Source organism: Argiope bruennichi, chromosome 1, assembly GCF_947563725.1.
Source record: "Argiope bruennichi chromosome 1, qqArgBrue1.1, whole genome shotgun sequence".
NCBI classification, from domain to species: domain Eukaryota; kingdom Metazoa; phylum Arthropoda; class Arachnida; order Araneae; family Araneidae; genus Argiope; species Argiope bruennichi.
Window position 1 is genome coordinate 130,131,414 of NC_079151.1, and position 126,877 is coordinate 130,258,290.

The window sequence follows — 126,877 nt, forward strand, 5'->3', positions numbered from 1 at the left end:
ACTTAGTGGATTTGATTCCTCGATAGTAGAATTTACTTTGGATTTTAAATTTGTGTACCAAATTTTATCCATCTAGCTTTCTTCGTTTTGTAGTTATCGTGTTAACTTATATTCGAACAGCCGGACAGAGAGATTTCCTCTGAATGGATTTCGTTCAAAATTTGTTAGAAATCTACAAATTTGGTGTATAGACCATATACGAAATTTCATGCATCTAGCTTTTAAACAATTTTGAGTTATTGTGTTCACATAAACACAGGCAGACATATTCCAAAAATGTAATTTTCGGGTTTAGGGAAATCTGGAATGTGGAGATTCATCAAAATTTTGAGTTTGATTTTTCGACGATTTTAATATTTTCTCTTAACGCGGAGAATCGTCAAATTGTCGAATTTGAATTTTTCGACGATTTTAATATTTTCTCTTTGTGGACTTTTTATACGAGAAAGTATATAAAGATATATATGAAATAATTTGCATCCTGAGCTAATAGTCAACTAGCAAATTATGTTTCATAATATAACATTAATTAAAATTAATCAAATTTTAATCAATTAAAATTAAATAATTAATTTAAATAATCGAACAAACAATTTTGGACAAATATTGTTCGAAACATAAATATCATTCTCCTTCTCTTTTTTTTGGAAGGGGAAGAGCAAAGATGGAAAAGCTTTCAAGGATGAATCAGTATGAATTTCACAAGAAATTAATTCTTAGAACATCGTAATAAAATAAGCACAAAAGTAGCAATTAAAATTAATATTCAACGAATTATAAGAATAACACATCAGAAAACGAAGAAAATCCACATTTTGATTTAAGGTGCACTCGAGAATAATATGCTCACCCTTATTTCTAACTAAAATTTAGATGATTTGGCAATGCTTGAAAAATGAAAAAAGCAAGATTATTACTGTTAATTATCTTCTTAAAGTTTTTTAAGATTTCTCTGTTTCATTTTAGATTTTGAACTTCCAAATTTAAACTTCGCAGGAGATATTTTATAAAGTAATACGGCAAATGAAGTCAATTCATCCACTTTTCTATTTTTCTCTAAGTTTTGAACAAACAGTACAATCCAATTAAGCAAGTAATTTACACACAAATTTGAAATAGAACTACAATTGTAGTGACAAGATCACACACCTAATTTCAATTATTTAAGTATTATTGACTATTCGAGTACTTGCGTCTACATGCACACGGAAGTACATACTGACAAACGGTCAACTAGTTTAAAATTTGATAAATATCTGCATTTCAGATTCAACAAATTTTATTTACATAGATCATTGCGTTTAGCATTGCGCACGAACAAACAGTCAACCCTTTGACAGATTTCGCTCAGAATTTATTATTCTACACTTTAGACGTTGAAAATTTGAAAATTTCATTTCATTTATCAAAGTTGTTGCATTTCTTTAGCCATCGCATTTACATGCATGCGGAAATACAGACAGACAGACAATCAATCCTTTGACAGATTTCGCTCAAAATTTAACGAGCATCTACACTTTAGATGTAAAACTCTACACTAAATTTCATTTATCTGCTGACTGAAATGAGATCGATTATTGAGTGCCAGTGCATGCGCACTTTTACTCAGTCTGAGATTACTTGTGGATCCATAATGGAAAAAACACTTGGAAATAACTGCTTTTTGCGCTTCTGATTTGGTCAAGTGACCGCATGAAGTAATTTATCTGAGTTGTTGCATGTTTTAGTCATCGCATTTACATGCATGCGGCAATACAGACCGACAGACAATCAATCCTTTGACAGATTTCGCTCAAAATTTAACGAGCATCTGCATTTCAGATGTAAAACTCTGCACTAAATTTCATTTATCTGCTGACTGAAATGAGATCGATTATTGAGTGCCAGTGCATGCGCACTTTTACTCAGTCTGAGATTACTTGTGGATCCATAATGGAAAAAACACTTGGAAATAACTGCTTTTTGCGCTTCTGATTTGGTCAAGTGACCGCATGAAGTAATTTATCTGAGTTGTTGCATGTTTTAGTCATCGCATTTACATGCATGCGGCAATACAGACCGACAGACAATCAATCCTTTGACAGATTTCGCTCAAAATTTAACGAGCATCTACACTTTAGGTGTAAAACTCTACACTAAATTTCATTTATCTGCTGACTGAAATGAGATCGATTATTGAGTGCCAGTGCGCGTGCACTTTTACTCAGTCTGAGATTACTTGTGGATCCATAATGGAAAAAACACTTGGAAATAACTGCTTTTTGCGCTTCTGATTTGGTCAAGTGACCGCATGAAGTAATTTATCTGAGTTGTTGCATGTTTTAGTCATCGCATTTACATGCATGCGGCAATACAGACCGACAGACAATCAATCCTTTGACAGATTTCGCTCAAAATTTAACGAGCATCTACACTTTAGGTGTAAAACTCTACACTAAATTTCATTTATCTGCTGACTGAAATGAGATCGATTATTGAGTGCCAGTGCATGCGCACTTTTACTCAGTCTGAGATTACTTGTGGATCCATAATGGAAAAAACACTTGGAAATAACTGCTTTTTGCGCTTCTGATTTGGTCAAGTGACCGCATGAAGTAATTTATCTGAGTTGTTGCATGTTTTAGTCATCGCATTTACATGCATGCGGCAATACAGACCGACAGACAATCAATCCTTTGACAGATTTCGCTCAAAATTTAACGAGCATCTGCACTTCAGATGTAAAACTCTGCACTAAATTTCATTTATCTGCTGACTGAAATGAGATCGATTATTGAGTGCCAGTGCGCGTGCACTTTTACTCAGTCTGAGATTACTTGTGAAACCATAATGGAAAAAACACTTGGAAATAACTGCTTTTTGCGCTGCTGATTTGGTCAAGTGACCGCATGAAGTAATTTATCTGAGTTGTTGCATGTTTTAGTCATCGCATTTACATGCATGCGGCAATACAGACCGACAGACAATCAATCCTTTGACAGATTTCGCTCAAAATTTAACGAGCATCTACACTTTAGGTGTAAAACTCTACACTAAATTTCATTTATCTGCTGACTGAAATGAGATCGATTATTGAGTGCCAGTGCATGCGCACTTTTACTCAGTCTGAGATTACTTGTGGATCCATAATGGAAAAAACACTTGGAAATAACTGCTTTTTGCGCTTCTGATTTGGTCAAGTGACCGCATGAAGTAATTTATCTGAGTTGTTGCATGTTTTAGTCATCGCATTTACATGCATGCGGCAATACAGACCGACAGACAATCAATCCTTTGACAGATTTCGCTCAAAATTTAACGAGCATCTGCACTTCAGATGTAAAACTCTGCACTAAATTTCATTTATCTGCTGACTGAAATGAGATCGATTATTGAGTGCCAGTGCGCGTGCACTTTTACTCAGTCTGAGATTACTTGTGAAACCATAATGGAAAAAAACACTTGGAAATAACTGCTTTTTGCGCTTCCGATTTGGTCAAGTGACCGCATGAGGTAATTTATCTGAGTTGTTGCATGTTTTAATCATCGCATTTACATGCATGCGGCAATACAGACCGACAGACAATCAATCCTTTGACAGATTTCGCTCAAAATTTAACGAGCATCTACACTTTAGGTGTAAAACTCTACACTAAATTTCATTTATCTGCTGACTGAAATGAGATCGATTATTGAGTGCCAGTGCATGCGCACTTTTACTCAGTCTGAGATTACTTGTGGATCCATAATGGAAAAAACACTTGGAAATAACTGCTTTTTGCGCTTCTGATTTGGTCAAGTGACCGCATGAAGTAATTTATCTGAGTTGTTGCATGTTTTAGTCATCGCATTTACATGCATGCGGCAATACAGACCGACAGACAATCAATCCTTTGACAGATTTCGCTCAAAATTTAACGAGCATCTGCACTTCAGATGTAAAACTCTGCACTAAATTTCATTTATCTGCTGACTGAAATGAGATCGATTATTGAGTGCCAGTGCATGCGCACTTTTACTCAGTCTGAGATTACTTGTGGATCCATAATGGAAAAAACACTTGGAAATAACTGCTTTTTGCGCTTCTGATTTGGTCAAGTGACCGCATGAAGTAATTTATCTGAGTTGTTGCATGTTTTAGTCATCGCATTTACATGCATGCGGCAATACAGACCGACAGACAATCAATCCTTTGACAGATTTCGCTCAAAATTTAACGAGCATCTGCACTTCAGGTGTAAAACTTTGCACTAAATTTCATTTATCTGCTGACTGAAATGAGATCGATTATTGAGTGCCAGTGCATGCGCACTTTTACTCAGTCTGAGATTACTTGTGGATCCATAATGGAAAAAACACTTGGAAATAACTGCTTTTTGCGCTTCTGATTTGGTCAAGTGACCGCATGAAGTAATTTATCTGAGTTGTTGCATGTTTTAGTCATCGCATTTACATGCATGCGGCAATACAGACCGACAGACAATCAATCCTTTGACAGATTTCGCTCAAAATTTAACGAGCATCTGCACTTCAGATGTAAAACTCTGCACTAAATTTCATTTATCTGCTGACTGAAATGAGATCGATTATTGAGTGCCAGTGCATGCGCACTTTTACTCAGTCTGAGATTACTTGTGGATCCATAATGGAAAAAACACTTGGAAATAACTGCTTTTTGCGCTTCTGATTTGGTCAAGTGACCGCATGAAGTAATTTATCTGAGTTGTTGCATGTTTTAGTCATCGCATTTACATGCATGCGGCAATACAGACCGACAGACAATCAATCCTTTGACAGATTTCGCTCAAAATTTAACGAGCATCTACACTTTAGATGTAAAACTCTACACTAAATTTCATTTATCTGCTGACTGAAATGAGATCGATTATTGAGTGCCAGTGCATGCGCACTTTTACTCAGTCTGAGATTACTTGTGGATCCATAATGGAAAAAACACTTGGAAATAACTGCTTTTTGCGCTTCTGATTTGGTCAAGTGACCGCATGAAGTAATTTATCTGAGTTGTTGCATGTTTTAGTCATCGCATTTACATGCATGCGGCAATACAGACCGACAGACAATCAATCCTTTGACAGATTTCGCTCAAAATTTAACGAGCATCTGCACTTCAGATGTAAAACTCTGCACTAAATTTCATTTATCTGCTGACTGAAATGAGATCGATTATTGAGTGCCAGTGCATGCGCACTTTTACTCAGTCTGAGATTACTTGTGGATCCATAATGGAAAAAACACTTGGAAATAACTGCTTTTTGCGCTTCTGATTTGGTCAAGTGACCGCATGAAGTAATTTATCTGAGTTGTTGCATGTTTTAGTCATCGCATTTACATGCATGCGGCAATACAGACCGACAGACAATCAATCCTTTGACAGATTTCGCTCAAAATTTAACGAGCATCTGCACTTCAGGTGTAAAACTTTGCACTAAATTTCATTTATCTGCTGACTGAAATGAGATCGATTATTGAGTGCCAGTGCATGCGCACTTTTACTCAGTCTGAGATTACTTGTGGATCCATAATGGAAAAAACACTTGGAAATAACTGCTTTTTGCGCTTCTGATTTGGTCAAGTGACCGCATGAAGTAATTTATCTGAGTTGTTGCATGTTTTAATCATCGCATTTACATGCATGCGGCAATACAGACCGACAGACAATCAATCCTTTGACAGATTTCGCTCAAAATTTAACGAGCATCTACACTTTAGGTGTAAAACTCTACACTAAATTTCATTTATCTGCTGACTGAAATGAGATCGATTATTGAGTGCCAGTGCATGCGCACTTTTACTCAGTCTGAGATTACTTGTGGATCCATAATGGAAAAAACACTTGGAAATAACTGCTTTTTGCGCTTCTGATTTGGTCAAGTGACCGCATGAAGTAATTTATCTGAGTTGTTGCATGTTTTAGTCATCGCATTTACATGCATGCGGCAATACAGACCGACAGACAATCAATCCTTTGACAGATTTCGCTCAAAATTTAACGAGCATCTGCACTTCAGATGTAAAACTCTGCACTAAATTTCATTTATCTGCTGACTGAAATGAGATCGATTATTGAGTGCCAGTGCATGCGCACTTTTACTCAGTCTGAGATTACTTGTGGATCCATAATGGAAAAAACACTTGGAAATAACTGCTTTTTGCGCTTCTGATTTGGTCAAGTGACCGCATGAAGTAATTTATCTGAGTTGTTGCATGTTTTAGTCATCGCATTTATATGCATGCGGCAATACAGACCGACAGACAATCAATCCTTTGACAGATTTCGCTCAAAATTTAACGAGCATCTGCACTTCAGATGTAAAACTTTGCACTAAATTTCATTTATCTGCTGACTGAAATGAGATCGATTATTGAGTGCCAGTGCATGCGCACTTTTACTCAGTCTGAGATTACTTGTGGAACCATAATAGAAAGAAACACTTGGAAATAACTGATTTTTGCACTTCTGATTTGGTCAAGTGACAGCATGAGGTAATTTATCTGAGTTGTTGCATTTTTTAGTCATCGCATTTATATGCATGCGGCAATACAGACCGACAGACAATCAATCCTTTGACAGATTTCGCTCAAAATTTAACGAGCATCTGCACTTCAGGCGTAAAACTTTGCACTAAATTTCATTTATCTGCTCACTGAAATGAGATCGATTATTGAGTGCCAGTGTGTGTGCACTTTTACTCAGTCTGAGATTACTTGTGAAAGCTTAATGAAAAAAAAAAGAAAGAAAGAAAACCACTTGGAAATAAGGGTTTTTTGCGCTTCCGATTTCTTCAAGTGACCGCATAAGGTAATTTATCCGAGGCGTTGCATTTTTTAGTCTTCGCATTTACATGCCTGAGGAAATAGACTGACAACGGTCAGTTCTGTAATAAAATTGGTTTCTTTATAACGATCTGCACTTTAGATGTTAAAAATGTGTATCCAATTTTGTTCATCAATATCTTTACGTTTTGTCATTATCGTATCTTTGGATAGTTAAATACTTGGATAAATATCGTTGGATAGTTATCGTTTAGCTATCGCTTGGATAGCTATAGTTTACTTGGATAGCTAAAAACATTTTCTATGAATGATTTTCACTCAAAATATGATATATGCTCTTTGTATTAATTTTCGAGAAATTTAATATGAAAATCGCGTATCAAAATTTATTTGTCTTACTCGATGTGTTTTTGTGTTATCCTATTTTCAGTCAAACAGACATACATAATTTTTTTTTAAAAATGTGTATCTTGGACTTAGGTCTGAAGCAAGGCGAATCTTCCATATCTCGAGTTTGATTTTTTTTTTCTAATGATTACAATGCTTTCTCCCTTTATATTTCATAGAGGAGAAAATAACCTGCGGCAGTGATCCTCCCCAAACATTCTTATATATATATATGTCAATAAAGTTGTTATCCCAGAGAGCACCTTTCATAGCTTTGGTGTAAATTAGTTATGAAATATTAACCTTTGGCGTGAATTTAATATTTTTTCTGAATTTGTCCTATCATTCTTGGCGAGTTAGTAGGCGATTAATCCCTGACATGCGGTTAATAGTAACTGAAAATGGAATTTGAGTTTTAGATGGGTTTTTCCAAACCGGTTGAAACAAAACTATATTTGCAGTCCCAAAATCCTATTCCATATTTGATACATCAATTCATTGCGGCTTTGAGTTATGACGTGTTTTTAAAAGCACAGACCAACAAACGGTCAGTCCGTTGGTAGATTTGGCTCAAAATTTGACAGGTGTCTAGACTATAGATGTTAATTCTATATGTAGAATTTTATCTATATAATTCTCTTTGAAGTTATCGTGTTAAAGTATATTCGAACAGCCAGACAGTCAAATTTCCTCTACGCGGATTTTGCTCAAAATCTGACGGAAATCTACAAATATGGTATAAAGTCCTTATACCGAATTTCATCCGTTCTGGATCAAAGCATTTGAGAGATATCTTTGTCTCAGACAGAGAGACGAACATTTTCCAAAAATGTATTTTTCGAACTCAGGGAAGACTAAAAAGTGAAGATTCGTTAAAATCTCAAATTCGAATGTTTTGACGATTGCACAATACCACCTGTACAATACTTGCAAAATACCACCTGTACAATACTTGCAAAATACCACCTGTACAATACTTGCAAAATACCACCTGTACAATACTTGCACAATACCACCTGTACAAGAAAGTAAATAAAGTAGATTTACGAGTTCAAAATAAAAACAGACTCCCAATTTTCTTTAACTTCAGAAAATAGTTTTGATTCATTCAGCTTGGTTCTACTCTACTACAAAATCTTCTTAATTTTCTCATCAATATAGTATGAATTTATTTTGATGAAAGTACAAACTAACCTCTAAAAACTCTAAACAGCCGTATTACAATCAGATACCTTATTTTAAAGTCTTGATTCCAATAAATCGTAATAATTTAGTATCTTTTTAACGAATTTTCATATTAATAAAAATAAAAACAGAAAAAACATATGGAACAACAGATAATAGTTTGTTCAGGTATAAATAAATTAGGAATGTATTTCTGCAAATTATCACAAAATATAAAACTTGCATTAAAAATAAAAATAAAAGTTTATTTTCCATGACGTTATACTAACTCAGTTAAAAGTAACAGATTATAAGTTAAAATTTACATTAAAAAATACATGAAACTAAAAAAGTCATTAACTTGGATAATGTAGCAAGGAAAACTTTCAAATATTTTTAGGAAACTGAAAACACCTTTTCAGCTGAAATGAAAATTATATTATAATAAAATATATAATAATAATAATCTATTATATAAATAAGAACAAGAAACGAATGTAAAATTCTAAATAAACAAGTGGGAATATTCTTTTCTCAACTTTCTCACATATTAACCTAACACGACATGTTTCGTTCAATAAAGATCACTTTTATATTTTTGATATCTTCCATTTCACTGATTTGTCCTAGATTTTGTCTATCAAATTAATAGAAAGAATTGGAATCAATGGAATCTTTGAATTCATAGATCTCTTATATCATCTTTTCCACTGAGTTGACGTAGATTTTGTAAATCAAATCTGTGGAAAGAATTCATTGGAATCTTTGATCTTATAGATTTTGCATATCTTCCTTTTATCTGATTTTTCATAGATTTTGTAAATTGAAAGAATTGGAATCGATGGAATATTTGAATTTAAAGTTTTCCTCTATTTCCCTTATCACTAAATTCACATAGATTTTGTAAATCATCTGTGGAATCTTTGAACTTATAGATTTTGGATATCTTCCTTTTCACTGATTTGTCATAGATTTTGTAAATTGAAAGAATTGGAATCAATGGAATCTTTGAATTTTAAGTTTTACTCTATTTCCCTTATCACTAAATTGACATAGATTTTATAAATCATCTGCAGAATCTCTGAATTTATAGATTTTGGATATCTTCTTTTCTTTTGATTTTGGAAATTTGACTCAGATCTAAAGTACTTGCATCAAGACAACGTGTCAGATTTTATTAGACTAAGTGGTTGTATTTTCGAATAATCATGCTCACATACTCGCAAGCTTACAGAGAATTACCTCTTTGATGCAGATTTAAAGCTGAAATGATAAATCAAACATTTAATTTAATCCCTCTAACTATTTCCTTTTTGGAGTTTTCGTGTTCCCTTATATGCGGATAGATAGACATACAGGCTTCCTGCTGACGCGTCAGTTCCAAAAATTTGATAGAAATTTCCAATTTTATTATTGTCACATACTAAATTTCATGCCCGTAGCTTTTTGAGTTGTAAAGTTGTTGACTTAACAGACAAGAATAATTACAAAAAATTGTTTATGAATCTGAAATGTGGGGATTCCTCAAAATGATTGATTCTGTGATTAATTTTAATTACATTTTAATTTTATAATTATATTTAAATTTGAATTTTAATTTTTATGATTGCAAGATTTTTTTTTCCTTTTATGCTTTGAATACGAAAAAGTAAAACAGATAATTTCATCAAAAATGAACACATCTAATGATTTAGTTTAATGAAAAGCATAGTTTAGCATGCTTTATTAATATCAATGTTTATTAGACGCAAAACTTTTCACTGAAAATTTAAATTTGAAGGATTGCATTAAATAATAATAATAAAACTTAAGTCCCACTTTTTGTATAACTCTTGAACAAAGCAGTGAATTTTCTTATGAAAAATGAAATAAAAAACATGAAGGAATCAGTGAAACGGATGTAAGTAGAGAATTAGTCATCAATTAAAATTTTACAACTTTCGAACTCACTATCAAAATATTGTTCCTTAGTGAGTTTCTGTATTCGAATGAGCAAAAATCTAATTCACAAGAAATTTCTTATAATGCATTAATTCATTTTGAGAGAAAGAGCGTTTGAACAATTTTTTCTTTTTACTTTGTTGTTATACGGAAGTAGATTTATTTTAAAATAGAATTTTAAGATTTATTTCTTATTTCCTCATTACTTTTTTTGTTTACGAAGTGTGCAAAAATTAGTGCAAGTTCTTTAATCGTCAGAAAATTTGAACTTGAGATGCTGGTGAAGTTCCAACATTTTAAACTTCCTTGAGACGGGCAGTTTTGGAATTATGTCTGTCTGTGAACACAGTCATTCAAAACCGCTTTGAGTTGAAACTTTGAAAATTGATGTGTAAGCCAAATTTAATATTTCTATCAAATTCTTGATGAAATCCCTTTATAATAAATCTGTCTGCGCATCTGTATCATCCTCACGTAGTTGAATTCCTTAGATAAAATAATTTGGCATTCTATTAAAATCATAGCGAAGAATATCTATGACCTAATAGAAATAATTGAGGATTAGGAAAAATGTTTGTTTTCTGATTAAAGCTCTAGAATTTTGTAAAATGGCGGCATTTCAAAATTGGATTTGGCAAGCCAGCTTCCTCTCATTTTAATCGTATACTTGGTAAGTCTTAACAGTTACACTAATAAAAAAAGTACTTTTTTCTCTTTTCTTCTGTGTATTTATTTAATACAAAAATATGGAAATATACATAATATTTAAATTTATGTAGAAAATTATGCATTTTAATTTGTAATATGAATATTATTCAAGTAAAAACTAGATAATTTTGTATTTAGATAATATGAAAAATGAATTAATATAACAATGCCTTTTATAATTATTTATTTTATTGATTTATATGTGTGTATTTTATATTAATAATATTTGCTTGTGAAAAATTCATCAATATTTTTGATTTGATCTATATTTTCTAAATTGCCATATTCTATTACAAAATAGATAAATCATATAATCTATATTGTTCTAATGAGGATTTTTCTTTCTGTTGAAATTCCTATCGTTGTTTAATTATAAAGCCCTAATCGTGATTTGAATTAAACGTATTTAAAGTCTGAATTAAATCGATCATTTAGTTCAAAATTTAAATCAATATGGTAAACTTTTAGGACCATTTCTATCTTTTGTATCAGAGACGATTTCAGGTTATAGCCCAGTTATCTCATTAGATTAAACATCTATGCGTTCTTCTGTCCAACATTGCAAACAGCAAGTTGGGTGAAATTAAGCTTAAATTTCATAACTGATAATTATGAAATTATATATGTTACGGGTTACAATTTCATAGCTATTTGTTATGCCAATATTACAAATCATTAGAAACCAATTAAGCTTATTTAATATTAGAATTATCTATCTGCATTAAATATTGGATCTACCATCTATCGATCTGCTTATTTGCGATTCAATGAAGCAAAAAAAAAAAAAATTAATGGCTTAGATTAATGAAAAACGATATATTGTCTCTTATCATCAAAACTGTAATTTTTTTAAAATCAAATTTCGGACTAAATCAGTGTAAAAGAAAACGTCCTAAATCCTTATTCAATTTTCTACAATGTTCTAAGAAACACAAAACGTGCCAAATCGTGATAATATACGAAACAGTAGAAGAGAGAAACCGTTTGTCAAAGTTTTCTGTCAAATAAATTTCATAACTTATGTTATAACTATAAAATTATACATATTACGGATTAGAATTTCATAAATATTTGTTATTTTATGCTAATATTATAAATCTTTGGAATTTCATAAATAATTGTTATGTTATTCTAATATTATAAATCTTTAGAATATCTGTTATGTTAATATTACAAACCACTGGAATTTCATAAATATTTGTTATGTTAATATTACAAACCATTAGAATTTCATAAGTATTTGTTATGTTAATATTGCAAACCATTAGAATTTCAGAACTATTTATTATGTTATGCTAATATTAAAAATCTTTGGAATCTCATAAATATTTGTTATGTTATTCTAATATTATAAATAATAGAAATTTCATAAATGTTTGTAATGTTAATAATACAAACCATTAGAATTTCAGAACTATTTATTATGTTATGCTAATATTAAAAGTCATTGGAACTTCATTAATATTTGTTATGTTATGTTAATATTACAAATATTTAGTTAAGAATATTGTATTAATTTAAGTATTAAGAATACTGTTTTAATTAAGAAATTTATTAGTCATAATGAACTTTCAAAGGAAGAATGTGATTATCTTCCTATTTATTCTTACTTTTTGTAATATGATTTTCCATATTTTATCTTTTTCTTATTAAAACTTTCCAATGGATATAACATAACTTTTAAAATAAGCACTGCAGAACTTAGTTAATCAAAGCCTAGATAGGCTTAACCAAATAATTGGATTAAAATGCACGAAGAGAAAAAGATAATTTTCTGCTAAAAATGACTTTAAAGAATTATTTTAATATTTAACAATTTTACACATCTAATTGCAATACGTAATTTAGAAATAAACAGTAAATTTTTTAATAAAGGAAGTGACAATAATTATAATTGATTATTTTTTATTTTATTTAATAAAGTAGTTTAATAATAATAATAAATATTTTTAATACACAAATAGTATACGATCTGAAAATAAAGTCCTGCCTTCGTAGATTTTAAAACAGACTATGTTTTTAATATATGTAAGATAGATCTATAGATATAGTAGTTTCAATAATACACAACAAATAAAAATGAAATCGGAAATAGCGGTATTTTTAACCGAAAATGAGTGATTTATTTTTACCGTAAAATTTTCCAAAATAATATATGATATGTTTGTATGGTCTATTAAACTATTTAATATCTGTACCTCACTACTGTCTATTTGATATCTGTACTTACTTCAGTCGTAGTTTGCTTATTTTTGCCATTTCTGTTAAAAAAAGCGTGAAAACTGCGTGAAAAAGCGTTTCCTGCGCATTTGAATGAAATAAATTACAAATACAATATATAAACGCATTTTCTGAAAAATGAATATTTCACTGTGATTAATTCACGGAAAACATCATATCTCAAAATCAATTCAATAAAATGTCATGAAATTTAATATGCATGTATCCAAAATCATTGAGGGTGTGATAGACCGCGGATTTAAAAATAGCTTCATTTAGACATGTTTTACAGACACTTTAAGTTCAAAACATAGACAAATTTTGACCAAAAATTGTTAACGGTAACTTCAAATGCTCATAAAATTTTTATTTATTAAAATAATTTTTATCTTGTGGTCTGTTACATTTTATGTGATTTTTGAACTATATGTAGATGGAATAAAAATTAAATATTTCCATTATTTTTTAACTTCCACTTTTTTTCCTAACATTAAAGTTTTTGCTAAATTTTTAATAGATAAGCAGTTTTTTTTTTAAATGCTAAAGGCAATGAGTGTATTGCTTCTTCTAATAGTGACACCTTTCAAGTCTATTTTAGCTATTTGGTACAATAAAAAATGTTTATGTTTCATTTTTTAAGAATTCGTCTCTGAAACCTAGTTGAATACCTAATAAAGGAAGATAACAAAGGACACAAGGACATATTAATTAAGGAAAATGTTTAATTTTGAATTCCATGTTTAGTTTTGACTTCCAACTAACGGAAATAAATGCGAACTGTAAACAATATTAATCCAACATTCAAGGAAGGGATCGGCGAGAAAGTTTTTATTATAGAAGAAATCGAATTAAAAACTTTCGAATAAATTCAGTTTCATGTGAATCAAAATTTAGTGTTTTAGGACTAGATGCAAGGAACCGGTGAAAATAATTTTAATTATCAAAGATTTCGAATTAAAAGGATTTAAATAAATCGAGTTTCATCGTATTTTGAAATTTTGTGTTCAAGGCACCGGCGAAACATGTTTAACTATCAACAAATTCAATTTTTTAAAAATTGAATAAATTAAATTTGATTGTATATCAAAATTTCGCATTAAAGGAATTAGGGAAAATTTGAATTGCAGGTAAATTCGAATTAAAAACGTTCCACTAAATGCGACTTCATTATATAGTAGAATATTGTGTTCAAGGACCTGAAAAAAAATTCGAATTATCGAAGAATTCAAATTTACAACTTTCGATAAAGTAAAGCTTAACTGTGTATCAAAATTTTGTGTTATTACGCAAATGAACGCCATTTTATTTTTATATTAATTCTACACTTCTAATTTTTGATATTTCAGCTAAAATCTCATTTTTTAAAATAAACAACTTCAATAATAAAAAGAAAACTAACTAAAAAATTTTAATTAAAAATAATTAAAAAATAGTATTTAATAAACATTTTTTTACAAAGTTTTGTCAATAAATAATATTTTTAATCAATTATTAAATGATTCATTGTTTTTTAGAAAATATCAACAATAGTAGCGGTGTAGTTATAAATGTATTGTATCTAATTTTGAATTTCCAAAAACAGATTTTTTTTTCACGAGGGAATAGAATTTACTACCGTTTCTTTGTACCCTTGCAATTCATAAACGCCTGGTGTGTTCATTTGAAAATATATTTCACTTCTATACTTATACCAGTGACATTCCTTTTCTATTCATGCTTGCTTTGCTTAATTAGTCGATGCGTTTTCTAAATTGTCAAATCATTTTCAACTGGTATATTGCATATGCCATATACTACCCATTACATAGATTTGAATGCCGAAATGTCATTTGTTTCATTTTGTTTTACTTTGCTTAAATTTGGAAGTAATGTGAGAAAATCGAAAGAAATCTTTGTTTTCACTTATATTATTTTATATTTCAAATGCATATCTATTAAAAAAAGTTTCTGGAAATGATTTTCTGTCGATTTTTGAATTTAAAAACCTGCGGGAATAATCTCTTCAAAGCTTTCTCGCATATTCCCAAATAAAAGTGTTGTCCTCTACCTCTTAGACTAAGAATCATAGAATCTCGTGAAAAACCGCCAATATCACAAATATTCAGATTTTATTTTCAGAGTGCGTTTTGTGTTTCATAATGCTGTAAAGAAAACCGAGCATACATTTTGAATGCCTTTTTTTGTAAACCGAATTGAACCCAAACTGCAATTTTAATAACAAAATAACGTACAAAAATTTATTTATCTAAATCATTACGTTTTCGAATTATCGTGTTTATATGCATGCAGATGTAGAGACCGACAGACGATAAACTTCTTGAGAGATTGGGTTTACAATATCCTATGGATTTATTTTCAGATGTTAAAACTGAGTATCGAAATTTATGTCTTGCGCTTTATATTTTGTATCTGTCGGGCTCATTTGATCTCAGACAAACTTCTTCTGAATGGATTTCGTTTAAAATTTGATAGAAACCTACAAATTTAATTTAATGAACACATACAAAATTTCATGCATTTAGCTCAAACAGTTTTGAGTGATCGCGTTCACCGACAGGCAGACATAATTCCAAAATTGTTTTTTCTGCGTATCATATGTAAATCATCAAAATCTTAATTTCTAATTTTTTTTGACGATTACTGCATTTTTTTTGTATTTATAATTTGCATATAAAAAAAATAAATAGCAAATAAAAATATTTAAAAATAAAACTTCACTCCTCTATCATCTTAACCTAATTTAAAACAATTTTACTGAAATTTTTTCTTTAAATTAACTCGGCTTTAATGATTCAAAGGTTGATTAAGTTGCAAATCACTTCAATAATATGGTTGAAATAAAGATAGAAAAACTTTTTCTTACCAAATAGTCTTACCAAATAGCAATAGTGAATCTGGTAGATGCATGAGACAAACTAATGAAACAGATTGATTAAAAATGTGTTTTATGAAGTTCTTAAAAATTATGCTAGTCCAAGTTTATCAAATTTAAGTTTTTCTCTGACTGGTTTGAAAAAAAGTCATTGATAATTTATGAAAAGTTATGTCTTTAGAAAAATTGAGAATTTTCATTTGCGCTCATTGGCCATGAACAGCTGCAGAGAATCAGCAGGCAAGAGAAGTTAACCAATCGGGGTACGCCACACAAACATGCGCATTAGCAACTTATTGATACCAAAGCTGTGCAAATCAGCAATGACTTAAAATAAGGAGCATGAGAATGTTTGGAAGATTCTAGTATGCAAGTGAATTGCAGCTGTGTTAATTGCAACCAACATAAAATTATGAACTAGAAAGCATTTTACGATGGCAGATGCAGTAATAAAAGGAATTGGTAATTAAGTGCGAGACCAAAAAATCACGTTTAGTAACTAAAAAGTAGTGCCATCAAAAATTTAGATGTTTTCCTCGTTTATTCATTGTGAACAGGTGAATCCAAGTCTTTGAGAGAAGTGAAGCTGATCAAATCTTGGACGGCATAAAACATGAAACTCGAAGACATTCTGCGACATAAAACTGATTGTAAAGCAAGTGGAAATTAACTGAGAGGTAGTAAAAATTGGGTTCCGTATGTTTTTACGAGATTCATCAAATCGAATCTGTTTGCATTTAATTAAATACTATGAGATGGCTTGCATCGCTTCAAAAATTTACTGCTGAAAACAGAGTTATTAAACATGTTAGGAAAAAATACGTTGTAATTGGATTAATTCAACTACTCCTGTATTATATACTTTTTATTTTGGGAATGGCATCGAAATAAGAAGAAAAAAAAAGAGCTAAAAAATTAATTTCAGACTGAAACAATGATGTACTATCAGAAACTATGATATTCCTATCAGATATATTAAAATTAAATGACTATCTAATATATATATAATATGCGAGATAAATATATATATGTGTGTGTGTGTAATGATATCTCTTAATCTAAATTGAATCCCAATTAATTTCCCGAATTTTTATCTTAATTTAGCACATATTAACTTCATCCTAAAATGTGAACACTCCATTACCTTTATTACTTGGCAAGACACCACATGCTCAAATGTTTGCCTTTTTAAAGTCTATCAAATTTTATACATTCATATAAACTTGGTTGTATTTAAGTACTTTTGCACACTATCCGTTTTTGATTTTTATACATTGATATGATTTTAACGTTGGTTTGACGAAGCATAGTCAAAACCATGGCTCTTGCGCCAGAAAAATCCAAGCAAATCCATAAATCTAAATGTTTTCTTATTTCTTGATCCAATTCCATCTTTTTTATTTAATTAATGCAATAGAAGCTCCGTAAAATTGCTGACATCGACAAGTTCCCACACTCCGAGGGATAAAAATGTGTCGATCTAAACAAACTCTTTCAAAAGATCTCTATCATTCCCTTTCCTAAATTAACACGTGTAAAGAAATCCCTATCAGAATCTCACAGTATATAAACCCAGGGGAAAATAATTTCTCCTTTTTTTAAGCTTTTCCTCATTTCGTTTTGAGTCGTTCTGTGTTTTGTGTGCTCGTCGCTGCTGCTTGTACACAAATCATGCCTCCCTGGATGGAATAAAAACGAAGTTTTAAAATTCGAAAATGTCTCTTTGTCTTCAGCCACGATTCTGCTTGAAAAATTATGGTTATATATATATATATATATATATATAGGTATTTCTTTACACGTATCTATTTAGGTAAGGGAATTTGTGAGAACTTGTCGATGTCAGCAATTTTACAGAGTTTCTGTTGCATTAGTTAAGTAAAAAAAGGTGGAACTGGATCAGGAAATAATAGAACATTTTAGATGAGTTGATTTAAATTCCTAATTTTTATCTAAATTAAGATAAAAATTAGGAAATTAATTAGAATTAAATTTAGAATTAAGATATATATATATAATTTAAAATTATAGATTTTAGAAAAAGCTGTTTGCGATCAAAATTGGTTGAAAATGTATCGAAAGCGTAATAAAACTAATTTTAAAAATAATGCACGCGAAAAATCTCTTGACTGATGCTTTTTGTATTTTGTTTTAAATAAAGACTTTATTTGGGTCAATTTATAGCATGAAAACACTTAAAGCAAAGAAAGAGTTTTAAAAAGTTTTATTTAAATGGAAGAGTTCACCAAAAATTGTTTTCATTTACATATTTAACACGACACCTCACTTTTGCCATGTTTCTGGATATGTTAAGAAGGCTCAAACTAGTTTCAAAGATAAAATGCAACTATTCAATTGTTGAATCAGGAAGATTCATTTTCCGCTATTTTGGTCAGTACTACAGATTGATTGTTTCATCTGTGATCACATTTGTGATCAGCACAACCGATTGATTGTTAGTTACATCTGGGATCATTACAAACCGTATTATATATGCATTCTATACAAAGCAGACATCAATGTGGTCAACTTGTATGGACCGTAGACAAATCCTTGCTTTATAAATTGTTTCTCATGTAGTTTTTTTTAAAATAAAGTTTTCTTCTAATTTACATAACAGTATATACTCTTTTTTGGACTGATTCATTGGCTTTTCAATGAATCAGAGTCATCTTCTTGATTGCGGGACCGCCTCAACTCCGATATTCATCACTATAAGGAAATCATTGATCTCTAGAATTTATTGGTGTTCTACGTACTTAGATTTAGGAGCTTTGTTCCTTGTTATTTTGATCACTACAAACCATGACTAATTTTATTAATATCTATGCATTCTGTACCAAACAGACCATCAATATTCACTTCTGCACGATTTTAATTACTACGTTTTCTGTATGCTCGTACTTGAATCTCCATTTCTACAACATGTCCCCCCCCCCCCAATTTTCACAATGTTATACACATTTTTATTCTATGTTTCTTAAAATATGAGGTTTTGAATGCGCAAGATGATTATCTACTTTGACTTTAATTTTTAAGGTCTCTACCTGGGTCTCTTCAGAGCTCAAACAATATTTTATGCAAAGCATCTTTTAGCACTCTGATGATTTCAAACAGTATAAATATCTCTCAGTAATTAAATGGTAAAAAAAATTCCTTCGGAGCTTAAAATCGATTTTATACAAATCATCTTTTAGTATTCTGATGATTTCAAAGAATATAAACATCTGCTTGTAATTAAACTTCCAATATAAACTTTATGCCTTTTTTTTATCACAACTTTATTAATGTGATTTGATTTCTTACACTTTTATCCTGTCACATAAATCTTTAAACTTTGGAAACCAAGAAAATAACTTATTTTTATCGTATTCGTGATGTTAAATTAAGTAAATCTTTAATTATTAAATAAGAGTATTACACTCTGTAAAATTTTATCAATTTCAATTTCTTGAGTAAGTTACGGAATTTCTGAAACTTTTTTTTTTTTTTTCTGTCTTGAAGTTTTTTGGAATCTAATTCGAGATCAAAAAGAAAACTTTCTATTCGGATGTAGACTTGTACGAACGTAATTTTTTTTTTCTTTTTTTCGGGGGGGGGGGGGGGTTTCAAACCTTGACTTTTGTCTCTTTAATGTATTTACATATTATTTTTCCCTCCTTTCTTTATTCAACTGTTTCACTTTCTTAGCGTTATTGATTAATTACCGCCTATGACGACCAGCTGATTCCATGCTGCTTTTACTTTCAGTTAAATCTCTTATGCATAATTTTCATAATACTTCTAACTCTTCCCAACCCTTTAAGTACTTAAACTAAGACTTAATTTTAATCGCATCATCCTTTTAGTTTTTTTCCCCCCGTTTTTTTTTTTTTTTCGTTTTCGTTTATTTTCGTTTTTTTAATTTTTGTCGTTTATTTTTTACTATGGAATTACCTTTATTATTGCAATATTTTCTTTACTTTTTATCTTTTTATTATTTTTTTAAATAATAATATTTTAAAACTCTTAAACTTCTATGCTCTACATTATTATGTTATACTATGTTTGCAATGCTATCTTTCAACAGCACTATTAGGGAGCGGAGATTATAGGCTAATCGTCCAGGTTCTCCATCTAAATACTACTATTCTCTGGTCATTCTAATTCTTTCATAATTCTTCTAAGAGAATATTTTTATGCGTCAAATTATAACAGACGTCAGAGCCGTGTCATTTTAATAGCCTGATATCGGTTCATTATGCATTCCAAAAGAATCATATCCATTGACATCGCAGAACTATGAAAAACGTAACCTCCACAATAATCTAACTTTCCCGGTGTTATAATTTCACTTTGTACTTTCTCTTATACGTAGTATAGGGAAAGTATTGTAATCGTCAAAAAATTCGATCTGGGGATTTTGAGGTCGATCTGGGGATACTGGATCCGGGGTGATCGTTCTCTGATTCAGGTCTAAATTACGGTCTGTGGTTAAGTGAATGAAATCCGCACCGTAAAAAGGGTTGTGACGTGTGTGTAGTTAAATCGTTCTCTTGGCCCTAGATGGCACTACTATAGAAACAAGAGGCTCTCCCCCTCAGGCTTAAATCGGCTCTCTCCGAACAGCGGGCTTGTCCATGGCAAGTGCAATAAGAAACAACAACAACCATCTATACTGTAGACACGTACCAAATTTTGAGCCAAATCCAACGAGGGGTTGACCATCTGTCGGTCTGCACTTTCAGAAACATGTAAGCGCGATAACTCAAAAACGGAATGTCTTCAATATATCAAATTTAGTTTGAGATTTTGTGATTACAAGCTCTGTTTTCGGATGATTTCAACCTCATGCCATAGAATAATCACCAAGGATGACACGATAGATCCTGTAAAAGTGCTAAATTCATGTCAATGATTAATATTTCGTAGCTGTTTTACGTTATTCCCATGGAAGGGAATAACGTAGAAAGAGAATATACTGGAAAGGTTTGGGGAGACCACTTCTGCTGATTTTATTCCTCATCTTAGTTATATTCGGTTTCAAGTAAATCGTTTGTATATAATTTCATGTCTACAATTCTGCAAAATTGTTTGAGAATTAAGCATGCTTTTTTTTTATTATTTTACTTTAGTTTTATTTATTGTATATACGAATCTTTCTAATGGAGAAAGATTCATAAATATCATAAGGCCATTAAAAAACGGAATATCCAATTCATCTAAGTTCCTCGATATTGTAACTTCATTTTTTTAAAAATTATATGTTTTGTAAACTACACAGTCACAGATATTAAAACAGAATCCTTCTTTAACTTTCAACAATGGAATAAAATCATGTGATTCAATATTTGGTGATCGATTTGAATTTCTGGACACAATGTTATTATTAGAAATTAGGAAAAAAATATATAAAAAAAATTACCGAAATTGGGCGAAAATCTCCACAATTATTAAGTTAATATCATTAAAAAGACACCGGTAGAAAATTTATTTCTGAGCAAGAACGTTTTTTGAAGTTACCAAAATACAACTTAATTTTTAATTAGATAAAATTCGAACTAAAATTCCAAAAAAATCGCTCAGAAGTGCACATTTTTACACTTGTAGTTATATATGTGCGAAATTGGGTAACTCTAAATCTGACCTGTACAGCACCTACACAGACATTCATTTGTATTATTAATAAAGATTAGTTTTGTATAGACTTTCTTATTACCATTTATAATTTTGAATAACACAGTTCTGATGGTACGATTTAAAAGGAAATTTGGTAACTCTAAATCTGACCTGTACAGCACTTACACAGACATTCATTTGTATTATTAATAAAGATTAGTTTTGTATAGACTTTCTTATTACCATTTATAATTTTGAATAACACAGTTCTGATGGTACGATTTAAAAGGAAATTTGGTAACTCTACATCTGACCTGTACAGCACCTACACAGACATTCATTTGTATTATTAATAAAGATTAGCTTTGTATAGACTTTCTTATTACCATTCATAATTTTGAATAACACAGTTCTGATGGTACGATTTAAAAGGAAATTTGGTAACTTTACATCTGACCTGTACAGCACTTACACAGACATTCATTTGTATTATTAATAAAGATTAGTTTTGTATAGACTTTCTTATTACCATTCATAATTTTGAATAACACAGTTCTGATGGTACAATTTAAAAGGAAATTTGGTAACTCTAAATTTGACCTGTACAGCACTTACACAGACATTCATTTGTATTATTAATAAAGATTAGTTTTGTATAGACTTTCTTATTACCATTCATAATTTTGAATAACACAGTTCTGATGGTACGATTTAAAAGGAAATTTGGTAACTCTAAATTTGACCTGTACAGCACTTACACAGACATTCATTTGTATTATTAATAAAGATTAGTTTTGTATAGACTTTCTTATTACCATTCATAATTTTGAATAACACAGTTCTGATGGTACGATTTAAAAGGAAATTTGGTAACTCTACATCTGACCTGTACAGCACTTACACAGACATTCATTTGTATTATTAATAAAGATTAGTTTTGTATAGACTTTCTTATTACCATTCATAATTTTGAATAACACAGTTCTGATGGTACGATTTAAAAGGAAATTTGGTAACTCTACATCTGACCTGTACAGCACTTACACAGACATTCATTTGTATTATTAATAAAGATTAGTTTTGTATAGACTTTCTTATTACCATTCATAATTTTGAATAACACAGTTCTGATGGTACGATTTAAAGGGAAATTTGGTAACTCTAAATCTGACCTGTACAGCACTTACACAGACATTCATTTGTATTATTAATAAAGATTAGTTTTGTATAGACTTTCTTATTACCATTCATAATTTTGAATAACACAGTTCTGATGGTACGATTTAAAAGGAAATTTGGTAACTCTAAATCTGACCTGTACAGCACTTACACAGACATTCATTTGTATTATTAATAAAGATTAGTTTTGTATAGACTTTCTTATTACCATTCATAATTTTGAATAACGCAGTTCTGATGGTACGATTTAAAAGGAAATTTGGTAACTCTACATCTGACCTGTACAGCACTTACACAGACATTCATTTGTATTATTAATAAAGATTAGTTTTGTATAGACTTTCTTATTACCATTCATAATTTTGAATAACACAGTTCTGATGGTACGATTTAAAAGGAAATTTGGTAACTCTAAATCTGACCTGTACAGCACTTACACAGACATTCATTTGTATTATTAATAAAGATTAGTTTTGTATAGACTTTCTTATTACCATTTATAATTTTGAATAACACAGTTCTGATGGTACGATTTAAAAGGAAATTTGGTAACTCTACATCTGACCTGTACAGCACTTACACAGACATTCATTTGTATTATTAATAAAGATTAGTTTTGTATAGACTTTCTTATTACCATTCATAATTTTGAATAACACAGTTCTGATGGTACGATTTAAAAGGAAATTTGGTAACTCTACATCTGACCTGTACAGCACTTACACAGACATTCATTTGTATTATTAATAAAGATTAGTTTTGTATAGACTTTCTTATTACCATTCATAATTTTGAATAACACAGTTCTGATGGTACGATTTAAAGGGAAATTTGGTAACTCTAAATCTGACCTGTACAGCACTTACACAGACATTCATTTGTATTATTAATAAAGATTAGTTTTGTATAGACTTTCTTATTACCATTCATAATTTTGAATAACACAGTTCTGATGGTACGATTTAAAAGGAAATTTGGTAACTCTAAATCTGACCTGTACAGCACTTACACAGACATTCATTTGTATTATTAATAAAGATTAGTTTTGTATAGACTTTCTTATTACCATTCATAATTTTGAATAACGCAGTTCTGATGGTACGATTTAAAAGGAAATTTGGTAACTCTACATCTGACCTGTACAGCACTTACACAGACATTCATTTGTATTATTAATAAAGATTAGTTTTGTATAGACTTTCTTATTACCATTCATAATTTTGAATAACACAGTTCTGATGGTACGATTTAAAAGGAAATTTGGTAACTCTACATCTGACCTGTACAGCACCTACACAGACATTCATTTGTATTATTAATAAAGATTAGCTTTGTATAGACTTTCTTATTACCATTCATAATTTTGAATAACACAGTTCTGATGGTACGATTTAAAAGGAAATTTGGTAACTCTACATCTGACCTGTACAGCACTTACACAGACATTCATTTGTATTATTAATAAAGATTAGTTTTGTATAGACTTTCTTATTACCATTCATAATTTTGAATAACACAGTTCTGATGGTACGATTTAAAAGGAAATTTGGTAACTCTAAATCTGACCTGTACAGCACTTACACAGACATTCATTTGTATTATTAATAAAGATTAGTTTTGTATAGACTTTCTTATTACCATTCATAATTTTGAATAACACAGTTCTGATGGTACGATTTAAAAGGAAAGTCGGAGTCTCTCGAAGTACAATTACTTTCAAATCCATTAATATTTATTACTTACTGGTCTTTGGCGACTAATTGTACCGATGGGATTAAAGATTGCTAAAAATTTCTATTATATATATATTTTAAATTTAGCCTTAGTTACTTCCGCAGCAAAATATTTTAAAATTTCATTTCATTCTATGATAGAAAAAGAACACCATTCTAATCACTATGCTACACGTCTCTAAACTTCTACCATAGTGGTTGATTCTCGCGAACCTGGTCAATTCAGAAAATTAATTTTACTTCTTATCGATGATGGGACGAGCCTTCTACTGGAGGGGCTATACCGTTGCCGTTTTCGCTTATTCTATCTCGGCGCTCTGACTATATGAATTCTTACTGGGCGAGTGAAATATCTGTTTTGTGATTATACATCCAATTATAGCACAGGAAAGAAAAGCATATTAAAAAATTTACAAACCATGAAAATATTTCTCAATTAAGTAAAACCAATTTCAAAATTTTCCTTAAAAGTATACTTTATATTGAAATCTAATCTACATGGAAATGTAAGCCTAATGATCGTGATCAACAATAATGGTAAAAAGGCTAGAATAAAATTATTTGAGTTTTACTTAAACAATCAAATATATTGTTATAAAATATGGTTAAATTTAAAAAAATGATTAAAAATGGAAAAAATTATACGCCAAATAATTGGTACCATTGAAATGATTTTTTTTTTTAATTTTCAGATTATGTAAATATTATTTTTGTTCTGTAATATTTTCTGCAAATATCACATGAAATGCCTACATATCGTTTAATTTTTATTTAATTCAATTGTTTTTTTAAATCTTCGGAGAACACATTTCGACCCTCATGCCAAATTTCATAGCTCTTAGTCAGGAAAAAGCCAGCAAACACATAGACACACACACATTTTCTTTTATTAGTAGCGCAAAAGAGTTATTATTGTTCTCGTTTTCATTAGCATTTCTGAACATCAATATTTTACTTTAATTTTCTTAATATGTGAGTAAATGCATTAGTCTCTATATAAAAAAAAATAATAATGCACAAATTATGTGAATGTATATATAATGTCATTATTCAGTAATTATGTCACAGAGAAAGTAAAATTAATGCATTATTTCAAGTGAAATTGCAGCATTTCAAGTTCTGCCCTATAGAAATAAATATATATAAATAAAAAACAAGAATTATGAATTTGGTCTGTAAATACTACATTTTCTCTAAACTTTAAGGTTCAAAAATCACCATTGATTTAAAAAAAAGTGAATAATTCATTCAAAAGAAATAACGTGTACTTTGCAGCTAAAAACAACTGCATAAATAATCATTTTTTTATGATTCTCCATCTCCGTTCTCATCGTCATAAACATTTAACGATGCCAAATGCTTGTATCGTAAAATCAACATTAAGAATCGCAAGGAAAATTAAGTCATTAATTGGCATGACACAGGAAAATAGTACAAGCTGATAAAATTCTCAGCTGTTCATTGTCACGATTAATCTACTATAAATGTATCGACGATAGCAAGTTGACAGCATATTCAGTCCACCAATCGAGGTTCAAAACCATGAATTGGTTGACTACGCTTGGTTTCGCAGTCCTACTGCTCTCTCTGCAGTGCAATGGCGTACAAAGCAGGAAACACTCCAGCAATCTTTCTCGGAGTCCTTGGGCAGATTCGGCCAAAGCAAAAGCTTTCATGGATTGTCTAATTAAAAAGATAGAACAGTCTGATGTTTTACCTCAAAAAGAAAAAGAAGATATGGAAATGCTTGTGCAGTCCTTGATGTCAGCGTTATCTGGACATAAAGGTAATAATTCGGAAGCTACACTTAAAGCAATGAACATGGCATTTGCATCCGCACTTGCCGAATTAGTAGTTGCAGAAGATGCAGACGATCCGGATAGTATTGCTACGAAAACAGAAGCACTTTCAAAAGCTCTTCAGCAATGTTTCAAGAAGACCATGCACAAGGTCAACAGAAAATTCATTGCAGAAATAAAAGATTTAATCCAGATGTTTGTCAAAGAAGCTGCGGAAGACATGAATGACACAGATGAAGATAATGAATTTCAAGAAGATTATACCTCTAATATGGAATTCCAAACAAGTGATTTAGCAGCCAAAGACACATTTATAACAAATTACCAGACAGACCAAGGATATGCTACAGACCAATATCCAACAGAAGGGCAATTTGGACCGTCTGACACTTCGTCTGGCGCAGGGCTGACACCAGATCGATTAACGAATACTCTGAGTAGATCAAGAGTGCTCGTTAGCGTCTTCGGTGGATTGAGATCGCCTTATCAAGTCAGAGACGTTCTGAAAGAGGCAGTGAAAGGAATTCTGACTGATTTGCTGCGTGTGGACGTCAATTCTGCATCCCGCTTGGCAGATGTCTCGACATCTTTTGCCGTGAGGTTGCCCATCGGTTCTTCGCCTGGTGATTATGTAAGACCACTTGTGCAACAGTTGTATCCCAGACTTCAGTCCTTTTTCGCCAAGCCGGGTGCTTCCAATCTCTTCTTCAAACTTTTGCTCACGGGTCTCACAAATAAAGCCTCACAGTACGGTGTAGTGATTCCTAAAGATGCTGCGGACAATGACATTGTATCGCTCAGCGCGAACCTAGGCTCGATTCCTTCTGTCCCAACATCAGTTGGCGCTGACATATCTCTTGGAGACACAGCAGGGCAATATCCCGAAGGAGGACAATTCGGACCGGCGGACTCCCCGTCTGACTCAACGTCTGGCGCAGGACTGACACCAGATCGATTAACGGATGCGCTGAGCGGATCAAGAGTGATCGTAAGCGTCTTAGGTGGACTGAGATCCCCTTATCAAGTCAGAGACGTTCTGAAAGAGGCAGTGAAAGGAATTCTGACTGATTTGCTCCGTGTGGACGTCAATTCTGCATCCCGCCTGGCCGATATCTCGACCTCTTTTGCCGTGAGGTTGCCCATCGGTTCTTCGTCTGGCGAGTATGTAAGACCACTTGTGCAGCAGTTGTATCCCAGACTTCAGTCCTTCTTTGCCAAGCCGGGTTCTTCCAATCTCTTCTTCAAACTTTTGCTCACGGGTATCACAAACAAAGCCGCACAATACGGTGTAATGATTCCTAAAGATGCTGCGGACAATGACATTGTATCGCTCAGCGCGAACCTAGGCTCGATTCCTTCTGTCCCAACATCAGTTGGCGCTGACATATCTCTTGGAGACTCAGGAGGGCAATATCCCGATGGAGGACAATTCGGACCGGCCGGCTCCCCGTCTGACTCATCGTCTGGCGCAGGGCTGACACCAGATCGATTAACGGATGCTCTGAGCGGATCAAGAGTGCTCGTTAGCGTCTTCGGTGGATTGAGATCTCCTAATCAAGTCAGAGACGTTCTGAAAGAGGCAGTGAAAGGAATTCTGACTGATTTGCTCCGTGTGGACGTCAATTCTGCATCCCGCCTGGCCGATATCTCGACCTCTTTTGCCGTGAGGTTGCCCATCGGTTCTTCGTCTGGCGAGTATGTAAGACCACTTGTGCAGCAGTTGTATCCCAGACTTCAGTCCTTCTTCGCCAAGCCGGGTGCTTCCAATCTCTTCTTCAAACTTTTGCTCACGGGTATCACAAACAAAGCCGCACAATACGGTGTAATGATTCCTAAAGATGCTGCGGACAATGACATTGTATCGCTCAGCGCGAACCTAGGCTCGATTCCTTCTGTCCCAACATCAGTTGGCGCTGACATATCTCTTGGAGACTCAGGAGGGCAATATCCCGATGGAGGACAATTCGGACCGGCCGGCTCCCCGTCTGACTCATCGTCTGGCGCAGGGCTGACACCAGATCGATTAACGGATGCTCTGAGCGGATCAAGAGTGCTCGTTAGCGTCTTCGGTGGATTGAGATCTCCTAATCAAGTCAGAGACGTTCTGAAAGAGGCAGTGAAAGGAATTCTGACTGATTTGCTCCGTGTGGACGTCAATTCTGCATCCCGCCTGGCCGATATCTCGACCTCTTTTGCCGTGAGGTTGCCCATCGGTTCTTCGTCTGGCGAGTATGTAAGACCACTTGTGCAGCAGTTGTATCCCAGACTTCAGTCCTTCTTCGCCAAGCCGGGTGCTTCCAATCTCTTCTTCAAACTTTTGCTCACGGGTATCACAAACAAAGCCGCACAATACGGTGTAATGATTCCTAAAGATGCAGCGGACAATGACATTGTATCGCTCAGCGCGAACCTAGGCTCGATTCCTTCTGTCCCAACATCAGTTGGCGCTGACATATCTCTTGGAGACTCAGGAGGGCAATATCCCGATGGAGGACAATTCGGACCGGCCGGCTCCCCGTCTGACTCATCGTCTGGCGCAGGGCTGACACCAGATCGATTAACGGATGCTCTGAGCGGATCAAGAGTGCTCGTTAGCGTCTTCGGTGGATTGAGATCTCCTAATCAAGTCAGAGACGTTCTGAAAGAGGCAGTGAAAGGAATTCTGACTGATTTGCTCCGTGTGGACGTCAATTCTGCATCCCGCCTGGCCGATATCTCGACCTCTTTTGCCGTGAGGTTGCCCATCGGTTCTTCGTCTGGCGAGTATGTAAGACCACTTGTGCAGCAGTTGTATCCCAGACTTCAGTCCTTCTTCGCCAAGCCGGGTGCTTCCAATCTCTTCTTCAAACTTTTGCTCACGGGTATCACAAACAAAGCCGCACAATACGGTGTAATGATTCCTAAAGATGCAGCGGACAATGACATTGTATCGCTCAGCGCGAACCTAGGCTCGATTCCTTCTGTCCCAACATCAGTTGGCGCTGACATATCTCTTGGAGACTCAGGAGGGCAATATCCCGATGGAGGACAATTCGGACCGGCCGGCTCCCCGTCTGACTCATCGTCTGGCGCAGGGCTGACACCAGATCGATTAACGGATGCTCTGAGCGGATCAAGAGTGCTCGTTAGCGTCTTCGGTGGATTGAGATCTCCTAATCAAGTCAGAGACGTTCTGAAAGAGGCAGTGAAAGGAATTCTGACTGATTTGCTCCGTGTGGACGTCAATTCTGCATCCCGCCTGGCCGATATCTCGACCTCTTTTGCCGTGAGGTTGCCCATCGGTTCTTCGTCTGGCGAGTATGTAAGACCACTTGTGCAGCAGTTGTATCCCAGACTTCAGTCCTTCTTCGCCAAGCCGGGTGCTTCCAATCTCTTCTTCAAACTTTTGCTCACGGGTATCACAAACAAAGCCGCACAATACGGTGTAATGATTCCTAAAGATGCTGCGGACAATGACATTGTATCGCTCAGCGCGAACCTAGGCTCGATTCCTTCTGTCCCAACATCAGTTGGCGCTGACATATCTCTTGGAGACTCAGGAGGGCAATATCCCGATGGAGGACAATTCGGACCGGCCGGCTCCCCGTCTGACTCATCGTCTGGCGCAGGGCTGACACCAGATCGATTAACGGATGCTCTGAGCGGATCAAGAGTGCTCGTTAGCGTCTTCGGTGGATTGAGATCTCCTAATCAAGTCAGAGACGTTCTGAAAGAGGCAGTGAAAGGAATTCTGACTGATTTGCTCCGTGTGGACGTCAATTCTGCATCCCGCCTGGCCGATATCTCGACCTCTTTTGCCGTGAGGTTGCCCATCGGTTCTTCGTCTGGCGAGTATGTAAGACCACTTGTGCAGCAGTTGTATCCCAGACTTCAGTCCTTCTTCGCCAAGCCGGGTGCTTCCAATCTCTTCTTCAAACTTTTGCTCACGGGTATCACAAACAAAGCCGCACAATACGGTGTAATGATTCCTAAAGATGCTGCGGACAATGACATTGTATCGCTCAGCGCGAACCTAGGCTCGATTCCTTCTGTCCCAACATCAGTTGGCGCTGACATATCTCTTGGAGACTCAGGAGGGCAATATCCCGATGGAGGACAATTCGGACCGGCCGGCTCCCCGTCTGACTCATCGTCTGGCGCAGGGCTGACACCAGATCGATTAACGGATGCTCTGAGCGGATCAAGAGTGCTCGTTAGCGTCTTCGGTGGATTGAGATCTCCTAATCAAGTCAGAGACGTTCTGAAAGAGGCAGTGAAAGGAATTCTGACTGATTTGCTCCGTGTGGACGTCAATTCTGCATCCCGCCTGGCCGATATCTCGACCTCTTTTGCCGTGAGGTTGCCCATCGGTTCTTCGTCTGGCGAGTATGTAAGACCACTTGTGCAGCAGTTGTATCCCAGACTTCAGTCCTTCTTCGCCAAGCCGGGTGCTTCCAATCTCTTCTTCAAACTTTTGCTCACGGGTATCACAAACAAAGCCGCACAATACGGTGTAATGATTCCTAAAGATGCTGCGGACAATGACATTGTATCGCTCAGCGCGAACCTAGGCTCGATTCCTTCTGTCCCAACATCAGTTGGCACTGACATATCTCTTGGAGACTCAGGAGGGCAATATCCCGATGGAGGACAATTCGGACCGGCCGGCTCCCCGTCTGACTCATCGTCTGGCGCAGGGCTGACACCAGATCGATTAACGGATGCTCTGAGCGGATCAAGAGTGCTCGTTAGCGTCTTCGGTGGATTGAGATCTCCTAATCAAGTCAGAGACGTTCTGAAAGAGGCAGTGAAAGGAATTCTGACTGATTTGCTCCGTGTGGACGTCAATTCTGCATCCCGCCTGGCCGATATCTCGACCTCTTTTGCCGTGAGGTTGCCCATCGGTTCTTCGTCTGGCGAGTATGTAAGACCACTTGTGCAGCAGTTGTATCCCAGACTTCAGTCCTTCTTCGCCAAGCCGGGTGCTTCCAATCTCTTCTTCAAACTTTTGCTCACGGGTATCACAAACAAAGCCGCACAATACGGTGTAATGATTCCTAAAGATGCTGTGGACAATGACATTGTATCGCTCAGCGCGAACCTAGGCTCGATTCCTTCTGTCCCAACATCAGTTGGCGCTGACATATCTCTTGGAGACTCAGGAGGGCAATATCCCGATGGAGGGCAATTCGGACCGGCCGGCTCCCCGTCTGACTCATCGTCTGGCGCAGGGCTGACACCAGATCGATTAACGGATGCTCTGAGCGGATCAAGAGTGCTCGTTAGCGTCTTCGGTGGATTGAGATCTCCTAATCAAGTCAGAGACGTTCTGAAAGAGGCAGTGAAAGGAATTCTGACTGATTTGCTCCGTGTGGACGTCAATTCTGCATCCCGCCTGGCCGATATCTCGACCTCTTTTGCCGTGAGGTTGCCCATCGGTTCTTCGTCTGGCGAGTATGTAAGACCACTTGTGCAGCAGTTGTATCCCAGACTTCAGTCCTTCTTCGCCAAGCCGGGTGCTTCCAATCTCTTCTTCAATCTTTTGCTCACGGGTATCACAAACAAAGCCGCACAATACGGTGTAATGATTCCTAAAGATGCTGCGGACAATGACATTGTATCGCTCAGCGCGAACCTAGGCTCGATTCCTTCTGTCCCAACATCAGTTGGCGCTGACATATCTCTTGGAGACTCAGGAGGGCAATATCCCGATGGAGGGCAATTCGGACCGGCCGGCTCCCCGTCTGACTCATCGTCTGGCGCAGGGCTGACACCAGATCGATTAACGGATGCTCTGAGCGGATCAAGAGTGCTCGTTAGCGTCTTCGGTGGATTGAGATCTCCTAATCAAGTCAGAGACGTTCTGAAAGAGGCAGTGAAAGGAATTCTGACTGATTTGCTCCGTGTGGACGTCAATTCTGCATCCCGCCTGGCCGATATCTCGACCTCTTTTGCCGTGAGGTTGCCCATCGGTTCTTCGTCTGGCGAGTATGTAAGACCACTTGTGCAGCAGTTGTATCCCAGACTTCAGTCCTTCTTCGCCAAGCCGGGTGCTTCCAATCTCTTCTTCAAACTTTTGCTCACGGGTATCACAAACAAAGCCGCACAATACGGTGTAATGATTCCTAAAGATGCTGCGGACAATGACATTGTATCGCTCAGCGCGAACCTAGGCTCGATTCCTTCTGTCCCAACATCAGTTGGCGCTGACATATCTCTTGGAGACTCAGGAGGGCAATATCCCGATGGAGGACAATTCGGACCGGCCGGCTCCCCGTCTGACTCATCGTCTGGCGCAGGGCTGACACCAGATCGATTAACGGATGCTCTGAGCGGATCAAGAGTGCTCGTTAGCGTCTTCGGTGGATTGAGATCTCCTAATCAAGTCAGAGACGTTCTGAAAGAGGCAGTGAAAGGAATTCTGACTGATTTGCTCCGTGTGGACGTCAATTCTGCATCCCGCCTGGCCGATATCTCGACCTCTTTTGCCGTGAGGTTGCCCATCGGTTCTTCGTCTGGCGAGTATGTAAGACCACTTGTGCAGCAGTTGTATCCCAGACTTCAGTCCTTCTTCGCCAAGCCGGGTGCTTCCAATCTCTTCTTCAAACTTTTGCTCACGGGTATCACAAACAAAGCCGCACAATACGGTGTAATGATTCCTAAAGATGCTGCGGACAATGACATTGTATCGCTCAGCGCGAACCTAGGCTCGATTCCTTCTGTCCCAACATCAGTTGGCGCTGACATATCTCTTGGAGACTCAGGAGGGCAATATCCCGATGGAGGACAATTCGGACCGGCCGGCTCCCCGTCTGACTCATCGTCTGGCGCAGGGCTGACACCAGATCGATTAACGGATGCTCTGAGCGGATCAAGAGTGCTCGTTAGCGTCTTCGGTGGATTGAGATCTCCTAATCAAGTCAGAGACGTTCTGAAAGAGGCAGTGAAAGGAATTCTGACTGATTTGCTCCGTGTGGACGTCAATTCTGCATCCCGCCTGGCCGATATCTCGACCTCTTTTGCTGTGAGGTTGCCCATCGGTTCTTCGTCTGGCGAGTATGTAAGACCACTTGTGCAGCAGTTGTATCCCAGACTTCAGTCCTTCTTCGCCAAGCCGGGTGCTTCCAATCTCTTCTTCAAACTTTTGCTCACGGGTATCACAAACAAAGCCGCACAATACGGTGTAATGATTCCTAAAGATGCTGCGGACAATGACATTGTATCGCTCAGCGCGAACCTAGGCTCGATTCCTTCTGTCCCAACATCAGTTGGCGCTGACATATCTCTTGGAGACTCAGGAGGGCAATATCCCGATGGAGGACAATTCGGACCGGCCGGCTCCCCGTCTGACTCATCGTCTGGCGCAGGGCTGACACCAGATCGATTAACGGATGCTCTGAGCGGATCAAGAGTGCTCGTTAGCGTCTTCGGTGGATTGAGATCTCCTAATCAAGTCAGAGACGTTCTGAAAGAGGCAGTGAAAGGAATTCTGACTGATTTGCTCCGTGTGGACGTCAATTCTGCATCCCGCCTGGCCGATATCTCGACCTCTTTTGCCGTGAGGTTGCCCATCGGTTCTTCGTCTGGCGAGTATGTAAGACCACTTGTGCAGCAGTTGTATCCCAGACTTCAGTCCTTCTTCGCCAAGCCGGGTGCTTCCAATCTCTTCTTCAAACTTTTGCTCACGGGTATCACAAACAAAGCCGCACAATACGGTGTAATGATTCCTAAAGATGCTGCGGACAATGACATTGTATCGCTCAGCGCGAACCTAGGCTCGATTCCTTCTGTCCCAACATCAGTTGGCGCTGACATATCTCTTGGAGACTCAGGAGGGCAATATCCCGATGGAGGACAATTCGGACCGGCCGGCTCCCCGTCTGACTCATCGTCTGGCGCAGGGCTGACACCAGATCGATTAACGGATGCTCTGAGCGGATCAAGAGTGCTCGTTAGCGTCTTCGGTGGATTGAGATCTCCTAATCAAGTCAGAGACGTTCTGAAAGAGGCAGTGAAAGGAATTCTGACTGATTTGCTCCGTGTGGACGTCAATTCTGCATCCCGCCTGGCCGATATCTCGACCTCTTTTGCCGTGAGGTTGCCCATCGGTTCTTCGTCTGGCGAGTATGTAAGACCACTTGTGCAGCAGTTGTATCCCAGACTTCAGTCCTTCTTCGCCAAGCCGGGTGCTTCCAATCTCTTCTTCAAACTTTTGCTAACGGGTATCACAAACAAAGCCGCACAATACGGTGTAATGATTCCTAAAGATGCTGCGGACAATGACATTGTATCGCTCAGCGCGAACCTAGGCTCGATTCCTTCTGTCCCAACATCAGTTGGCACTGACATATCTCTTGGAGACTCAGGAGGGCAATATCCCGATGGAGGACAATTCGGACCGGCCGGCTCCCCGTCTGACTCATCGTCTGGCGCAGGGCTGACACCAGATCGATTAACGGATGCTCTGAGCGGATCAAGAGTGCTCGTTAGCGTCTTCGGTGGATTGAGATCTCCTAATCAAGTCAGAGACGTTCTGAAAGAGGCAGTGAAAGGAATTCTGACTGATTTGCTCCGTGTGGACGTCAATTCTGCATCCCGCCTGGCCGATATCTCGACCTCTTTTGCCGTGAGGTTGCCCATCGGTTCTTCGTCTGGCGAGTATGTAAGACCACTTGTGCAGCAGTTGTATCCCAGACTTCAGTCCTTCTTCGCCAAGCCGGGTGCTTCCAATCTCTTCTTCAAACTTTTGCTCACGGGTATCACAAACAAAGCCGCACAATACGGTGTAATGATTCCTAAAGATGCTGCGGACAATGACATTGTATCGCTCAGCGCGAACCTAGGCTCGATTCCTTCTGTCCCAACATCAGTTGGCGCTGACATATCTCTTGGAGACTCAGGAGGGCAATATCCCGATGGAGGACAATTCGGACCGGCCGGCTCCCCGTCTGTCTCATCGTCTGGCGCAGGGCTGACACCAGATCGATTAACGGATGCTCTGAGCGGATCAAGAGTGCTCGTTAGCGTCTTCGGTGGATTGAGATCTCCTAATCAAGTCAGAGACGTTCTGAAAGAGGCAGTGAAAGGAATTCTGACTGATTTGCTCCGTGTGGACGTCAATTCTGCATCCCGCCTGGCCGATATCTCGACCTCTTTTGCCGTGAGGTTGCCCATCGGTTCTTCGTCTGGCGAGTATGTAAGACCACTTGTGCAGCAGTTGTATCCCAGACTTCAGTCCTTCTTCGCCAAGCCGGGTGCTTCCAATCTCTTCTTCAAACTTTTGCTCACGGGTATCACAAACAAAGCCGCACAATACGGTGTAATGATTCCTAAAGATGCTGCGGACAATGACATTGTATCGCTCAGCGCGAACCTAGGCTCGATTCCTTCTGTCCCAACATCAGTTGGCGCTGACATATCTCTTGGAGACTCAGGAGGGCAATATCCCGATGGAGGGCAATTCGGACCGGCCGGCTCCCCGTCTGACTCATCGTCTGGCGCAGGGCTGACACCAGATCGATTAACGGATGCTCTGAGCGGATCAAGAGTGCTCGTTAGCGTCTTCGGTGGATTGAGATCTCCTAATCAAGTCAGAGACGTTCTGAAAGAGGCAGTGAAAGGAATTCTGACTGATTTGCTCCGTGTGGACGTCAATTCTGCATCCCGCCTGGCCGATATCTCGACCTCTTTTGCCGTGAGGTTGCCCATCGGTTCTTCGTCTGGCGAGTATGTAAGACCACTTGTGCAGCAGCTGTATCCCAGACTTCAGTCCTTCTTCGCCAAGCCGGGTGCTTCCAATCTCTTCTTCAAACTTTTGCTCACGGGTATCACAAACAAAGCCGCACAATACGGTGTAATGATTCCTAAAGATGCTGCGGACAATGACATTGTATCGCTCAGCGCGAACCTAGGCTCGATTCCTTCTGTCCCAACATCAGTTGGCGCTGACATATCTCTTGGAGACTCAGGAGGGCAATATCCCGATGGAGGACAATTCGGACCGGCCGGCTCCCCGTCTGACTCATCGTCTGGCGCAGGGCTGACACCAGATCGATTAACGGATGCTCTGAGCGGATCAAGAGTGCTCGTTAGCGTCTTCGGTGGATTGAGATCTCCTAATCAAGTCAGAGACGTTCTGAAAGAGGCAGTGAAAGGAATTCTGACTGATTTGCTCCGTGTGGACGTCAATTCTGCATCCCGCCTGGCCGATATCTCGACCTCTTTTGCCGTGAGGTTGCCCATCGGTTCTTCGTCTGGCGAGTATGTAAGACCACTTGTGCAGCAGTTGTATCCCAGACTTCAGTCCTTCTTCGCCAAGCCGGGTGCTTCCAATCTCTTCTTCAAACTTTTGCTCACGGGTATCACAAACAAAGCCGCACAATACGGTGTAATGATTCCTAAAGATGCTGCGGACAATGACATTGTATCGCTCAGCGCGAACCTAGGCTCGATTCCTTCTGTCCCAACATCAGTTGGCGCTGACATATCTCTTGGAGACACAGGAGGGCAATATCCCGATGGAGGACAATTCGGACCGGCCGGCTCCCCGTCTGACTCATCGTCTGGCGCAGGGCTGACACCAGATCGATTAACGGATGCTCTGAGCGGATCAAGAGTGCTCGTTAGCGTCTTCGGTGGATTGAGATCTCCTAATCAAGTCAGAGACGTTCTGAAAGAGGCAGTGAAAGGAATTCTGACTGATTTGCTCCGTGTGGACGTCAATTCTGCATCCCGCCTGGCCGATATCTCGACCTCTTTTGCCGTGAGGTTGCCCATCGGTTCTTCGTCTGGCGAGTATGTAAGACCACTTGTGCAGCAGTTGTATCCCAGACTTCAGTCCTTCTTCGCCAAGCCGGGTGCTTCCAATCTCTTCTTCAAACTTTTGCTCACGGGTATCACAAACAAAGCCGCACAATACGGTGTAATGATTCCTAAAGATGCTGCGGACAATGACATTGTATCGCTCAGCGCGAACCTAGGCTCGATTCCTTCTGTCCCAACATCAGTTGGCGCTGACATATCTCTTGGAGACTCAGGAGGGCAATATCCCGATGGAGGACAATTCGGACCGGCCGGTTCCCCGTCTGACTCATCGTCTGGCGCAGGGCTGACACCAGATCGATTAACGGATGCTCTGAGCGGATCAAGAGTGCTCGTTAGCGTCTTCGGTGGATTGAGATCTCCTAATCAAGTCAGAGACGTTCTGAAAGAGGCAGTGAAAGGAATTCTGACTGATTTGCTCCGTGTGGACGTCAATTCTGCATCCCGCCTGGCCGATATCTCGACCTCTTTTGCCGTGAGGTTGCCCATCGGTTCTTCCTCTGGCGAGTATGTAAGACCACTTGTGCAGCAGTTGTATCCCAGACTTCAGTCCTTCTTCGCCAAGCCGGGTGCTTCCAATCTCTTCTTCAAACTTTTGCTCACGGGTATCACAAACAAAGCCGCACAATACGGTGTAATGATTCCTAAAGATGCTGCGGACAATGACATTGTATCGCTCAGCGCGAACCTAGGCTCGATTCCTTCTGTCCCAACATCAGTTGGCGCTGACATATCTCTTGGAGACTCAGGAGGGCAATATCCCGATGGAGGACAATTCGGACCGGCCGGCTCCCCGTCTGACTCATCGTCTGGCGCAGGGCTGACACCAGATCGATTAACGGATGCTCTGAGCGGATCAAGAGTGCTCGTTAGCGTCTTCGGTGGATTGAGATCTCCTAATCAAGTCAGAGACGTTCTGAAAGAGGCAGTGAAAGGAATTCTGACTGATTTGCTCCGTGTGGACGTCAATTCTGCATCCCGCCTGGCCGATATCTCGACCTCTTTTGCCGTGAGGTTGCCCATCGGTTCTTCGTCTGGCGAGTATGTAAGACCACTTGTGCAGCAGTTGTATCCCAGACTTCAGTCCTTCTTCGCCAAGCCGGGTGCTTCCAATCTCTTCTTCAAACTTTTGCTCACGGGTATCACAAACAAAGCCGCACAATACGGTGTAATGATTCCTAAAGATGCTGCGGACAATGACATTGTATCGCTCAGCGCGAACCTAGGCTCGATTCCTTCTGTCCCAACATCAGTTGGCGCTGACATATCTCTTGGAGACACAGGAGGGCAATATCCCGATGGAGGACAATTCGGACCGGCCGGCTCCCCGTCTGACTCATCGTCTGGCGCAGGGCTGACACCAGATCGATTAACGGATGCTCTGAGCGGATCAAGAGTGCTCGTTAGCGTCTTCGGTGGATTGAGATCTCCTAATCAAGTCAGAGACGTTCTGAAAGAGGCAGTGAAAGGAATTCTGACTGATTTGCTCCGTGTGGACGTCAATTCTGCATCCCGCCTGGCCGATATCTCGACCTCTTTTGCCGTGAGGTTGCCCATCGGTTCTTCGTCTGGCGAGTATGTAAGACCACTTGTGCAGCAGTTGTATCCCAGACTTCAGTCCTTCTTCGCCAAGCCGGGTGCTTCCAATCTCTTCTTCAAACTTTTGCTCACGGGTATCACAAACAAAGCCGCACAATACGGTGTAATGATTCCTAAAGATGCTGCGGACAATGACATTGTATCGCTCAGCGCGAACCTAGGCTCGATTCCTTCTGTCCCAACATCAGTTGGCGCTGACATATCTCTTGGAGACTCAGGAGGGCAATATCCCGATGGAGGACAATTCGGACCGGCCGGCTCCCCGTCTGACTCATCGTCTGGCGCAGGGCTGACACCAGATCGATTAACGGATGCTCTGAGCGGATCAAGAGTGCTCGTTAGCGTCTTCGGTGGATTGAGATCTCCTAATCAAGTCAGAGACGTTCTGAAAGAGGCAGTGAAAGGAATTCTGACTGATTTGCTCCGTGTGGACGTCAATTCTGCATCCCGCCTGGCCGATATCTCGACCTCTTTTGCCGTGAGGTTGCCCATCGGTTCTTCCTCTGGCGAGTATGTAAGACCACTTGTGCAGCAGTTGTATCCCAGACTTCAGTCCTTCTTCGCCAAGCCGGGTGCTTCCAATCTCTTCTTCAAACTTTTGCTCACGGGTATCACAAACAAAGCCGCACAATACGGTGTAATGATTCCTAAAGATGCTGCGGACAATGACATTGTATCGCTCAGCGCGAACCTAGGCTCGATTCCTTCTGTCCCAACATCAGTTGGCGCTGACATATCTCTTGGAGACTCAGGAGGGCAATATCCCGATGGAGGACAATTCGGACCGGCCGGCTCCCCGTCTGACTCATCGTCTGGCGCAGGGCTGACACCAGATCGATTAACGGATGCTCTGAGCGGATCAAGAGTGCTCGTTAGCGTCTTCGGTGGATTGAGATCTCCTAATCAAGTCAGAGACGTTCTGAAAGAGGCAGTGAAAGGAATTCTGACTGATTTGCTCCGTGTGGACGTCAATTCTGCATCCCGCCTGGCCGATATCTCGACCTCTTTTGCCGTGAGGTTGCCCATCGGTTCTTCCTCTGGCGAGTATGTAAGACCACTTGTGCAGCAGTTGTATCCCAGACTTCAGTCCTTCTTCGCCAAGCCGGGTGCTTCCAATCTCTTCTTCAAACTTTTGCTCACGGGTATCACAAACAAAGCCGCACAATACGGTGTAATGATTCCTAAAGATGCTGCGGACAATGACATTGTATCGATCAGCGCGAACCTAGGCTCGATTCCTTCTGTCCCAACATCAGTTGGCGCTGACATATCTCTTGGAGACTCAGGAGGGCAATATCCCGATGGAGGACAATTCGGACCGGCCGGCTCCCCGTCTGACTCATCGTCTGGCGCAGGGCTGACACCAGATCGATTAACGGATGCTCTGAGCGGATCAAGAGTGCTCGTTAGCGTCTTCGGTGGATTGAGATCTCCTAATCAAGTCAGAGACGTTCTGAAAGAGGCAGTGAAAGGAATTCTGACTGATTTGCTCCGTGTGGACGTCAATTCTGCATCCCGCCTGGCCGATATCTCGACCTCTTTTGCCGTGAGGTTGCCCATCGGTTCTTCCTCTGGCGAGTATGTAAGACCACTTGTGCAGCAGTTGTATCCCAGACTTCAGTCCTTCTTCGCCAAGCCGGGTGCTTCCAATCTCTTCTTCAAACTTTTGCTCACGGGTATCACAAACAAAGCCGCACAATACGGTGTAATGATTCCTAAAGATGCTGCGGACAATGACATTGTATCGCTCAGCGCGAACCTAGGCTCGATTCCTTCTGTCCCAACATCAGTTGGCGCTGACATATCTCTTGGAGACTCAGGAGGGCAATATCCCGATGGAGGACAATTCGGACCGGCCGGCTCCCCGTCTGACTCATCGTCTGGCGCAGGGCTGACACCAGATCGATTAACGGATGCTCTGAGCGGATCAAGAGTGCTCGTTAGCGTCTTCGGTGGATTGAGATCTCCTAATCAAGTCAGAGACGTTCTGAAAGAGGCAGTGAAAGGAATTCTGACTGATTTGCTCCGTGTGGACGTCAATTCTGCATCCCGCCTGGCCGATATCTCGACCTCTTTTGCCGTGAGGTTGCCCATCGGTTCTTCCTCTGGCGAGTATGTAAGACCACTTGTGCAGCAGTTGTATCCCAGACTTCAGTCCTTCTTCGCCAAGCCGGGTGCTTCCAATCTCTTCTTCAAACTTTTGCTCACGGGTATCACAAACAAAGCCGCACAATACGGTGTAATGATTCCTAAAGATGCTGCGGACAATGACATTGTATCGATCAGCGCGAACCTAGGCTCGATTCCTTCTGTCCCAACATCAGTTGGCGCTGACATATCTCTTGGAGACTCAGGAGGGCAATATCCCGATGGAGGACAATTCGGACCGGCCGGCTCCCCGTCTGACTCATCGTCTGGCGCAGGGCTGACACCAGATCGATTAACGGATGCTCTGAGCGGATCAAGAGTGCTCGTTAGCGTCTTCGGTGGATTGAGATCTCCTAATCAAGTCAGAGACGTTCTGAAAGAGGCAGTGAAAGGAATTCTGACTGATTTGCTCCGTGTGGACGTCAATTCTGCATCCCGCCTGGCCGATATCTCGACCTCTTTTGCCGTGAGGTTGCCCATCGGTTCTTCCTCTGGCGAGTATGTAAGACCACTTGTGCAGCAGTTGTATCCCAGACTTCAGTCCTTCTTCGCCAAGCCGGGTGCTTCCAATCTCTTCTTCAAACTTTTGCTCACGGGTATCACAAACAAAGCCGCACAATACGGTGTAATGATTCCTAAAGATGCTGCGGACAATGACATTGTATCGATCAGCGCGAACCTAGGCTCGATTCCTTCTGTCCCAACATCAGTTGGCGCTGACATATCTCTTGGAGACTCAGGAGGGCAATATCCCGATGGAGGACAATTCGGACCGGCCGGCTCCCCGTCTGACTCATCGTCTGGCGCAGGGCTGACACCAGATCGATTAACGGATGCTCTGAGCGGATCAAGAGTGCTCGTTAGCGTCTTCGGTGGATTGAGATCTCCTAATCAAGTCAGAGACGTTCTGAAAGAGGCAGTGAAAGGAATTCTGACTGATTTGCTCCGTGTGGACGTCAATTCTGCATCCCGCCTGGCCGATATCTCGACCTCTTTTGCCGTGAGGTTGCCCATCGGTTCTTCGTCTGGCGAGTATGTAAGACCACTTGTGCAGCAGTTGTATCCCAGACTTCAGTCCTTCTTCGCCAAGCCGGGTGCTTCCAATCTCTTCTTCAAACTTTTGCTCACGGGTATCACAAACAAAGCCGCACAATACGGTGTAATGATTCCTAAAGATGCTGCGGACAATGACATTGTATCGCTCAGCGCGAACCTAGGCTCGATTCCTTCTGTCCCAACATCAGTTGGCGCTGACATATCTCTTGGAGACTCAGGAGGGCAATATCCCGATGGAGGACAATTCGGACCGGCCGGCTCCCCGTCTGACTCATCGTCTGGCGCAGGGCTGACACCAGATCGATTAACGGATGCTCTGAGCGGATCAAGAGTGCTCGTTAGCGTCTTCGGTGGATTGAGATCTCCTAATCAAGTCAGAGACGTTCTGAAAGAGGCAGTGAAAGGAATTCTGACTGATTTGCTCCGTGTGGACGTCAATTCTGCATCCCGCCTGGCCGATATCTCGACCTCTTTTGCCGTGAGGTTGCCCATCGGTTCTTCGTCTGGCGAGTATGTAAGACCACTTGTGCAGCAGTTGTATCCCAGACTTCAGTCCTTCTTCGCCAAGCCGGGTGCTTCCAATCTCTTCTTCAAACTTTTGCTCACGGGTATCACAAACAAAGCCGCACAATACGGTGTAATGATTCCTAAAGATGCTGCGGACAATGACATTGTATCGCTCAGCGCGAACCTAGGCTCGATTCCTTCTGTCCCAACATCAGTTGGCGCTGACATATCTCTTGGAGACTCAGGAGGGCAATATCCCGATGGAGGACAATTCGGACCGGCCGGCTCCCCGTCTGACTCATCGTCTGGCGCAGGGCTGACACCAGATCGATTAACGGATGCTCTGAGCGGATCAAGAGTGCTCGTTAGCGTCTTCGGTGGATTGAGATCTCCTAATCAAGTCAGAGACGTTCTGAAAGAGGCAGTGAAAGGAATTCTGACTGATTTGCTCCGTGTGGACGTCAATTCTGCATCCCGCCTGGCCGATATCTCGACCTCTTTTGCCGTGAGGTTGCCCATCGGTTCTTCGTCTGGCGAGTATGTAAGACCACTTGTGCAGCAGTTGTATCCCAGACTTCAGTCCTTCTTCGCCAAGCCGGGTGCTTCCAATCTCTTCTTCAAACTTTTGCTCACGGGTATCACAAACAAAGCCGCACAATACGGTGTAATGATTCCTAAAGATGCTGCGGACAATGACATTGTATCGCTCAGCGCGAACCTAGGCTCGATTCCTTCTGTCCCAACATCAGTTGGCGCTGACATATCTCTTGGAGACTCAGGAGGGCAATATCCCGATGGAGGACAATTCGGACCGGCCGGCTCCCCGTCTGACTCATCGTCTGGCGCAGGGCTGACACCAGATCGATTAACGGATGCTCTGAGCGGATCAAGAGTGCTCGTTAGCGTCTTCGGTGGATTGAGATCTCCTAATCAAGTCAGAGACGTTCTGAAAGAGGCAGTGAAAGGAATTCTGACTGATTTGCTCCGTGTGGACGTCAATTCTGCATCCCGCCTGGCCGATATCTCGACCTCTTTTGCCGTGAGGTTGCCCATCGGTTCTTCGTCTGGCGAGTATGTAAGACCACTTGTGCAGCAGTTGTATCCCAGACTTCAGTCCTTCTTCGCCAAGCCGGGTGCTTCCAATCTCTTCTTCAAACTTTTGCTCACGGGTATCACAAACAAAGCCGCACAATACGGTGTAATGATTCCTAAAGATGCTGCGGACAATGACATTGTATCGCTCAGCGCGAACCTAGGCTCGATTCCTTCTGTCCCAACATCAGTTGGCGCTGACATATCTCTTGGAGACTCAGGAGGGCAATATCCCGATGGAGGACAATTCGGACCGGCCGGCTCCCCGTCTGACTCATCGTCTGGCGCAGGGCTGACACCAGATCGATTAACGGATGCTCTGAGCGGATCAAGAGTGCTCGTTAGCGTCTTCGGTGGATTGAGATCTCCTAATCAAGTCAGAGACGTTCTGAAAGAGGCAGTGAAAGGAATTCTGACTGATTTGCTCCGTGTGGACGTCAATTCTGCATCCCGCCTGGCCGATATCTCGACCTCTTTTGCCGTGAGGTTGCCCATCGGTTCTTCGTCTGGCGAGTATGTAAGACCACTTGTGCAGCAGTTGTATCCCAGACTTCAGTCCTTCTTCGCCAAGCCGGGTGCTTCCAATCTCTTCTTCAAACTTTTGCTCACGGGTATCACAAACAAAGCCGCACAATACGGTGTAATGATTCCTAAAGATGCTGCGGACAATGACATTGTATCGCTCAGCGCGAACCTAGGCTCGATTCCTTCTGTCCCAACATCAGTTGGCGCTGACATATCTCTTGGAGACTCAGGAGGGCAATATCCCGATGGAGGACAATTCGGACCGGCCGGCTCCCCGTCTGACTCATCGTCTGGCGCAGGGCTGACACCAGATCGATTAACGGATGCTCTGAGCGGATCAAGAGTGCTCGTTAGCGTCTTCGGTGGATTGAGATCTCCTAATCAAGTCAGAGACGTTCTGAAAGAGGCAGTGAAAGGAATTCTGACTGATTTGCTCCGTGTGGACGTCAATTCTGCATCCCGCCTGGCCGATATCTCGACCTCTTTTGCCGTGAGGTTGCCCATCGGTTCTTCGTCTGGCGAGTATGTAAGACCACTTGTGCAGCAGTTGTATCCCAGACTTCAGTCCTTCTTCGCCAAGCCGGGTGCTTCCAATCTCTTCTTCAAACTTTTGCTCACGGGTATCACAAACAAAGCCGCACAATACGGTGTAATGATTCCTAAAGATGCTGCGGACAATGACATTGTATCGCTCAGCGCGAACCTAGGCTCGATTCCTTCTGTCCCAACATCAGTTGGCGCTGACATATCTCTTGGAGACTCAGGAGGGCAATATCCCGATGGAGGACAATTCGGACCGGCCGGCTCCCCGTCTGACTCATCGTCTGGCGCAGGGCTGACACCAGATCGATTAACGGATGCTCTGAGCGGATCAAGAGTGCTCGTTAGCGTCTTCGGTGGATTGAGATCTCCTAATCAAGTCAGAGACGTTCTGAAAGAGGCAGTGAAAGGAATTCTGACTGATTTGCTCCGTGTGGACGTCAATTCTGCATCCCGCCTGGCCGATATCTCGACCTCTTTTGCCGTGAGGTTGCCCATCGGTTCTTCGTCTGGCGAGTATGTAAGACCACTTGTGCAGCAGTTGTATCCCAGACTTCAGTCCTTCTTCGCCAAGCCGGGTGCTTCCAATCTCTTCTTCAAACTTTTGCTCACGGGTATCACAAACAAAGCCGCACAATACGGTGTAATGATTCCTAAAGATGCTGCGGACAATGACATTGTATCGCTCAGCGCGAACCTAGGCTCGATTCCTTCTGTCCCAACATCAGTTGGCGCTGACATATCTCTTGGAGACTCAGGAGGGCAATATCCCGATGGAGGACAATTCGGACCGGCCGGCTCCCCGTCTGACTCATCGTCTGGCGCAGGGCTGACACCAGATCGATTAACGGATGCTCTGAGCGGATCAAGAGTGCTCGTTAGCGTCTTCGGTGGATTGAGATCTCCTAATCAAGTCAGAGACGTTCTGAAAGAGGCAGTGAAAGGAATTCTGACTGATTTGCTCCGTGTGGACGTCAATTCTGCATCCCGCCTGGCCGATATCTCGACCTCTTTTGCCGTGAGGTTGCCCATCGGTTCTTCCTCTGGCGAGTATGTAAGACCACTTGTGCAGCAGTTGTATCCCAGACTTCAGTCCTTCTTCGCCAAGCCGGGTGCTTCCAATCTCTTCTTCAAACTTTTGCTCACGGGTATCACAAACAAAGCCGCACAATACGGTGTAATGATTCCTAAAGATGCTGCGGACAATGACATTGTATCGCTCAGCGCGAACCTAGGCTCGATTCCTTCTGTCCCAACATCAGTTGGCGCTGACATATCTCTTGGAGACTCAGGAGGGCAATATCCCGATGGAGGACAATTCGGACCGGCCGGCTCCCCGTCTGACTCATCGTCTGGCGCAGGGCTGACACCAGATCGATTAACGGATGCTCTGAGCGGATCAAGAGTGCTCGTTAGCATCTTCGGTGGATTGAGATCTCCTAATCAAGTCAGAGACGTTCTGAAAGAGGCAGTGAAAGGAATTCTGACTGATTTGCTCCGTGTGGACGTCAATTCTGCATCCCGCCTGGCCGATATCTCGACCTCTTTTGCCGTGAGGTTGCCCATCGGTTCTTCGTCTGGCGAGTATGTAAGACCACTTGTGCAGCAGTTGTATCCCAGACTTCAGTCCTTCTTCGCCAAGCCGGGTGCTTCCAATCTCTTCTTCAAACTTTTGCTCACGGGTATCACAAACAAAGCCGCACAATACGGTGTAATGATTCCTAAAGATGCTGCGGACAATGACATTGTATCGCTCAGCGCGAACCTAGGCTCGATTCCTTCTGTCCCAACATCAGTTGGCGCTGACATATCTCTTGGAGACACAGGAGGGCAATATCCCGATGGAGGACAATTCGGACCGGCCGGCTCCCCGTCTGACTCATCGTCTGGCGCAGGGCTGACACCAGATCGATTAACGGATGCTCTGAGCGGATCAAGAGTGCTCGTTAGCGTCTTCGGTGGATTGAGATCTCCTAATCAAGTCAGAGACGTTCTGAAAGAGGCAGTGAAAGGAATTCTGACTGATTTGCTCCGTGTGGACGTCAATTCTGCATCCCGCCTGGCCGATATCTCGACCTCTTTTGCCGTGAGGTTGCCCATCGGTTCTTCGTCTGGCGAGTATGTAAGACCACTTGTGCAGCAGTTGTATCCCAGACTTCAGTCCTTCTTCGCCAAGCCGGGTGCTTCCAATCTCTTCTTCAAACTTTTGCTCACGGGTATCACAAACAAAGCCGCACAATACGGTGTAATGATTCCTAAAGATGCTGCGGACAATGACATTGTATCGCTCAGCGCGAACCTAGGCTCGATTCCTTCTGTCCCAACATCAGTTGGCGCTGACATATCTCTTGGAGACTCAGGAGGGCAATATCCCGATGGAGGACAATTCGGACCGGCCGGCTCCCCGTCTGACTCATCGTCTGGCGCAGGGCTGACACCAGATCGATTAACGGATGCTCTGAGCGGATCAAGAGTGCTCGTTAGCGTCTTCGGTGGATTGAGATCTCCTAATCAAGTCAGAGACGTTCTGAAAGAGGCAGTGAAAGGAATTCTGACTGATTTGCTCCGTGTGGACGTCAATTCTGCATCCCGCCTGGCCGATATCTCGACCTCTTTTGCCGTGAGGTTGCCCATCGGTTCTTCGTCTGGCGAGTATGTAAGACCACTTGTGCAGCAGTTGTATCCCAGACTTCAGTCCTTCTTCGCCAAGCCGGGTGCTTCCAATCTCTTCTTCAAACTTTTGCTCACGGGTATCACAAACAAAGCCGCACAATACGGTGTAATGATTCCTAAAGATGCTGCGGACAATGACATTGTATCGCTCAGCGCGAACCTAGGCTCGATTCCTTCTGTCCCAACATCAGTTGGCGCTGACATATCTCTTGGAGACTCAGGAGGGCAATATCCCGATGGAGGACAATTCGGACCGGCCGGCTCCCCGTCTGACTCATCGTCTGGCGCAGGGCTGACACCAGATCGATTAACGGATGCTCTGAGCGGATCAAGAGTGCTCGTTAGCGTCTTCGGTGGATTGAGATCTCCTAATCAAGTCAGAGACGTTCTGAAAGAGGCAGTGAAAGGAATTCTGACTGATTTGCTCCGTGTGGACGTCAATTCTGCATCCCGCCTGGCCGATATCTCGACCTCTTTTGCCGTGAGGTTGCCCATCGGTTCTTCGTCTGGCGAGTATGTAAGACCACTTGTGCAGCAGTTGTATCCCAGACTTCAGTCCTTCTTCGCCAAGCCGGGTGCTTCCAATCTCTTCTTCAAACTTTTGCTCACGGGTATCACAAACAAAGCCGCACAATACGGTGTAATGATTCCTAAAGATGCTGCGGACAATGACATTGTATCGATCAGCGCGAACCTAGGCTCGATTCCTTCTGTCCCAACATCAGTTGGCGCTGACATATCTCTTGGAGACACAGGAGGGCAATATATGGATGGAGGTCAATACCGTGATGGAGGACAATTCGGAGCATCTGGCGGACAGTACCCCGATGGAGGAGAAGTCGGAACTTCTGGAGCTGCCGATTTGAACATAGCCTTTAATGATATTCTGAATTCCAATAATGGTTTGAAATCTCCTCAAGCTGGTTTAAGGGTCAAAAATTTAACATCTGCTTTGAAACAGGCGATCCGTGCGAATGGCATTGATGCTAATTTAATATCCGCTACACTGAGGGAATCCTTCTTGAAGGTGAAAAATTCTGGCATGTCCTCAGATAAAGCTACTATTGAAAGTTTGATGGAATTAATTGCTGCCTTTGTAAATGTTCTTGGAAGTTCTAGCCCAGATCCAACAAAATCAACAGCATTGGGATCTTCTATTCAAGTTACTACTAACTTGGCCGCCGCTTTGTCTTAAAATTTAATTGTATCTTCATGCAAGACACTTTTTATATTTGAAATATAAAAGTGAATATATAATACAATTTATTGCAATAAAAGCATTTTCAAATGAAATGGGTTCGTTTTTCTTTTGTTCTCATTCTCTCTTAGTAACACGTTTGCTTCTAATGTGTTACTAATTTCTGTAATGTTTTTAAATATTCTAAATTTTTCTAATTTTGAATGTGTCTTCTTTTTATGATAAATCATACATCGACTTTATAAAGGAAGGAATTAAAATTTGTGAAATTCAACATTTATGATATGTCAAAGAAAAATAGTAGAATACCGAAAAAGGGGAAGAAAAAAAACATTGTGTGCATAATATTAAGCTTTCTAAACGAATGAATATTTGAACGCTGATGGACGTTTTGAAATTCTATATACAATCCTGCATACTGAATTTCAAAACGTCCATTATACAAACGTCCAAATTATCCTAGAAGCAGATGAAAGTAAACACCGTTTACCGATTTTCTAACATCTATCTAGCATTTATAAAACGGTTTAGCAACTGCAAATTAAAGAATTCTTACTTCCCCTGGGAAGATGAGGTGCTAAACAAGTGACACAGAAATTGACATTTTGGCTTATTTTTCAAATTATTCTCTTGTTAATATAAGCTCAGTTATTTCAAAACTTAACTTCCCAATACCATATTACAGACAACGTAATAGAGCACTTGTGGACTCCATAGATAGCTATAATTAGATCATTGTCTATATCTAAAATTTTGCAATTTGGCTCGACTTCAAATAGAATGAAATATATTTTATCTGAGAATTGTAATTTGATCGGACAAATGTCTCTTTAATGGTGAAGAAAGCATTAATTATTAAAACGATCTCTTTTCGAATAGTATAAGAGATTCATCACCAATAGCATTCATTAATGTCGTGGCAGAAGCTTCCTATTTTGTACGGCAGTGTCTTGAATGATGGCAGATTTTTGCTGCCGAATTCAAGAAATTTGTTATAATACCACAAGTGATAAATTGGATCATGTGTATGCAAATTTTGTTAGAATACAACTAGTGTAGATGTCGAAGGTGCTTATTTTAAGAACAATTAATATATTATTTGAAATTTAATGATAAATGTATTTTTATTTTCTGCTTTCGATTTTTTTAAGGACGTATTCATACGTTATTATCCCTGAAGTATACAACAAAAGACTTTCTAAATACCAATAATAGATCTAAAAGAATGGTCTAGGTTAATGCATTTGCCTTTTGAAGTAACCGACTACGTTCAAAACAAAAGTTTTTGGGGAAAAATGATTTTTTTAAAAAAACATTTTATTATTTTTAGATGCACTGATAATCATAAACAGCAAAATGCCAAAAAAAATTTGTTTTTACGTTCTTATAAATTTTTAACTTTACAAATTTAATATTTTTGGAAAAACAGGCGAAATAGTACCAAACGATAATACTAAATTTGACAAGAGAATGCTAAGTCACTAATTAATTTAAAAGTATTTATTAGAGAATGTAATGAAAAATGAGAATCAACATGTCAACTGATAAAGTGTAATAATCTGAGTGATGAAAAGAGCTTTAGATAATCTATCTTAATATATATAAATTACGTGTCACGTTGTTTGTCCGGGATGGACTCCTAAACTACTCAACCGATTTTAATCAAATTTGCACACCGTGTGCAGTTTGATCTAACTTAAAAGATAGGATAGCCCTTTTTTTGAATTTTTAATTAGAATTTTAATTATTAATTAAAAACTAACTTTCCCGCCAAAAAAATCGTTTCATTTTCCCCACCGCCAATCTTATCTTAATATATATAAATTACGTGTCACGTTGTTTGTCCGCGATGGACTCCTAAACTACTCAACCGATTTTAATCAAATTTGCACACCGTGTGCAGTTTGATCTAACTTAAAAGATAGGATAGCCCTTTTTTTGAATTTTTAATTAGAATTTTAATTATTAATTAAAAACTAACTTTCCCGCCAAAAAAATCGTTTCATTTTCCCCACCGCCAATCTTATCTTAATATATATAAATTACGTGTCACGTTGTTTGTCCGCGATGGACTCCTAAACTACTCAACCGATTTTAATCAAATTTGCACACCGTGTGCAGTTTGATCTAACTTAAAAGATATGATAGCCCTTTTTTGAATTTTTAATTAGAATTTTAATTATTAATTAAAAACTAACTTTCCCGCCAAAAAAATCGTTTCATTTTCCCCACCGCCAAATGAGTACGGTTTCAGTTTTTTTTCCCCAACAGTCATGAGGCTAGGCTTAAGATTTTTCGGCTGATTATTTAAAACGATTCTATTTATTTTTTTAATGTTTGATGCATTTAAAATTAAACATTGTTAATGAATCGATCTTTCACATTCATTCTTAAGTACTTTTGAATTAAAATAAAACAGAATAAAGGAAATTAAAAATTTCTAATCTGCATAGCGTTACCCCAACTGGCGTAGAAACACTCACGCATTTGCGTTACGTTTCGAATCCGAATGTTAGAATTATTTATGATCCTATCCGAAAACGTTTCTCAGGAATAAGATATCGTTTTGCACAATTATTTTTTAATGCATACAATAAATTTGATACGTTGCAACGGATAAAGTATCACGATCTTATGTTTGAATTTTGTATTACTGTGCACGGTGGCAATTCTCAGAAATAAGATATTTTATTTGAAAATGATTAATTACAAACGTTTTAACGGATCACTGATTAATATAACATACTAAAATTCTGCTTTTTTTTAATTATAAAGAAGTTTGGAAAAATACTTGGAGGTGCACACGGATAATTATTACTTTTCGTTTTGAATGAATTCCGATTCTTTATTTGACTGTTTACTAAGAAAAATGTTGTACGGCAATAACATTTGTTACCTTCATTGAATTTTCAATTTAATGATTTTATTTCTTTTGTTAAGCATATCGTAAAAAAGGTAAGTGAACGAGCCAATAATAAGTTCCTCTAATCGGATAATAAAAAAATATTAACTCATTTGTATGCTAAATGAAATTTAATCTTTTTTATATAAATTATTGAAGATATGATAATAAAAAATGGTTACAATAATCGTTTCAGTTTTTCATTTCTTTACTAATAAACTGCATGTACGTATCAAGTTATGTCAGCTATCATCAACTCAGCTATCATTCACTTCAGCTACAATGCTTATCATTATTTAATAAATGTTTCTGAAACTGATTTCATTTTGTAAATGAATTCTGAATTATTGCAACAGACAAATGTATCAATGACGGAATAAATCTCATGGCAACTTCATGTGTGGAATATAGAACTTTTTTTTTTAAATCTTTCCTTTAAGCTGAGGAAGCCAGAATCGGTATCACTGAAGTTAGAGGATTTATTATACATCATAAAGGGTTTATACTAAGAAGGAAGGTTTTAAGAAGGAACAAATTATTTGTTCATTATTTGACAGTCACAATTATCTGTTAGCTCCAAGCGATTCTAACAGATGGCGGTATCTGTTGACTGGATTGAGTAAGTATTCTAACAGATGGCGCTGTGTTAAAAGTACCAACGTTTCACATAAGCTACAATTTAACGGCATAACCACCACGTGTTGCTGAGGCTAAAGTATAAGTTAAATTTATTTCTCAGTAAACGCAATACAATGAAATTCAATTGTTCTTACTTTTTCAATTTTTGGTATTAGCATAGCCGACCACGTGTTATTTAGACTGAAGTATAAATTGAATTCATATTATAGTAAAAGTAATACAGTGCAATTCTTCTTGCTTTTTAATTATTAGTGCTTCATTGTTCAACAATCTTTAATTAAAATGCATGTTTAAAACAATCATACTTATGGCGAAGTGTTGAAACACTTCGATTGGCCATAAACATGCGCGTACAATTGCAAAATGATCCATCAGCACAAATATTTTCTGAACAATTAGTAGATATTGGGAACGGTAAAATAGAACTGCAACCAAATACGCAATGCATTAAACTGCCAGACAATTTCTGCACTGTTCTTGAGGGGAAAATGAATTGATTCAGAGTATTTTTCCGGATATACAGAGTAATTACTTGAATTATAACTGGCTCAGTTATCGGGCTATTTTGGCAGCCAAAAATGTTGATGTTGACGAAATTAACAACATAACCTTCGATTAAAGATTGGTTCACCTATTATTCTCCTGTGTAATTTGAATCCATCTCAATTATGCAACGGTACGCGTTTAGTCATCAAAAAGATCACCGGAAATATACTTGAAGCTACCATTTTAACTGGAAAGTTTAAAGGAGAAGTGGTCCTGTTGCCACGTGTTCGGATGATACCATCAGAATCTACGATACCCTTCAAAAGGTTACAGTTTCCAATTCGTTTAGCTTTTGCCATGTCTATAAATAAGTCTCAAGGCCAAACAATGTCCATTTGTGGTTTAGATTTGGAAAATCCATGTTTTTTTCATGGGCAACTATATGTTGCATGTTCACGTGTAGGAAAACCGTCAAATCTATTTGAGTTAGCTAAAGACAGGTTAACCAAAAATATTGTGCACCGATTAGGGCTAAATTAAATTGAAATTAAAAGTATTTATAATTCAAAATAATAAACATTAAGATAGTTTTAAATCTTTTATTAATAAACATTAATAAAAGATTTAAAACTATCTGCCCTACCTACCTCATTTATAAGTTTAAGTGTTACGTGTTTTTTACTAACAACTTTGTAATGTACTCATTTGTTACAAACTTGAAAACAAAAAATAAAGAAATTTAAATTTATTTTTTTTGTATTGATTTTTGCTTAATATCAACGGTAGTAGAAAATCAATCATGGAGGTCCCCATGTTTTTTTACAAATGGCATCTGTGTAAAAAAGCATGGTGGTCCCCATGATTGGTGTTCTCCTACCGTTTCCCTTGAATAGTTTACTACTATGTAATATAACAAAAACCTTAGCCACAGCAACGAGTGGCCGGGTCTGCTAGTACATAGTATAAAATGAAGTCTCCTGAAAGCGTCTGCATGTTAAAACCCTAAAAACTCGAGAAATACTTAACTACTTTTGGAGATATTTGTACTATTTTGTAGGGCATTTATTGGGGAAGGTTTTAGTATATTGAAGTCATATCAAAATAAAAAAAAGGAGTTTTATAATTGCGATTTTAATTATTTTCCTACTACGATTCGCGCATGCGTAAAGCAGCCGTATCTGTGCTTTGCATTTATCCGCGCGTGAGCTCAAACTTCGCAGGTGCAAATAGCAAGAGTTATGGTATTCATGTGCGATACATTTCTTTGTTTACGTCTGATTTTAAACAGTGATTCAAATCTCATTATCCCCAAAGGAAGTAAATTCAACCTTGGCCGGAGCACATTAAATGTCAAAAAGCTTCGTTTGTTGCGCGATAATGAAAATGTAGAGAAAAGAAACGTTAGGTTAGCGAATATCAGAGAAAGAATGTCCACACTTTTTTCAAAGGAAGAGTTCTTCTGTTGAACGAAGTAAACGTCTCTCTTTAAATCGCACTGCAATTAAATTACAGAGACAGAATGAATCTCGCCTGTCTGCTGACTGAGAAAGACATTTAAATTTGAGACACATGAGAAGACGTGGAAGAACAAACGTTCCTGATATTTGGTCCAAAAAGGAGTACACTGTTCTGAATTTCGATCCATGTGTGGATTACAGAAATGATGCCTCGGTTTCATAGGAACAATGTCTATAGTCTGTCCATATTGTTCAGCTTTAGGAACTGCTTTGATATACAGTCATTTTCGCCAAAAAAAAAAAAAAAAAAAAAATTATAGCCAAATTTTAGCGAAATGGCCGAATGTGGCGAGAACGGCAGCAATAAGGTAACGGCAGCAAAAGTGAGACCGAAAAGTTGCCAACCTCGCAAGACGCAAAATGATTGTATATCAAAGCTTAGCCCAGCTTTAAAATGGAAAGATGAATCAAAAGGCATGTGTTGTTTGCAAGGGAAAATTGAAACCATTTTAACAGTCTAAATATGGAACAGCATTGATATACAGTCATTTTCACACAAACAAATTTATCGCCAAATTTTAGCGCAATAGCTAAATGTGGCGCGAATGTTAGCAATAGCGTTTCCAATCTAAAGGTTCCGAGAAACACTGCAGCAAATTAACAGAAATATAGAAAGAAGGTCAATAAATGCAGTAAAATGAAATTCATGCAAAAAATTTTTATCGAAAATAATGAAAGTAAGCAGAAGAAGTATGCGCAGCAGGAAACAATCAAGGGAAATGAACAGGAAAGATAGAAATACAGTAGCATACAGTAACATAAAAAAATGGTGGCCATGTAACCCCAAACAAAGCGCCACCGAAAAATTGCCTACCTCGCAAGGTTCCAAAAGACTGTATATCAAAGCTTAGCCCTAAATATTTCTGAATATGTGCCATAAAAAAATTGTTTTGTAGTTATTTTTGATGACTTCTAAATATCTTTTTGATCCGCATGACATTCCCACGTCATATCGGGTGGAAGCTAGATTTAAGTTTAAAGCTAATTTTTCCTCTTAGATGTTATGCCACGGACAACGCTGTGCGGGTACTGCTAGTATTTATTATATCATAAACAAAGTAAAAGTTGTCGGAACTGATTACCTGGTAATAATCTATTCCTATGCCTATTATCATTTTCTTCTGGGGTATAATATAACAGAGAAAATACTTAAACTTTCTTATAAATGAAATTGCATTTATATTTTTCTGCAAAATTTCGTCCCTTTGCTCGCGTGTTATGCTTCATTAAATTGATATTTTGTTAGAATTCAAAAGTGGGATCTGAGTTACAGCTAAAATCCTTTATATATATATATAAGTAATCAGTTAACTACAGAGCTAAACAATAAGGCTAAAACCGCCCTCAATTGCCTAATCCAAGATTTGTCTTTTGACTAGCCTGTTTTACAATCTCTTCTTATAACAAACACTACTCACTAGAGATATTGATTATATTTAACTTCAATTAAATCGTTTCAATAAAACTTCAGGTCTCTAATTTCGTCAAATGTCAGACATTATAGCCGACTTTAAAACGGTGTAAAAATAATTTATGTGCGAGTTTATTTTCGGACGTATAGAGAAAAAAAACCACATCAAAATGTAGTTTATTTTTTAATTAATTAAAATTTAAAAAATCTCACCGAAGCGCACATTTTGAATCTCCAAAATAAAAGGGAAAGTAAAAAAAATAAAAGGGCATTTGAGAAAAAGTGCAATTATTCTAATGATAGAAAAATGAAACATATATTATTTATCTACATAACTACCCTGGACTTACATGAGTATTTTTATTCCATCGAAAAAAAAAAAGTTTTTTGGTTGTATCTGTGACCAATTTTGCACCGCATCAATGACTTCTTGATTGGTTGCAAATCTTCTTCCCCTTAGCACTTTCTTAAATGGTCCGAACATATGAAAATCGCGTGGAGCTAGGTCTGGAGACTGTATGGCGAGTGTTCCAGCACTTCGAATTCCAACTCCTTTATTATTCCGGTCGGCCATTGCGCAGAATGTGGCATAACACCTTTTCCTAGTTTTCCAAGACGTTTGGATCTGATTGCAGATTTCAATTTAGATCACAATATATCAAATAATTCTCACTGTTTATAGTTTTGCCTCTTGGGGTGAAATGTCTACTACATTTTCCATGTCCCAAAATAGTGTTAGCGCAAAGAAGTTCTTCCCTGTTTGAAGCGCTCTATCCATTCCACTTGCTTCACGATAAATAGCTATCACCCTACTGCGCTTGCATTCGATAAATAATTTCCGCAGGTTTAACTCCTTCCGCAAACAATCACTGCCCTTATTTCCTCCTTGTTGCAGACTGAAAATGGAGCTGCCCTATTTAACAGTATGAACTCCAACGATTAACGCGAGAATAAGAGTGAAAAGTGGCATAAAAGTGTTGCCGACTACACCTGGTATAAACTCCAACGATTAAAGCGGGAATAAGAGTGAAAAGTGGCATAAAAGTGTTGCCGACTACACCTGGTATAAACTCCAACGATTAAAGCGGGAATAAGAGTGAAAAGTGGCATAAAAGTGTTGCCGACTACACCTGGTATAAACTCCAACGATTAAAGCGGGAATAAGAGTGAAAAGTGGCATAAAAGTGTTGCCGACTACACTAATTCAGCGCTGGATGTTACCAAACGCTGTAAAAAGAAATTGCAAAAGTCTCTTTCCTTTTTGACTTTCTCTCGTATATATGTGCGAAATTTAGTACTTACAGTCCAACGGTCCAAATACACACAGAAACATTAACCTTCTTAATTAGTATCAATGTGTGTGTATGTGTGTGTTTGCGCTCTACAGGCAGGACGTTTTCACCTAGAGCTTCCTAATTTGACCAAGAAATACTTTGGAAAGTGGGAATTAATATTCACTTTAGAGAATTTTTTCCCCAGAAATTTAAATTAATTAAGCTAGATTTTGATGATATTTAAGCTAGATCAAGATAATTTCTGAAAATATTTTCACACAAAAATGTTTTTTTTTATACCATTTTACACCGTTACAAAAATTTATTTATTCAACAATGCCGATTTAGTTTCTGTAAAACTCTTTAGTCTACGTTTATTGTTATGGATGAAACCGAAATCGTATTCATTGTTTCATCAAATATTTAATGATGTGGTTTCCCTGATGTTAAAAACTAAAGAAGGAACCTATTTGATATCTAGATAGTTTACAGGACGTATGAAAATGTAAAATTACGATACTACAAAATAAGTTTTGTCGAGATAAACCTGATACAATAGCACTATGATGTCATGGACTGATCTCCATTAAAAGAAGTTCAAAAATGCAATGAACACACGTTATCCACATTAATTATTGTGGATGAAACCGAAATCGTTTTCATTGTTTCATCAAATATTTAATGACGTGGGTTCCCTGATGTTAAAAACTAAAGAAGGAACCCATTTGATATCTAGATAGTTTACAGGACGTATGAAAATGTGAAATTACGATACTACAAAATAAGTTTTGTCGAGATAAACCTGATACAATAGCACTATGATGTCATGGACTGATCTCCATTAAAAGAAGCTCACAAATGCAATGAACATACGTTATCTACATTAATTGTTGTGGATGAAACCAAAATCGTTTTCATTGTTTCATCAAATATTTAATGACGTGGTTTCCCTGATGTTAAAAACTAAAGAAGGAACCTATTTGATATCTAGATAGTTTACAGGACGTATGAAAATGTAAAATTACGACACTACAAAATAAGTTGTGTCGAGATAAACCTGATACAATAGCACTATGATGTCATGGACTGATCTCCATTAAAAGAAGTTCAAAAATGCAATGAACACACGTTATCTACATTAATTATTGTGGATGAAACCGAAATCCTTTTCATTGTTTCATCAAATATTTAATGACGTGGGTTCCCTGATGTTAAAAACTGAAGAAGGAACCTATTTGATATCTAGATAGTTTACAGGACGTATGAAAATGTGAAATTACGATACTACAAAATAAGTTTTGTCGAGATAAACCTGATACAATAGCACTATGATGTCATGGACTGATCTCCATTAAAAGAAGCTCACAAATGCAATGAACACACGTTATCTACATTAATTGTTGTGGATGAAACCGAAATCGTTTTCATTGTTTCATCAAATATTTAATGGCGTGGTTTCCCTGATGTTAAAAACTAAAGAAGGAACCTATTTGATATCTAGATAGTTTACAGGACGTATGAAAATGTGAAATTACGATACTACAAAATAAGTTTTGTCGAGATAAACCTGATACAATAGCACTATGATGTCATGGACTGATCTCCATTAAAAGAAGCTCACAAATGCAATGAACACACGTTATCTACATTAATTGTTGTGGATGAAACCGAAATCGTTTTCATTGTTTCATCAAATATTTAATGATGTGGTTTCCCTGATGTTAAAAACTAAAGAAGGAACCTATTTAATATCTAGATAGTTTACAGGATGTATGAAAATGTGAAATTACGATACTACTAAATAAGTTTTGTCGAGATAAACCTGATATCATAGCACTATGATGCCATGGACTGATCTCCATTAAAAGAAGTTCAAAAATGCAATGAACACAGCATTTGCAAAACTATTCAAATTACACAGTTTTGGTATCTCACAATTTGATGAAATCACGGGCGTGAAGTTTTATTTAACAATTTACTTGAAATAAAATATAATATCTCCGGCGAACGAGCTGGTCATTAAAGACAACTAGCAAATAAAACTAATACCTTATATTTGAAAAAACAAATCATGATGGAAGTTCCTGATTTACTACAGTATACTTCCGACAATATTAAAAGAATTTACAAATAAATAAATTAAGACCAAAACAAAATAATATATTAATGAGAACAGTGCACTAATAGGGTTTCTATAAATCACAAATAAGTACGCTACAAATCACTGATGGAAATTCAAAATGATTTTGCTAGTATATTTATGATTTTATTATTGATGAAATTTTCAATCTTACTACTTTATGAAAACTGATAAAAATGTAAACATTATTTATAGAATTTCATTCAAAAAATTTTTTTTAATAAAAATTAATTAAAATGATTGCCATTATATATTGAATAGCAAAATTATGGGATTCGGAATTTTTTGAAATAACGTTTATCAATGAAAACTGAAGATCAATAAATGCATAACAAACTATTTTTTATTAGCAAAATTCTTTTATTTGTTAGTATAAAAATAGTAAAGTAAAAAAATATTTAGAATTCAAAATCTTAAAACAATAACTGCTTCAAGCAGACAAAACAAAAGTATATATAAAATGTATTAGGATTATGCAAATATATATAAATGCAGGTAACAAATAATTTGCTGATTTCTAACATATATCTCTGTAAAAGTTTTGATTAGCAGAATGTTACTTTAAAAAAAATTCAAGAAATAAGAAATTATATCTGAAGAGCAGGCAAAAGTTTACCAGTGCAGTCTCCAAATCCAACCACATAATCGTCGCCTTGACAGTAACCTAAAAAAAAAAAAAAAGTTTTAAAGAGATCAATTTTCAACACATTAGAAACAGTCATTTCAAGCACTGAAATTCAAGAAAATAAAAATAAGTTTTAAAAATGTTAATATATCCAGTACTTGTCGGTTGTAACGGCGACCTAAAAGCGCCAAGAAAATTTTTTTAAAACTTAAATTAAAAAATAAACAAACTTTTGGCGTTTTTCCATTTGTAACTTTCGAAAATATTATAGAACAAAAATGATTTTTACATTATTTAAAATTCAAAAAATTAACTTTTCAATTATAGTAATTTTTTGTCATGTAATTTTTTTCTATTTTTAAATAATATTTTAGACACACTTTACAAGAATATATTTATTATTGACATGAAACTCAAATCGTTTTCATTGTATCTACTATTTCTACTAAATGGATGACACTGCAATCTTCAAGAATTTTGGCGTTAGGACCAATAGGAGCTTGCTTATGCTTAATTGTTCTAGAACTTTCTCTACCGTGTCTCGGGAACTATAAAAGGCTCAGAGATCGAGCTGGTGGCATCCTTTTGAGTTCATTCTCTAGTTAATAGTTGAACGATTTTCTCCCTGAGCCTTCGAGCTACTTATCAGTGTTGTACTGCTTGCGTTTGCTCTTTGCTAGAAGTGCTGCTGTTAATTACTTGTGAATATCTCGGCTGTGTTTTGTCATCTGTGTATCCGTGTCAATAAGCATCATCATTTGTTAATGAGGCCTGTCTGTGTTGCACCATACACCCAGTGCAGGCGACCCGTTGACTTTACGGACTTAGTGGTGAAAGTTCCGTAACAATAGAAAATTAAAAAAACTACAGAAAATAATGAACAGAATAGTGAAAGGTTTATAAAATAGTTGAGTTACATGTTTATCAAAATTGATTCACAAATATTTTGGTTACGACAACAGTTAAAACCAACTTACGCAAATTATTTAATTGAAATTTTTAGAAATAGTTAATCAAGGCAAGAAACTATCAATCGAAAAACAATTAATATGAAAATCACTTACAAAATATTTACTGGACCTATTTAATAAAACATACATTGTATTTAGAGAGCGCAAATGATGCGAACAACTAAAACACAAATGAACTTAACGAAATTAAAATAAATATTAAGTTTGTAGCAAAAAAAAAAAAAAAAAAGAAGAAGATATAATGAATATGGCTTGAAGACTTTCTCAAGGGTCAACCTCAGGCAGGGATTCAAACAAGGGATTTTTTCTGTGAGGGGTCTGACTTTCGTCCAACAAATTGACCCCTCGGGACCCAAAATCCCAGCAAATTGAGGTTTTGGAGATAAAATTAATATCACAAAATTAAAATAATTATACAATAACAAGCAAAATAATTGCCAAATTTATAAATCCAAGCAAGATCACAGCAAAACCAAACAACACAACTATAAAAACTAGAACCAAATGCATTAAAATATGAAAGCCAAAACACTTACTAATTGAAAGTCCAACTCTAAAAGACAGTGTGAAGCAAGTAAACTTGTTAGTGCAAATGCACTTCGTTCAACTGTATTTAATTTTTCCGCCTTTAAAGCTATATACGCCTACCACGTTTGGTCATAAAGCATCGTCATCATAAGGAATATATGACTATACTTTCAATGTCATAATTTTAATAATATTAATATTTACATTCTGGAATATAACATTATTAACTTAAATAGAAGATTAGACATAGAAAATATTTATATTTGTAATTTAAAAACTTTGTTTCCTTATGGACTCAGTAGTAAATTAAATGGAGAAGATTACGGAGATTTAGATAACATTTGCATTTATAACAAATTTAGAATCTTTAAAGACTTTCTAGATAAAGAAAACTATAATAATAGATTTAAGAGAGGTAAAGGTAGAGGCGGCAATTATGATATTATATCTGAGGAATTTCAAAATTATTGTAACTTGGAACATAATAGTGAGAAAATTCTTAAAATTAAAAAAATATCTTTTTGGCTTTAGGAATAATAAAATTAGATGGTTTATTAATAATAAATTTAAAGATTTAAAATTTGAAAATTCTTTCATTAAATTCATAATTCTAGATTTAATCAAACTCAAGCTTAATATTGAAAAAAAACCCGATTTACTATTTAAAAATAAAATTAATTTAAATAAAGAGTTCTGTGTAGTGAGATTTTTGGATATTCGCTTCAAAAAACCTAAAGTTACCTAAAATCATACACAGCAGTAAAGAATTTTTTCCTTTAAAAGATAATGAAACTGTTTCAATGGCATTTAGTTATTCAGCAACTTTAAGGAAAAGAATTTGTAACTAAAATTACTATAGCAAAAATTTAAATAAAATAAGCGAAATAGATTGTAGTTGCAACAAAGAAATTTACAAAGATTATGTAGATGCTGACAAAGGACATATTATAACAGGGAATTTGAAAATTTTAGATTCCAGCTCTTTAAGAGATCTAATGGAAAGAGGAACTAAATTTAGATTGAGAGAAAAAAAAACTTTAAAAAAAAATCTTAATTTCTATCGGACGAGATTTTTATATTTTTATTTCTAAATTATCTAGGAAATGCCATTGGCCTCCAGAGGGTTTCAGAGAATGGAAAGGGAGGATTTTAGAAGGGATTAAAACAAAGTTTAATACAGATAACGTTAGAACTAAAGAACGAGGAATTTATTTTAACAAATCATTGAAAAAAGAAATAAAAAATTTAAAAGAGAGGTTAATTGTTACAGTAATAGATAAATCGGCAAATAATTTCTATTTAATCTGTAAATATTATTATAAAGAACTTTTAATTAATGAATATAACTCTAATTCGACTTACAGCTTAATTAATACCGAGAAAAAGGAATTGGATAAAAGGATGCTAGCTTTCGCTACAAAAACTAAAATTAAAACTTGCTCTTTAAACTATCTTTATTTGTTCCCAACAGTAAAATTTCATTTAAAAAAAACCCAATAAAATTTAGATTCGTAATTTGTAGCACTAGTAGTTACAATTGCTATACGGGAAAACATTTTTTTAAATACTTTAAAATTATGCTTTGTAAAATTAAAGATGAGGATAATTTCATAATCAATAGTAACAAAGATGTTATGGATTTTCTAAAAGATAACAATATTAATAAACTTAATACTTATGATTTTGAAAATTTGTACACTAAACTACCTCATGAAAAATTAATAGATGTCTGTGCTATTACATAAATTGAATATTTAAATAGAGATATTATTACAAAAAGTAATTGGCTAGAGTTATGTAAATTTAATATTAAAGAAAATTACGTTTTTAATGGAATTAATTTTTATAAAGGGAATTCCAATGGGAACAGCTTTTTCAAGTGCTTTAGCCGATATTTTCTTACATTATTATGAGAAAAAAATAATTAAAAATAACTTAATAAACGGTTGGAGATACATTGATTACTTACTTTTGTTAAACTTGGATAATCCTAATATTATTAATTGTTACCCAAAAGATTTAGTTTTAACTAAAACAAACGAAAATCAATTTAAAGCTACCTATCTAGATTTAAATATAGAAATTTCTAATGGAAAAACCTTAATAGGTATTTATGATAAAAAAAGATGAATTTAACTTTAAAATAATTAAACTTAGTAATTATCATTCTAATTTAAACTCTAAAATTTTCAAAAATTTGATATTCTCACAATTTAACAGGATTAAAAAGATTTGTAACAATAAAATTTCTTACGTTGAAGCAACAAATAATCTCATTAAAAACTTAACTATGATGAATTTCCAAAAACTTTTGCAATATAGAAGTATTGATAAGAGAAAATTTATCTAATTTCTAACTTCCTACAGTTTATTCACTTTTAACTCTATAGATGGCGCTTTCAATTTTTAACTCAATAGATGGAGCTTCATTTATTCGTTATGATGACGATGCTTTATGACTAAACGTGGTAGGCGTATATAGCTTTAAAGGCGGAAAAATTAAATATAGTTTAACGAAGTTCATTTGCACTAACAAGTTTACTTGCTTCACACTGTCTTTTAGAGTTGGACTTTCAATTAGTAAGTGTTTTAACTTTCATATTTTAATGAATTTGGTTCTAGTTTTTATAGTTGTGTTGCTTGGTTTTGTTGTGATCTTACTTGGATTTAAAAATTTGGCAATTATTTTGCTTGTTATTGTATAATTATTTTAATTTTGTGATATTAATTTTATCTCCAAAACCTCAATTTGCGGGTCACGAGGAGTCAATTTGTTGGACGAAAATCAGATCCCCCACAGAAAAAATCCCTGGTTTGAATCTCTGCCTGTGGGTGACCCTTGAGAAAGTCTTCAGGCCGGATTCATTATATCTTTCTTTTTAGTTTATTTTTGGTTTCAAACTTAATATTTATTTTAATTTGGTTAATCAAGGCAAAGCAGTTGCTCACAATTTTGGTTAATAACAAATAAAATATAACTCATTTAATCTTAAAACTACAGAATATCTCAAGTAAGAAAGAGATGAATTATATTATCTTTCGATTCTAAAGCTTGACTAAATATGCGTAAAGTTTAGCTGTCAATTTAAAAAACGATAAATCACTTATTAATTGAACAATGTGCAGTTCATTAAATTTTTTGCTAAAAGAAGAAACTGGCTATACATGATGTGATTTTTAAGAACATACTATTACTAATCTTTCATGTTGTTTCCCACTGCAATTAGTTCCATCATAGAAAAGACCGTTTTACGACCAGCTCTATTGGATGCCGGATCAATGACACCTGGGCTTAGCGACAAACTGGATGACCAGAATCTTCAAGAATTTTAGCGATAGAGCCAATAGGAGCTGATTGTTCGAGAACCTTCTCTGCCCTGCTCTAGAAACTAAAAAATGTCAGCAGTCTAAGCCAAAGTCAGTCGTCTAATCGCATAGGTTTGTATAGCGAGTCAACGACGAATTAGTTGGATTAGTCCAGCGAAGCGCAAGCATTGAGGGAAGCTCAAGCAATTGGTGAATTGAGCTGTGCGCCGAATCTTGTTTATTATAGAAGTAGCATCGAGACGTGTGTGGAGTAGCCAGTCGCATAGCAGTGAGTCAACAGTTGGATACAGTCAAAGCAAAAAAAAAAAAAAAAAAAACAGTAAAGTATTGCTATTTGTTCTAATTCTGTTGCTTGTATACGTCTCGGCTGTGTTTTGTCGATTGTGTTTCGTGCCTTTGTGTTAATAAACGTCAACAGTTGCTATTGAGGCCAGTTGAGGAATTCGTAACAATATTTAAATTTTTCTTAGATTAGATTTCGTTTGCATATTTAAGCACTAGGACCAACTACAAACAAATATATGGTTTAGTGTTTAATTTTTCTGAATATATATGGCGACCGAAACAGCCGACTTGTAAACCAAGTGATTCACTCCCTAACTGTTTTCTCGCCCGTAAGTTTCTTCACCAGGTGGGATTGAGCACTGATCATCAAAGAGATCTTAAGAAAAAGAGATTATACACGATTAACTGCGAAATGGCTAACGATTATTGTGAAAGATATCGATTTGTACTTTTAAATAATTCAAGTAAAACTTAGGCAGCAACAACAACAAACAAAAAGTTTGGAAAAGATGCCATTTGTTTTATTTACATATCTCTATGCCCTATAATTTTTCGGCGTACTTTATTCAACAAAGAGACGTAGGGAGAATAAGAAAGCTTTTTAAGAGTTCTTTGTTTGCCATGCCTTTCTTTTAACTATTCTTAATGACGATGATTTCAATCTTCTTTTCGAATCATACTATTTTGCTTTTACTTCAAAACTTGTGTAATACTGTTATACATTTCTTATTTAAAACCATCTTTCATCTCTCTTCTATTTTGGTGGAAAAAAAAGCAGATGGCGCATGCGCAAATAAAGGCTTCCGTATCATAAAACAGATAGTATTACTAAAGTAAAAAAAAAAAAGTTTTCAGAGGTGCTGGTTTAAAATACATCTATTTACGAAATCAAAGAAATTATAAGAGAAGTTACTGCAACATTTATCAGCATTAGGTCATAATCAGACAATCGTTGATTGTTTGTAAATTTTAAAATAACGGTAACTTTTATTATATTTTTAACCATGGTAAATGCAATTACGCAAAGGATATTCATTAAAATTTTAAAGCAAAAAATGTGCCTTTCCAATTTTTAAAATAGAAAAGTGAATGTAAGACTTCAGAAAACCACTGCACTTATTTCAAAATTTTTTAATTTAAGAAAGAGAATTTAAGAAAGTTTGAGAATCCATCAAAGATCTGGTAGGTAAGTCACCAATTCACCTTATGCGTAATATAGAAAAGAGGGAAGGAACAGGGGGAAAATTCACAAGTTCAGAGAACAATCTGCCAGTTCAAGATAAAGGCAAATATATATATATATATATATATATATATAATATTATTTGTTGTGAAGCATGATGCAGTTTGAAGACAGTGAAGATACTTTCAAATTCGTGACGTCGTTTTATTCATTTTAAAGAAGCAAGCATATGTACAAGCGACGAGCACACAGAACGACATAGAAAGGAATGAGGAAAAAGCTCTTGGACTTTTTATCCCTGGTCTTATATAACCTATGATTTTGATAGGGAAAATATTTCTTTACAGTGCTAATGTATTATGAGATTTCAATAGGGATTTTCGTTATACGCGTGGACAAGGTAGGGGAAACACAGGGAGATTTTAAAAAAGAATTTGCTTGATCAGCGGTATGTTATCTCTTCATGCGTAGTGTGGGAAAGTTAGATTTTAGCTGATTCAACAATTTAACAAAGCTTCTCTTGAATTAATTAAGTAGAGACAGTGGAATTGTATCACGAAATAAGAGAATATTTTAGAATGAAGTTACTATGGGCTAAATTAAGATGAAGTTATTATGAAAATTAATTAAATTGAAATTAGAGTTAAAATATCATTACATATATATATATATATATTTATTTATTTATTTATTTTCAAATACTTTATTTTTAACCCATGGTCGAAAAAATATAGATGGGGTAAAACTATGTTTATGTTTTTACATTTATTTCCTCCGAATATAAAACACACTACAATCATTATAATCTAAATAACAAAATGTCACTAATAGTTTTTTTAGATTAAAGAGTTTTGTAAGCACACGTAACATGATCGGATAATAGGAATAAAGACTTCTGCCTGCATGTCAGTTAACATACTCTTAATTTGCAAAGATCAGATTTCAAAAAGTGACATTCTGGGAATAAATTGTCCTGTTGATTGCTCAGTCAAAAATCAAGTGCCACTGTCATTAGGGCATTACTCATTGAATTTTGCATGTATGTATTTACTACAAATCATAAATTTTATAATAAATAAACCATATTTAATTATTTGTTTGTCGTTAAGCATTAAACAAAATGTAAGTATTTATTTTTATGAATGAAACTGGGCTCTGCAGCCGTGCTTTACAGCAGGGCCTGACTTAGGTCTCAGGAATCCTAGGAATATTCCAATCAAGAGCTTGTTATTTAACAATCAATCTACTAAACAATGATTGTTATTTTTTAAAACACTCTTATTTCATTTGGATATTGCCATGCAATTTGATTATAATTTGTTTCCAGTTGCTGTCCCCTCCCTAAAAATAAAGATACATTCAAATAACCAATAAGGAGCTTTCTCCAAATGTCTCATAAGTTATTTGAATGTATCCAAATGTAAATACCTTTTTCTTCTTATTGTCTTTCTGAAAATACTTTGAAGTCTTTTTGAAAAAAAAAAGATGATGAAGAAGAAGCACTTTAAGAACTATGGTAAGTAGTCCTTAAATATTAAAAAGGAAAAAAAAAAAGGCCGGCAAAGTTTGCCAAAGATTAAGGTAAAATTTTTATTCTGTAGATAGATTCCTCATAGTATTTGTTGGTCAAAAATTTGCTACACATTGGTAAACACATAAAACACAACTTCATACTCACCTAATATGGTTTAATTTTTCTTATTTTCACAACTGTATTTCAATTGTGTTATTTCAGTATTTGATGAAAAAAAAATCGATATAAATTTTGCAGCGGTTTCTTGTAGATAACTTTCAGTTATGTGACTACATTGGCGATACATTTTTTGAAAAACGTTCCATTTTTTTTAAAACTTAAAAAAAAAAAAACATGCATGAAACCAAAATATACTGGTCAAGTGGAAGAAGTTTATATTTTTTTAATATGAAAAAAATGGCTTTTTATTGAGTAAAAAAAGAGTTACTAAGCAAAAATCTTCTAATTTAGAGATTTATCAAATGATTTTCTTAAAATTTTGCAGATAGCTTAAGAAATATATTATCTAGTTCCTGAACTAAAAAATAAGTTGTACTACTATATATTCTTTAAATAATGGAGTTCAACTGATAAATAACAGGAAATTTCGTTTTTCCCCCCCATATTGTGAAGAATTAAAACAACAATAAATTTTTTTCTAAATGAACAGATAACTTATTCTCTAGTTGTCTGCAGAACATACTAAGAAACTATTGTACCAAATATAAATAAAAAATATGCATTAGATTTTATTTTATCAGGTTATTTATAACAAAGTTCTCTCAAAGATTAGAATTTGAAAAAGTGTTATTTAAAGATATAAAATAACATTCAAACATATTTAAATGCAAATTTAAAAATCTGTATAACTTCACCAAAAATCGACTTATGAACAAAATACGAACGGTTTTTTAAAAAAGTCTATACAAACATTAAAAGTAATATATCTTTAAAAAAATCGTAATTTTGCAAAAAAAAATGACTTTTCAATGTAATCACCTATCTTAAAACTTATTTCAAGAATCAGAAAAAAATTGCTGATATAAATACATCAACATGAGTAGCAATATTTTGAATAGAAATGATAAACATTAAGAGTCTAAAATTTTGCATTTTACATAATTCTTTTTGATACGTTTTGGATAGAATCTAAAATAGATTTTGGAAAATCCAAGAAAATATGTGCCATTACCAGTTAAGATGACTTCATCTCCATCTTTTAAAAAGCGTCTTGTTTGACCACCAGCTAAAACAATATCTTTAGTTCCTTTCCATGATAACTCTAACATGGATCCATATGAGTCAGGAGACTGTAAAACAGAAAAATAATGGGATTATATATTTATAGATATAATTTTCTCTTTAAAAAAATCTGAAAACTCTTCTTTATTAATAATTTGTTATCATTCACACATTCATTATATAACCATGTGGAAATTAATTGAAATAAACACAAACATTTTCACTTATGTAGTTAGTGTAAGTTCACTTTTATGGCATAAAAATTTAATTGAAAATATATACTCTTCTAATTTTAATACCATGAAGTTCAGTATATTAAAAACCGTACCACCTTTTATGCATCATGGGATACATTTTAATCCACCTCAAAAAGTTGAAGGCATTCATAGTCATATAGTTTAATAATTTATTTAAAGTTTTTCACTCTGTAGGTAATGAGATACAGTACACTCCCGATTATCCGCGGAATTGGGTGGCGCGGTCGCCGCGGATAACAAAAATCGCGGATAATCCGAAAAAAGCTAAAAATGGGTATATCAAAAGAGAAAACAGTCATTCCAACTTTGAAAAATCGTTTTATGTACAATAAAACGTAAAATAAACAGCAGGAAATGTTTAACTAAAGGTTAATATTTTAGTATATCACTCAAAACTAACCTAAAATGCATTTTGTTAATAAAAACGGAAAAGTGCTTTGTACTTACGAGAGGCGTCAAGGATACACAGAAAAATTAATACATATGTACTATTTTAATACTATAATGTATTATGTAATTACAAAAGCATAACTGTAAAACTACACCTTTTTGAAGAAATCAGTCATTTGTTTATGCTTCTTGCTTTGGAAGCATTTTCTCTTTGCTTGGAAGCAAAAACAAACACTTAGTGCGGCAGGCGCGGATAATCCGCACCGCGGATAATCGGGAGTCTACTGTATTCACCAATGGTAAATGTGTAAATAAGCAGAAAAAATTCATGCAAATTCAAAAACATCAGTAAGCTGAGTGTGCTACAATGATTAAGGTTAATGCATTATGTGATACAGTGATTTTTTGATATTCATAATGGGATGCGATGTTCATAATGCTATTAGTTGTTTTATTATTAGTGAATAAATTGTCTTATAAGAAAAAATCCATGTAATTTAATATTTTATATTAATTTTGAAGTTGTGAAGTGGTGGAATTATATATGTCATACCCTATGAAAAATGAAATGATTAAAAAATTCTGTGCAAATAGTTTTTTAAAAATTATGTGCCTCAAAGAGTTAATGATACTCTGTACATATTTTGACAATGATTTCACTAATATAAAACAAAATATAAAACAAAACTCTGGGTTCAGCCCAGAGTTTGATCTTTCCTGATCCAATACAAACATTTCCCTTCCCATCAGGTATTTATAAATGTTTTTAGATTAGTGTTCTTGTTCATATCTTTGCTTCAATAAGCCTTTATCGTACCGTCAAAGAGTCAATGCTAACAACAGTAGCCAATAACTCCCTCTGAAGATCTGTGCTTGTTTTGCAAGGATGCATCTTACAATTTCTTACAAGAAATTTGCCTGTCCAAGATGTCTTATGTTTGTATCCAAATTTACTTTTCGGAAAAATGTCTTATGTTTGAAACATTTTTGGAAAAAATTTTCAAACTGATTTTGCTGGCAAATAATCCAGGAAACACTGGATTTAGGCAGCTATATCATTCACAGTTATAGAAGTATGCTGACCTCAAGTAAAAATTCTAGTCTTTTTCCTGGAATTATTAACCATTTTTTTCATACACATAAGAACTAGACAACACACATTATGGATCACTTCGAACAGTAACTGAAGCACAGATGACAACAAATACTCTATATGTAATGGCCATGCAATTAACCAGTTTAAACTACTTAAGGTTAACCAATTTTCATAATAAAATGCTATAAAAAGCAGTTTTGAGCAGCAAATCCTTATGAAAGCATGAATTTTATGAAAAATGAAAGTTGTCCCCTTTAATTTGCATAGTACTGTACCAAATAAAATAGCATTCCTTTACAAAATATTATACCAACAGACATGATTGGGAGTATGCATAATTTTCTCTTTAAAATTATATTAATAAATTTCATTTTAAACATAGCTGGTACATGAGTATCCTTATGTGCCTGATAACAATAAATATCACAAAAAGTAAAACAAAAATGCAAAAGCAGAATTTACAGAAATCTTCAATAATAAATTTAAATAAAAAAAAATTAAAACACAATTTTATTAGAGTATTAAATAATAAATATCTCTGTATTTTAATTCCTTCTTTTTTTTTTTTTTTCAGCTCACAATATAATGTTTCACAAATTCACTGCCAGATGGCACCTCTGTATTAAATAAAAATTTAATTTATTCAAAAATTTACAAATAACTAAGTTTTAAAAATAGTGCAACTTTTTAAAATACTGTAATATCATCAATAATGTTTCTAATCAAATTCAAGTCTCTAGCACATCAAGAAATGAATTACAAAAAAAAAAAAAAAAAAAAAAAAAACATTTTAAAGTAAAAAAAAAAATGTTAATAATAATAATAATCATAAAATAACATTTTTTTCTTCTTTTTTTTTTACTAACATGAAATAAGTCATATAAAAGTGTTTAAAAATGCATATATTTGCTTACTTTTCCACTAATAGTTCCAGATGCTAAAAGATCACCAGTATTCATGTTGCATCCAGTGATAGTGTGGTGAGTTAACTGCTGCTTCATAGACCAGTACATGTACTAGAAATAATAAAATAAAAAGTTTTTTTATATTTACTAGTCATATTTCATTTTATAAAATGGTTTTTAACTCCCATTGGATGGAATTCTTAATGGAAAACAAATGTATATATAAACTTATAGAATTATTCAAGTGCAATAAAAAGTAACATATAAAATAAAAATACATAATTTTTGAAATTATTTCTATTGAACATTTTATGCACTATAAAAATTAAGCTGAATTAAAAATTAATAGTTATCTCTAAGTTACAAACTTTTGATAAGGGTCATTGCTTATTGTAAAATTTAGATAATATCTTTATTTTGTTAAAATAATTTCATTATATTAAGAAACTTCTTTATTTTATAACTCTTTGTATTTAATGCCATAAAGTTATCAGATAATAGATTAATGCAAAATACCGTACAGCAATAATAATTAATATGTTTCTAAATAGTTTTGCTATTTTTTAGAATACAAATAAAACTACTGAAATGATGCTTCTTTTAATATAAATGAGCAATGTATATAAAACAACACAATTATGAATACTTGAAAAGTTTATTTATTACAAACAAGAATAAATAATTTTCTTAGTGTTTCAAATGTTATTAAATAAAAAATTTTAATACTTACTTTGAAGTTAGATTTTGAAATAACAGTAGGTACTTTGCCATTTTCAGCTAAAACATAAAAGTTATAATTAGTTACAGAGTGAAAACAGCGTTTTATGGTTTCAAAATTATAAGAAACAAACAATTTTTTTATCACTTGTAAAAATTTATTACAAGGCAATAAAAAAAAGTGTTTACAGTTAAAATTGGCTAAATAATTTATGTATTTTAATTTAAACAAATGAATATTTTTTAAATACCATGGAAGCCACAAGTAATAAACAACAATCCTTCCATTCAAGTTGGATCAATCATTAATAAGTCAAATTTATTTCACTTATATTAACCCATACCCCCCCCCCTCCAACATTTTATTTATTTATGCGCAGAGCAAATATATTTCACAAATGTATTCCATAATTTCTTTTTTCAAAATTTATTTAAGAAGTAAAAATGTATTCTAAACAACATTTAAGAGGCTATATCATCCAGTAACCACATGTTGAGGACAAAATGTCATCAGTTCTTTATTCCTGTCATTTTTGACATAATGCAAAAAATTAAAAAGTTATATATATATATATATATTTGGTATTTAATGGTCTTTTTAATATATATATATATATATATATAAACAAATTTTTTACGTTGTTTATCTTATACCAATTTTTCAAATAGCAATAAAAAAATATTGGAATTTAATTAAATCTCACTATTTTAATTAATTTCATTAATTTTTTTTTAATTTACAGAAATATAAGTTTTAGTAAACATAGTAAGTAAACATAGCACTTAATGGGACATTTGTATGGTATTTTAAATCTTAAATCCATTCTTCATAATTCTTAAAATATTTAAGATATCATTCATAATATTTAAAATGTTATCTACAATATTCATTGTATTTAAAATTTAACATCCTTTGGTAAATGAATACAAAAGGTTAACAAAATTAAATAATAAAATAAATAAGATTTACTTACGTAATAAAGACACTTCTAAATGAATGTCAAAATTATAAGGATCAGAATGCTTTAGATATGACAATGGTGATGGGTCTTGAGGCACATTTTCACATAAAAATGGTTCCAAGGCTTCCATTGTAACAATCCAAGGACTTATTGTGGTGCCTAAACTTTTTGCCAGAAATGGCCCGAGAGGCACATATTCCCACTTCTGAATGTCTCTAGCTGAAATAACAATAATTAAGGCAATGAAAGAAAATGACTTGATTCATTAAAGTTAAAAGAACTTATGAAAACAATAATTCATAACTTATTGAAAACATAATTCATATAATAACCCACTTAATCTAAAATATTGCTTGTTTATGGTACTAAAATCTATCTTACCACTCCAATCATTCATCAAAACCATTCCAAAGATATGATCTTGAGCTTTATCAATGCTAATTGGTTTTCCAAGTTTAGAAGGAGTGCCAATGAAGAATGCCATTTCTAATTCAAAATCCATCAATTTGCAAGGACCAAACTGTGGAGGTTTGCCTAAAACAATGAAAATAAAAATATATTGTATCATCTACTAACTGGAAGAAAAGACAATTTCTCTTTTACTAAATTATAAGAAAAATCTCCAAAATATTGTGAAATTTTATAATAAATGTTCTAAATGACAATGTCCTATTTATTAATTTTTGTTGAATATGCTCTCTTTTCTAGAGCAATTTAATTTTTTTTAAAAAAGATTTTTTAAATTCTTAAACTGATATTGTTTTATTATTATTAAAACTTTTTATATTTAAGTCTAGCCATGATGGATTATATCAGATATGAAGGATAAAATATATTTGTTAAACAGTTTCAAAACACTCACTGTCATCAGGTCTTGTCTGTCCATTTGGTCTCCTAATTGGTGTTCCAGATATAACAATGGAAGATGCACGACCATGATACCCAACAGGCAAATATTTCCTAATATATATATAATCAGTCTATTAGAGACAAAAAAAAAATCTACATAAAATATATTATGTAATCAACTTATTACAGACAAAAAAATTATTCACATAAAATATAGCACATGGAAAAAAAATTGTTCAATTGTTGAGGAATTTTGAACAAAAAAACAACCCAGTAACTCTAAATATGAAATTACAAAATTCATAATACAGAGTTTTCAATATAGGAACTTATTTCAAATTAAATTTTGAGACAACAAAAAATGGAGTCTCATCGTTCATATCAGAGAGTTACAGGTTCAACACTAGGTTTTACCAAAGATATACAGTATACAAAATATTGTGTAAGTTAAATCCATTGGGAATTACCCCCCTCCAACTGTGAAAACTTGGTAGATATTTGAAACAAGATACACTTGGTAGATATTTGATACATCAAAACTTTAAACCCATGATCATGACCAGTGGCATAAAGAAGGTAAGTGATACTCAGAGAATAATAAAAATTTTATCACCTCAAGTAATAATAAATGGCCCTCCATAGGCTATCCCCACATTAACTTTAAAAAGTTATATCCACATTAAAAAAATTCATTAAAAAGTTATATAAGTGATAGTTTTGTCTTCATACTTCATGTCTTTATTGTATCACTATCACATGTGCCACTGTAGACCAGAATGGACCTCAATAATATTTGGAACAATGCATACACTTTATATAAAATATTGCACATAATTATTACTTAATTCTCTTAGTTTAAAAAGCTACAATACATTTAAAATAAAATTTTTAAAAAACATGAATAATACCTACCAATTAGGCATGAGTGCATTCTCTTTGTTTCGAAACATTATTCCAACATTAGTAGCATGTTCTTCAGACGAATAAAAATCACTGTAGTCACCTGTTTCATAAGAAAAAAAAATTGTTATTTTAAAATACTGTTAAAAATTATTAATTAAGTATCAATGATAATTAATAAAAAATTTCATGTAAAAAGTATATACAGATTTTTCAAGTTATTACCAATTAAATTCGATTGCTTATATTGAAAAAAAAACACACTCATGTTTAATTGTAATTTAAATTGCAAGAAAGCATCTCTTTGAGATTTTACAGAGTTATAAACATCAAGCCTTCTGAAGATGCCTGAACAGTAACTGATCTTTTATCAAATGTTTAGCAATATTTAGAGAATTGGAGCAGAAATGCACTGTTTCAATTTATCCAAAGTTATAAATCTTTAATAAAAAAACCAAACAAAAAGCCTAACTGAAGTATATTAAGAGAGCTAGAAGGTCAAGTAGAAGCATCCATGTACCAATTAGCAGTCAGCATGCAGATGCTGCAAAAAGCAACCAAGAACAGCTATTGATAATAAACATATATCTGTTTATTAATGTCATCAGCTTTGTTAAAAATTTTAAATAAAAATTTGATACACTTCTTACTAATGACATCACCCTTTTATTACTCACAATGTGAGGTTCCTCAATGTAAGCAATTACTTTCACTGCATTTAATCAAGACATCCTGTGTGTGAAGGCAATTTATTATTTGATAGTGAGTCCAAAGACATCAATAAACCAGTATTTCTATTAAATTACTGCTTCTTATTTATATATTATTATTTTAATATATATATATATATATATATATATATATATATATATATATATATATATATATATATATATATATATATATATATATATATATATATATATATATATATATATATATATATACTGTTTTTTTATATCATGAATTAATTACATCAAGAAATTAACCAAGCATAAAAGAGACAAATTTAACTTTGTTCTGCTTCAGCCATGACCACAATTTGGCATATTCCTTTTTTCCACTTATATCTTATCATGCCACATGCAAAATAGCATCTGCTGTTTTGAATTTATACAAATGAGCAGAAGGAGATCATTATATAATATAGCTCTGGCCAATATTTATGTTTTCAACCTATCTACAGAGAATTATGCTAAATTTAATGGACAAGTGATTTCTACAAGTATAAGGTAAAATTTTACACATCTAGCATCTAAAATTTTACACATCTAGCAAGAATGTTAGTCACAGTTCTCGTTTCATTTCTTATTTTTCCAATATTTTCCATAAATTAGATACAGAATTTATCTAGTGGTTCAATACACTGCTCTGGCCATCATCAGTGAATAATAAAAGTGCTACTTGGTTTTACCTAGATCATTAGCAAAAAGGCTCAGAGAATAATATTAAAAAAATTATAATTAGCAAGTAGACACTAATAGGAGAAAACAGACTTAATAAGACATACATTTCCAGGTATAGATTTATTTAAAAGTCATTATAAGTTTAATTTGAAGTTTAAATAATTGCATACAGCAAAAGGATAGTTTTTTTTTTTATATATTAATAATAAGTCAATCCTTGTGCACCACTAAGTACAGCACAAGGCTTACAGAGGTAAGTAGAAACAACTACATACATAGAAAAAAAATATGTACTAATAAAAATAAGGATAAAAACAACAGGAAAAATAAACAACAAAACTAATTAAAAATTGAAGTAGCAAAGGCAATAAATTTACAGAATGAGAAAAAAGCCATTTTGTGGTCAACCAAAACATGAAGCGGAGGTGGAAACTTAATATTACAGGCATCTAGATCCACAATAAAATCTCTTCCCCCTTCAGTAAGTTTGGAGCAATCAAAAAGCAAGTGTTCGACATTTTGAACTCCACCCACGCTGCAAGAGCACAGATCAGTGTTCGATAATCCAAATTTCTTGAGATAGTAATTAAAATTACCGTGTCCAGTAAGAAATTTTGTTAAGAGAAAATCACTGAAAAAATGCTTGTTATTCAACCTTTGAGAAATTGTGAGGAAAAATAATTTGGTTAAGGAGGCAGTTGACAAATTTTGGTACAGCTCGTTCCATAAGAGAATGGTCTTTATGTGATTCTCATTATGAATGTGAGATTTGGGAATGCTCATAGGATCAATGAGGTTTAGTTTTGTAGCTTGCTTTGCAAGCCAATCGGCTCTTTCATTCCCTAAAATGCCAGAATGACATCGGACATGAGAAAAACAGACGCTAATTCCTCTTGCTTTAAGCTCGTAAAGAGTGATGTGAAAATTCACTACAATTTTGTTGCAGGAAGAAACATTACTAAGCAAAAATAAGGATGAGAGAGAATCAGTACAAATAAGGAACCTGGATGACAGAGTACAGTGGTTTATGATCCATTTGAGCGAGTTACTGAGGCACAGCAATTCTGCTTGGAACACACTACACTCATCAGAAAAGGATAGTTTATAACATTTATTATACAACACAAAATTAGACACATTACATACCAATATGTGCAGGCATGTGCATAGTGACTGAGTCACGACGCAGCAGTGCTCTGGAAGAAAAAATAAATATTCATGGATTTAAATTGAAATAAAAGAATAACAATGCAAATAAATAAAATGCAAAATATTATCAGTCCTTATTACCTTTACCTAAAGATTGCAAGAAATTATTTGTAATTGATTTTAAAAGGTATAATTAGCATATACAAATTGATGTTGTTTCAAGATAAGTATTGGAATTTTAAATTAAACTAAAAATTATGACATGATAGAAGAGGAATCTTATAGTAAAAATTATGATTATTTTATTCACATGGACTTTGATAATGAACAAAAAAGAAATTTGTGCCATAGATAGCAAAGTCAACTGTCATTTACATATTAAGAAAACTAGCATATGCTCTTGATCATAGACCATGCTAACATGTACAAGATTGAATTATCCTAAAATAGAATATTTATTCCACATTTTTTTTTAAAGTTTGGGACCACTTTTAATTAAATACTCACAATATGAATATAATAATAAATAATACTCAATCTGTCTCAATTTCATTTTTAAAAAATTAACTTATTTAGACACCATAGAAACATGATCACAAATAACATATTCCATGAAAAATGCAATTTGTTACAAGTGCAGTAAAAACCTTTGCAAACTCTACAGAACAACTGAATTGACTAAAAGGAAAAATAAATAGTCAATACAAAAATTCATTAAAAATAGATTAAAATTAAGTCAGGATAATAGTTTTAAATGCAATGCTTGTAAAGTGAAAAATGTTTTGAATATAATTTGAGCATTAATCAGTTAAATGAAATTCTATAGCAATTTGCAAAATTCTTAACATCGCCAAATTCTTAATATCTGCAATATAAAAGTTTACATATGATGGAAAGTGCAATGAGGTTTTATACTTTATATTATTATTTTATTTAAATGTATTTTATCGTTAAAATTAAAATCCAATTTTAAAAAAGATTCATTGACAGATAAACAACAATTCATAATAGTACCATCAATAATAATCAAAAGCAAGAAGAATATATTTGTAGCAACATTTACAAGATTATTAGGCTATAGATTTGTGATTTTCAAAACAAGAATATATTTTTTAGAATTATAATCTTAATACAGAATGCATGTTTGATGAGGTCAGATATAATTTCATCAGAAGCAAAGAGCTGATTTTCTGTATATAGTTTAAAAATACTTCATCCCATTGCAATTGTATTAAAACTATTTTTGCAAATACAATTATTAACCCCCTAAAGTATAAATTTCATTTTTAAGTCTTAATAAGAGCAGTGACTGGCTGGTTCACAATTAGTCTTCTTCTTATCAGAGCTTGTCAAAGCACTATTTACAATTTAGCAGTTTATTCAATGTACCTAAAGGCTCCAATCTTAAAAATTTATGGGGAAAACAATGCATTTCATTCTGCATTTTTCTATTATTACCATTTGGCATTTTTACATAATACAGACAGAGGATCTTTACAAATTTACATCAGTTTTCTTCTATTATAATCTTATCACTTGCTGCCTTACCACCTGCCTAAGTGAATTAGCACCAATTTGACATCAATGCATGATAAAGTTATAATGTAAAAGTATCTTTTATTCATTTGCATATATTTTATTATAGTAGTCTAAGTAGTTTTTTTTAATTAATAACTATTTGGAAATTACAAGAATGCTATCTTGGATTGAACCTCATGAGGCACACATGCACATAAAAAGATGTCACTGCTTCTTTTTACAATTAGATCAACATTTTTATCATGAAAGAGTCACAAAACTATAAAATCTGATTAATCAATATTATTGATTTTTTTCCAAATATTTGCTTTGATTATTTATTTTTAATGGATTATTAAAAACTATTTTTGTAGCCTTTATTATGAAAAGTATTAAACATAAACTTTCAAAAGGATTAATATGGTAAAAGATTTAAGTAAGATATATAAATCTATTTTAATAATTTATACAATAGATTCTGAATGAAACATGGTGATTGCAGTTAAGAAATTAAAGGACTATGACAATTCATCTAATAATTAAACTGCATTGCTTATAAAAAAGTTCGTCACATACTTAATTTTTTTAAAAATAATTGTAGTAATAATTAATTATATACAAGCAGCAATAGTTATAGTAAATAACACAACAGAATTTCCTGCATAAATAAACTTTTTAAGCAATGTAAGCACACTTTTTATATTTACTATAGATACAGCAGTTTAGTTAAGCAAGTTAAATACACTTTTTAAGCAAATCTTTTATATTTTCTATAGATACAGGTTAATCAATATTGAAATCTGCCGAAGGCAAACAACAGTAATAAAAGAGCCTGTTATAGAACAATCTTTAGTAATTTGAGGGTGCCAATTAATTTTTAACATACAGATAAAGAAGAAAGCTGTACAAGAAAACTGAATATAAACAACTTTTTTTTACTAGTTACTAGTACCTTAATTTGACACAAAATTATAATTGCAAAATCATATACCAAATTTAATTTATTTAAATCAATACATTTATTGAGTTATCTTATTTACATGCATACATAAATACAGCCTGACAGATGACCCAATCATTTCACAAATCTAATAAGGATCCACATTTTAGATGTGTGCCAAAATTTATCTATCTAACTCGTTATATTTTGTCATTATCATATTTATTTATATTTAAACAGCCAGATAGATAGATTTCTTCAAAATGGATTTTATTCAAAATTTGATAGATATCTAAAAATTTATTGTTAATTTCACATACCAAATTTCTTCTACAAGCTTAAAGCATTTCCAAATCATTGTATTTAAAGACAAACATAATTCCAAAAATGTATTTTTCATATTCAGGGAGGTTTGAAGCATGAAGATTCATCAAAACATGTTTGAAATTTCTCAAAATCACAATACATTTTCTTTGTATATAAGAAAATAAAAAAGCTATATTGATATTAAAAAATTAAAATTACTAGAAGCAAAATGTAATTCAAATTGAGGTAAAAAATTGGAATTAGTAAAAAATATATAACCAGATAATTAATACAAGAAAGAAAATGAATTAAAGATGACAGTTAGTGTAGAATTTTTTTTTATTTAAAGGTAGTAAATGCAAATATTTAATATATTCTTTGGATTATACATTATAGTGGAGTTATAAATATAGTAAGAAAAACAATCTTAATATTCCCTCAGTCTTAAAATACATACTTGGAACGTAAATTAGCATCATCTCTCAAAATAGGATTCTTTGCTGAGAGAAGAGACTGCAAAATCTTCCTTGCTTCATGCCAAGAATCCTTACCCAAGGACATAAAGCGATTCAAAGTTTGCTATGTAAAGAGTTATAATTAGTTAAAATATTTTTAAAGTAGTAAAAAACAAACATATTATAATTATGCAAAAATTAAAGATTTACTTAGTACATTATACCTCAGTAAAGACATCTTGCACATCTCTCAGTAAAGGGCCATGAAAAAGATGCTTGATAGCACTTAGGTCAAGAACATAATCACCAATTGCAACGCCAGGTCTGCGTCTCAACTGTAAGAAATATAGGATTATAAATAAGCAATTTATTTAATTATATACCAAATTGTAATCACCTTTTTTTTCGGCGAATAAATACAATACAGTAATTTCGGTGAATTAATTTTTGATAACGAAAAGATAAAACCAATGGACGATAAATAAACATATTTGTATGTCCTATCGCTTAAGACAATAAATTAATGTTAATACAAAATATTTATTCTTACATTATTTGGACTGGAGAATATCCCGTAAGGCAAATTATGATATGAGAAATGACAGTCATTAGGTATGGCAATAAAAGACATTATTTAATTCAGAAAATAGGGAAGATTTCTCGGTTATACTGTCCGTTCTAAAGCTGAAATTATCTGATGTAAGACTTGCAACAGAAAATTCTAAGATTATCCAATTATCTTAGATAAGATATTGCTTGTTTATATTAAATTTCGCTCTTGTTTATAGAAGATAACTTGTTAAGAAATTCCACTTTCATTCGTGTCGCCCTCTTTTGCTGGGTATGTTATTGACTGCTAAACATTGTAAACTTGTTACTTTACTGCAATGAAAAAGATCCAATTAAAAGTAAAATATATTAAATCAAAGTAAGTGATTCTTAAGATTTAAATAATTTCAAAATGTTCACAATTTAAACTTTGCAATTCTTTTTTCTCATTAATTGCATATTTTCAATTAATGAGATATAACGCAAAGAGTTCATATTTGAATTAATAACAAAATAAAATTTTTCAATGTACGATAGATGGCAGCACGTGTTTAATATTAGCAGAAACTTGCTCTCCATTGCTATTCTTTTTTTTTTTTTACTTCATTTACGTTATCCCGTTAAATCCACCTGTTGTTTTCGTATTCACTTTCGCATGTAAGTTCCTTAAAGAAAATTACCAGCTATTCGGTACATGTGATCTACCTGTACCTATTCCGGAAGAATATTATATTTATCTAATTCATTTGATTTATAATCATTTTGTCCTTATTATCACTTGTATATTTTTTTTTCATTTCCTTTATAAAACCTCAACCCTGGATCCTGCTACCGGATGTGAGTAAAAGGCTTTTGCAATCAGTAACCTTGTGTTTCAACTTAGATTGGACATAACTTATATTTGGGATTTATTTCATAAAAATCCGGCGGAATAAAAATTTCTTATCATCCGATCAATTTTTACTTTACAGGTTGTAATTAATTGGATATTTAATAAGCTTATCATGTTTAATGACACTGGTACTATAAATTACTATTTTTTTATCTGCAATAATTAAATTTGCTTAATATATTTTTTATGGGAAATTGATTGTTAGAAACAAGTGTATTCATTTTGCAATATGTAAATATCTTGTTTAATTTAGTTGATATTGCTAATATTTTTTACTTAATGTTTTTGAAATTATCTGGAAGCAATATTAAATAATATATTTTATAATAATATGTATGGAATTAGAATATCTAAAAGTAACTTAGGATTTTACAAAATAATTTGTAGAAGTAGCAGATGATCCATATCTTGCAAAATTATCTGCAAAATATTTCATTTTCTTTAGTAGCATATTTTTTCTTTAAATGTTATTTTTTACAGTAAATATGATACATTGATTATGTAGTTAATTTACTTTGCTATTACATAGTAAATTTTCATTTAAATAAAATATAGAATCTAATCTAAGAAAACGTTTCATAATTTTAAAAAGCAGTTTCATTTATCACTATAATAGATAACAATGATTACGAATAAAGACCCTTGTCAATGAAAAGTTGTGGTGTCGTTAAAATATATTAGGGAATAGTTATGCATAAGGTATCAGAAAAGTTTAAATTATAGTCCCTAGGTAATATTTATAAAGTAAATAATCTTTCTATTAGCCGATTAATTTTTCTATTAGTTTCAGCAATTAAATTATTTTTTAAATCTTCAAAGTTTATGAAATCTTTTATTAAATTTTATATGCATTATGCTTCCTCTTATGATTATGAAATATTTGCCACCTTTGGAAATTAATTTGTTTGCCCAGAAATGTTGATTGCTTTTACTTTCAGTTATATCTCTTATGCATAAATTAATGCTCACAATTTTCTCAAAAAAAAAAAAAAATTAACATTGGATTATGTCAAATATTAAAGCTGCATTGTTGTAATACCTTGATACCCATTTTGTAAATTATTTATATTAAACTGCTAATATATAAGATCGAATCAATTCCTCTCCAATCACTGTGATATCAAAAATGTTACTGCCTGTGTAATTTATCTTCCAACTTTCTAAATACTCTAATTTCATTTATTTACTTCTCCTATAAACTACTTAGATATTAAACTGAATAATTTTTCCTTGGTTTTCAACAATAAAAGAAGATCATGCAATTAAATATTTGTGGAGGCAGTTGAAACAATTTTTATTTTGATTTAATAATGAAATCTATTTTTGAAAATTATGCAAAATATATATTTAAATGCAAAAATTCGAGGAAAATTTGCAAGCTAAAGTAATTGGCATCATTAGAAAGATAATTTTTTAAATCTTAGAATAGAATAAAAAATCAATTTTGTTGCTATAATATTTCTGGGATCTATGTTTATGGGTAAATGCCAAGATCTCATTTAATTTTTAATTAATTATAATTCTGGATAAAGTTTTAAAAAATCACTCTAAAGTGCATATTCCTATTCTCCAAAGTATAACTACATCAAATTTGGTAATCATGGTATGGAAATCCTACCTATCATGGTATAAAAATAGAAAAATCAAGAGTATGGTTGTTAGGCAGGATCTTTTTTTTTTTTTTTTTTTGTTCCTACTGCTAATGATGGAACATGTATGTTAGTTTCATATTTTCAGCAATAATTTGATGCATTTATAAATCCAGAATCGAGTAATATTTTGAGGTTTGTGTTTACAGTCTGTATATGTATAGCATTCTATGGAGAACCGAATCAGCTGCTGTGATTAATTTTGGAAAAATTCAGTCAGGAGTGGTATTAAGAGTCCACTTGGCAGGAGGTCATAATCTACCTTTTATAAAAAATTTGAGAAGATTTTTATTAACTGGAATGAGGGGTAATGAAGATTTACTCAAACTTTTGACAATCTTTCCTAATCTTCTTGTTGCATTACTCCTTTGAGCAGAGTATAAAAATAATGTCAAAGTCCTTAGACGGATTTTTTTTTTTTCTGTGTAACTTGTCATTGTGTTTGTACACATTTCAAAAGAAATAATTACCTTCATCACTGAAAATGTCAGTTGCAAATCATGTAATTCTGTTTCCTTAATTACAGTTATTGTAAATTTAACTTTTTCTCAAACAAAATTCAGAAAAAGGATCTAATGGTCAGATCATAAATCTTTGAGTTCAATTACAATAACAATTGTTGCAAATTTCTTCAAACAACTTTTTTTTATATATAAGGGAATATTAGAGCATATGTAATATATTCAAACTTGAGATTGCGGTTAATTTAAATATATGCAGTTTTGCATCCATTTCCAGGTAACGGTATATTTCATATTACAACAAAAAAATATATTACAAATTAGAAATTACTGCTAATCGGCAATCATGTTATGCTTTATTAGTAAACATGATGAACAGATTCATAGTGATAATAAGTCCTAATAATATTAATCAACCAAATGTGGCTCTGGAAACATTTTAAGTTTTTATTATTATTATTATTATTATGTGATGCAAATCTAATTTCTTAAGCTTTCTACTATACATTTGAAATATCATGAGGCTTTAAAATCTGATATGAGCCTTTGTAGTGTTCATATAATTTTTATCGATTCGAAATGTTTTAAAAATATTTGCTTGCACGTATTAACAATGGTAGAGTGCTTACAAATTTTATCCATCTATTCATTTTATAAAATGCATCAACAACTCAAAAAACGCACCATTGCAATTATAATAATATTTTCAGTTTAAATGTATCTTACTTCCTTGCATATTCTCCACATTTATTTCTAAATCTTATGATTTGTTGCTGTATAGTTGGTCAGAAGTAATGATATATTTTGCAATGTTGCAATAAAAAATGTTTGTAACTGTGATATACATGTTTAACATTGTCCAGAACTCAGCTATTTGTTGATGTACAGTAAATCTTGTAATATTTTGAGTGAAATAAAAGAAAAATGCTAAAAAAGAGAAAATCTTAACAATTCCTACTCAAAGGAAATTTTCTTCGTAAGATATTTTCTGCACTGATGGGAGTTACACATCATCCCCAAAATGGGAGGCAAGGTACTCTTTCCTGGCATAGCCCCTGGATATAGAATCTGATTTATTTTTATATATATTTTGTGTCTTTCTTTCATTTTTTTTATAATGATTTCTGTAAGCAGCTTTATCTGAAAAATTTCTTTGGAATTCATTTCCAATTGTTCTGTTCAGCAGTGTAGGGAATAATCAACATTATCTCCATCTTGCACGTTTTTACTTATATGGACCATTCTTATCTTATGATTAAGAAAGAAAAAAAGAATACATTAGAATTGCTCTATTTCTACAATAATTCATATCAAATTTGGTATGTGATTTTGTGACTACAATTGTAGTTATGTGTCTTAATTTTTTGCAACATTTTAAAAATCCAATTTTTTTTTTTTTTTAAATTGCACACTGGATATTACTTCTTTAAAAAAACATTAAAACTTATATGAAGTAAGATATTCCATTACATTATAATACCAAAATGGAATGAACTCTTGTGATCGTATCAATTTTACTTTCTCAGTATGAAGTATAGAGAAAACTTTGTAATTGAAGGATTGACCTCCATGTTTTAGACCTCCCGAGCTCAAAAAACACATTTTTTAAAAAATGTCAGTTTGTGACAAAAATAACTCAAAATTGCTTTGAGTTAGGTAGGTGAAATTTAATAATATCAAATTTGTAGATTTCTATTAAATTTTGAGCAAAATTCATTCAGAGGAAGTCTGTTGTCTGCCAGGTTGTCTGAATCTAATCTAACTCAATATTTACAAGATAAAAGGAGCTTGATGGATAAAATTTGTTACAGTGTTTATATTATAGACAAATTTTGAGCCAAATCCAACAACGAGTTGATTGTCTGTTGGTCCATACTTTCAGAAACATGTAAATACAATAATTCATAAACACAATGACTTAAATATATCAAATTTGGTATTTTGTGACTACAATTGTAGTTATGTGTCAAATTTTGGTTTCAATCAGATGGGTAAAACACGTCTAAAACACAAATTTGATTTTCAGATATTTTTAACCACATGCTTGGAATTACTTGCCAATAATCACATGATAGATTCAATAAGAATTATAAATCCACACCAAAGGTTAATATTTCATAACTATTATGTCATGTCATAACTAAGTGTCATGCAGGGCATTCTCTGTTTCACCCAAGGACCATAATTTTTAATGGGGAGAAGGGAATAACTCTCAGTAGAGAATGTATAAGAAAGTTTTAAGGAGACCATTCCCACTGGTTCTACCTGAATACATATTTTAGTCTGGGAAAGGTCATTTCTTATTTTCTGTTTAATTTGGCAATAGTAAAAACTAACTATATTATTGAAATCACATTTTATCATTGGAATTATAAATTGCATTTTTTATGTAATTAATATAAAACATTAAAAAAATGAAGTGATAACCAAAGAAAAAAAACATTATAATGGGACTCCAAAATTTTGCCATCTTGACCTGTGCATAAATATTTTAAGTGTATTCTGACTGTTTTATATACATGTTCTAAAATATAAATGATTACAATATCTTAATTCACTAAACATACACTTAATTTGATTATTACTCTAGATTCTGAACATGTGCTTTTAAAATAAATTGTGTTATTAATTAAAATGGTTATGATTTTAAATCAGTTTTGAAGAGTATTTTGTCAGAAGAAAGTTGAATAAATATGTTACTTATTTTAAAGTTAAATATGAAGAGTGAAAAAAAATTAATTCTGTTACTTAGAGTGCTAAAAATTTTTTCTAAAAACATAATATTTAACCATCATTCCACATTATTTTTTTTTTTAACCTATTTATTTTGTGGAATCACTCATGAGCCCTCCATGCCTTCACTCTAATTCCTTCAATGAATGCCTTTCTGAATTTTCCTTCAATGCCTTTGCACATAAACTTTCATCTACATTTTAAAGAATGTTCTTTCCAAATTGTACAGTAGAAATTTTAATGGGATAATAAATATACAATTTTAATTGCTGGATGTCATGCTGATTCTAATTGGTTCTTACTGAGAATTGATTTTGGAGTAATATCACCATTGTCATGATGTAGAGTATTATTAGGTAGTTTGCTTTCAGCTTTTTATACCCAGGTTTCAAAGTAGAATAAAAATTTAAAAATTCAATGATATATCGGATTGGAATTTATTTCAACAGACATATTACTTTTAGATTAAATTGAAAATATCTAACAAATTAAATTATTTTTAAATAAAATTGCAGTGGGATAAATTAGCAAAATGAAGTGCAATTAAATTGTATTTGTTTACAAATATTAGTGTTATATCATTTAATTTTTTTTTTCTTTTATAGTGTTAGTTATGAACAATGTGAGTAGTAGTGCTACACCAGATTATGATTACCTTATCAAGTTTTTGGCACTTGGAGATTCTGGTGTTGGTAAAACTAGCATATTATGTCATTTTACTAATGGAGTCTTCAATAAAAAATTCATCTCAACAGTTGGAGTTGATTTTAGTGAAAAGAGAGTTGTAAGTTCTTTTTTTGTGTGTATGTATATTTGTTTAAATTAATGTTATTCCGTTTACTAATTGTTACTAAACTTCATAATGTAATTCTAAAATGTTTTTATTTAATCATATATTTAATTAATCATATTTAAATATATTACTTTTGATTGTATTTATTCCTTTATTCAATTTTGCATTAATTAACCATTTAGGGAAGATGTGTAACTTTACTTGTAATTTATGACTGTATTTATACAACAGAATTTTATGATTTTTTAGCTTCATTTTTTTTTTAATAGTTCAATGTTTCTTAAATCTATCACTCCAATTAATATGCAAAATTATAGTTTTACAATTATTTTTTATTTCCACTTAAAAGATAAAAGCAGTTCCATTATTTTAAATTCATTAATGATTTTAAAATAGTGTAAAATATTTGTAAAAATTGAATTTTTTTTGGGGGGGGGGAGTGTAATTAAAAAAAGAACTTATTCTGTAAATTCCCAACTTTCCATTAATTTATTTACTTAAATATAATCAAGTATCGAAATTTATGTGGTAGCTGGTTTCATTATAATTACTTTAATAAAAGAGAAATTAAAAGATAGTTTATAGGAGGAGGAATTTTAAAAGATCACCTTTAAACAATAAAGTATATTTGAAAATTTACTGAAAGGTTTTGTATTTAAGAAAAATAATCTTTTAAAAATCTGTTTTTCTTCAATTTCTTTCCAATCATGCAATGCTCATGAATTCCTGAGTATTTTATTAACCAAGACTTTCCCGCTTTTTTCTTAAGTGTCTATCTTTCAATTTTAAATTCTTTTCTTTAATCCTTTCCACCTCTCTTCCTTTATATATAAATTTTCTAATTGAGTTGCTCTCTTTTTAAAATCATTATATTCTGCATTAGACTATTAAATTGTAAAGTTATTTTCATTTTCTCAATTAAATCCAGTATTGTTTTGTTCTATGAATGAAATGTTTGTCTCTAACTTTGGTAATAATGCATTTAATATTACATGCATAATTTTTAATTAAATCTCAAATTACTTAAAGGTATATAGATCTCAGTATTCTGAAGGCATCACAGGACGAAGTCAACGAGTGCACTTACAATTATGGGATACTGCAGGACAGGAAAGGTGAGGGGAAAAGATTCCTTATTCAACCTGTTGATGTGTATATGAATATAATCATATTCCATTTCCTTTATATAAATCTGTTAGTGTTCAGAACATTTTAACCTTGTAATTTTGTTTTATATAAAGCACATTTTTAGAGATTTTTTTAACTTATTATTATTACCTTCTTGGGATACTCATGTTTTTCTTTAAATGCTATTTAATGAGATAAACCACTTCATTGTTATAGATATGAAAACATTTCGAATTTCTCATGTTTTTCTATCACTATTATAATCAATAGTGGATCCAAAATTTGATAGAGTTATTATATTTATCTGTCATTTTTAGATGGTTAAAAAGAATAAATTATCTCTTGATAACCATCCTGTTTCACTTTTTCATATTTTGCAAAAGGTAAAGGAAACTAAATTTTTCACAATTAATAATTAATATTTTTTCTTATTTTGTATGAATATCAAGGTACATGTTCACACAAATATGGAAAAAAAAAAATCAGAAATTTCTGATCCCCCTTTATTAGATATAATATATATATATTCATACTTTATCGATTGCAAAATTTTCAGTTTTGTCTTCTTTTTGTGAAATTAATATGGTTAATGTTGCCTGTTAATTGACAAAATCTCCTTTTGATGATGCCAATTCTTGTTCACTTCTATGAATTAAGACATAAATTATTCAAATTTATCTTCTTGTTCAATTCAGAGCTTGATTTTTTTTATGTTGCAATTCCTGTTTTGCTATCCAATTCCTTAAAGAATTTCCGTTTTTTTTTTTTTTTTTTTTTTTTCCCCTTTTTCAAAATTATTGTCATAAAAAAAATTGTTAGAATAGTATAAAATGGAGGGAAAACACAAACACTATGGTATTAATGGAAACTTCTGCTCTTTATTATTAATCTTTTGATTATCAACAACCATAAATTCTTATTTACTGTTCATGGCTAATTCATTTTTTTTTTTTTTTTTTATGGATTGCAAAGATATGTAAGTTAATGTGACCACAAGGCATATATTTAGAATTCATAACATCTCAGTGGCAATTAGCAGTGAACTGCTTTTGAATATTCAGTTATTTAGAGTTGAATCATTTTTTATCTATTGCTATTATGACTACTAATGAAACCATATTCAATTTATTTGTTATTGCTTGACTGGTGAATAAGCATTTTGAAATTGCATTATTAGTAATATTTAAATGGAGTTTCGTATTATTTCTCTCTTAATGCCTGTGTGATGCAGTGAAAATTGATGCTGTGTTTTGTGTATTAGTATAATGAACTAATTCCTTAGAGAATGGTTATGTAAAATATGCATTTAATAAAATTTGAATTTCGGAATTAACCCATAATTCAATAAGCAATTTACATAAAATTAAATATTACTCTCATACATCTTCATTATAAAATGACAAAGTGAAACGACTTGCTTATTTTGAATGGTAAGAATTTTTACATTAGACAAAAAGAATGAAATCAGTATTCATTTAGATTTGCATCTTTAATCATTTCATTTAAATGACATGAAGTATTGACAATCCTTTATTTTATATGGCTTAGCTGAATTAATGTATTTAACCTTGACACACACATGCGCATAATGACATTGACATTAAATTTGAATTAAATCCTAATTAATTGCCTAATTTTTATCTTAAATTAGTCCATGTTAAATTCATTCTGAAATGTTTTCTTATTTTCTGAACCAATTCCCACTTTTTTATTTTATTAATTCTATACATGCTCTAGAAAACTCATAACTATTCATTTTTTCACACTCTGAGTGTAGAGTAAAAAATCCCTAACACTTGCAATACCTATCAAAGATACCTAAGATTGACTTCCTAAATCGACGTGGCAAAGAAATCTCTTTTAAAATCGCTGAAAGCAAAAATTTCAGGCACTTTGCTCTTATATTGCAATGTAGATTGATGCATCTGTTATTACTTTTTTTCTGTACATAATATGGCTTCTGTGCTGAAGTAAATCAAAGTTAAAATGTGAAAAAATTTTCTTTTCGGCCACACATCTATAAATTAATGTTTATATATATATATATGTATATATATATATATATGAAAGTGATTCATTAAGATATTATTTATAAATTTGAGATAATTATCTTTTTTCAGATTTCGAAGTTTGACAACTGCTTTCTTTCGAGATGCTATGGGCTTTATTGTTGTTTTTGACCTTACAAGTGAACAATCATTTCTCAATGTCCGTAACTGGCTGGAACAGTTGAAAACTCATGCTTATTGTGACAATCCAGATATTGTTCTCTGTGGAAATAAGGCAGACTTAGAAGATTCGAGATTTATGAAAGAAGAACAGTTAAGAGAAGAAGCTGAAAAATTTGGGTAATTTTTTTTCTTCTGCTAACTAACCTGGTGTTCTTTTCCTTCTTTAAAATTTGCACTTGTTTTTATGCTACTTTCTGTTACAGATCTTTTTTTTTTCTTTTTTCAATGATAAAAATTCTATTTGGGCTATATTTCCATAAAGTTTTGTGCATATTAATCATTATTTTATTTAAAAAAATATGATGGTAAAAATATATTAGAAGGATTAGAAATTTTGATGTATCTTTGTATTTGTATCTTAATTTTTTTTTTATTTTTTAAGGAATTTTATTATTTTAATTTTAAACTTACTTATTTTTTAAGGCATTGTTCATGGCTTTATTGGAAGAGAAAATGCAAAACTTATTTCTACTATTTTTTAAAAATCCTGTTGGTATGAAATTGCAACAGGTATTGGTTCCTTTTGGTACTTTTTGTTGTGGTCTGTACTATCTTTGCAGATCAGCGCAGCTTTTTATTCAGCCACAAATATAATTTTAAGAAAAACTTGTATTGAAGCTTAATTATCAGGAATTCTGAAAAATAAATTATTTCTAAAAATGCACATAGGGGGGAAAAAATGAAAGCTAGATCAAGACCTGATAGCAATCTTTTTTTTTATTTCTACTATATACATTTACAAATTCATTGTTATTTTAATTTACAACAAAAGTTTACGGGCAACTTGTGTATTAAGCTTAGAATTATGAATTTTTTCAGTGGAAAATTATTATTGTTTCCATCTATAAATAATTTTTATATATATCTAACTGAACTTTTTTATGAATTTGTTTCCATCAAATGTTATATAAAAAGTCATATTGTCTGAAAACAAATAATATTTTTTGTGCTTAGTGAATATTAAGATTTGTTTTATTATTTTGACATAATGAGCTCAGTAACACATATTTTAATAACCAAGTCATTGCAAGAAATTCAAAATCTCAAGCAGATATGAAATTTTAAAGAGTTATATTAGAGACAAAATAAAATTTAAATGAAAAGAAATTTTTCAGATTGAGTGATTAAGATACATTCTATTGCACATTATCCATAAGCATATTTATTTATATTTGTGATAGTATTCTTCTTCATTTTTCTTAGAATAAAATTTTGTATTGATATAAGTGATATTTTCAACATTATCTATAATTGTTCTTAAAACTATTTGTATGATATTAGACAAATTCTTATTCGTAGTGGTGATTTTTTTTAACAATGAAGAGCACATTTTTGACACTGAAAATGGTATATTTTTAAGTAGTGGCATAATTTTTCATTTAAAAAAAATATTTTAAGGCCTAAGATATTAATGCTCCCTGAAAATAAAGGCTTGCATCTTTTTCTTTATAGCTGGCTAAAAAAGAAAGAAAAAAACATTTGACATTATTTAATCAAAAGCAACATTATCTATCTTTTAAAATTACATTATTATTAATTAAATTATCTTACATTGTTGTGTTTGAGCATGCACAACAATGTTGATTTTTTTAATTATTTTCTTTGGGAAAGATAAGATATTAATTTATGAAACATTATTGTCTGTATGTACAGAACTTTACTAATATTTATAGAAGTCTATTACTTATAGCTAAATTTTTATTGAACAACCTCTTAATTGCATTTCAGTAAATTTTCATGTTATTTATTTTGTATATTTGTAATTATCAATTACATAGCATTTATAAATACATAAATGTATTTCTATTTCATTATAAATTAAAAAGAAAGGATTAATTCCAGTTGCAATTTTAGCTCTCCGATAAGTTGTTTAAATTTAGATCCAAATCACTTTTGGATATGAAATTTATTTTCTCATGTACAAAGCATTGATAAAATATTTAAAGTATTTAAAAAAAAATAGTAAATCTTTAATCTTCATATTTTTTGTCATCGTGGGGGTGAGTAGATAAAGTTATGCTTTTGTGTTTGCCAGGCTATGAATATGAAAACATCAAAATTGCAAACTTGATTAATGAAATTTTGCATAATGGCCTTCCTTATGTCAAAAGTTGTAGATCTGTACTAATTTGTAAAAAAAAAATCATCAATGGGAAATGTTACTTTTGCTGAATATATATTTAATTTTCTTCACTTTTCTATGAAATTAACAAAACAAAAAATACTTGTTGCATTCTTTAAAATATGTAAACATGAATGTTCATATGATACCATAAGAATTATTTCTTATTTGAAAAAGAAAAGTTTCCAACTATCTTACCTTTATTTAAAATTGGCAGTCTCGAAAAAAAGGACAAAATTGGTTTAGTTTAGTTATATTAGTGTCTCATTTTAAAGCAGCACTATGGCTATTTAACAGTCTTAGATGGTTAAAATGGTTATCAAAATTTAAGTAAACTACATCAAAACTCTGAACAGCTGAAAAAGTAATTTATCATGCACATTTTTAGTTCTTGTTTTTACTCTCTTGAATATTTTCAATCTATCCAGTAGAAATGTTACACAATTTTCTTTGTGAATAAGTTATAATGATTAGAATAAAAAACTATTTTTAAAAAAAAATTGGGAAAGACAAAGGAGTCCTAACTCGATAATCTTGATTCTTTGAATTTAAGGATTGTATAGAAATTGTTCTCAAGAATTATAGTTAATGAAACATTAAATTGTTTAATATCATGAAAAGTATGAAAAAAAAAGAAGCAATAATAAAACGTCATTAGAAAAGATAATATTAAACATTTTCAAGAATTTGTATGGATACTGTTCAAGAATATTTACTTGCATTATATACCAGAATCAATTTTTACCACATATTATGATATCATGATTTTGTGATAATGCCATTTTGATATTTATTTATTTATTCTGATTGTGTCAAATTTTCATTCACAATTTTTTCATTAGTTTATATGTATCTATATATATTCATTTAGATTACCTTATTTTGAAACAAGTGCTGTGACTGGTCAAAATGTCAATAAAGTTTTTGACACTCTTTTGGATATGGTTATGTTGCGCATACAGAAGACTGTAGATAGTACTACCTTGCCAGGTCGAAGACGAGGTGCTCCTGGAATGCAGGTGGAGGACAAAGGGGCTCCTACCCAGCAAAGAAATTGTGCATGTTGACCAATATAATCATTCTGTGTGGTATTTGTATCAAATATTTTCTCAAGAAAATAATTGTATCTTCTAGAATTCATGTTTGACTACAGATGTGTGTGTTTGATAAAAAAATATTAATAATTCTTGAATACTTGTACAATCATTTTAGTGAAATTTTTAGTTAATGGACAAAGTTGTTCACTAATATTTCAAAAATAAATGAAAAATATAAAATTAAATCTATCTTTTGTATTGAAATTTATGTATTATATTTTCTGATGAATGTTATTTATCCATGCTTTAATTAAAATATATATATATATAGCTTTGATATAATTTTTAAAGAATAAAAGCAAAATTATTCTCTTAACAATAGTTGAGAAATTAAATATGATTATATGAGTAGAGGAATAGATTTCAGATTTGAACCAAGTTTGATTTTGTAATAACTTTAACAAATGATTTTATTCATAAATTTGGTTATTACATAAAACTAAATTAAGAAATTTATATTTACATAAGCTCCATAATTATTAAACCATGCTCAATAAAATGTAGTTTAAAAAGAGCTCAATATTATGCATTTAATATGATGAAAGGTTAAATTTTTTTCTCTGTGATTTTTTTATTTGTTTTTAATAAAAGATTATTATGTGTCTATTAGTTTATCTTTTGCTTTATATCTTGGTATCAAATTTGGAGATGTTATTAAGCTTTTTGATAACATCTTTGAATAGAAAAAAGTTTTCATACTTTTCATATTTTTACAAATTTGAATTATATTATAACTAAGCTTTGATGTTTCTTGTTTACAATATAATAGAGGTCTAGAATATAAATTTTTCTCTTATTTTTTAAAAAGTATTAAAAACTGTTTATTTGATTTCTTTTATAATTTAAAATTTTTATTATAAAATCAATACTGTCTATTAAAACAATTTACTGTAAATTTATAATGATAATTTTCCTCTATTTCTGCTGAGAATAAGAATTTCTAGTCCAAATAATTAATCAATGTCTTTTGTAGATCTTATCTTTTTTTTATGTTTTAAGATATTATCTTTGAATTCCCATTTAAAAACTTCTATTTCCCATTTTCTTCACTGAGATTAGTCCTTTTTAATGAAATAAACTTTTCCTGTCTTGAAAATATTTTAAAGCAAATTTGTTTCTGTTGCAGTAAAATTTAATTTACTGTTTATTATTTTCAATTTTTAAAAATATTCATTAAATCATTTTTATTATTATATTTTATGATTATAATTGATAAAAGCATCATTTATAAGAAATCTAAAGTACTATTTCTAAAACTTCTAATTTTAGGTGTTAATTTTTGATTATCGATGCTTTATTATTTGAGAGTCTTATAAATAATGTTTTTTCTGCTTATATAAGAACTATAAATGTATTTTTTTAAATTTATCTATTTAATGTTTGGACTTATTCACATATTATTTATGTAATGAGACAACATTTCATTTAATTCAAAAAATATATTTGAATCGAACATATTGCTTATAGACAATACTTTGATAAAAATCAATATGTGTTGATTGTGATTTACAACTTTTATTATTATAAAACTTTTCAGACTAAAGTGAATTTCATTATTTTTCTTCCATATTTTAATATTTTTAAAGCTTTATTATCAGACATTTTTTCTGGTCATTTTTTTTTAAATCTTTACCTAGTCATTTAATATCTTGTTTATTTTTTTAGGTATTTAAAATTACTTAGTATATAGTTTTTCTGTTTACATGAAAGTTTTCTTAAATGCCTTATTTCAGTTATTTTTATGGAGTCTATTTTTTGTTTTAAAGTTTTTAGATATTATATGTTTGAATCCTCTAGATAGATGTAAGACTGTGAAAAAGCATATTGTTTTAATTAAATTATATTTTTATAAAATGAAGGAAATAACTTTATTTATTCATTATAGGTTGTTTTTTTTTCCCCCCCACAATCACTTAATGAATGTCAGTCATTTAAATTTTAAGGAAAAACCTAAATCCCAAAATTTAGGTTTAATGGTGATTTAACATTTTAAAAACAGGTTACTTTATATAAAAGCATTTAATTTGAGAAAATTCTCAAACCTGGTTTGTGCCAAATTTTGGTGATGTATTAATTTGGTAAGTTTTCTAGTTACATTTTTTATCAAAGTTTTTTAATACATTTTTATGTGTCACATATCACAAAAGTTCATAAAAAAAATTTCCTTTCAAGAAAAGGAATTTTCTTTAATAATCAGTATTTTGTACCTGAACTCCAGATTTTTTTTAAAAAAAGGACTGTCTGTTTTTGTTAAGAATATAATTTTCATAGATCTGAAGTATGTATAAAATATAGAATAGTTCTGATTGTTTAGGTTCTGATAGGCTGTTTTAAATTCAATATTTTATTTTTGGTTTGCTTACGTTAATATGTTAAATTTTTATTAGAATATTTGCATGCATATATATATATATATATTTAAAAGTGAAAGATATCTTTGTGTGATACTATTTTCAATAATTGTTATTAATTCAGTAAGGCAGAGATTGCATGTGCATTTAAATTTTATTTAAAAGGACATGATTACAGCAGATCTACTATATATTTCTGATTTATATTTATAAAGGCTATATATTTCATCTCCAACATGATTTTAAAAGTATTTGCCATTAAATTAATTTTTATATAAAGTAATTATTTGTTAATAAAAAGAAAGATTTTGAAGTTGCAAATAATTATCAGAGACTTCTAAAGAATAGTAGGTCTTTCACTTTAAATAATAATTGATCCAAAAATATAGCTATTGTGCTCTAATGATGTGTTTTAATTTTTTGAAAGATTCAACTGATATTGAAAAGAAAACTGCATAGTATGAAAGCATCATTATCATTTCAGTATTGCAGTAGTATTCCAATAATCAAATTAAATAAGGATGTTAGGATTTGAATATGTAGCAATTCAAATAATTAGGCAAAGTTTAGAAAGTAAATAAGAGAGATTTAAAACATAGAAAAACTGGCTTAATTTTTGAAATAAATTTAATAAGTGTGTACTATAGAATACTATAAATATTCTAACATTTAAATTTTAAGAAAAGAAAACCACCAATTAAATTGTATGTTAGGATTCATTATATGCATACATGAAATTTTTAATTGTTGTAATGAATATTTTGTGTTTGTAACTCATTTTAATTGCTAAATATAAACTCGTTTAGTAGTGAAGGAAAGTGTCATGGTCACTGATTACACTCCAAATGTTATTTTCCCAATTTTGTTTCTCTCTAAATCAATTCAGGTCATTGAAGATTCATTTAATTGGCCTTTGAATAACTGTGAATATGTAATTTAATGTTATATATTTACTATAATGAGTTTTGACTTTATGAGAATATTGTGTTTTGAGGTTCATTTTTCTATAAGTGTATTTATATAGCAAAATACAGCTTTTAAAAGTAATTATTACTATCAAAATAAAAACAGAACATTATTTAGTCAGGAATTATATTTCTATGATTATATTATATCCTTCAACTATAATGTTTTACTATAATCGAAGACTTACAGAGATAAATTTATTCACAAGGAATATTTTTATGTGTGGATTTGCAGTTTTCATGTAAAATCTTAAAAGTAATATGAGTTTAAAATTAATAGAAATATCAACATTTGCTTAAAATGAAACTTTTTATCTTTGCAGTTATGTTTTCTCATTCCAATTATGATTTTTTTTAAAGTCAGCTACAGATATAAGTGATTTGCATGCTAAAAATGTTACTTAAATCTTGTCTGATCGAATTAAACAATAAATGTTACCTAATTATTTAATTATCCTAACATTAATGCTTGCTTTAATATTTAATAATTTCTTTTTTCTACTTTTATGTAGAAAAAAGGCGATAAAATATATTTCTATTGGAAAATCATTTAAGTTTTTAAGAGTTAGAAGAAATTAGACCAGAAATATTTTATAATAAACTTGCTATCTTTTTGTGGAAGACTTTTTGTAATATTTATTTGATATAATGTTTGATTCTGATCTGAAAATATTTAACTTTGTTCTGTGATAGTTATATAATTTGATATGCAGCTTTTGTGTTTAATGAGGCATTTACATTTCTGAAACTTTTTGCTATGAATTTGTGAGCTTTATCTAAATTGTTTATGTCTAAAAAATGAAATAAATCATATTGTTCCAGAAATTTATGTGTTTTTGAAGTATATTTAAATGGGTGCTTGCTTTCTTTTTAAATATCTTAATCTTGGTATTTGTATGTATTGCTTTAATTTTATTTGTTGCCAATATTTATATGTTTCAGAAAGTTAATGAGATTATTTTGAAATTAAGAATACAATTCTATTAAGTAATTAATTTCTTATATTCCTTTATTTGGTGTAATTTTGTATCAGTTATTTGTATAGCTTTTCATATTTGGTAGTTTTTTTATAACATGCTTTTAAAGTGGTATTATTTGGAAGTCCAAATTATTATTTCATCTGCAATATAATGTAGTTAATTGTTTTATTTGAAACTTAACTAGTTTTGCAAGTTTTTATTCTTAGAAAGATGTAATACAATAGTTTTGTGTGTATTGATTAGTTAACCAAGCAGTGGGATGTGTTAATGCATGTTTTGTATTACAGGTAGCTTTAGGTGATATGTTGCACTAATTTTTAAATGTACTTGCTAATTATTACACTGGCACGCACATGCAATGCACATATATTCATGCATTTTGCAATAAATATTCTTAACTTTTTTTCTTTGATTAGAATGTTTCTTAAAAGCTAGTAATAAAAATCATATGTACTTATATAATTAATCATTTAAAAATAATACTTAATAAATTTTAGAAGTATATGTTTAAATTGCACATTACAATCAATGAAAGATTATTTGTAGCTTGAAAAGTATATATTATTTAACAGAATGCCTTCTACAATATATGATTTTTAATGTAATGTAATGTACTTTCTTAAGATTTTATAAAACACAATCTATGACTACTTTGCTCAGTATTATCATGATTTATAAAATAAATATATTGACATTTTTATTCAGAAATTGTATGTATATTAAAACAATATATTTTCTAGTCATTTGACATATGGGAGATTGTTTTGAAAAATTGCATTTAATAAAGTCTTATTTTTAATGAGAAGAAATTTCATATATTTTCCACTATCAATAAATTTTACTTTAAAATTTGTATTAAAATTGTGAACTGTATAATTAGCAGCAAAAAAAAAAAAGTACTTTTTTGTTTGTTTTCTACTAGTCATACAGATTATACAATCAGTTTGGGGAACAATCTTTCATTATTATTTTTGAGAGCATATCTTTAAAAATATTTTTGTATGAAAAATTTTTAATATATTATCAAAAGTGTGAATGAGCTATTTTTTAAAAAATGTATTTCAAAGTTTTAAGTTTTTAATAATTTTTTTCATTATTTTTAATTTGCTTTAATAAAATATTTTACATCATATGCAAAAAAAAACCCTGTAAGTTTTCTTTTTGCATAATATTATGCCTTTTTGTCAAATATGTTCATTTTTAATCATAAATTTTAAAAAAAAATGTCATTTCTAAAAACTTATTACATTTTAAAATATTGTTACAATTTTTTTTTTTTTTTTTTTTTTTTTTTTTTGCTGTAAGAAACATAAATCTCTGTGTTGAGGAGAAAATGAAAACCTAATTCATTCTGACATATCAAGTATAAAAGCCATTAGTTTTTAATTAATTCAATTTGATTCACTTCATTTTCATACTATTTGTCTATTTTTAAAGAATTTTACAAAGTTTATTATTCTTTTTCATAAAAACTTATAACAGTCTAGTTATACTTCAGAATATTGTACAAATTTAATATTCTTATAATTTAATACATTATGTTTAAAATAATTCTTTCCATGATGCATGATTAATTTTACTGTCAACATGTAATATTTTACAAGGTTTATGCATTTCAAAAAGTTATCATTCAGAGTTTGCATGTGTCATATGTGATTTTTTTGTAAGATTATATGTAATGTATTTTAATCAATCCAAGATTTTGTGTTTGTCCAAACTTATTGTAAAAATGTAACTATCTGTAAAAATGTATTGATGATAAATGTACGTTCATGTTTTGTTATTATTGAAAAAAAACCACCTTTTCATATGTGTGTTGAATGTTTTTCAGTATTCAGTGTTTAAAAAAATGATGTGTGTTAAAGGTTTTGGAAGTTTATATTTTTTTAAATGCATACATTTAAATTTTCAAAAAAATTATTTGTATTGTATTTAGTTTCAGATGTTGATATAATAAATATTATTTCTTATGAAAAGCTGTGCTTTTTTATAAATTTAGTTTAATATTATTAAATATCAACTGGGTAAAAAAAAAGTTCCTGAAATTTTATTACATAATTGTAACTAGAAATTGCTGATATTAATGAAAAACTGTTTGATGATGATAAAGGTTTCAGAATTGAAAACCTTTTTGCATTATCCCATTGAATAATCATCGAGGTTACAGGCACATGGCCTTGGGACAGTGTTTTGAAAGGGATGATTCTAGTCAAAGAAAAAATTTTAACTGTTCTCGGCTTTGAGATTGTACATTCTGGACATTAAATTCCAAAATCTGTCATTTCTTCAGTCTTAGCTGGCATGAAATCTGCTTTAAGGATCAGTTAAAATTCGAAATGGTGGAAAAAGAGTAAATGCCTAATTCCCTAGTTTGCAAATCAGTTTCACAAATATTTATCCAGATCAGTTATTCTTCATGTTTTATTTTTCTAGATGAATCCATTTTTACCTCCTCATATATGATATATAGAGAAAAGTATTATAATCATAAGAAAAAGAAAAAAAAATCGAACTCGAGAATTTGACGAATTTTCATTTTTTCAGACATTTCTGAGTTCGAAAAACACATTTTTGGAAAATGTCTGTCTTTGACAATTATAACTCACAATGCCTTGAGCTATATAGATGAAATTTGTTATATGGTCTTTACACCAAATTTATAGAGGAAGTCTCTCTCCTGTTTGTTCAAATATAAGTTAACACGATAACTACAAAACTAAATGAGCTAGATGGATAAAATGTGTTACAGTGTTTATAGTATAGGTACCTATCGGATTGATCCAAATCAAAATAGGGGTTGGTTGACCATCTGTGACTCTTTAATTTTAAAAGTGTGTGAACACAACTGAAAAACGTAATGACTTGAATATATCAAATTGGGTAGGTAATTTTTTGACGGCGATTATAGTTCTGAGTCAAATTTTTGTTCTAAAAGTTTTTTTTTTTTTTGGGGGGGGGGGGACGCGTTTAAGACACAAATTAAACTTGATAGGAGAGAATGCGATGAATGTTCAGGTAACCACTCCCGCTAGGTTATATTCTAATGCACCGATGTATGTAACTTGAAAATATTGTAATTGCCAAAAAATAAATATAAGCAGTTTTGATGAATTCTCATACTTTAAACCTTCCTGTATTCGGAAAACACACTTTTTATAAACATGTCTATCTCTAAATACGATAGCTCAAAATCACTTTCAGCTAAATAGGTGAAATTTGGAAGTATGTGCTGTAGTATTTCTATATGAAATTTATAGATTCCTATCAAATTTTGAACGAAAATTCATTCACAAGAAACCTGGCTGCCCGATTGCACGAGAACATGATGAGTATAAAGCATAAAAATTAAATGAGTAAAATTTGATTCCAAATTTAGCATCCAAAATGCAGAATTTTATCAAATTTTGAACCGAATTTGTTTGTGAGTTGACCATTTTTACTTTTGTATGCGTATAAACTTGATGACGCATTGAATATATGACATAATATTCTTATATTACACACTTACTTGTTGATATAATTATATCTCTGTATCAAATTTTAGTTTCAATCAAACGACAAAAGGGCATCCAGAATACGTATTCTGTATTTTCCACACTGCACTGCAAAGTGCAAAGCGATCACGCTCTGAACTCTGAAAATAAAAATCTGAGCACTTGCGGCGCACATGGCCTTATCCTGTGTTTGCAGTTTTATATATATATAGGGGAAGAGGGATAGTATTTTTTTAGAGAAAACCACTATCACTAGTTACTTTCTCGAATATGGAGAAAAGTGTAACCGCCAAAGAAAAAGAAAAGAAATCGATCTCGATGTTTAGATGGATCTTCAAAAAAATTTATTATGTTCGTTTCTCGATTAACGATTTGTTAACACGATTATTCAAAAACGCATTAAAAAATGAATACGAATTCAATGATTAAAAAATGCAAAGAGCTATATGGATGAAATTTGGCACATAATTTTATGTAGATACATATTAAACATTGACCGATTCTGTCAACGGGATGACCATCTTTCTTTTCCTATTATGTATATGAAGGAGACAAACTCGAAAACACAACGACACAGATACATGAAATTTGGTATACCATTTTTTAAAACCAAAATTGTAGATTTGTATTAAAATTTAAATCCAAATTCTTGAAAAGTTTTGTCATTTTTTTGTTTGTCAAAAGTTTTGTTAAAATTTAAATCCAAATTCTTTTTTTTTTTTTTTACTTGGATCTCTTCATTATAATACAAAATGCCATGTATTCAGTCATAGTCGGATGGGAAACTTGTTCTTGAGAGCTTGTCGTGACCTTAGAGAATTTGTTGTCTCTCTTCTTATTTCCATCCCATATTACTTTCAAAAGATGCAGATTTTTATTATAAGAAATAAGGTTCTGTATACGAGAGAGTCGAAACTATATAACTATACGAGAGAGTCGAAAAAAAGAATACTTCTGCTGGTTTATTTGTTTCAAGATATATTTTGTTATCTACGTTAGGTACAATAAGAAACTTAAAAAGAGAAAGAGAATGGCCGCTTTAGATCCCATTATAAAGAAACAAAACTTTTAATGCTATTACATCTAAATTGTACTGCAAATAATAATTTATTTTTTTAATTTCTGAAGCAGTTTGTCAATGTGCATAATATTTTCTACTACAACTTTCGTTAAATAATCTATGATAATCAGATCTGTGATACTTTTAACAGGATAATAGCCCGACGAGACAGCCACATCTTTTATTCACTTAAGAATTTTGAAAATGTACAGCTTTCTTCAGGTTGTAAGCATTCGGAGTGGCATCCTAAAAATTTCTCGCGTAATCTCTAATAAAGGTGAATTTGTGTTTTAGATACATTTTTCCCACATGATTGAAACCAAAATTTGACATAGAAATACAATTGTAGTTACAAAATCACAAACTATATCTGATATATTTAAGACAATGCGTTTTCGAGTTATTCGGTTTAAATGTTTCTGAAAGTAAAGACCGACTGACGTTCAGTCCCTTGTTGGATTTGGTTCAAAATTTGTTTGATATCTGCAATATAGATGTTAAATATGTGTACCAAATTTTATTCATCTAGCTATCTTCGTTTTGTAGTTATTACGTTAACTGACATTAAAACAGCCGAACAGACGGACTCCCTCGGAACAGATTTTGTTCAATATTTGATAGAAATCTACAAATGTGGTTTAATGAATGTATTCCAAATTTTATCCGTCTAGCTCAAAACTTTTTTAAAATTAATTTTGTCACAGGTAGACTGACGGACATTTTCCAAAAATGTGTTTTTCGAACTGAGGGAGGTCAAAAACGTGGATATTTAAAAAATCTCGAGTTTTATTTTTTCTACGATTAGAATACTTCCTCTATATTTCGTATATGAGAAATTAAAAACTTTGGCATGGACTATATTTTGACTAAAATCTTCTTTCGATACAAGTAATATCAAATAATATCGCTTTTCTGCATCAGAATTTTTGATGTGCGATAGTATTCACCTTCGATTAATTCATAAATGGGGAGAAATGCATTTTCTCTTTTATTCGAACATTCTAAAATTCTTCCGTAACACTATTCCGTGTAGTTGGTCTAAATCAATTGACCTCATTTTAATCTGGACAAGACACAAAGAAAATCAGAGTTGTCCTCTCCTAAGCAACTAAATGGATTTTGGCGCATTTCAGCATTTCCATGGCTTCTACCTATTGCTGAACACATCGTACCTAATGAATTGTGTTTCACCTGTGCAGATGGGTTGTCAATTCTGTTGAAGAAGATGAAATTACACTGGTAAAACTTACATCGGTGTAAATTGGTAAGCCTTCTTTTTTTTCTTTCATTTTAGAAACTGGCGTTTTTATAAAATAACTGTTCTTGTTAGGTGTGTTAATATAATCTTCTGACTTATTTGCATATGCTAATATCGCGTTTACGTCAGAGAATACATTTGCTTGTTTCAATGGTAAAATAAAGTATGGACTATTGTTCTGAATAAAATATAGTGGTATTGTTTTACGTCCCTTCGTAATTTGTTTATATATAATTTCAATAATTACATATAAACGAAATGGTAGGGGAAATCAGTAATATATGCGCTTATTTTAGACACAATTGAATCAAAAATGATCATTTGGTGATAGCAATTACTTGGCCTACTATTTTTAAATTGCGACATGAATGGCGTACACACTTTTTCAAAATATTCAACAGAACTACCGATAACTACCAAATTTAACACTCAATTTATTGTCGGATAGTAAATGCTCAGTACGAAATGTTTTTCAAAATTTTAATTAGATTTATAATTATAATTTATTTAAAAATCTAATTTTTTTTCTCAATAACCTCGGAGTAGATTATTGTAGAAAAGCCAATTTGAGAATTTTAAACCATCTTTTAACCACCAAACCAAAAATTAGAAAAATAACCTTTTCAGTAATATTAGTTTTATTTTCGCACTATTCTTGAAAATTTAATTGTAATAATTAAAAAAAATATTGTTGATGATATCCTTCAGCTATATTTTTCATTGTTTTAGTAACTACATTTATATCCATGGGCGTTTCGGGGATATTCAATATTTCTGTGTACAGGCCATCGCTCTTATGTAATTTTCAAATAAATTTTTAAAATAGAATATAAATAGACGAATCAAATCTAAAACATTATACCGCTGTGATGTTTCGGCCCAGAGGTTGGAATTTCATTTCAACCTTTTGTTATTGATAACCATGCATATTTTTTGGGCTTTTTTTTATTTTTATGTTTTTGGTTTTTAGTTCTAGTGTAGATTTGGGTGCCCCTTCGATTGGTGACAAATTTCAGCGATGAAGCACTACTTCTGGTTTCCATAATGTTTTGTTTTCATTGACGTTACTGTTGATTTACCGATGGAAAATGACCGATCTTGGATTAAAAACAATCTCAAAAAAGCAAGAGACATCCAATTATAAACTTTTACCTTTATTTTTTTATATTTGGAATTTACTATGCTTTTGTATTACATTGGAGACTTAGATTTAAAGAGGCCATTTTTAGTTTGAGATGCGGGGCCAATTTCATTTAAGTAATTCATTTATTATACTTAATACTTGTTCACTCCGATAATTGTTTCAGAGTAGGGTTCAAGAAAATGCTGTCTTTAATCTATAGTGTATGCAGTTTATACGTAAATCTGATATTGGTTATACAAATATAAATTTAATAAGGAATGCATCGATAAAGAGCTATCCCTTGTTTCAGATTATTCCAAAACATTTTAGGTAGATTCCTAAAAGGAAAAGACAATGACTTTCATACCATGACTTTGCATACGGTCACTGATGATGGTTGCTAGAATCAATATACCCATCGTTCAAAAGCTTGTATAAAATTTTAACTATGCTATCTTGTTAATACGTTCAGAGAGGATATTATTTTCTTCTCAGAACACGACCCTTTTCCTGCCTACCTCAAAAGGTTCAATCTGTCGGAGAGGGATCAGTACAGTGGTGGTGAGATTGGCACGTCACTTCATTATGCTACGGAATGCATCTTCACAATATCTTGGCATATGAAAAGAACCATCAACAAGACATGGACAAGAATAGTTGAAAAGAGTCGCCAGCAACTTCCACTCCGGGCAAAAAAATCCATTGGATAATTAAATTTATCAATGGAAATACATATCTATTCTTGCCTCCCTAGGTCTCAACATCAAGTGTCATACTCACAAAGACTAAGGGGCAGAACAAGCACCACGGTATCTTATAATACATTTGCATTCATAAATATCAATCAAACAGAGTTTCTCTTTGTTACCATTAACCAAATTAATTTTCATTTGATTTTTATAACTGCATCCGCATCTACTATCTCATGATAACAAGAGAACACCGAATTCATGCGTTTTTTCATACATTTTTATCTTTCTGCATATTGTTATTCCAAATATCTTTTCTTTAATTTTTCAAAGTTGAAAATCTTTGTAAACGGTTTCATTTTATTATTATTTCTTATATGTTTGTAAATTCTGTACATAGTTATTTTTGTTTTTCCTACAGCAAATATTTTGGTATTTAAATAAAATCCCCGTAACATGCCCATCAAACCGTTCGGTGACCAGAACGGTTAAAGATACTGGGATATGAGACGGCATTCTGTTCTATTAATACGTTAATCAGAATAATTTTTGATTGGATTTTGACTTCTCAGGGATATGTTATAAAGATAGTAAAAATTTCAGATGATGATGGGTCATCTACACTCATGTCTATAAATAATGCAAGTTCAGGGGAAAAAAAAGAGTCAGAATCAAAACAAATGTGGCTTATTTGTAAAGCCTATTTATTAAACAAAAGGTAAAGAGCAAAAAAGATGCTATATGTTTGATATCATTAATAAAAATTGGGATTTTTTGCTCCCTGGAGCAAATTACAAAAACCAATATTACATGGTTGGTATGATGGTTAATACATAGTATGTCTCCCAAACGATGCAATACAGTACGTACAACGTCTAGGCATGCTGAATATGAAATTATCGATCTGATCTTGGGGAATATTACACCACTCATCAAGCAACGCTCTCCGAAGTTCCGATAGACATGTAGAAGCTGGTTTACGAGCTGCAATTCGACGGCCAAGCAATTTATGTCCCACTCATGCTCTACTGGATTCAAGTCCGGTGAGAATGCTGGCCAGTCCATACGGATGATATCCTCCGATCGAAAGCATTCGTTTGCGATGTTTTCACGGCTAGGATGAGCGTTGTCATCCATAAACACGAATTCTGCGCCCATGGCTCCGCGAAACAGACGTACATGTTGTTCCAGAATTACGTCCCGATAGATTTGGCCTGTCATGGTTCCAATTTGAACATGCAGGTCAGTTCTGGGACCCAGAATAATTCTTCCTCAAACGAACAATCCTGCACTACCGTAACGGTATCGTTTAATGATGTTCTCTTGGTGGTAACGGGTACCTGGCGCTCTCCATACGAAAGTACGGAGAGAATCAGACTGCAAGCTAAACCTGGACTCGTCGGAAAACCTCACACAAGCCCACTGTTGAGGTGTCCACAATGCATGCTCTCTACTTCAGGCTAACCTCAGGTGACAGTGAGTTGCAGTAAGTAGAACACATCTGACAAGCCTACGAGCATATAGACTGATCTGCCCTAAATGTCTGTACATGGTCTGCCTTGAAACTGTCAGTGGCTGAAGAGAGCTAACGAGACAGGTCTGATGCTGTGCTCCGTCTGTTTCTTTTGGCAGTAATTGCTAAATACCGGTCCTCATTCGGCGACCTGTGCTGTAGTGTCTGCTCACATTACCATCATCTTAGAATCGTTGTCAAAGCCTCACTCTGGGCGATTCCAAGTTCCTCGGATACTTCCAGCTGGGTACGCCCACATTCCAGACGGCCGATAATTCTCCCAAGTAAAAAAATCATCCAAATTGCGTCCTTTGTGTCATAACTATGCAGTTATTGTACTCTGAAAGGCTTATAAAGCACTTGCGAACAATTTTACTTCTTTGCCTGTATACATCACTCCCTTACACTTTCGTCATTGTGACATACTATCGGTGTCATCTGGCGGCTTCCTGCAATTTGCATATGATTTTTGAAGATGTTTGTAGTCATTTTACGGGTGATATATGTATTTTAGAGTTCGATTTCCGCACGACTCTGAATTATTCTTAATTTATGGACATGAGTGTAGTTCTATATGGTGGAGTTTAAAATTTTCTTTTCTTTACGATTGAAGATAAAAAGAAAAATGAAAATTTGCGAATTATCGTCTCTTTAAGACGAGCAACTTTCGCATGGAAGTTTTTCTATAGTTACAATTGTTTAGAAGTTAGGCACTGAAAAATGATTTTCAACTTCTAACCAATTCTTTTTAGTACGATCTGTCTTGCCACATTTAAATGAATGAAGAAACTTCAAGCTAATTTTCTTCTTCTTTAAAAGTTTCTTTCCTAGTTTAAATGCACGTGTATTGATGTTTTATAGTTTGAAGAAAACTAATTAAATGAAAATGAAGGGGAAGAAATATTTGTTTGCAACATTATGTAAAAATAGTCAGCGTTAGAAAATTTCTGCGCATGATTTTGTTCATCTAAATACATTTGATTATAATTATTTATTTATTTAATCAGACAACACAGATGATGTTAAATATTTATATTGTAATAAATGCTACATTATGCAATATCAATCAAGTTATTATCTAGTCATTCGCTTCAATATGTAGTATTTCCTTGTTTCTGCCTAAAAATTGAAAGGAATTTAAAAATATTTACTTGCATAATAAGGAATCTACCTTTGCCTTCCAGTTTGCCAAGAAAAACCAGCGAGGGTGGTTTCCCCAAAACTTTCTCGCATAGTCTCTAATAAACTTAGCATGCCAGAGAATGCCTTGGTACTTACGAAATATTAACTTTTGGGGAGAATTTGGCGTTTTTACTAAATCTTCAGTGTAATCCTGGGTGAGTTTTTGGTCATTAATCCCTGGCATGGGACAGTAGTATCCAAAAATCGAATTTATGCATCAGACACATTTTTCTCAATAGATTGAAACAAAAATTTGACATAGAAATACAATTGTAGTCATAAAATCCCTTGCCAAATTTGATATATTTAAGTCATTGTGTTTTTTAACTATCGTGTTTATATGTTTCTGAAAGTACAGACCGATAGACAGTCAACACCTTGTTGGATTTGGCTCAAATTTTCATAAGTGTCTATGCTATAGATGGTTAATCTGTGTTCCGAATTTTATCCATTTAAATCTCTTCGTTTTGTAGGTATTTTGTTAACTTATGTTCGAATTGCCGGACATCCGGCTTCCTCTGAACAGATTTTATTCAAAACTTGATATAAATCTACAAATTTGATGCCAAATTTTCACATTTGCTTATACCAAATTTCATTGGTCTAGGTTAAAGGGTTTTAAAGTTATCTTTGTCACAGAGAAACTGCCTTTTCGAACTCAGAGAGGTCTAAAACGTGAACATTCGTCAAATTCTCGCGTTCGAATTTTTTTATGATTACTCTATTTTTTCTACACCACGTATACAAGAAAATAAAAAGTCTGTTTCCACATATTTTTTTTCCGCAGAAACTCTCTGCTTTTAATTTGTAAGCTATGATGCCTGTTGTGTTTAGCTTCCCATATGAAGATAATAAACATTGTTTTTAATTCTCTTTGATTGATTAGGTCCATCAATTCGATACAAATCTGCAATTTTGATGCACATACCAAATTTAATTTAAATGGCATTGTGCATTTGTGAGTCATCATTTTTATATACAGACAGACAAACCGAGAGACAGTTCATTCGTACACAAATTCTAACCAAAATCTGCAATGATTGAATGATTCTTATGATAAAACAACATACCAAAATTCATCCACCTCTTTGTTGTATTTCTGAATTGTTGGTGTTTGCATACAAGTGGATGAATAGACAGACAGACTTCTTTTTTGACGGATTCCGTTTAACATCTGATACATATCTGCAATTTTAATGTGAGGACTTAAACCAAGATTCTTGCATCTAGATCTTACATTTTTAAGTTATCGCTTTTCAAAAATGCACAGATATAATTCCGAGAATGTCTCAGGAAGGATTCGTTCCTGTCTCAGGAAGGATTCGTTCTAAAATTCGAGGTTTCAATTTTTAAAGGATGATTGCTGTACATTCTTTTAGGTAAGTTTCATATACATGAAAGTGAAAGGAAGTACAATTTAACTTCCCTAATGTTTTTGCTCCGGATATTATCTGTAAACTACAGCCCTCATGATGCAAAAAATTGTTGAGAATGTTCTAAGTGTCAGATCGTTAAATATATCAAATTTGCAATTACATCTCCGGTAGCAAAGCCTTAACGAAGGGTTAGGATTAAGGACATTACAAAGGCCACGGACACTTGTCTTTGGGGATGCCATAGGAATAGTTCATAGTGTGTTTATACCACTTTCTGAAGTTAATTCTAGAAAAGTGACGAAAAATAAGAAACATCCCTGGGAACAATCGCATTCCCCAAGTCAAGGATGATGAACGAGATCGAGAAACCAGCGGAATGGTCTCCCCAAAACTTTCTCGCATACTCTCTAATAAATGTGTCATGCCAGAGCAAGCCTTACATAGCACTGGTGTACATTGTACTGGCACAATTTTTAATTTTTACTGAATCTATCGTGTTATCCTTGGCGAGTTTTTTGGCGATTAATCCCTGGCATGCGGTTAATAGTATCTTAAAATCGAATTTGTGTTTTAGACATGTTTTTCTTCTCTACCAATTGAAACAAAAATTTGACACAAAACTGCACTTGTGGTCACAAATTCTCATGTCAAATTTAATATATTTATGTCAGTGCATTTTTCGGCATTGCTTTAAAATGCTTCTAAAAGTACTGACCGACAGACAGTCAACCCTCTAGTTCCTTGGTTCAAAATTTGATAAGTTCTACAATTTAGATATTAATGTGCCAAATCTTATTCATCTAGCTGTCTTTATTTTCTAGTTATAAAATTATCTTATATTCGAACAGCCGGGTAGACAATTTTCCACTAAAGTGTTTTGCATAAAATTTCATATAATACTACAAATGTGGGGTTTTAAGACCGTGCGCCAAATTTCATCCTTGTTGCTCAAAGCTTTTTTGAGTTATCTTTATCAGAGACAGACGGACTTTTTCCAAAAATGCACTTTTTGAACCGTGGGAGATCTAAACCGTGGAGATCCATCAAAATCTCGAGTTCGAATTTTTCTTTTTTTATGCTACTATGAGAGAAAATAAAAAATCCTATTAAGTCTCTAGTGCTATTTATTGTTGGCTAGTAGATGTTTATTGAAAAAGGATTTTTCATAATTTTAATTGGCTTTGTATTTAAAAATTGTTGAAATTTTAAAACTTTACTTCATTAACATCAAACATACAACCACATAAGAAGGATTTCTGCATTACTTTTAATATTCAGAAAGTTAGTTTTTTGTTTAGCTATATTAACGTTCCGTTTGAAAGCAACAGTAAGACTATTTTTGGACGGATCACATAACAGTTAGCCCCGGTCAGATGATGAGGACGAAACCTGAATGACATCCACTCCCTTTCGCAAGCTTCCGTACCACTCCAACGGGATAATGCAGAAAAAGTATATAATTTTTTTTTTTTTTTTTTTTTTTTTGCTTAACAAGATTTTAATAGCCCTCTAAAAAAAGTGCTTTGACATGCGAAATTTCGATAAACTAGCTCACATTATTTTAAAAATCTTCGACCTAGTATGTCAGATTAAACGTACATCAGATATGAGTACACAATGGATCTTTACTGGAATCAGGTTTCGAACCTAAAGTCCTCTTGCCATAGAAACCAAGCCATTAAATGATCGCATACTGCCCAAAATTTCAGATGTCACACTAGATACTAAGTTTGAGTATATCAGTATCTTCAGTATTATCAGCCTTGTAAACAGTCTTTTATGTAACCCAAAAAATAAAACTGAACATTAACGGCTGATTTGAATATATGGAGCCAAAAAATACAATGAACTCTTTCCTTCGTTGATGTCATTTTGATAACAATCAAATCTAAAATTATATTTCTGCATTAATTGCACTTTAAGTTGAACTAAAAAAAAATTAAAATCACGACTTTTCCACAATAAAAATTTAATTGTATTGTATTCAGAGATTACAAAAATGCTTTTTATACGACATAAAACAATAGTTGTCTTTGGCGACCAGCTGGTTTGGCAGTATTATCGAGTGCAGAAAATTTATATAATTTTTTTTATGCTTAGCAAGATTTAATGGCCTTCTAAAAAAAGTGCTTTGACATGCGAAATTTCGATAAATTAACTCACATTCTTTTTAAAATCTTACACCTTCTCCTGTAGGCAATTATCAAATCTCCCTATGTCATCTCACCCGAAATTTGATTTTCTTATCCGAAATAGAAAAATGAAATAAAAATCGAGATAGAAATGAGTGGTAATAATGAAAACAATATCATATTCGTAATACCAATGAAAGTATTAATCTATACTTATAATAAAACTCAATGTGTGTGTGTGTGTGTGTGTGTGTGTGTGTGTGTGTGTGTGTGTGTGTGTGTGTGTGTGTGTGTGTGTGTTGGCGCTCTACAGGCCAGGTCATTTGACATACAGCTATCAAATTTGGTACATGTATACCTTAGAGGTCAGGAATGTGCACCTGGGGTCCCTTTTTTTGAAATTTTAATTATTAATTAAAAACTAACTTTCCCGCCAAAAAAATCTTCCATTTTCCCCACCGCCAAATGAGTAAGGCTTCAATTTTTTTTCTCCCAACAGTAATGAGGCTAGGGTTAATATTTTTCGGCGGATTATTTCAAACGATTCTGTTTATTTTCTTAATGTTTCATGCATTTAAAATTAAACATTGTTAATTAATCTATGTTTCAGATTCATTCTGAAGAACTTTTGAATTAAAATAACACAGAATAAAGGAAATTAAAAATGTATAATCTGCATAGCGTTACTCCAACTGGCGTAGAAAAATTCACGCATTTGCGTTACCGGAGCTGGCGAAGAAAATTCACGCATGCGCATTCTGATTGTTGCCATGACAACCGTTATCAACGGATGATTTAAATTATTTTTAGGTTTGTTGCATGCTTTTGTAAGTAAATTGTATTTATGTTAGTTATATATTTTTTGTATATGCTTATATTTTTAAGTACATCGTTTTTTAAGTAGATTTTTTTAACCTGTTTTCAATTATTTACATTATTTTTAGGTTAGTTGCATGCTTTTGTAATTAAATTGTATTTATGTTAGTTATATATATTTTTTGTATATGCTTATAGTTTTAAGTACATCGTTTTTTAAGTAGTTTTTTAAACCTGTTTTCGACCGATTATTTTAAACGATTCATTTTATTTTCTTAAAGTTTGATGCATTTAAAATTGAACATTGTTAATTAATCGACCTGTTCATGATGAATCTGAGAAAATTTTGTTGACAAATTCTAACAGAAAATTAGAGAGATACATATTATGTTATGGCTGAAGGACTTTATATTATTATGAGTGAATTATATGACTATCAAAATTTGAAGTTTTAAAATATTTTAATGAAGAATCTATTAAAGTAGGAATTACATAAAATATTTAATTATTAAAATTTTAATGAGCATTAAGATTGGCGAACCGGCTGATCGCCAAAGGCGACTAGTATAAAATATATTAAAATTACAGAAAAAAAATAGTACGAAAATAAAAGTTGTGTCACTAAAAATCTTATTTATCTTTTTTATTTTAAAGCATTGAAGAAATAGTTTTGGAGCAATAATATTCTTTAATAATTGATTTTAGAAAAAAAAAAGATTTTTACTAGATTTTTAATTAAGAACCTATAGTCTGTCCTAAAGAAAGTTTTGACAGATTTTTTCTATTATTTAAGTGGCACTTTTTAGTCAGTATGCCATGTAGATAGTATCATCATATTAAAAAAGCACATTCAAAGCGGTCCTTTTTTATGCAATTTTTTTTAATGCAGTATATGAATTCCAACGGTGTTGGCATTATAACACCGTTGTAAAATTTGCTGTCTGTGTACATAGGTACACTAAGACAGTGTGTATAGTTTGCCATATATATATATGCATATCATGTCAACTGATTCCAATGTTCCGAAATAAAATAAATAAAATACTGCAAAAATAAATCAATTCTAATATCTTCAAGTAATGAAAGGGATTTTGGACGGTTTATCACAAGAAGATGCGGGTTTTGAATTATGTGCATTTTGAAAATTTTCCCATTTCCATAAATGAGAAATTGAAATTTTTTTTTAAAATGTTGTCATGCGTAATTTAATTATTTCATTTGTTTGGGAAGCACTTTCTCATTCGACAGATTTTCGAAGTGAAATTGTTTTTTTATACGGTCCCCCTTCACATAAATTTTTTTTTTCTTCAATATATTGCTACAAAATTATTTGTTATAACTTTTTATGAAGTTTCAGAATATTTTTTTATGCGGTCCTTTTCTACCGGACAAAAACTGTACTTACAAAATTTTGCGACTCAAATAACAATTGTATATATTTTCAATCAAATCTTTTATGCTTAATTGGATCCCCTCTACATAATATTTTGAGACATCAGCTTGGAATAGACCTTGAAATCATCTTTATATGAAAAACGCAAACGTATGACACAAAAATCGCTCTTAAAATTGTTGAAGGGCGCAATCAAATGTAAAAGCAGTCTAATGTACGAACATTAGACTGCTTTATTGAACGTTTTTACAGCTGCGCTTAATTCAACGCTTCGCTCATTAATGGATCTGTAAAATATTATTTGAAATGAATGGGTAGGGCTCACCAAAAAACTATTGTATCAAAGAAACAAAATGTTAAAAAAAAAAAAAATAGAGAAAAAGGTGTCAAACGAAGTTTATTTGAGCGCGAAAATAGGCATAATTATTATCAGACAGTTAATTGCTATGGCTTACCGATGGGAATTATTGATCATATCTTCCAAAAATATTATATCGCATAAAAACTTTTTCGCATTATCTTAAACAAACAAAAAAAAAAAAAACTTTTTAATTATATTTTTTTTTTTTGCATATAATAATTTTTTTTATTTTTAATGAATTTTTTTAAAGTGTAATGCACAATTTGCAATATTATAATGAAATTTAAAACTTATCCAACGAAATATCATGTGCCCTTACCAATATTAAAATTAAGATGTTTAAAAAATTATTTTTGGACGTTTATTTCGAAATAAGGTTCTCACTTCCGTTTTTATTTCATAGATTATACACTTTTAATTTGCATTAAAAAATTTTTTTTTGATTTTTTTTCAGTTAAATTTATGCTTTTCGATCTTATCAAGGTGAAATCTTTAAAAAATATATATGCATTTTATATTACAATTCTATATTACAACTATATATACAATTCTATATTACAACTATATATACAATTCTATATTACAACTATAATTCCGAACAAGCTGGACCGCAAGGCGGCTAGTGTTATTCTTACTCCTGCTCTGTTTATTGTGTTCATGAACCTTCCTGATGGAATCGAGTACTATGACATCACTGCGCCATTGAAAACTTAAATATCTAAATAATATATTTCAAATTGTACGATGTAAATCTTTTTCGATGTTGTAATGTTACTTTCTGATTTCACTTGTAATCTGCACCAGAATGAGCAGAATCTTCTTTCTTCAGCTTCCAATAATGGAAGGAAATCGCTATGTATGATGAAACAGTGGGAACGGTTGGAATTTCATTGAAAGAACGAAATCTTTTGTTGAAATTTCGTAAAAATTAGTTTTATGCAATTATATTTTCGCATAATATCACAAGAAAAGTCAAAATGTAGCATATTTTTTAATTAATTAAAGTTTTAATAAAGATTTTCAAAAAATCATTCCAACGTGCGTATTTATTTTTTTAAAAATATATATATATGAGCCAAATTTGATAATTCTAGATCAAACGATCTATCTTGTGGAGAGCCAACATACATTTCTTTTTATTATTTGTAGAAATAAATGACTAATGAATATTCAAGTTTTTTTTTTTTTTTCTGAATAAATATGTTCTTGAGATCTATTTTTAAATGCTAGTATTATTTCATGAATTAACATTGAACGGAAGATGTGAACGAAATAAACGCATTTCTTGTTCTTGACTTCAAGAAAAGGGTTGGGCTATCTTTTAGGCATAACCCGGAACTATTTTGATGTGTGCGGCGCGGAGATAACCTTTTATTCATGAAGAAAGAACTTCGATGAGCGTTTTGTAATAAAAAAAGTCACTTTCTTTTCCTGTCGAGAAAGCGAAAATTATCAAGAGACTGGGAAACATGTACTTCTCTGGATTTAAATGCCGCTGCAAGGAGTTCTGTATTTCTAGAAAGTTTCAAAATATAAAATTAACTTTACATAATATTGCAATCCAGTGACTATATGCATTTAACTCACACTTTTTAAAACGATTATGTTTATAAATTGTAATGCTATTTACAAATTATGATATACTTGATGAAAAAAAATTGTTCAAAACGCTCCATAGAGTAGACTGTTTGACCTGGAATACCAAATTTCCGGCGTTATTTTTTCCTAATGTAGTAGAAAGGTTTATTTAAAGAAAGAAAAGATTTATTAGTTCTAATAGATTTTCAATCAATAAAAAAAAAATGTTACATTTTTTACAGGTGAATTTGGAGAATATTATTCACTTCGTTTTACATCACTTTTTTACATTCAATATTCAGTTTTAATCAGGTACAATTTTTTTCTCTGCTTTTAATAATTTTTAAAAAATATTTTATGTATACTTTACAGCAATACTTCTCAATGTTTTATTTACTATATTTGTACGCACGCATGTTGCGATGATTAACCAGGGGAAAGGATTTCCCCAAATCGTTCTAGCATATTCTCTAATAGACATGAATTTGGGTATTTTTCCGTTAGACGGGCGCAAATCGCCAATTGTTATTAACCAAACGCGAATTTGGCGTAAGAAATTTGGAGGAATTCTACATCATTTGGCGATTTTTCGCTTGCGATCGGCTAACGGAAAAGTATCTGATTTTGTCTGTTAGACGGGTTTTTCCCAGTCGATTGAAAACAAAATTTGACACAGAATTACTATCACATCCACAAAATATACAAACCAAGTTCGATATATTTACGTACATATATAAAGTACATATATACATACGTTCAATATATTTACAGACCGATAGACGGTCAACCTCTGTTAGATTCGGGTCTAAATTATCTGATAGACATTTATAATATAGATATTAAATCTATGTGGCGAATCTTATTCATTTAGCCGTTCTCATTATATGGTTATAATATTATCCTATATTCGAACAGCCGGAAAGACATAATCCACTGAAGGGATTTTACCCAGAATTTGATAGAAATTTACAAATTTGATGCAAAAGTCACATATCAAATTTCATCTGCCTTTTTCAAAACGTTTTTAGGCTACAGCAGACATATTCCCCAAAACATGTTTTCCGGACTCGAGGATTCCTGCAACATGGCGATTCGTCAAAATTTCGAGTTTGAATTTTTCAACGATTTCGGTATTTTCTTCCTATTCTTCGTAGACGAGAAAGTACCAGGTATTAACATTCTTCCTGAGTAAGAAATTTCATTGAATAAAGAGAAAATCGAATTATCGAACATTTCATAAATATAAAATTAAATTAATTAAATATAAATAATAATAAATTAATGGATTTCATCTAAAATTTTTATCCAGCAAATATAAATCAAACATTTTAAATGCAGTTTATTTTCTCAATAATTATCCATTTCGCCTGTTTAAAGGTCTTAAAGAGGGAAGACAAGAGAGTTTTTTTAAAAACTTATTTTGCATCCTAATCGACAGCCTCTGTCTTTACTAATGATAAAGAATTTATCTCTCTCTCTCTCTCTCTCTAAGTGTGTGCGTGTGTGTGTGCGTGTGTGTGTATGCGCGTGCGTGTGTGTGTGGTGGGGTTCTAGAAACCAGATTATTTCACCAAGAGCTTACCAAATTTGATTCAGATATACTTTGGAGAATGGGAGCGCAATGAAACATTTTTTTTAATTTAATTAATTGAATTTTAAGCTACATTTTAGATTTTTTTCCGTGATAATTTTCGAAAATATTACTGAACAAAAAATATCTTTATACCATTTCAAAATTTTAAAAACTGTCTGTTTAATTATATCAATTTAATATTTGCGAAAAAAATTTTCAAGTTTTGACAATTTTTTGAGATTATTATTATTATTTTGCCTGATTTTCAACAACAGATTACATTGTTGCCCTGACATTGAAATCCTTTTTAATCTTTCATCAAATATTTCTTCAAAAATTCGTGCGATTTCGTTTCATTATTAAAAACTGAGTAAGAAGGATTCTATTAATATAATTTACAAAACAAATAAAAAAAATGAGCTTACAATACTGCGAAAGTTAGAAGAGATCGGTGAATCGGACAGTTATGTTATTAATACAGCCATGATATTAAGGAACTTTGCTCCATAAGGAAGGCAGATGTACGCATTGAACAGAACATATGTGAAACAATTAAAGTAACATGACTTTAAAATCTGATTATTTAAGCTTTAAAATAGTTTCTAGACATAAACATGGAAATGGAGTTGCATCTAAATAATTTTTGTCTTAAATTAAATACAAACATTATTACTGGCAAACCGGATAGTCCCCAAAAGCAGCTAGTCTGAAAAAATGCAATCGATGAAATTGAATAGAATAATACAGATGTGATTTCTGCGTAGTTTGTGACTGGAAAAGACTCAAACTACGCAGAAATCCAGTAAAAAAATTAAATGTTCTAAATTACTAATTTAAAGAATATCTTGATCCATGAAGATATACAGTCGTGAGAAAAATTCATTCAAGTGTCAAATATTGATTAATCTTAAACTGGTCATGAAAAAAAAATATCCAAAGTTATATTTCCTTCAACACTTCCTACAACAGAAACTATCAATCGTTGATCCGCTAGTAGAAAAAAAAAAAAAATTGCGAAAAGTATTTCGTAACGCTTTCCACATGTTGCCGGATTAAACTGACTCAACTTTCCCACTGCCGGGTGAATGGAAGCGCAGAAGTCTTCAACGGAAAGCTCAATGTGTACCAAAGATTCTTATTGTTCAAAGATTAGTTGTATGTCAGGACCCAGTTGGAAAGGCGAATTGTAGCGGTTTTCAGACTGGGAAGAATTGACAGCGACCTTTAAGTCGCTTGGCTGATAGGGGCGACAGGAAAGTCGGTTAAAAATATTGTGTTAATCCAGCAGCCAAATAAATAAATTTATAAATTATTCAAATTCTATAGAATATGAAAGACTAATTTTAATATCTAGTCAATTATAAATGACCAGGCTCTTATCTATTTTTGCATATTCACTTAGTTGTCACAGCCTTTATAAACATCGAGTATCTGTTTAAATTAGTAGCGTGTACAAACGTACTGTTCTTTTCAATATCCCGAGGTTACCACCTTTTGACGATTCTACCTCACTAAGGGGTGAGACGCGGACAAATGAGCTCATTTCCAAAATTCTACGTCCTTTTGTTGCACTTAATTTTTGCTCCATTAGATTATTTTTCGTTTAATTTCCACCCCCTCCCCTTTTCATACATATGTGAGTGTCGCATCGTTTTTGACCGTATTATTTTATTTTACCTCAAAATTGCATATCGATCGCTTACATGGTTAGCTCAAATGGCAAAAAATGCTTTTAGGTAAGGCACGAAGATTATTTTATATAATATCATTACCGAGATTATCAACTTTTGTTAACTCAAAATCCTATCCTGAATTTAAAAAAAAAAAAAAAAAAAATGAAGTACCAAATTTTAAGAATAGGAATCTTTAAGTTATTTGTCATAATTTAATTTTTAGATTCCATACAGTCAATAAAAATTTTCTAAAGTATTTTATTCTTTATTTGTATTTTTTTCCGACAGTATGAAGAGTTATCTACGGTTTTTACGTCACAAATAATCCTAAGTTACCTTATTGTTAAATGTAAACATTTCGTCCTTTCATCTCTTCTTTCACCTCCTATTTTGGCTCAATAAACGCATCCTGGCGCATGCGCAAAAGCTCAGAAGGTTTTCGAATCCGAGAATGAACAATGGATACCACGCCGAATGAATCAAAATAAATGAATAAAACCGGTATTTTCACAAAGTTACAAATATAAAAAAAAAAATCAGCTGAAGTAAACTGTTAATTTGATATTAGATTAAGAATTTATTGAAAATGTGAAATTAAACCGAATAGTTTCAGTTTATTCAAAAACAGGAACCTTATATTATGCACCGCTTAAGATACCTCAACTATCATTGGATATTCTAAGTAAGGAGAATGTAAATGTCTCGGTCAAGGAGAAAGATTGTTGAAACAAAATATTAGTACATTTACACACTTTTCGAAGTCAAATATGATGAATGAGGCAAAACTTTTTCAGTATCATTCTCTTTCATTTTTGGTTATCTATGTTAGCATCCTTGACTCCGACTCACCCGAAGGCACATGATTAAATTGAATGATCAGAACGCCGCAGCGACATCGACAAGGACTATGACCCTAGAAGCTATTACCGGTCACAGTACAACCCTTCCAATAGGAGGCGCATTCCGTCATCTTCAGAAAGTGGCTTGGCCTCACATAGTTACTCAACTCGTTAGAAGGGCTAGAACTAACCACTATATCAGAAGCTTCTCATGTCCATTTTTTAGGCCTCCCCCCGAGGGAACAATTACAGATTAAAATTATTCTTTTCGCAAACAGCGACATATCTGATTCATGCTCCGTTTTATCATACTTGTGAGCCTAGTGTATGCAAAAACAGATATCTTGGGCAAAAAAAATTTCTACTGGTTGACACATTTTTGAAAACGAAGATGAATTTTATTCAAAACTAGCAACCTTCGCGACTAGATGGTTCGTCGAGATTAATGTGTGGTAAAATATTCAATTAAATATTTTATTTAGTTTATTTTCAGTATCTTCTTCAACAAAGTATTGTTAAACTTTAAATTTTGATTTATATATAACACGAATTATTTTGGAAGCCTTGCATCTTTCTAATCAATTTACTACCATCTCTTTAATTTCAGTAATATCGCCTAAAATTTGAATTTGAAATGATTTAAAACGCGGCACACTTTCCAAAGTTTTCATCATTGCTTACTTAAAATATTAAACCTTAATTATATTAATTGATTAATATAATAAAAGTCCTGAAAGTTTAATAAAAACCTACTTTAAGTAGAATCTTACTTAGATGGAAAAATAAACTCCATCTTCATAGCTTCATATTCACAATGGAAAATTATTCAGGATGAAATGTTTGAAATCAAAATGGAAACGATCTAAGTTTCTTGATAATAATGAAATAGATTGTTGTGAAATTAGCTTTAAAATACTTTTTTAAATTAATTAAAACTGGACAAAAAAGTGCTGCAATGTAATTGATATCTCTAAAAATAGAATATTTTAAATTTTAAAATGATGTTAAAATAATTTTTGGGAGATTTCAGATAGAATCCATGATTACTCCCAAAAATATTTTCAATATTTTCCGGAGTTGTCATGGAAAATCTTCAAAATCGCATTTAAAATTTTAATTGAAATTTTTAAAATTGCTCCAGTATATTGCGAAGTATATCTGTGCTGAATTCGGAAGTTCTAGTTCAAATTGTTTCTTCTGTTGAGTTCCCAATACAGACAGAGAGTAACACTTTCTTCTTTATTATTAATAGAGATAGTTAAAGAAATCAGAACATTGTGATTCTGCATTTCTGTTTTAAAATGAAAATAGCGCTTACCCCACAAAAATTTGAGAAACTTCCTTGAGAAATTCAGCAACACAAATCTCATTCGAAACCACAATTGACTTTCAATCAGTGCGGATAGTTGAAAAAAATGATAATAATAATTCTGCACGGTTAAATGAGGAATTATTTGTTTAAGCAAGAAGGTCGTTTAGAATAATATTCCTAAAGGTCATTTACAGCTGAGATATGCCGGCGTCCTGGCATAGGGGTAGCGCGTCTTCCCCGTGATCTGGGCGTCCCGGGTTCGAGTCCCGGTTTGGGCATGGTTGTTCTTCTGTTGTTCTATGTGTGAATGTGCCCTCCTGTAAAAAGGGGTTGTGCAAGCGAATCAGTGATGCGTGAGTGGCAAAGTCGTACTCTTGGCCCTAGTTGGCGCTGCTATAAAAAATAAGAGACGTCCCCCTCAGGCTTAAATCGCTGTCTTCGTAACAGCGGGCTTGTCAGAGGCAAGTGCCATAAGAAACAAACAAACAAACAACAAACAACAGCTGAGATATAGTCATCTATATACAATATTTTTCATTCTGAATTTTCTTTTCCGATAATACTTTTTAAAAACATGCAATACATAAAAAATGTTTATAAAATATTCTCTTGTGTTAAAAAGCAAAAACAAAATATGTATAAAGAGCAGATTTTGGTACGAAAGAATGTATTTTTAATGGTATAGATGGGATAGAAAGTGAACATTTACAGAACTTCTGCCCATCCTTTCTGTCACTTTTATTACCTGGCCTCCCTTTTGTCACAACCCCACATTATCCAATACGATTAAAAGCCTATTCCATATTTTTTTTTATTTCTTATGAAATATGTTTTACTTTTACAATTTATTAAACGTTAATTATACTATAAAATGTTTAAGATTTCAGTATACTATTTGATGAAAGAAAAAAATTATTTTACCTACTAAATTGTTTAAAATAATTTTTTTATTTAAATATTTATGTTCCTTAATAATAAAAGGCTGTGTATATACAGTAAATAATTTAATACATAACATTTTATTACAATATCTTTAAATAAAGCAAAAATTATGCTTATTTTTGAGAAAGAAAGAAAAATTTAACCTTACTCAATTTTAAAAAGTACATACATTTCATAATTCAAGGATTTTGAAAATGTTTCTTCACGGAAAAAAGTTTTCTATCTGTTGTGTTATAATAATTAATATTTGAATAAATAATAAATTATGTAAAACACCCAATAACTCGTATTTGAATAAGCGAAAAAAAAAAGGAGGTAAAAGCTGTTAATTCTTTAAAAATATTTTTTTTTCACATAAATCTTGAAAAAACAAATTATTTTCCATTTTAAATAAGTTTTTTATTCAAACGCCTTTAATTTTTAAAATTACATTAATACCATAAATAATTTTTTTCTTGACTTTCAGTAATAGTCTGAAATTATTGGATAATTGAATCAAATAAAATTAATAAATTTATTTATAACCATAGAAGGGAAGTAAGTAATCTGGCAGCATTCCATCAAAACAATATGCACATAATGATCACCGCATTATTAAGGCATTTTATTTTATTATAATGGGCTCTTCCGTACTGAAAAATGTTAAAAAGAGTCTTAAAGATTCAAATGACGAGCACGTTTTTCTCTCTTTAAAAACAATGGTTTCAAAGAAATTAAATTATAATGTGATTTAGATATTTCCTTATAAAACGCAAAACTGCTGATAAAATTTGATATCAACGGAAATTGCTTTCAAACGCTTCATGTTTATGGTAATAACAATAAATTTGATTTTAACAGTTATTTTTATACATTTATTTTTATTTACTGTCCTGAGACCCAAATTCCATTCGTTTCTATTTGAAAGTATGAACAAATCAAAATAAATAAAATTTTATTTTGATAAACATTGTAGAAATACAAATGTAAGTAAACTATATTGTTTCCATTTAATTGATTGTAAATAGCTCTCAGAATTGAAAAAAAAAAAATAGTAAAAATATTTTATCCTCAAAACAATTTAGGAACTCAAATTAAATCTATATCTGAGAAACTGTATCATAATTATATAAAGATGCATTAAGATAATTTTCACTGCAAATATCTATGTTCTGAATAATTAGTATAATTTTATAAATCTGATCCAACATTAATCGGCATAAATATGAGATTATTTATTTATATTGTATAGTTTATTTTCGGTTTTTATTATATTAACACCCTGCTTTAAAGTAACGCGAGTGCTGTATAACAGTAGCCCGATTTTAATCCGTGATCATAAGATGAATGAGGTAGGCGCTTTGTAAAATTCCATTACAAACAAAGGAAAGACATTATTACCTCACCATCAAGTATAACCTGGACTAGTTTAGTAAATAAATAAATAATTCATTTGTTAGGGTCATCGAATTGTTTTTACAGTATTATAGAAGTTTTTATTTTTAATTTTATGCTTTCATTTAATCATACAGCCTTGCAATCAAACTAATTCATATTGAAATCAAATATTGATTTAATTAATTTTTGGAATATTATTACATTAACATTTCTTATTAACTATATTTGCATTTCAATTATATTATATATCTAAAACAATGGGAACATTATTATTTTAAAAAATCTTATCATTAAATATTGCTCTTCTCTTATTATTATCATTAAATATTATTCGCCTTCGGTGATTAGCTGGTTCATTGGAGATATTGGTGATATTTACTTTCAGTTAAATAGTTTAGATAAGACTTCATATCTGCACCAAATTATTAGACTTTAAAGTCTTGTTATTTTAATAATTTTGCATGTTTTCTTTATTGTGTACTAGCCGCCTTTGGCGACCAGCCGGTTCGTCAATCTTAATGTTCGTTTAAATTTTAAAATTAAATATTTTACGCAATTCCTACTTTATAGATTCTTCTTCAAAATATTTTAAAACTTCAAATTTTGATAGTCATATAATTCACTCATAATATTATAAAGGCCTTTAATCATAACGTAATATGTATCTCTCTAATTTTCTGTTAGCTCCCGTAGAATTTATGCTTTAAATTAAAGTGGAAAGGATTAATCTGCAATTAATATAATATTTTTTACTGAAGCAAAGCATTTTTTTATAATATGATTACTGAAAACAGAGTCACTGAGCGTTTAAACTTTATGGGCACTAAAGAATACCTTTCTTAATTTATGTAATATCTCAAAAATTTGTCAACAAAATTTTCTCAGATTCATCATGAGCAGATCGATTAACAATGTTTAATTTTAAATGCATCAAATACTAAGAAAATAAAATGAATCTTTTAAAATAATCGGTCGAAAACAGGGTTAAGAAAACTACTTAAAACACGATGTACTTAAAACTATAAGCATATACAAAAAATATATAACTAACATAAATAGAATTTAACTACAAAAGCATGCAACTAACCTAAAAATAATTTAAATCATCCGTTGATAATGGTTGTCATGTCAACAATCAGAACACAATGCGCATGCGTGAATTTTCTTCGCCAGTTACGGTAACGCAAATGCGTGAATTTTTCTACGCCAGTTGGGGTAACGCTATGCAGATTAGACATTTTTAATTTCCTTTATTCTGTGTTATTTTAATTCAAAAGTACTTCTGAATGAATCTGAAACATGGATTAATTAACAATGTTTAATTTTAAATGCATAAAACATTAAGAAAATAAACAGAATCGTTTGAAATAACCGGCCGTAAAATGTTAACCCTAGCCTAATTACTGTTGGGAGAAAAAAAACTGAAGCCTTACTCATTTGGCGGTGGGGAAAATGGAAGATTTTTTTGACGGAAAAGTTGGCGGTGGGGAAAATGGAAGATTTTTTTGGCAGGAAAGTTAGTTTTTAATTAATAATTAAAATTATAATTAAAAATTCAAAAAAAGGGAGCACAGGTGCACATTCCCGACCTCTAAGGTATACATGTACCAAATTTGTAGCTGTATGTCAAATGACCTAGCCTGTAGAGCGCCAACACACACACACACACACACACATTGAGCTTTATTTATAAGTATATATATATAGATATGGACTTTTTTAATCGAGATCGATTCGATGACATTATAGATTTATTCTGTCTGGCTCATCTATGTTCTAAATTTATCGGTATTGTTACTTACTTTTTTTTATTCGTATTGTAAATTACACAGATAATAAACAGAATTTTATTTCAGTTTTCAACAATGCAAGAAATTTACAGTACCAAATATTTACTGAAGCAATGGAAACTGCCTAGGACTGTTGGACTGAGAGATGGATACATTGTTTTATCAAATATTGAATCTCGTGATTTTCTTCCATTATTGAAAGATAAGGAAGAAGACCTCTGCGAAATTAAAATATCACAAATTTTAGAAGATAGAGGAACCGAATATTTACGTTTTTAGTAGTCCTATGATGTTATGGAACTGCCTCCATTAGAAAGGTTTAGGCACACTAAATATAGAACTAAATTATGATAATTAAAGTAACGCGACTTTAATATTAAACAATATGACGATATTATAGACTTGAAGTTATTTCTAAATGGTTTATCTGAAAATAATTATGACCTGGAGACTAGTATGCAATATACTGAAACCAATTTTTTTTTTCAAAAGATATGTATAATTAAGCTTTCTGTTGTTTCAGTTTGTGTAATTTTCGACTTAAAATTACTTATATGAAGATTAAATTAAAATTGGTTAAAAAAATATTTACTTTTGGAAGCTTGGTTGGGGAAAAAAGGCTTCAGGCTTAATCCGACCTTAGATATAATGATGTAATACTAATCAATCCTACACACAAACGGATCTTTGTTAGAATGGTATTTCGAGCCTGAAATCCTCCGATCTAAAGACCGGGAATTTCCCATGGTCTTTTAATTGAAAATGAGTGTATCTGTGGAATAACAACAAAACATGGCATAACTACGCAAAAGAGATTAAAAAGTTTCACTTCATTAAATTCACTTTTTACAATCATATACTCTCTGTGGTGCAAAGAGAAGAATAAAAGGTTTTGCTTACTTTTGTTAAACCCTTTTTGAGCAATTTTAGAGAATACAGTATATAGAAAAGCGGAAATGAACTTTCTTAATTGAAATTATTATTACTGTTTTATATGTAAAATAGCGACACCAGAAGTTGAATGAATTTATTTGAAATT

General features: G+C 32.7%; 3 protein-coding genes across 6 annotated transcripts; 2 read left to right on the forward strand and 1 right to left on the reverse strand.

Moving 5' to 3' along the window:
* The first annotated feature begins 26,107 nt into the window (after positions 1-26,107).
* On the forward strand, positions 26,108-56,411 carry LOC129975104 (uncharacterized). Its single transcript, XM_056088038.1, has 2 exons — positions 26,108-48,477; positions 56,364-56,411. Exons 1-2 carry the CDS (start codon positions 26,119-26,121, stop codon positions 56,409-56,411), a joined length of 22,407 nt encoding a protein of 7,468 aa, XP_055944013.1. The 5' UTR covers positions 26,108-26,118.
* Positions 56,412-59,236: 2,825 nt separating this feature from the next.
* Positions 59,237-81,260, reverse strand: LOC129969189 (fumarylacetoacetase-like). The gene is made up of 12 exons (XM_056083632.1): positions 80,957-81,260; positions 80,631-80,741; positions 80,409-80,530; positions 77,185-77,234; positions 74,645-74,735; positions 73,746-73,843; positions 73,265-73,417; positions 72,896-73,102; positions 71,935-71,981; positions 71,214-71,315; positions 68,507-68,624; positions 59,237-59,546 (listed from the first exon to the last, which is right to left on the reverse strand). Exons 1-12 carry the CDS (start codon positions 81,035-81,037, stop codon positions 59,470-59,472), a joined length of 1,257 nt encoding a protein of 418 aa, XP_055939607.1. The 5' UTR covers positions 81,038-81,260; the 3' UTR covers positions 59,237-59,469.
* A 289-nt stretch (positions 81,261-81,549) lies between these two features.
* On the forward strand, positions 81,550-94,633 carry LOC129969207 (ras-related protein Rab-27A-like). Of its 4 annotated transcripts, none has more exons than XM_056083674.1 (5): positions 81,550-81,612; positions 87,296-87,474; positions 88,513-88,598; positions 90,732-90,959; positions 93,836-94,623. In XM_056083674.1, the coding sequence occupies exons 2-5, from the start codon at positions 87,304-87,306 to the stop codon at positions 94,029-94,031; spliced, it is 681 nt and encodes a 226-aa protein (XP_055939649.1). In that variant the 5' UTR covers positions 81,550-81,612; positions 87,296-87,303; the 3' UTR covers positions 94,032-94,623. The 4 variants fall into 4 exon arrangements, with proteins under 4 accessions (XP_055939649.1, XP_055939641.1, XP_055939657.1 ...); XM_056083666.1 differs by lacking the exon at positions 81,550-81,612 and adding an exon at positions 81,619-81,792 and having other exon boundaries at positions 93,836-94,633; XM_056083682.1 differs by lacking the exon at positions 81,550-81,612 and adding an exon at positions 81,819-81,926 and having other exon boundaries at positions 93,836-94,618.
* The last annotated feature ends 32,244 nt before the right edge of the window (positions 94,634-126,877 follow it).

What these genes read in the sequence shown, in the direction of transcription:
- LOC129975104 (XM_056088038.1), top strand. Translation starts at nt 26,119, where the DNA reads ATGAATTGGTTGACTACGCTTGGTTTCGCAGTCCTACTGCTCTCTCTG. An exon ending in CATTGGGATCTTCTATTCAA is followed by an intron (nt 48,478 to 56,363) that starts GTTACTACTAAC and finishes TCCTTGTTGCAG; the next exon opens with ACTGAAAATGGAGCTGCCCT.
- LOC129969207 (XM_056083657.1), top strand. An exon ending in GATACTGCAGGACAGGAAAG is followed by an intron (nt 88,599 to 90,731) that starts GTGAGGGGAAAA and finishes ATCTTTTTTCAG; the next exon opens with ATTTCGAAGTTTGACAACTG. An exon ending in GAAGAAGCTGAAAAATTTGG is followed by an intron (nt 90,960 to 93,835) that starts GTAATTTTTTTT and finishes ATATTCATTTAG; the next exon opens with ATTACCTTATTTTGAAACAA.
- LOC129969189 (XM_056083632.1), bottom strand. Translation starts at nt 81,037, where the DNA reads ATGTCTTTTATTGCCATACCTAATGACTGTCATTTCTCATATCATAAT. An exon ending in GCACATGCCTGCACATATTG is followed by an intron (nt 74,736 to 77,184) that starts GTATGTAATGTG and finishes CTTATGAAACAG; the next exon opens with GTGACTACAGTGATTTTTAT. An exon ending in TTTAGAAGTGTCTTTATTAC is followed by an intron (nt 71,982 to 72,895) that starts GTAAGTAAATCT and finishes TTTATGTTTTAG; the next exon opens with CTGAAAATGGCAAAGTACCT.